Raw genomic sequence first — 144,179 nt, forward strand, 5'->3', positions numbered from 1 at the left:
ATATGAGGGAAATACCATTTTCATCCTATTTTCCTGACAGGGAGACAGAACAAAGTAAAGAGAGATTGAGTAATTTGCCAAGAGTCACAAAGCAAGTAAACGCAGATAAAGAACCAGTACGTGTCCTGAGGTCAGGGGCCAGGTATGTTTTATAAGAAAAATCAAAACCACTCCAGGTATTTCACACAGGGGGAACTTCATCAAGGAATTGATTCCATAAATGAGTTAAGAGCCGATAAGAGGAGATGATGAAACCACCCTGGCTGAGCAATGGCAGGAAGCTGCTGTCACTGCACGGAGGGCAGGGGTGTCCGTCTCTGGGGCCATCCAAGAGGAGCTAGAGTCACAGCAGGGGCTGCCCAGTGAAGAGCTAAACCATGGAGGAGATGTAGCCTCTGTTGGAAAACACTCTCTGAGGTTGGGAAGGAGCTCTGGCTCCTCCCTTCAGCCCACCATGCCATCCCCTGTCAGTTTTTGGCTCAGTTTAGCGTACCCACTCCAGTACTCTCGCCTGGAAAAATCCCATGGATGGAGGAGCCTGGTAGGCTGCAGTCCATGGGGTCGCTAAGAGTCGGACACGACTCAGCGACTTCACTTTCACTTTTCACTTTCATGCATCGGAGAAGGAAATGGCAACCCACTCCAGTGTTCTTGCCTGGAGAATCCCAGGGACGGGGGAGCCTGGTGGGCTGCCGTCTATGGGGTCGCACAGAGTCGGACACGACTGAAGCGACTTAGCAGCAGCAGCAGCTGGAAACCAGGGCTTCCTGGTGGTGCAGTGAAAGAATCCTCCGGCCAATGCAGGAAACAGAAGAGACACGAGTTCAGTCCCTGGGTCTGAAAGATCACCTGGAGAAAGAAAAGGCAACCCACTCCAGTATTCTTGCCTGGAGAATCTGGTGGACAGAGGAGCCTGGTGGGCTACAGTCCATGGAGTTGCAGAGGGTTGGACAAGACTGAGCAACTGAGCGTGCACACACACACACACACACATACATAGCTGGAAACCAGCCAGCCAGTGGCAGTGGTGCCTGGGAAATGTACTTTGCAGAAGAAGGTCAAGGCCTGGCTCTAAGATCAAACAAGCCAATGACCTGCATATTTGCCTTGTCTGCCTTTAGAACCCCAGTATTTCACATCAGTGCTTGGCACCTAGATGCCACTTCATACATAGGAAAGATGGGAGGGAGGAGGAAGAGCAGGCAGACAGCAGAGTCTGTGTTAAGTTCTTAACCCATAGGGCTGCAGAACCTGGGCGGCTTACATAAGGCATGGTACAAACCGGTCCTGGGGAGTGGTGGGGCTTCTGTCAAGTTCACAGGTACACGCCCTGTCTAAATGGGGCAGCCCTACTAAGCTTCGGCCAGTTTCTGCCAAGCAGGAAGGCGAGTTCAGTGTTGCCAGATCTGCTGACTTCAGGAGGAAAACTGAAAATCCTGACTTTCACTTTAAATCTGTGCCGTGCTTAGTCACTCAGTCGCGTCCAACTCTTTGAGACCCCATGACCGTAGCCTGCCAGGCTCCTCTGTCCAAGGGATTATCCACGCAAGAATACTGGGGTGGGTTGCCATGCTCTTCTCCAGGGGATCTTCCCAACACCAGGGATCGAACCCAGGTCTCCTGCATTGCAGATGGATTCTTTACCAGCTGAGCTACCAGGGAAGCCCTCACTTTAAATCAACTACTTTTTAAACGTTGGCATTGAAGCCAAATCCAGAGGAGCTTGGGACATCTTGACGGGCCAGAAAGAAGTTTAACAAAACTAGCTGGGGTCATGGTCATGCCAAGAGGATCTGGGCCCAGCCTTACTAGGCTCCCATTTAGTTCTGTTAGGTCAGTTTTAAGCATCAAAAAGAAAGAATGAATGAAAGATCCTAGACTGAATCCTGAAACAGAAAAGGGACATTTATGGAAAACCTAGTAAAATATAAAGTCTGGAGTTTTATTAATAGTAGTATACCAATGTTGATTTCTCAGGTTGTCAAAGGAATCATGGGAATGTAAAATGTTATTATAACATTGAATTACATTATGGGGAAACTGCTTGTGGAAATTCTCTGTACTATCTTCGCAACTTTTCTGTACATCTAAAATTATTCCAAAATAAAAAGTTCTTTTTTTTAAATTAATGAATGCACTTGAATGAAACATCTGAGCTCTATTTTTAAGGGTCAATGAGTTTACAATGATACCCAAATAAACAAAAACAGAAAGAAAAGAAAAAAAACAGAATAGAAAGAACTAATTTGTCACCATTGGAGGTAGCTATTGCATTAAATCCTTACCCTTATAAAGTAGAAGGAGATCAGCCCTGGGATTTCTTTGGAAGGAATGATGCTAAAGCTGAAACTCCAGTACTTTGGCCACCTCATGCGAAGAGTTGACTCATTGGAAAAGACTCTGATGCTGGGAGGGATTGGGGGCAGGAGGAGAAGGGGACGACAGAGGATGAGATGGCTGGATGGCATCACTGACTCGATGCCGGGAGTTGGTTATGGACAGGGAGGCCCGGCGTGCTGCGATTCATGGGGTCGCAAAGAGTCGGACACGACTGAGCAACTGAACTGAACTGAAGAGGGAAATAGGTCTTCCCTGGTGGTTCAGCGGTAAAAATCCACCTGAAATGCAGGAAACATGAGACAGTCCCTGGGTTGGGAAGATTCCCTGGAGGAGGGCATTGGTAATCCACTCCAATGTTCTTGCTTGGAGAATCCCATGAACAGACGAACTTAGCAGGCTACAGTCCATAACATTGCAAGAGTCGGACACTACTGAACTGAGTGAGCACACATGCACGCAAGAGGGAAATAGTTTATTCTGCCCTAGTCAATGAGGGAAAGAAGCTCTTCTTTAGAGGAGAATGACAGCTCATAATTGTTGAAGGAGGGATTGCATTAGATTTTGCAACCCTGAATGAAATACTTGACTCAGGCAATGATTAGCAATGGATGCTGAAACCATGGGGTGAAAGGTTCAAGGGAGACTGGATATTCACAAGGCGCCAAGAATACATAACGTCACAATGGAGGGATCAGGTTGTCACCACCTGAACCCAGTGATCAATCTTAGCTTCACTCATGAGACACCCAGTCATGAACCTGCTGGTGTGAGTCAACGGAGGGTGCTCATAGCAGCCCCTGGGAAGAATTATTGCTAAAATGTTCAGCTAAAATCTGATGAAGTCGTTAAATCTGCTGCTAGTTCACCGGAAATACAGGGTGTTGAGGGCAAAATTAAATGCTTCATGAGGAAGCAATCAAAGACAAGAAGTAGGGCATTGCACCAAAAGGACTATGAACCTGGTTTCTTCAGTGACCTGGAAAAAAGGGAGGAGACGCGCAAGAGAGTCTAGACTTAGACACTTATGAGATGTGATCAAATGCAATTTGAGGATCTTGCCTGAGTCCTGGTTTGAAGTAATGTAAAAGGCATTTGGGGGACAAATGGAAAAATGTATATATGGAGGAATTTAATGGCACTATGGATTTGGGGTTCATTTTGTTAGGTGTTATAATGGTATTGTGGCTAAGTAGTGTTTCATTTTTAACAGATTGAAAGAAACTCATAGAAATTGAGGAGAATCCTAGAGAGACTCCTAGAGACCAGTATTTAGTGATGAAATGTCATGTTGACTATAAATACCTAAAAATACTCAGGCCAAAAAAGGAAAGAGATGAAGCAAATATGGCCAATGTTCACAAGTTATATCTAGGAGCTGTTCATTACTTACAAGTCTCTTTACTTTTCTGTGCATTTGAAATTACTTAAATGACAAAAGAAAAGTGGAGTTTAAACAAGCATTCATTAGCTGCACAAATAGTAATATACCAAGCACTGATCTGGGCATTGGAGTTTTGGTCATTGAGTTTTTTATTCATTATTCTATTTTTGGCTCCCCTATCTTCGTTGCTGTGCGCTGGCCGCCGCAGTTGCCAAGAGTGGGGGCTGCTCTCTAGTTGCGGCGCGTGGGTTTCTCTTATTGTGGAGCACAGGATCTAGGCATGCGGGCTTCGGTAGTTGAGGCACTCAGGCTCAGTCATTGTATGGCACAGGCTTTAGCTTCCTCACAGCATGTGGAATCTTTTCAGATCAGTGATTGAACCCACATCCCCTGCATCAGCAGGTGAATTCCTATCCACTATACCACCAGGGAGGTCCATGATTTAAGTCCTCGCTTTCCTGAAATTACATCCGGTGGGAGAAAGAAGACAATCAAGGAACCAAACAGATAAAGTGTAATGTATGTCAAGTGCCACAGAGAAAAACAGGGCATGCAAATAAGGACAAGAATTTCTGTATGTGGTATATATTACTATTTCATGTGGGATAATCAAGGAAGACCTCTCCGAGGACTGGCAGAGACCTAAGAGAAGTGAGAAAAACAGTCCCTGGGAACTGACAGAGGAGCAAGAGGGACTGGCAAGTGCAAAGGCCCTGGGGTAGGAGCAGGAGGGGTATTCAAGCAGCAACAAGGAGGCCAGTGAAAGTCACACGGAAGAACAAAGGGAGAATGGTAGGAGATGAGCTCAGAGAAAGTAACAAAGGGGAGCAGGGGGTCCAGATAAAGGGGAAACTTCAGGCCATTTCAGCTCTTTTTCTCACTGAGTGAGAAGGAAAACATTAGATTTTACTTAGTTTTTTTTTTTTTTTTTTTTTTGGCAGCCCACCAGGCTCCCCGTCCCTGGGATTCTCCAGGCAAGAACACTGGAGTGGGTTGCCATTTCCTTCTCCAGTTTACTTAGATTTTTTGGAAAATTATTTTCATGGAAATTTCTAAATATATGAAAAGTAGAGAGAATAGTGAACACACAAGTACTCATCATGCAGTGTCAACATTATCAGTTCATGACCAATCTTACTTCATCTGTATCTTCCACACCATCCTAATGGATTGTTTTGAAGTGGATCCCAGACATCTTCCCATTTCACCTCTAAATGTTTTTGCACATAAGCATGCCTTGGAAATATTGCAGGTTTGATTCCAGACCACTGTGAATACAAAGTAAATGTCACAATAAAGCAAGTCTCAAATATTTTGGTTTCTCAGTGCAAATGAAAGTTATGTTTATACATTACCACAGCCTATTAGTATGCAATAGCATTATATCTAATAAAACAAGGTTCATAGCTTAATTAAAAAATACTTTCTTGTTAAAAAGTGCTTACCATCAATTTGAGCCTTCAGTAATTTGTAGTAACATTAAAGATCGATCACTGATCATAGATCATCATAATAACATATAATAGTAGTAGTAACAATAATATAAAAATATAATAATAATAAAGTTTGAACTATTGCAAGAATTAAGTAAAATATGACACAGAGACACGAAGTGAGCAAATGCTGTTGGAAAAGAAAAAAATGGTGACAATAGATTTGCTCAACACAGCACTGCCACAAACCTTCAATCTGTAAAACCTGCAATATCTGCAAAGCACCATAAAGTGAAGTCTGCCTTTATATCTTTAAAATATAAGGTCTCTTTTAGAAAACTCACAAAAACCATTGTTATACTTAAAAATGTAAGAATAACTTCTATATACCACAAACTAGTGTTCAAATGTGCCATTTTATTGATAATTTTCACAGAGTTTGTATGAATCAGCATCCAAGTAAGTCAGGAATCGCAATTGTTGAAATAGCTCTTAAACCTCTTTTAATCTCTAGGATTCTCCTCAGTCTCTATCAGTTTCTTTCAATCTGTGGAAACTGGTCCTTTGTCCTACAGTTTCCCACCATCTGAATTTCACTGGTTACATTCCCATGGTGTTGTTTAACAAGTTCCTCTGTTCCCTGGATTTCTCATAAACTTGTAATTACATGTTGTTGTTCGGTTGCCCAGCCGTGTCCAATTCTTTGCGACCCCATGGACTGCAGCATGCCAGGCCTCTCTGTCCCTCATCATCTCCTGGAGTTTGCCCAAGTTCATGTTCATTGCATCCGTGATACCTTCCAGCCATCTCTTCCTCTGATGCCCTCTTCTTCTGCCCTCAATCTTTCCCAGCATCAGAGACTTTTCCATTGAGTCATCTGTTTGCATCAGATGACCAAAATACTGAAGCTTCAGCTTCAGCATCAGTCCTTCCAGTGAATATTCAGGGTTGATCTCCCTTAAGATTGACTGGTTTGATTTCTTTGCTGTCCAAGGGACTTTCAGGATTCTTCTCCAGCACCACAGTTTGAAGGCATCAATTCTTTGGCATTCTGCCTTCTTTATGGTCCAGCTCTTACAGCCATACATGACCACTGGGAAGACCATAGCCTTGACTATACAGACCTTTGTCAGCAGAGTAATGTCTTTGCTTTTCAATATACTGTCTAGCTTTGTCATTGCTTTTCTGCCAAAAAGAAATTGTCCTCTGAATTCATGGCTGCAGTCACCATCCACAATGATTTTGGAGCCCAAGAAGAGTAAATCTGTCACTACTTCCACCTTTTCCCCTTCTATTTGCCATGTAGTAATGGAGTTGGATGCCATGATCTTAGTTTTTTTTAATATTTAGTCTTAAGCCGGCTCTTTCACTCTCCTCTTTCACCCTCATCAAGAGTCTCTTTAGTTCTTGTTCAGACAGACCTAATCAGAATCAAGGGGGTTTTTGTGTTTGTTTTTTGGCAAGAATACTTCATAAATGAGGTTAGGGACTTTCATCAAGAGATGTATACTGTTTGATTGCCCCTGATCTCATGATATAAGCAGCCACGAATGACCTTTTCCCAGGTTCCCTAATTCATTAGAAGTTTCGAAGTGCTGACATTTTATTTTTTCTTTCTTTAGTTAGATGGTACATATACATACAGAAAATTTCCTCACATCAGCTATCTGGTTACTCCATATAGCACAGGGAGAATACACGCTTGACTCTTTTCCTTTATTTGAAAGTGAAAGTAAAAGTTGCTCAGTCATGTCCAGCTCTTTGTGACCCCATGAACTATACAGTCCCTGGGGAATTCAAGCCAGAATTCTGGAGTGGGTAGCCTTTCCCTTCTCCAGGGCATCTTCCCAACCCAGGGGTCAAACCCAGGTCAAAACAATGAATTGGCTGTCTGGTCTACTAGTTCTCTAATGCCACAAAACAAATCACCACCTTCAGTGGCTTAAAACAACACACATTTCTTCTCTTTCAGTTTCTGAGGGTCAGGGGTCCCAGCATGGCTTAGCTGGGTCCTCTGCTGCAGGGTCACTCATGAAGCTACCATGGAGGTACTGGTTGGGGCAGTGGTCTCACCAGAAGGCTCAGTTGGGGAGAGATTTGATTCTGACCTCACATACGTAGTTGGGGAGGGGATTACATGTGGCGTCAACGCTAGGAGAGGCACCTCAAGGGCCATCTCAGGGCAACGCTGCCACAATCAGTATGTTCCGAGGTGACTGCTAAGTTTCATTTTTCATTTGTTTAGTATGACCTTGATTATTAAAAGATAAAAGGATTATCCTGTCAGCTGCGTGGAGACTATGTGCCAGTATGCCAGGGGAGCAAGAATCAAACACCTGCTGTCAACATCCCCATAGCCTCATTGTTTGCTGCGTCACCACTAAGCCTTGCAACATGATCCAAACCTCATAAGTGAAGTAAAAAGGCAAGAAACAGGCAAGGAGGAAACAATAGGAGATGGAACTTATCTCCAGAGTGTGCAATGAGTGGAAATCTGTGTGCCTCTATTTCCTTCCTATAAATTTAGGCTAATAGTCTCTACCTCCCTGGGCTATTGTTCATTAGTACATATGAAATGTTTAGAGCATTGGCTGGCAGAGGAGTTCTCTGGTGGTCCAGTGGCTAAGACTCTGCCCTCACAATGCAAGGGGCCCAGGTTCAATCCCTCTTCAACCCTTCAGGTTCCCACATGCTGTAACTCAAGGTTCCACATGCACAGTGAAGATCAAAGATATCATGTGCGGCAAGTAAGACCTGCTGCTGCTGCTGCTGCTAAGTCGCTTCAGTCGTGTCCGACTCTGTGCGACCCCATAGAAGGCAGCCCACCAGGCTCCCTCGTCCCTGGGATTCTCCAGGCAAGAACACTGGAGTGGGTTGCCATTTCCTTCTCCAGTGCATGAAAGCGAAAAGTGAAAGTGAAGTCGCTCAGTCGTGTCCGACTATGCGTCCCCATAGACGGCAGCCCACCAGGCTCCTCTGTCCATGGGATTTTCCAGGCAAGGGTACTGGAGTGGGGTGCCATCGCTTTCTCCAAGTAAGACCTGCTGCTGCTGCTGCTGCCGCTAAGTTGCTTCAGTCATGTCCGACTCTGTTTGACCCCATAGACAGAAGCCCACCAGGCTCCCCCGCCCCTGGGATTCTCCAGGCAAGAACACTGGAGAGGGCTGCCAGACCTAGCACAGCCAAATAAATAAATAAATAAATTTAAAAAATAGAGCTGGCACTGCAAGTGCCACCCAGGTGTACGTGGTTGCTGCTGCTATTTTATAGTTGTTGAAATGATTATTGTCACTTACGTGATTACACATTAATATTTGCTGACTTCTCTAAGGCTGCCTGGTTGGTCCTGGGCTATGTGCCCATGCTAGCTGGAAAGGTTTTCGCTTTCAGCAGACAGAGCCAAATGAAAGTCTCCTATTTTCCTTCCCAGCATGAATGAGTGATTCAAGCCACTTCAGTAGCAATTAAATAGCTTCAAAAGTGAATCTGACTCATTAAATACCCAATTGGCTGGGAGAACTTGGTCCTAAATTAAACCAAACCCCTTCTAGTCTTTTAAAAAGGTGAACACTATTCATTAGGGTTTTTTTTTAAGTTTTAATTACACAAGTGGTATATGAATATACTCTTTTATTTTAAAAGATAAACGCACCTAAAAATAAGATTCTCCAGACTTCCCTAGTGATCCAGTGGTTAAGAATCCACCTGCCAATGCAAGAGACATGCGTTTGATCCTGCTCTGGGAAGATTCCACATGCCATGGGGCCACCGCTGTTGGGTCTGTGCTCTACAGCCTGTGCTGCGCAACGAAGAGAAACCACCCCAATGAGAAGCCAGTGCACTGCAACTGAGAGTAGTCCCAGCTCGCCACAGCTAGAGAAAGTCCATTAGCACCAATGAAGACCCAGCACAGCCTAAAAAAAAAAAACAGAGAGAGATAAGATTCTGCCTGAGGACTCTCACCTCTGCTTCCTCTCTTTCATTCTACAGGTGACCATGGTTAATAACTTGATATGTATTATTTGAGAGCTCTATCTTTGCATTTACATTGTTTTATATGTTTTTATGTAAATAACATTGTTTGGCAAGCATTATTCTGCAACTTTCTTAAATAGCTGCAAAGGTGAAGAGGACTCATTAAACACCAAGTTATCTGGGAAGGTTTGGTCTTAAATTGTCTCACACCCCACACAAGATCCTCCAGCAAATTATGTCAGCTATCCTTGAAAAATACATCCAGAATCTAACCACTTTTTACCCCCTCCACAGCTCTGACCCTGGACCCTGCTCCAGCTTCCATTTCAACTTTCAATCAGATACACCTAAAAAATTTGAAAGCAAGTTCTTGAAAAGGTATTTTTACCTTTGAATAATGATTATTCAACGCTACCTGTGTTCATTGTAGCAGTCTTCACAACGGCCAAGAGATGGAAATAATCCAAATGTCCAGTGGATGGGTGGATAAAATGTCATATACATTACACTGGGCTATTGTTCAGTGTTTAAAAGGAAGGAAATTGTGTCACAGGCTACAGCATGAATGAGTCTTGAAGACATGAAATAATCAGATACAAAAAGGCAAGTATTGTATGATTTCACTTAAATGGGGTATCTAGCTGAGTTAAACTGATAGAGACAAGAGTAGAATAATCAATATTCTACCAGGAGCTGGAAGGAGAGGAAACGGGATAGTTACTATTCAATGGGTACAGAATTCCATTTTGGGAACATTTGAAAGTACTGGGGACAGGTGATGGTCATGGTTGAACAACAACATGAGTGTACGTAATGTTACTGTACTTATACTTTTAAATGGTTAAAATGGTATTGTTACGTGTATTTTGTCACAATAAAAAACACATCAGAAATTTTTGATCAGGTTGCTTGCTTGCGTGCTTTGCCGCTCAGTCGTGTCCGACTCTTTGTGGCCCCATGAACTGTAGCCCACCAGGTTCCTCTGTCCGTGGGATTTTTCAGGTAAGAATACTGGAGTGGATTGCCATTTCCTTCTCCAGGGGATATGCCTGACCCTGGGATTGAACCTGTGTCTCCTGCATTACAGGCGGATTCTTTACCTGCTGAGCCATCAGGAAAGCCCATTGGATGGGGTTATATCACCCCAAAACCTCTACAGGCTCTCATCTCAGGGCTTCAAGACCAAAGTCCCTACCCTGGCCTACAAGGGCCTGTCCCGTGTTGTTTCCACACCCTGTGCGAACTTTCTGAATCTCCATCTCATGGTCTTCTTGTTCACTTCCACTACAGACATGCTGGCACCTTTACTGCTTTTCAAACACGCCAGGCATGCTTTGCCTCAGGGCCTTTGCAGTTTCTATTCCTCTGCCTGGTACATTTTTCTCCCAGGTATCTGCAGGGCTGGCTTCTTCACCTCCTATAGGCTTATGGGTCTTAGTTCCCCGATCAAGGGTTGAACTCATGCCCCAGCAGTGGAATCACAGAGTCCTAATTTCTGAACTGCCAGCTGACCCTACTTTTTAAAAATCAACCTTCACCCCACCCCTTTTGGCCTGCATTCTTCTTCTCCACAGCAGTTAAACCATCTAAAAGCTTCTTTGTCTTATTTATTGTCTGTCTTGCCTCACTAGAATGTATGAGTGTTCAAATGTTTTAAAGTCTCCAAGCTGCAACCTGACCTTTCTCAAGGTTCCTGGATGCCACTGATAACCTCAATAGCAAAGTTGCAAAGTTTGTTCTCAGATCTTCCTTTTCCTTGGGTCACAGCCCCAGAAGCTGATTAAATTTTTCCTCTAGGCCAGGAAGGGGAGACAAATGGAAAGGTATGCACTCTGAGTGACCAGGTGAGCCCTGAGCGCCAGCCTGGCTGTTCCCTGTGTGATTTAGACTCTGCGGCTGGATTTCTGGGAACAAAGTGAAAACTGCCAGGCTTGGCAGTAGCTGGGGGCTTTTGTGGCAGACTGGCCAGTGGTGAAGAAGAACAAGCAGAGATGGCCTGGACATGATGAGAGCAGAGGCTCCATACTCAAACATCTATTGGTCATCAATGCGCAGGCAAGCTGGGCACGGGGACCCTGCATAACTTGGAAATGAGGAATCATAGGAAATCAGGACCCATTCAGCTGCCACTCAGCTCCAGGTGACTCGGACCAAGCAGGAATGAAAGCATTCTTGTTGCCAGACCTCCTGACTGCTTATTTTCCAGAGAATCAGGAAGTTGATTTTTATGAGCTATTTTCTCACTTTTAAACACTGGTTAAAAAAATTTTTTAAAATACCACATGATCTTACAAAACATGTTTGAAAACTGGATCTCCTCCATCCCCACTCCCTCCCATACACACCCTCCACTTTTTACAAATCTGCAGTTTAGGAAAACTCTTAAGAACATGGACTTTGGTTCCAGAGAGACCTGGCTTTGCTGCTATTTGGGCCAAGTTCCTTGACATCTGCAAGTCTGTTTCTCTACCTGTAAAATGGGAACAAAGCTAGAACCTACCTCATAAGATTATTTGGGAGGATAAAGGAGACTTAGCAAGGTGCCTGGCAAATAGTATCACAATTCAATATGATTAGTAGTAATTGGGGGAAGGAAGAGCCAAAGGGTACTACTAGGGAGAGAAAGTGGAATAACAGAAAGGTCGTGCATGGTATGAACTGCTGTGATATGGTCAGAGGCAGAGGAACGTCCAAGCTTGCTTGCTATGGCCTGAGAGAATGAGACTGAAGATCCAGGACCCACCATAAGCAAAGGACTCAGGTAAAGATTCTGCCTGCTGGCTCAGATGGTAAAGAGTCCGCCTGCAATGTGGGAGACCTGGGTTTGAACCCTGGGTGGGGAAGATCCCCTGGAGGAGGGCATGGCAACCCACTCCAGTACTCTTTCCTGGAGAATCCCCATGGACAGAGGAGTCTGGCTGGCTACAGTCCATGGGTTTGCAAAGAGTCCGACATGACTGAGCGACTAAGCATAGCACACAAGGATTCTGCCAACCACGCCAGAGATCAGCACCTCCCAGGTCTTCCAGATCTGTGGGTGGCACTGCATCTCTAAGAGGCTCTCTGTCTCAGAGGATGGCACAGGTCCCAAGCCAGAATTTGTCTGAAAGACCCAACTGTAGGACTTTACATCTGTGCTTGTGGGAGTTAATCTTCTTAGTTTGGGACCTGATATTTCAGATGTCAAGATTCTGCAGCTGTCCCTCCTGACTTCCTTCTTTTGTAGTTTGGATAAAATTTTCACCAGAATCACTTAGGAGTGTTTGATTGTAAGCAACAGACACCCCAACCCAAGATGGTTTAGCAAAAATGAAACGTATAGCTTCATGCGCCTGACGTGTCCAGGGGTAGGACATGTACAGCTTGATGTGGGTCAGAGGATGAGACCAGAACTTGTATCCTCTCTGTCATCTTTCCAGATGGGATTCATTCTCAGGCAGTGTCTTCCCAGATGTAACTCCATATCTGAGCAACTCCAGATCTGAACAACAGCATGTCTGAGCAACTCCAGATCTGAGCAACTCCGTATCTGAACAACTCCATATCTGAGCAACTCCGTATCTGAACAACTCCGAAGCAGGTGGGACTCCTTTAGAGCTCAAAGATAAAGTCCCTGTGTAAAGTTTCATTGACTATGGTTAACTTGAGCTGGGTCTGGTTCCCTCCTTTGAACCAATCAATATCCCACGAGGAATACAGTGTGTGATTTCTAGGCCAGGGCAGCATCAACTTGGATGGGGGTGGTGATACCTGAAATCAGCATCACCAGGATCAAAATATGGATGAGGGGTAAGAAAGGGATGCTGACCCAAGAACTAAATCATGTGCACTTACCTAAAGTAGAATGAATGGGTGCTCAGTGACCCCCTTTCCTTAGGGAAAAAAAAATATTCACCTTATCTTTTATGCAATGTATTTTTAAAATAGTCATTACAAAGAACAGCATTTAACACCCTACTGATCCCCAGGGCTGGCTTGGCTGATCTTGGATCCCTTTTTATATTTATCATCTCCTAGAATTCCACTACCTTGACTAAAGAAAGCAGGAGGACTATTCTTCCACAATAATATAGAATAGAATATTTAGGGGGTACTTACCTTTCAAACCAGTCATGAATCTATCCAGGCCTAAATTTGTCCAGCTGTGCCATAACTCACCCAAATATCTTTATGTAGAAAAAGATTTTTGTTTTTTCGCCAAGTGATCCATAGTTCTAAACACCTGGCAAAAAATCCACATGGACTCTTATGTCCTTCAATCAACTCTAAGAACACTGCTGTCTGTGTTCACAACTGTTTAAAATACATATTCAAAATTTGTCAGCCTAATATCACCGAGTTCGTAGTTCCTATGCACCCCTCAAGTGCCACCTCCCCCACATGGGAAATCATGACATAAAGAAAGACATAACATTTGTGCAAAGCTGCCCACAGCAACACAGTCCCAGCGGAGACACACCGAATGATGTTTTCCTGGGCCTGGCCAGGAAAACAGAGTGTGAACCAAACAGAAAACCTTCCAAAATAACATGTATTCGCTGGAACAATATAAATTGCCATTTTTATATCAACAATTTTAATGATCACAACTATATATAATAGGGCAGTGGTTTTCAAAGTGTGATTTACAGACTTCGGGGGAGGTTGGGGTGGGGAGTAGGAGTGTGTCCCAAAGATCCTTTCAAGAAGAACGTGAAGTCAAAATTGTTGTCATAAATAATAATATTAAGATGTTATTTGCCTTTTCACCATATTGACATTTGCCCTGAGAAAAGCAATGAAAGTGAAAGTCGCTCAGTCATGTCTGACTCTCTGCGACCCCATGGCCTATATAGTCCATGAAATTCTCCAGGCCAGAATACCGGAGTGGGTAGTAGTCTTTCTCTTCTCCAAGGGATCTTCTCAACCCAGAGATCAAACACAGGTCTCCTACATTGCAGGCAGATTCTTTACCAACTGAACCACAAAGGAAGCCCAGGAATACTGGAATGGATAGCCTATCCCTTCTCCAGCGGATCTTTCTGACCCAGGAATCAAACTGGGGTCTCCTACATTGCAGGCGAATTCTTTACCAACACAGCTATCAGGGAAACCCCTGAGAAAAGCAATGGTGAGTAAAATTACAAGAGGCTGAATTTCCTTCCTTTATTTATTTCAATTAAACAACATAATGCAACAGATTGAGTTTAGAAGCAGATTATGAATTCACCTATCCTTTTTTTATTTTAATTGAAGTATCAGTTCAGTTCAGTTGCTCAGTCATGTCTGACTCTTTGTGACCCCATGGACTGCAGCTTGCCAGGCTTTCTTGTCCATCACCAACTCCCAAAGCCTACTCAAACTCATGTGCATCAACTCAGTGATGCCATCCAACCATCTCATCCTCTGTCATTCCTTTCACCTCCTGCCTTCAATCTTTCCCAGCATCAGGGTCTTTTCCAATGAGTCAGTTCTTCGCATCAGGTGGCTAGAGTATTGGAGCTTCAAAGTCAGCATCAGTCCTTCCAATGAATATTCAGGATTGATTTCCTTTAGGATTGACTGGTTTGATATCCTTGCAGTCCAAGGGACTCTCAAGAGCCTTCTCCAACAGCACAGTTCAAAAGCATCAATTCTTCAGTGCTCAGCTTTCTTTATGGTCCAACTCTCACATGTGTACATGACTACTGAGAAAACCAAAGATTTGACCAGACGGTTGATGCACACTTGAAGTAAATTGAAGTATAGTTGGTTTATAATATTATGCTCATTTCAGGTGTCCAGCAAGGTGATTTGTAGAGATACCAAGGGAACATTTCATGCAAAGATGGGCTCGATAAAGGACAGAAATGGTATGGACCTAACAGAAGCAGAAGATATCAAGAAGAGGTGGCAAGAATATACAGAAGAACTGTACAAAAAAGATCTTCATGACTCAGATAACCATGCTGGTGGTATCACTGACCTAGAGCCAGACATCCTGGAATGTGAAGTCAAGTGGGCCTTCGGAAGTGTTACTATGAACAAAGTTAGTGGAGGTGATGGAATTCCAGTTGAGCTATTTCAAATCCTGAAAGATGATGCTGTGAAAGTGCTGCACTCAATATGCCAGCAAATTTGGAAAACTCAGCAGTGGCCACAGGACTGGAAAAGGCCAGTTTTCATTCCAATCCCAAAGAAAGGCAATGCCAAAGAATGCTCAAACTACCTCAGAATTGCACACACCTCACACACTAGTAAGGTAATGCTCAAAATTCTCCAAGCCAGGCTTCAGCAATACATGAACTATGAACTTCCTGATGTTCAAGCTGGTTTTAGAAAAGGCAGAGGAACCAGAGATCAAATTGCCAACATCTGCTGGATCATGGAAAAAGCAAGAGAGTTCCAGAAAAACATCTATTTCTGCTTTATTGACTATGCCAAAGCCTTTGACTGTGTGAATCAAAATAAACTGTGGAAAATTCTGAAAGAGATGGGAATACCAGACCACCTGACCTGCCTCTTGAGAAATCTGTATGCAGGTCAGGAAGCAACAGTTAGAACTGGACATGGAACAACAGACTGGTTCCAAACAGGAAAAGGAGTAGGTCAAGACTGTATATTGTTACCCTGCTTATTTAACTTATATGCAGAGTACATCATGAGAAACACTGGGCTGGAAGAAACACAAGCTGGAATCAAGATTGCCGGGAGAAATATCAATAACCTCAGATATGCAGATGACACCACCCTTATGGAAGAAAGTGAAGAGGAACTAATAAGCCTCTTGATGAAAGTGAAAGAGGAGACTGAAAAGTTGGCTTAAAGCTCAACATTCAGAAAACAAAGATCATGGCATCCGGTCCCATCACTTCATGGGAAATAGATGGGGAAACAGTGGAAACAGTGTCAGACTTAATTTTTGGGGGCTCCAAAATCACTGCAGATGGTGACTGCAGCCACGAAATTAAAAGACGCTTACTCCTTGGAAGGAAAGTTATGACCAACCTAGACAGCATATTGAAAAGCAGAGACATTACTTTGCCAACAAAGGTTTGTCTAGTCAAGGCTATGGTTTTTCCTGTGGTCATGTATGGATGTGAGAGTTGGACTGTGAAGAAGGCTGAGTGCCGAAGAATTGATGTTTTTGAACTGTGGTGTTGGAGAAGACTCTTGAGAGTCCCTTGGACTGCAAGGAGATCCAACAAGTCCATTCTGAAGGAGATCAGCCCTGGGATTTCTTTGGAAGGAATGATGCTAAAGCTGAAACTCCAGTACTTTGGCCACCTCATGCGAAGAGTTGACTCATTGGAAAAGACTCTGATGCTGGGAGGGATTGGGGGCAGGAGGAGGAGGGGACGACAGAGGATGAGATGGCTGGATGGCATCACTGACTCGATGGACGTGAGTCTGAGTGAACTCCGGGAGTTGGTGATGGACAGGGAGGCCTGGCGTACTGCGATTCAAGGGTTTGCAAAGAGTTGGACACGACTGAGCGACTGAACTGAACTGAGTTTTATGTCCTCTAAATATATATGTATATATTGTTTTGTGTGCTCTAAAATTTTTACTTAAAGTAATTCATACTGTACAAATTGATCTGCTACAGTGAAGTGCACAGGCTCTGGATTAAGACTGACTCAGGATTCTTGACTGATGCTTCCTAGTTGTGACCTTGGACAAGTTATTCAACTGCCTGTACCATACTTTTCTCATCTGTAAAATAGTAATAATACTCGTACTTATCCCATGGGATTGCTCTGAGTGTCAATATACTATACAAGTCCCTAGAAACAGCATCTGGCACAGAGTGAGCATTATAAAAGCGTTTCCTCTCATTATTATGTCAGTCCTCTTGCTTTTTTCACTCATGATTTTTTCTTACGTGTTTGTGTCAGATCTTGGTTAAGTCATGCAGGACTTCTTTTGCAGCGTGCTGACTCTCTAGTTGTAACTCAGACTTAGTTGTTCCTTGGCATGTGGGATCTTAGTTCCTCGACAAGGGATCAAACCCACATCACTTGCATTGCAAGGTGGATTCTTGACCACAGGACCAGCAGGGAAATCCCTTCACTCATGATTTTGAACCTTCATATGCATAGACAGAATAAGTTCTTGTTCGGTGCTGTATAGTATTCCATCACATAAACAAACATTCCACATTTTCTTTTTATTTATGGTCACACTGAGTTTTCATTGCTTTTGTGTGAACTTTCTCTAGTTGCAATGAGCGAGGGCTACTCTTTGTTGCAGTGCCAGGGCTTCTTATCTTAGTGGCTTCTGTTACTGTCAAGCACAGGCTCTAGGCGACCAGGCTTCAGCAGTTGCAACACACAGGCTCAGTAGTTGTGTCTCAGTTGCTCCTTGGTATGTGGAATCTTCCTGGACCAGAGATGGAACCTATGTCCCCTGCACTGGCAGGCAGATTCTTATCCACTGTGCCACTGGGGAGGTCCCCAAACATTCCACATTTTATTATGTCTCTGCTGCAAATACTAACAATGATAAGCCTCTTTCTACTTGTAGATATTCATAAGTTTATAACCTCAAAAATCTTCTCAGATGACTAATTTTCTCCAGTAAGGCTCGCCTCTGTGGTAGGCAGAATAACAGAAGATGTCTCAGTCCTCATTCCTAGTACCTGGTGATATGTTAAATTATGTGACAAAGGGTAAGTAAGATTGCAGACAGAATTGTGATTGGTTAGAATTAGAAATGGAGACATTATCCTGGATGGTCCATCCAGATGGGCTTCCATGGTGGCTCAGTGGTAGAGAATCCACCTGCCAATGCAGGAGATGTGGGTTTGCTGCCTGGGTTGGGAAGATCCACTGGAGAAGGAAATGGCAACCTACTCCAGTATTCTTGCCTGGGAAATTTCATAGACAGAGAAACCTGGTAGGCTACAGTCCATGGGGTCTCAAAAGAGTCGGATCCAACATAGCAACTAAACAACAATAACAACAATCCATCCAGGTAAACCGAACATAATCACAAGAGTCCTCATAAGTGGAAGAGGGAGGTAGAGAAGAGAGAGAACTACAGATGTGGTGTATACAGAAGACTTGGCCTGGTACTGCTGGCTTTTAAGGTAGAGAAGGGGCCCACACGACAAGAAAGACAGTCAGTATTCAGAAGCTAGAAAGGGCAAGAAAATAGATTCTCCCCTAGTTCCTTCAGAAGGAACACAATCATACCACTTCTTGATTTTAGTGGTGTCAGACTTCTGACCTCCAGAACGCTAAGATAATACATTTGGATGTATTAAGGTAGCTCTCCTGTGCTCATTTGTTACAGCAGCATGAGAAAAGAAATTGGCTCTAAATGGTGGCTCTGTGGTAAAGAATCCGTCTGCCAATGCAGAAGATGTGGGTTTGATCAGGAAGATCCCCTGGAGAAGGAAATAGCAACCCAGTCCAGTATTCTTGCCTGGAGAATTCCATACAGAGGAGCCTGAAGGACTACAGTCCATGGGATCGCAGAGTTGGACACCACTGAGCAACAGCACTCAAGCATCGCCGGATAGAGAAGAGCTGACATTTGGGGTTTACCATGCACACGTGAAATGGATACATGAAATGATAGTCCTTGCAACTTCGACCAGATGGGAAGAGGGAAGGAAGTGAGGATTAGAGAAAGGAGCCTAGCAGCTGCTGAGGCTGCAGCACAGATGTAGTGGGTGTCACTGGGAGGAAGCCAGAGGTCCAAACAAATGGGGCCCTCATGGGCTGACAGGGATCTGAGAGTGACCTTGGAGCAGGTGGCCAAGGACAGGAAGCAGAAGATCACTGAGAAAGCAAAAGGTGCGGGAGAGGGAGTTCAGAGCTCCGGTGAGGGGCAGGGAAATGAGTTGCAGAAGCCGGTTCCTATGCAAACTCCTGGAAGTCCTCGCGTCGCCCCGAGGACACTCTGTGCCTGCGGCGGGTTAGGGATGCGATGGGCATGATTGGACAGGTGTGCGCCCTGAGTCCAGGTGCGCCGCGGGGCAGGATGGGGCTCTGTGCAGGGCATGTGTGTGCTGCTGGGACAGTGGTCTGTCTGGGAACACGAGGATGACGGATGACGGGGTCTGTGTGTACGGATCTGTGCCACGCGTCTGGATGTGGGGAGGAAAAATGCGGGGGTGTGTGCGCAAGGGTCTGGGTGGATGAGCTGGGGAGACATGGATGTGGACACCGGAACAAGGGAGCGCGCGAGGCCGGAGCTCGTTTGGGGGCAGAGGGAGAAAGAAGGGCCGCGGGGAGCCGGGCGGTGCGGTGGCCCGACCATCGGCCTCGCCAAGCCCCGCCCGCCACGCTCCCGGGCTTCCCCGCCCCGCTGCCGGCTCCCTCCCCGTCTGTGTCTCCGCGCGCTCGCGGCGCCGCCGCCAGAGCCGCCCGCCCGCCGCCGCCGCCGCCGCCGCCGCCGCCGCCGCCGCCGCCGCCGCACGCGTCCCGAGCCGCCGCGGGAAGCAGGTATGACCCCGACGCCGGGCTCCGCGCTTTCCCCGCCGCCCGCCCAGCCGTTTCCCACCCGAGGGCGCTCGGCGCTCGCCCCGGCGGCACTGCTGGGACCCGGCCTCGGGCTCAGGGCGACCGCCGCGGAGGATGGAGAGGGGAAGACCCCTGGACGCGAGCCGAGGTGTCGGATGAGTGCGCCGTCGGGGGCGGCCGAGAGGGCGGCGGCGTCCTCGGCACCGAAGGGGCGGGATGCGAGGTCCTCTGGGAGGGTGACAACAGCGACACCTGAGAGCTAGGCGCCTGGACGCACAACGCGTGGCTGAAATTAGGGTGTCTTCTTGGTGTTTCCATTTAACAAAGGGGAAAACTGAGGGCCAGAGGCCGGAGCAGCTTCCCTGGGTCCTTGGGACAAGTTGCTGAGCCCAGATTTGGACCCGAGGAGTCTGACCGCAGAGCTCGCTCACCTTAGCCTCCTCGACCAGCCTCCCTCTGGGGAACAGGCGTGTCTTCAATGAGTGTTCCCCTTGAGACTGCCCAGCGCGGGGGAGGCCAGCTCCGAAGGCCCTGGTCTCTGTTCCCCAGGGAAGCGTTAAGCCAACACTTGGGTGGGCTGGGCAGGGGTGGGGGCGGGGTTGGGGGCAGAATGTGTGCCGCTGAAGCGGGACCTTGTTGTCTAGTCTGGAGGGAGAAACTGAGGCTGGGGGAGGTTTAGGGAGGAAGCCACAGAGCTTCTCCATCCACAGGGGGCGGGACAGCTCCTCCAACCACGCCCCATCCACCCCCACCCCCCACACCCCCCCCACACAGACATCTGCCCATCTCCACTGGAGTGAGGGCAGAACAACCAAAGCAATGGATTGACCCCGACAGCTCAGTCCTCAGTCCACGCGGGAGGCTTGTGTGACTAGTTCCCTGAACCTAAGCATCCCCTGCACGACCAATGACCCCACCTGCCTGCCCACTGAACTGTGCAATCCAAGGAGAAATATACACTCATCCGATCTCCTTTGTCTGTAATCCCTGCCCTCCCCCCTCCAAAGGTTACCGCCTTCATAATTTGGGGTGTTCCTTCTAGGTCTTTCTTACACCCATGCAGTCACATAGATGTGTATCCATAGAAAGTATGTAAGCTGCATAGTAACGTGGGTGGATGTTTCCTAGAAATGGTACAGTACATCCAGCATCCTTCTGCAACTTGCCACCCCTCTCCACTCGGTTATAGTTGCTTTGAAAGTTATCCAAGTGGCTGCGTATAAAGCCAGCTTATTTATTTTAACTGCTGCCTTGTTTTCCACCATGGATTTGCCAGGTGATAGTGGTGTTAGTCCCCCAGTGGCATCCACCTCTTTGCAATCCCCTGGACTGTAGCCCACTAGGCTCCTCTGTCCATGGAATTCTCCAGGCAAGAATACTGGAGTGGGTAGCCATTCCCTTCTCCAAAGGATCTTCCCAGCCCAGGGATCAAACCCAGGTCTCCTGCATTGCAGGCGGATTCTTTACCCTGTGAACCACAGGAAAGCCCATGGATATGCCTATTGCTGAGTATTTAAGTTGTAAAATTAGATGACTGTTTTATATTTCAACCTCTTGTATAAATTAACATTTCTGGGTGAAATAAGATTTCTTTGTTCTTTGCCCTATAATTACTTGAAGGATCTGAATTTGGGGGACAAGTTCTCTGTTCCCCATTGCACACGCATGTGCCATGCACACATACACAAGGCACACAGCCATGCACAGGTGCACGTATACACATCTCTGTCCTTCTGTCTGTAGACAAGGACAAACCCTGAACCCCCTATCTGTGGTTGTTGCTGAGCTGAAAGGCCTGGGATTGAGCCAGGCCACAAGCCCTGATGTCCAGGCCCCAGTGGGCAGAATTCCCATAAGAGACCGTGTCTAAGAGTTTCCTCTAGACATACTCGCAATGCCATCCCCATCGTCCAGTAGGAAATGGAAGGACTTAGGAACCATGTCTGACAGACTAGAGTGTCTAGGGTCCTCCTTGTGTACCACAGACTTTCCTGGTCCAGGCTGTGCCGTGGGAGTGTCCTTAGTCTAGACTGTGGGCCGGGACTGTCAAAAGTTTGGTGGAAGCTCTGATGACAGCTGGCTGGGGGAAGCTGGAATCCCAGCTCTTTGCATTACAGCCCCAGCTCCACCACTTCCCAGCTTGGGCAATAATTCCCTTCCAGTGTCTGAGCCGCAGTTTCACATCTGTAACATGGGATGATGTAACAAGGGCAGCCTCCCAGAACTGTTGAGTGGGTCAGTGGGATGACAAAACCAAGCACTTAGCATGTTGTCAGCACTCAGAAAGCAGGAAGTCTTATCTTGGACAGAGAAGACCCAGCAATGGCCCCAGGGAGGGGGTGACACTCAGGGCCACCATTTGGGACCTCATCCACATCCCAGTGCAGGGCAGAGAATCCCAGCGCTGAGTGGGACGGAGGGTGAGACCTCAGCTAATGGGAGCCACGCCCAGCTCACAGTGGGGTCCGGAAGTATCATGTCACCTACAAAGGACCTACTGTGCGCCTGGCCCTGAGCTAGGATACAGAAACAAACTGAGCCACAGTCCACGCAAAGCAGACCTGTGCGCAGCTTTTGTGAGGCCCATGCTCCTTTTGAAATTCTAACTTACTCCCAAGATTTTAAAAGCTGGGAGATTAGGATTTGGGGATCCTCCTGAGAAGAGAGGATCAGAAAAGCTGACAACTCCAGCCCTAACTTTCGGCTGCCCCCTGGCATGGGACAGGTACCCTCAAGGGTGGCACAGTCCCCAGCTGGCCCACCCCTTAAGCATAAAGAGCAGCATACTATAAAAGTTAGTAACTCAGACTCCATAGCCAGCTTCTGCATCCCAGCTCTGGCATGGATTAGTTGTGTGATCAAAGCAAATTATCTAGCACTTTTTGGGGGACAATTTTTTGATCTTTTTGAAAATTTTATATTTTTTTCACATGTGTGCACTGCTCTATTTATTTATTTATGGCTGTGCTGGATCTTTGTTGCTATGCAGACCTTCTCTAGTTGCAGAGAGCAAGGGGCTGCTCTCGAGTTGCTGTGCATGGGCTTTCTATAGCGGTGGCCTCTCTCGTTGTGGAGCACAGGCTCTTCAGGCGCTTGGCTTCAGTAGTTGCTGCTCACAGGCTCTAGAGCTCAGGCTTGGTAGTTGTGAAGCACGAGCTCAGCTCCTCTGCAGCGTGTGGAATCTTCCTGGACCAGGAATCAAACCTGTGTCCCCTGTACTGGCAATCAGATGCCTATCCACTGCCACCAGGGAAATCCAATTTAGCACTTCTATAATTCGATTTCCTCGTATGGAAAAGAGGGATAATAAGCAGCACTTCTCTCAAACACTATTTTCAGCATTAAATGAATCAGCAAACCTCAGCCTCTTACAACAGGGCCAGGTGCATGAAATACACTAAGTGTTGATGATGGTCATGCTTGCTGCTGGTGGTGTGAGCTGTCTGATCCCTATAAGAGTGCAATTTGTATTCCAAATTGTACTCCATATAAAATGTTGGGGGAGCACAAGTGAAAGAGGAAGGAAGGAATGAAAGTAACACTTTAAGCTCTTTCTTCAAAGAAGATGCTGCAATCCTGGATATTTTTTCTGCCCAAGGTCAGAAAGAGGACAACATTACAAGGAAAGTGACAAAAGGAGGGGACTTCTAAGATGGGTTTTAAAGGATGAATAGGAGTTTCTCTGGAGCAATAGAGTGAGAAAAGCATTTCCACACAAAGGAAATAGCCTTTCCAAAGCCCTGGGAGCATGACCAGGTAGATCATGTTTAGGAAGTGACAATGGTCCAGTGTTACTTTAGGTAAGGTATCTCAGAGTATAGGGAGAGGCAGGAAGATGAATCTGGGGAGACAGAAAAGGATGAGGCTCTCAGGAAAGGGGAGGTACAATTCTTCTGCATCTACTATGTGCAGGTGCCCTTGTAATCCCCACTCCCCCTCATCCTCATAATTCCCCAGGAATCAGGGTTTTTGGTCACCATTTACTGATGAATTAGAGGCTCAGGAAGGTAAGCCACTTGCTCAAGAGCTCAGACTATGGTTCAGTGGCAGAACTGAAATCAGACCCCAGATCTGTCTGATTCTAAAGCCCCTGTCCCCTCTCTGGGCCTCCTGTTGTCTCATTGGAAAGTGGTGGTAGTACTAGTGAAGCCTACTGAGTGGGCTTGGCATGAGGATGAGATGAGATTGAACATGCAGCCTTCAGCACAGTCCCTGGCACAGAGCAGTTGCTGCTGTTGTTGTGATGGAATATGTTGCTCTAGGCTTCTCACCAGAACTCACACCACTGCCCAGCCTGAGATGGGGGTCCCCAGGGAGAAAATGTCCGGGGCTAGTGGATCTCTCTGGGCCAGAAACATCACCATCACCTGGAGCTTTTGTCAAAATGCAGATTCTCAGACCCAATCTGCTGCTGCTGCTGCTAAGTCACGTCAGTTGTGTCTGACTCTGTGCGACCCCATAGACAGCAGCCCACTAGGCTCCCCCATCCCTGGGATTCTCCAGGCAAGAACACTGGAGTGGGTTGCCATTTCCTTCGTCAATGCATGAAAGTGAAAAATGAAAGTGAAGTCACTCAGTCATGTCTGACTCTTTGTGACCCCATGGACTGTAGCCTACCAGGCTCCTCCGTCCATGGGATTCTCCAGGCAAGAGTGCTGGAGTGGGGTGCCATTGCCTTCTCTGCAGACCCAATCTAGACCTTCTAAATTGGAGACCCTGAGGGATGGCCCAGCAACCTGTATTTTAACAAGCTCTTCGGATGGTTCTCATGAATGCTGAAATTTCAGATTCACTGACCTGGAGAAAACCTTCAAATGAGATCCTCCTTGGCCACCTCCCTCCACCTCCAGCTAGAAGAATGGGTAGGTGGTGAGAATTCTGTCCTCACCAAGACCAAGCAACAGCACATCCCCTTCAGCACAGGAGGCTGAAAAGAACCATTTCTTTACAGATAAGAAAGTTGCCGAGGCCTTGTGGGGCTTTTATTTTTTTATATTTATTTATTTGACTGCATTCGGTCTTAGTTGCAGCACTCGGGATCCTCATTGCACCGTTCCGGCACACGGGCTCTCTAGTTGTGGTGCGTGGGCTCAGGAGTTGTGGCTCGAGGCCTTAGTTGCCTCGAGGCATGTGGGATCTTAGTTCCCTGACCAAGGATCAAACTCACATCCCCTGCATTGCAAGGTGGATTCTCAACCGCTGGACCACCACCAGGGAAGTCCTGGGGTTTTTATTCTTGAGAGTTTGCTCTCCCTTCTAGTCTCACAGCCTCCAGGGGGCCCACCTTGAGAATCTGGGGACAAGATTTGACTTTCAGAGGAGTTGTTCTCCAGGGCAGGATGCCCCAGGCAGCTAAGGAGCTGTCCCCCTCCATTATGAAAGCCCTCAATTACAGACTGCCTGTGCCTGGGGGCCTTCGTGGGCTGTCTCTTCTCCCTCAGAGCCTTGAGATCATGTGTCCAGGCCCAAGTCCAGGTTGGACAATCGTGTTTTGTAGCGGACCTCCTAGGGAGAAGCAGACCCACTCTACATGTCTTCCTCAAATCGCTGATCAGAGCAGAGAGGCCGGACAGCCTAATGGGTAGAAGCAAGGGCCTTGCCTTGAAGGTAAAAGTTACTAAGTCGGCCTACATAAAAATTAATTATTTCTACATGACCTCTGCAAGGAGATCAAACCAGTCAATCCTAAAGGAAATCAATCCTGAATATTCATTGGAAGGACTGATGCTGAAGCTGAAGCTCCAATACTTTGGCCACCTGATGCAAAGAACTGACTCCTTGGAAAAGACCCTGATACTGGGAAAGGTTGAAGGTAGGAGGGGAAAGGGACGACAGAAGTTGTGATGGTTGGATGGCATCCCCGACTCGATGGACATGAGTTTGAGCAAGCTTGGGGAGCTGGTGATGGACAGGAAGCCTGGCATGCTGCAGTCCATGGGATCACAAAGAGTCAGACATGACTGAGCGACTGAACTGAACTGACATGACCATAACACACAAAAAGACATAAGCCCAGTCATGTCCAACTAATAAAAATATATGCCACTTTTATGACAGAGTTAATTTCATAGAGAGCTCTTACAAATTAGAGATCAACCACCTGTTTGAAAAATGGAAGGAAAAAGGAATAGAGGATATGATTCAGCTGTTTACATCAAAAGAAATACAAATGGAATTCAAACAGATGAAAAGATGCCCAACTCTGAAAACAAAAGTGCACAACAAAACCACGTCGATTCTGTTTTCCACGTGCCGGATTGCTGGGTAACACCCAGTGCTGGTGGAGACACCAGGATTCTCAGACTTCCTTGGTGGGAGCACATATTGGGCAATCTCTGCAGGGGTGATGGGGCGGGAGTTAGGAAAACTGTTGATATTTACGATGCTCACAACCTCTGTCTCTGCCACTTCACCTCTTGAAATTTATCCTGTGGATATCGTTGCATTAGACACATTCTGTTAGAACAAAGAGACTCAGTGTTGTGTGACAGCAAGTGATTGGAAATTAGCTAAACAGCCACCAGAGGGGAATTAAGTACTGTACATGTCAGTACAGCCATGCAAGAGAATATGATGCAGTCAGTTAAAAGACAGCAATAGCTCTTTATGAATAAATGTGAAACCATCTCCTGGATGTTTTGTTATAAGAAAAATGCAAGGTATAGAACAGCGTATAGTGTTCTACCACATGTGTGTGTGTGTGTGCGCATTTGTATGTATTTTAAAAAGGGAGTTTAAGAGAATGGATACATGTATATGTATGTCTGAGTCCCTTCACTGTTCATCAGAAACTATCACATTATTTGTTAATTGGCTGTCAGTTCAGTTCAGTTGCTCAGTCATGTCTGACCCATGAATTGCAGCACGCCAGGCCTCCCTGTCCATCACCAACTCCCGGAGTTCACTCAGACTCACGTCCATCGAGTCGGTAATGCCATCCAGCCATCTCATCCTCTGTCGTCCCCTTCTCCTCCTGCCCCCAGTCCCTCCCAGCATCAGAGTCTTTTCCAATGAGTCAACTCTTCGCATGAGGTGGCCAAAGTACTGGAGTTTCAGCTTCAGCATCATTCCTTCCAAAGAACACCGAGGACTGATCTCCTTTAGAATAGACTGGTTGGATCTCCTTGCAGTCCAGGGGACTTTCAAGAGTCTTCTCCAACACCACAGTTCAAAAGCATCAATTCTTCGGCACTCAGCTTTCTCTCACATCCATACATGACTACTGGAAAAACCATAACCTTGACGAGATGGACCTTTGTTGGCAAAGTAATGTCTCTGCTTTTGAATATGCTATCTAGGTTGGTCATAACTTTCCTTCCAAGGAGTAAGCGTCTTTTAATTTCATGGCTGCAATCACCATCTGCAGTGATTTTGGAGCCCCCCAGAAATAAAGTCTGACACTGTTTCCACTGTTTCCCCATCTATTTCCCATGAAGTGATGGGGCCAGATGCCATGATCTTAGTTTTCTGAATGTTGAGCTTTAAGCCAACTTTTCAGTCTCCTCTTTCACTTTCATCAAGAGGCTTTTTAGTTCCTCTTCACTTTCTTCCATAAGGGTGGTGTCATCTGCATATCTGAGGTTATTGATATTTCTCCCAGCAATCTTGATTCCAGCTTGTGCTTCTTCCAGCCCAGCATTTTTCATGATGTACTCTGCATATAAGTTAATACTCCAATATGAAAAAAAAAGTTTATAGTAAAATAAAGTAGATAACTAGAAAAAGGGACTCAATATGCATATATATGTGTAGATTTGTATATACATATTAGGATTTGGAGGGCACACTAGAAGTTGGTGCTACTGATTGACTTGGGGAAGGAAACTGATGAATAGGAAGCATACAATTTAGTACCCATTAGATGTTTTTTCCCTTTGTACAGTTGCTAGTGTTATAAAATCCAGCCACATGTATCTTCCTTCTCCTTATTTAAAACAAGCATGATACTAGAGATAAGGTTAATTCCCCCTTTGCTACTGCTACTGCTAAGTCACTTCAGTCATGTCCGACTCTGTGCGACCCCATAGATGGCAGCCCACCAGGCTCCCCGTCCCTAGGATTCTCCAGGCAAGAACACTGGAATGGGTTGCCATTTCCTTCTCCAATGCATGAAAGTGAAAAGTGAAAGTGAAGTTGCTCAGTCATGTCTGACTCTTAGCGACCCCATGGACTGCAGCCTACCAGGCCCCTCTGTCCATGGGATTTTCCAGGCAAGAGTACTGGAGTGGGGTGCCATTGCCTTCTCTGATTCCCCCTTTGATTGTGACCCAAATTATATAATATGTGTTCAAATAAAAATGAAATTAACTGTTTCAGGCAGGGCCTTTATCACAAAAGAACAAATATTGTATGATTTTACTTATGTGAGGTGCCTGAAATAGGCAAGTGCAGAGAGAAAGTAGAAAAGATGTTACCTGGGGCAGAGGAGGAAGAGTGGATGGAGAGTTTGTGTTTAACGGGTAGAGTTTCATTCTGGTTGGGATGATGACATTTTTCTGAAGATAGACAAATGGTGATGGTTGCACGATAGTGGAAATACATAATGACACTGAAATGTACACTTAAAAATGGTTAAAATGGCGACCCTTTATCTCGCGTCTATTATGAATAAATTTATTCCCTGTTGGCTCAGACAGTAAAGTGTCTGCCTGCAATGCAGGAGACCTGAGTTCGATCCCTGGGTCGGGAAGATCCCCTGGAGGAGGAAATGGCAACCCACTCCATTCTTGCCTGGAAAATCCCATGGTCAGAGGAGCCTGATAGGTTACAGTCCATGGGGTCGCAAAGAGTTGGATAGGACTAAGCGACTTCACTTTCTTTCTATCCCAACAGCATATTAGCAAGTTAGTTTTGAAACAATTAGCTGGGTGGGAAAATTGAAAATGTAATTGCTGCTAAGCCAAGGCTACTTTAATTTTTATTTTGTGGAATGGATATTACTCCTTTGATGTAAGAAACAGGCAGGAAAGGCTTCAAGGGGACTGGTGTGGCACCTTGCAAGTCAGTGATGATATTTCAGTTTACAGTCTTTGTAAGATAATTATGTTTCAACCTGAATGTTGATGTTAATCTTTACCAAAAGAAAGGTTAAAATGGTAAATTTTATGTTGTGCATTTTGTCACAGTGAAAAAAATTTAGGGATGATTAAAAAAAAAAAAAAAACAGGGGCTTTGATATCAGATTGCTTTGGTTCTAGTCCTTGATTCCACTGTGTGTACTTGGTCAAGTGTGTGTACTTCTTTAAAGCATCGGTTTTCCCACATGCAAAATGGGTTGTCAGTCCCTGGCTCACAGAAATCCTGCAAGAACTTAAAGCCTTTATCCATATAAAGTGCTTGCTCTGCAGCTCTTGAACGTAGGAAGTAGGAGGTCAGGTTTAGGAGGATAAGAAAGCTAGAATCGGCCACTGGATCAAATATTAAAATCAGCAGACTCAAGTGGAGTGAGTTTATATATAAGGAGTTCGTAAAAGCACCATCTGTATTTTTCTGTCACTTTGTATTTGCAAAAAAAAAAAAAAAAGTTTTAATGCATTTCCGTAGTGTGAAATTACAGAATAGTCAGACAAATCATCTTGGCTGGTGGGAAGCCGCCAAAGATGAAGCAGTTCTAAACCTGTGGCCTCCTTACCTACATAGATTTGAATCCTGGCTCTGTCACTTACTGGCTGTGTGACTTCAGTCAAGTTAGCTTAACCTCTCTGTGCTTCAGTTTCCTTATCTGTAAACTGAAGGTAATAATAATTCTCATCCCATTAGGGATGTTACTAGGATTAAAGGTGTCAAGTGCTTAGAGCAATGCTTGGCCCACAGTAAATCCTAAGTAATTGTTAAGAAAATAGACTTGAAATAAGCCTGAAAGTCTTAGCATTTTTGTTTTTAAAAGAGGAATTTTTTTTTTTTTTTTTTTCATACAAAGGGAATAGTCTCAAAGCAGCAAAGATTCAGGGGACTGACCTTAATCTGGAGGACTTCCCTGGGTGGTTGTGGGGAGTAAGCTGGGGAGACCAAGATAAGGTAACAGGAGCCCAGCTGATGAAGGATGGGGCAGTAAGGGGCTCCAGGGGGTTCCGGGATTTTCCCAAGAGGCCCCACAGAGATAACAGCAGAGCCCAGCTTCAGCCCAAACTTCCCCTCCCCCACAGTGCCTCCTGATGGCGAGAGTCTTGAGGATCGGAGGCCCTCAGCCTTGCTTTTCCTGATGTGCCTGGGGGCTCATTTCCAAACCGAGGCCTGGACTGCAGCCTGAGAAGCCTGGCACACCTCCTTCAGGAGCCACCCCTGCACCTGTTGCATCAAGGCCCTTAAGCCGGAGCTGGAGCACAACCTCCCCAAACAAGCTGATTCCTGAAATTCCGCTCTTACCTGTGTCTGTGTGTGGAGTTCGTTGATTTCCCCAGTTGAAAGGCCCTACCCTGCACCCCAGGGGGATCACTATTGTCCTTTCTTAGCGGTTTGCGCCACGGTGAGGAGGAGTTTGGCTGTGAGAGAGACCACAGACCACAGAGAACCTTCAGGGTCTGAGGCTGTGGGCCTGAAGGCAGCTTTGGAAGGGCTGTTTTAGAGATTGGGAGGAATGTGAAATGGTTAGACATGCTTTTGCCCCATGCTGGGTGCTCCCAGGTGGAAGGAGGGTCTTGGAGGTCCTAATTTACCACAGGCTATCTGGGGAGACAGCTCCTGTCCCCCAGAGCCTTGCTGCCATGTTTTAAGTATTAAATCCCCCAGATGCTTTAATTCTCTTCTTTGGACACTCATTTATGTTGGGAAGATCCCCTGGAGAAGGGAATGGCTAACCCACTCCAGTATTCTGGCCTGGAGAATTCCGTAGACTGTATAGTCCATGGGGTTGCGAAGAGTCGGACACGACTGAGCGACTTTCACTTATGTAACCATTAAGCGTTTGGGAGTTCAATGGGCTGGAGTTGCAGCTCAGTTATGTGTGACCTTGCGGGTGAGGTACTTGACCTCTGAGTCCCAGCCCTGGCCTATGGACTGGGGACAATAGGGCCTCCTGCAGGGGCGTCATTAAGCAAGCCCAGCACCTTAGCTCTGTGGCCAGCAGATAATTGACCCTCATTCCTGGGCCACACCCTTCTTACTGTTCCAGTTAACTCCAGAAATGCTGTTCAAGCCCCGCTTTGGAAAGAGATGAGGGTGGGGCAAAGGGAGGAGAGTTCTGGGCTGAAAAGTCTGAAACTCCTATAGAATTCAGGGCAAGTTGAAAGATCAGAATTGGGCCTGGGTGTGTGTGTCCAGGGAGGGGTGATATTCCAGCGGAGGATGGACGGGTTGGTTGCAGCTTGCTGGCTGGAGGAGCGGGAGCCGGGCTGGGCCTCACCCTCTCTGACCCCTCGAACACCTGATGACAGCGGGTGGCAGTCTGGCCACAGGACGACCTACCCTTTGGGCAAATCTCCACCCCACCCCCAATAGAAGGCAGAACCTGGAGGAAAAGGGTGGGGGAAGGGGAGGGAGGAATCAGACACATTTCCCAGAATTGGGGAATAATTTCAGGAGTGTTTCCTGAAGCCTACGACACTAGTTCGCAGGGATTAAACTACTTCAGAGGACAGATTTTGTCTGTTTTTTTTTTTGTTTTGTTTTGTTTTTACTGCTTCACTGCTATAGCCCCAGCTCTCTGTAGACTCTCAATGATGTTTTGTTGTTGTTCAATCGCTAAGTCGTGTCCGATTCTGGGACCCCATGGACTGCAACCCACCAGACTTCCCTGTCCACCACTAACTCCTGGAGTTTGCTCAAACTCATGTCCATCGAGTCAGGGATGCCATCCATCCGTCTCATTCTCTGTCGTCCCCTTCTCCTCCTGCCTTCAAACTTTCCCAGCATCAGGGTCTTTTCCAATGAGTCAGTTCTTCGCATCAGGTGGCCCAAGTATTGGAGTTTCAACTTCAGCATCAATCCTTCCAATGAATATTCAGGATTGATTTCCTTTAGGATTGACTGGTTTGATCTCCTTGCATGATAATGATATTGGTTGAGTGAATAAATGACAAGTGCTGGATGAGTGCCGGTGATGGACTAGGCCCTGGCGATCCAGAGCTGAGTGAGCTGCATCTCTCAGCCCCCAGGAGACTCCTCGACCCCCACCCCATCCTGAGAGGCCCCCTCCATCCTCACCCCCACTCTTGAACTTCCGCTAGGGCCCCTGATGCCTGGGCCTGGGATGGGAGAGGCTGTTTTCTTATTGGATCTTAGAATCTAATGGGCTAGAAAAAACCTCCCTGCAGTCAACCCCCAAACCATCTCAGTCACTGGAGGAGGTGCAGCCGCTCTGCCTGGGATCCATGTTGGTTGCTTGCCTTGTACACAGGGATGGACTGACTTTAGTTTCTCAACACAAGATACGGCTCATTAGATATATGTTGGTGGGACCCATGTGGCTTTCCCCTCTACAGTAATTATAATAGGTGGCACTTTAAAGTGTGCTCTACATGCCGGGTTACAGCATAGAATTTGTTCAGTGACCATAAAGGTACCCTCTCCCTCACTTGACCTTTGGAGAGATTGAGTTCTCTCACTGCGTGATCTCATCATACTCTTCCAACAGTCCAGTGAAACAGGTGATGTTGTTGTCTGCATTTTGCAGATCAGAAAATAGGCTAGAGAGGTTAAGTCATTTGCCCAAGGTCACACAGAGCTAACAAATGGTTGGACTGGGATTTGAACTCAAGCAGTCTGATCACAGAGCTCACCCTTCCTCTCCTCGGCTTCCAGATGAGTGTGGAGGAGGAATAGAAATTTTTACTCCATGACAATGGCTCTCAAAGCTGTTGACTCACTGGCAGTGGAGTATAAGGTTTCACTCCTGCAGGACCTCCCCTGGGTCACTGTGGGGGTGAAGATCCTAATCTCTCCCAACAGAGAGTGGGCAGACCAGAGCCCAGCTTGCATGTGGCTGTGATTCCTGGGGCAGAAGCCCCTTACTGGGCACCACTTTCTTAGCCTCCAAATCTCCTTGGAGGCCGGGGGAGATGGCCACCCGGGGGCCAGGAAACCAGCCAAGGCCAGGCCTCCCTCCCAGGGACTCGGTTCCAAAGCCAAGCTAGATTTCAGAGGCTGGCAAGAATGGAGACTTAGCAGGAGACAGGAGGGACCAACAGAGAAAAATGTTACCCTTTTCCCCCTTTCTTGTCTCTGATTCATGCCTTTCACCTAGTGTTTGAGGAGGAAGGTGCTTGTTTAACAAGGCAGTGGAACCCACTCTGGAGGTCTAGAGCACAGAGACCTCAGCTGATGCAACACTTATAGACTGCTGATTATAGAACCGGCATGGTGAGCAATGTTTGACCTGAGTTGCATCACGCGGTCTGCACTATCCCCCTTATAAGTGGGTACATCATGGTCATCGTCACCACCATCCTCATCATTATCATCACCGCCATCATTATCATCCCATCCTCTTATCTCATCAGCTGCATCTTCACCATCATCACCACCATCCCCATTATTCTCATCATCTCCTCTTTCACCACCATCATCACCAACAGCAACATCATGCTCACCCGCATGGCTTCCCAGCCCTAAGGCCCAACCTGCACGCAGGGAAACAGACCTAGAGGACATGACACATTCGTCCCCCAGAAAGATAAAGAAGTAGGCTCTAAAGTCTAAAAGACCCAAATCTGATTCCTACCTCTGACACTTTCTACCTGTGTGGCTCTGGGTATTGATTTAACCTCTCTCAATCTCTCCAAGCCCTTGTCTGTAAAATGAGAGTAATCATAGTTGCTGCCTCCTGGGGATCTGACGAGGGTCACATGAGCTGGTGCATGTAAAGTGCTGGCACAGGGCCTGGCTCAAATCATAAAAGCAAAGCAAACACAGGAAAACACTCTGGCAAGGGCAGCAGTGAAGGGGAGAGCTGGGGGCGTTGGGCTGGGAATTCCCTGCAGCCCTGGGTAGCCAGGGGCAGGTGTTGCTCAGTGTGTGAGAACCGGCACTGGAGGGCTGGTGTGGGGCAGTTTGGGGTCAGCACTGGAGAGAACACTCAAGGGCCCTTCTTTCTTTCCAACAAGGCAGGGTGTGGAGGAAAGAGATGGAGACCTTTCACCTGGAGTGGGGCTGAGAGTTCAGAGCTGGAGCTGCGGTCAGTCCAATCCGAGAGAGATCAGGGAGCAAGATCCAGTTTTCCGAACTGGATAGAGGAGGTTCCAGTAAGAGCCAGCTGCTCCCTGCCCCAGACCCAAAGGACTCCCCAAAGCTGCCTGCCTAAACCCTCACCATCTATAGTGGCATTCCCTTTGGGGCCGCCTCTCTTTGGGATGAATTGTTTCTGAACGGCAGTAATAGTGGGCACCCAAGGCCACTCTTAGGCCAGGCAGCTCTGAGCATCTCACCTCCAGCCTCCAGCTCCGCAGATCCACAGGTGCCATTTACACAGAATACGTTGTGAACAATACCCCCAAGAGTTGTGCGGTGCAAAACCTGCACAGTCACACGGGACCGCTGTGCTAGCCTCCCTCTTCCTGGAGTGGACACAGAATCTATCTTGGACGTCCCAGATCTGACTGCAGCTCAAAGCAGAGAAGGTTGGTTGGTGTCTGGATTCGAGGTGAGATGCAGAGAGCCCAGGTGTGCTGCCCAAAGCTTGTCCTTGAGAAGGTTGTCTCTGAGTGTCATATTGACTGGTGATGTGATGGATTATTGAGAGGTGATATGGCAGAGTGGTTATGAGAGCAGCCTCTAGAGTCAAGCAGACATGGATTCAATTCTGTTCTATTTCTCTCACTCTGTGACTTTAGGAAAATCACCTGACCTCGTTTTGCCTCTGTTTTCTCATCTAAAAATGGGTATATAATAATACACATGAGCATATACTAGTCCTCTCTCTCTTGAGGAGTGAGAAGGAAATAAGATGATGCTGCTGCTGCTGCTGCTAAGTCGCTTCAGTTGTGTCCGACTTTGTGCAACCCCATAGACAGCCTCCTACCAGGCTCCTCTGTCTCTGGGATTCTCCAGGCAAGAACACTGGAGTGGGTTGCCATTTCCTTCTTCAGTGCATGAAAGTGAAAAGTGAAGTCGCTCAGTCGTGTCCGACTCTTAGCAACCTCATGGACTGCAGCCTACCAGGCTCCTCTGTCCATGGGATTTTCCAGGCAAGAGTACTGGAGTCGGGTGCCATTGCCTTCTCTGTAAGATGATGCAGGTCAAGCTAAATGGTCACTACATGTTAGGGGTCAATGACATCTCCAGCCAGGGAGGTGGGCTCAGAGTTTCCCACTGGAAAGCAGCTCCCTGAAATCCTGCCAGGGTGATGAAGGACTTAGGTTCTAATCTGACGTTGTTGGCCCAGAGCCAGACCAAGTCAATACTTGATCAGGCCTTGTCAACATAACCTTTTCATAATCCCGTGCTGCTAAGGTTTCAGAGATTGTGTGGGTAAATAGCAGGAAGAAGAAGGAGGCCTGCAGTCCAAGCCTCCATGCCCTCAATTCATTTCCTCTAGCCCAGAGGTTGGCAAACTATGGCCCAAAGGCCAAGTCTGTGCAGTCCATGAGCCAAGAATGGTTTTTTCCTGTGGTTGGAAAAAAAAAAAATCCAGAGAAAAAAATCATATTCTGTGACACATGCAAACTACATGAAGTTCAAAATTCAGGATTCATAAAGAAAGGATTATTAAAACACAGCTGTGGGACTTCCCTGGTGTTCCAGTGGCTGAGACTCCACGCTTCCAATGCAGGGGGCCCAGGTCTGATCTCTGGTTGGGAAACAAGATCACATATGCCAAAACAAAAAGGTCAAAGAGCTTGCGTGACCCATCTAAGACCCGGTGTGCGTGTGTACGTGCTTAGCTGCTTCAGTCGTGTCTGACTCTTTACAACCTCATAGACTATGGCCCACTAGGCTCCTCTGTCCATGGAGTTTGAAGTGGGTTGCCATGCCCTCCTCCAGGGGATCTTCCCAGCCCACAGATCGAACTTGCATCTCTTTCGTCTCCTGCATTGACAGACGGATTCTTTACCACTAGAGCCACCTGGGAAGCCTAAGACTGGATACAGCCAAATAAATAAATAAAACTAAAAAAAAAAAAAAGAAAGAAAAAACAGCAACAAAACCGAAAATGAACACACAGCCATGCTGGGAATTCCCTGGCGGTCCAGTGGTGAGGATTCCATGCTTCCACTGCCATGGCCCAGGTTCAATCCCTGGTCCGGGAACTAAGATCCTGCAAGCTATTCAGCGCTGCCCCAGGGAAAAAACAAACACACACACACACACACAACCCACAGCCATGCTCAGTCATTTAATACTATCTCTGGCTGCTTTCACATTCCCACGCCAGAACTGAGTAGCTGCAGCAGGGGCTCTGTGACATGAAAAGCCTAAACTGTTCCTGTCTGTCCTGTTTGCCAATGCCTGCTCTATCGGGCCAATGGTTCTCAAACTCTGCTGCAGTTTGGAACTAACCCAGAGAACGTTCAAGACCAAGTAAATCAGACTGTCAGGAGGCGGGAGCCAGGTATCAGTATTTCAAAGATCTGCAAGCGATTCCATTATGCAGATGAGTCTGAGAAGTTCTCTCCCAGCCCTTCTAGAGGCCCTGCTGCACGCCTCTTGCCATGCCTGGCAGAGCTGTCCCAAGCTCAGATAGCTCACCCAGGGAGAAGACAGCTCTCTTGCCCCAACACCTGAGTTCTGGTGCCCCGTAGGTCTGGTTTTATATCATCCACACAGTAATTTTTTTAAAATTTATTTGATTGCACCAGATCTTTGTTGCAGCACATAGCATCACATAAGATCACTTAGTTGCGGCATGCAGAATTTTTTAGTTTTAGCATTCAGAAATCTTTAGTTCTGGCATGTGGGCTCTCATTCTCTGACTGGGACTCAAACCTGGGACCTCTGCATTGGGAGCACGGAGCCTTAGCCATTGGACCTGCAGGGAAGTCCAGCAATTTTGTAGTTGTGGTGGCTACGCTGGGTCTTCATTGCTGTGCACGAGCTTTCTCTAGTTGCAGCGAGCAGGGACTCCTCTTCATTGCGGTGTGTGGGCTTCTCACTGCAGTGGCTTCTGTTGTTGCGGAGCACAGGCTCTGGTCACGCGGGCTTCTGTAGTTGTGGTTCACGGGCTTAGTTGCTCTGAGGCACGTAGAATCTTCCTGGACCAGGGATCAAACTCGAGTCCCCTGCCTTAGCAGGTGGATTCCTAGCCACTGCGCCACCAGGAAAGTCCAAGTCTAGCCATTTTTTTTAAATCAGGAAATTTTCACTTTGGCATCTGGATTTCTAGATTTCTTGAAAAAAATGAGAAGATCTAGACATCCTGGGCTCACATTTCTGAAGAGCAATAATCAGCTGGATCTCACCTGGCTTCATTTTTTACCATATTTATTTATTGATTTTTGGCTGCACTGGGTCTCAGTTGTGGCAGGCAGGATCTTTTGATGCAGCGCCAAGGGCTCTTTGATGTGGTGCCTGGGCTTCTCTCGTGGCTCAGGCTTAGTTACTCCATGGCATGTGGCTAGTGGTAAAGCATCTGCCTGCAGTGCAGGAGATGCAAGAGATGAGGGTTCAATTCCCCTGGATCGGGAAGATCCCCTAGAGGAGGAAATGGCAACCCACTCCAGTATTCTTACCTGGAAAATCCCATGGACAGAGAAGCCTGGTGGCTACAGTCCATGAGGTCACAAAGAATCGGACATGACCGAACACAGACACACGCATGTGGGATCTTGGTTCCCTAACCAGGGAGTAAACCCATGTGCCCTGCGTTAGAAGGCAGAGTTTTAACCACTGGACCACCAGGGAAGTCCCTGGCTTCGTTATTTTTTAACATCACCGGCTTGGTCCCTGGAAACATTTGAGTTTGAGACCCCTGACTTAACGGCAAGGAACTCTAGGCCAGCGTGTCCTCAATCTTAGCATAGACATGAGGCCCAGGGTGTGCTGCTAAGTGCAGATTCTGACTCTGTAACTGAAGTGGGGCCTAAATATTGTGTCTCTAACAAACTGCTAGGTGAGGCTAATCTGCTGGTCTTGGTACTCGAGAAGTGAGGCGGTAGGCTGTAGGCCTTGATTCTCAAGTTTAGAACGGCCCAGAATCTCTGGGGGCTGTGAAAATCCAGAGTGCTTGTTCAAACCCAGAGTTTCCAATTCGGGAGGTCTGGAGTCGGGCCGGAGGAGTTGCCTTCTAACAAGTTCCAGATAATGTTGCAGCAGCCAGTCTGGGGCCAGACTTTGAGAACCATTACTCTAGGTTCTGGTTGACCCACTGACTGGCTCACAGGCTGGGGCTCTGAGGATCCCCAGACTGCAGGATCTTTGTTCCCTTTGAGGTCAGGCTCCTTAACACCCAGCTGTCGCCAGGGGAACCAGGTCTTCGTTGGCTTCTTCAGTCACTGTCTCTTTGACCAGACCCAAGCAGTTTCCTCGAGTTCACACCGACATTTTAAAGATGGAATTGGATCCCAAAGATGGGAGAATTTTCTGTCCATGTGTTGCACCCCATCCCCATTCCAGAGGGTCCTGATCTGTGCATCTTAAGATCAAAGACCCCTCCAGAAAGGTCTCACATTAGATATTAATACCACCTGCTCAAGCGATCTGAGCCCCAGAGATGGAGTCTCAGGTGACTCTGGGCCTGAAAGCCACAGGGCGGGAGGGGAGCGGCCGCACCGCAGACCCTGCGGCCTCGGGCATGGGGCAGGGCCCTCGGGCGGGTCAGGCTGGGCCCAGTGCCATCCACTGCAACCGCCTTGAGCAAGAATGACCACCTGGGCCAGGACCGGTTCCAGGAGTCCTTGAAACGGAGAGGGCTGGCAGCCGGATCTGGGTGGGTGAGCTCGAGGAGATCAGGGCTTATGAATGGTTTCATTCTCTTCCTGGACCCAGAGGACAGGGACTCACTGCCTCCTGGGGGTTTTCTCTAGACTCTGGAAGCCAGAAGCCCCTGCTCATTGTCTGGCTTAAGAAGGGTCTGCAAGTCCTTCGTAATAGGATGGCACGTGGGGCCTGGCCTGGAGAGGGCAGGTGTTCTGGAGAGGCTGAGCCAACCTTCTCTCCTCACCAGCTGGATGCCCTTGGGCAGCCGGTTGTCCTATGGAGACAATGGTCCCTTAAAGGACTGACTTGAGAATGAAATGAGATAATGTGGGCACAGTGCTGTGACAGTCCCTGGTACGTATTAGGTATTCCACAACTGCAGCTGATGTTGTCATCATAACAATGGATATTAATTATTAATTTTGATGATTTGGTTATGTAAGTGCACTGCCATTCTCCCCTGGCAGACAGAACATTGCCCTTACACTCAAAACAGCACTTTTTTTTTTTTTTTTTGCTGCAATGCTCAGTGAACAGGATGTGGTATCTGAGTTCCTCGACCTGGGATTGAGCCCGCTCCCCCTGAAGTGGAAGTGCAGAGTCTTAACAACTGGACCACCAGAGAAGTCCCAAAATAGCACCTCTTTGGCAGTAGCTGTATTCATTTTGATATTCAACTTGTATTGAAGTGCCTACTGTGTGCCAGCTGTGGTTCTAGGTCAGCACTAATCAGTAAAAATATAACACAAGCCACAAATCTGAACCACATAACAACTTAAAGTTTTCTAATAACCACATTGAAAAAAAATAAGTAAAAACAAAGAAATAAGTGAAATTTGTTTTAATAATATATTTTATTGACCCATTAACAGGCAGTCAATATTAAAAATTATTGAGATTTTCTATGTTCAATATACCTTAAGTTTTTTAACATGGTTTTATTCCTAACCTATACAGATAAATAATTTTTATTTATTTATTTATTCATTTTGGAGCAGGAACTGGCAACCCACTTCAGTATTCTTGCCTGGAGAATTTCATGGACAGAGGAGCCTGGTGGACTACAGCCCATGGGGTTGCAAAGAGTCGGACATGACTGAGCAATTAACACACACACATATACAGATAAATAATATTTATTTGGGAGAAGGCAATGGCACCCCACTCCAGTACTCTTGCCTGGAAAATCCCATGGACAGACGAGCCTGGTAGGCTGCAGTCCATGGGGTTGCTAAGAGTCGGGCACGACTGAGCGACTTCACTTTCATTTTTCACTTTCATGCACTGGAGAAGGAAATGGCAACCCACTCCAGTGTTCTTGCCTGGAGAATCCCAGGGACGGGGGAGCCTGGTGGGCTGCCATCTATGGGGTCGCACAGAGTCGGACACGACTGAAGCGACTCAGCAGCAGCAGCATTCATTTGTTTATGTATTCACTTATTTTGGGCTGCACTGGGTCTTCCTTTCTCTAGTCGTGGCGAGCCAAGGCTATTCTCTAGTTGCGGTGCGTGGGCTTCTCACTGCAGTCGCTTCTCTTGGTGCAGGCTCTAGGTACGTGGGCTCAGTAGGTTGTGGGTCACAGGCCTAGTTACCCTGGAGCGTGTGGAATCTTCCTGGACCAGAGAACCAGAGACTGAACTCATGTCCCCAGTCTTGGCAGGTGAACTCTCAACCACTGGACTGCCAGGGAAGTCCTTAAAGTTTTAATTTTACTAAAACACACACAACATGAAATTGATCATCTTAACCATTTCTAAGTGTATGATATAGCAGTGTGATTCACATTAGTGTACAATTCATCTCCAGAACACTTTTCATCTTGCAGAATACTAGTATTTTATGTCTCTCTTTTTTCTACAGTTTCTTTGCTTTGGATTTTTTTTTTTAAAGAAGTGATTTTTTTAAAAACACTTATTTATTTTTTGACTGCACTGGGTCTTAGTTGCTGCTGTGGGATCTAGTTCCCGGACGAGGAACCGAACCCGGGCCTTCTCCATTGGGAGCACAGAACCTTAGCCACTGGACCCCCAGGGAAGTCCTTCAAATGGTTTCTTCGAAATGCAGATAGTGTTCCACATGGAATCACATCTCAGTTCAATGGAGTTTCCAGTGCCCAGTATTCGCCACGCATGTGGCTCCTGTGTCGGCCAAAACAGCTCTGCACTGGGGCTAGGAAGACAGAGGCCCAGTCACCTTCACTGGGAGGTTCAAACCCCGGTAGAGGGAGACAGACAGGAAATGAAGAGAGTAGACAGTTTTAATGGTGTCGGGTTCTGTGGAAAGAATAAACAAGGCAGTGAGCTAGAGTGTCCTGAGGGGCTGGGGATCAGGACAGGTGTCTCAGAGGTGGCATTCGAGCTGAAGCCTCAAAGATGAAGCAACTTGATGAAGATCTAGGGCCATGGTCCCCAACCCTGCCTGTGCATCAGGCTTTGTGTGGGAGTTTAAAGAATACAGATACCCCGACTTGGGGAGTCAGAGCTGCTGTGCATGAGGCTCTCACGTGTGGGTCTTTGAAGAGCTCGTTGAATGATGCTGATGCTGGGCCAGGGGGGCTGTGGAAGCTGCCAGGGATGGCTGATCCAGCAGGAATAGTAGGTGCAAAGGACCTGAGGTGGCCTGATCTTGGCAAATTGGAGGAGCAGATGTGAGGAAGTGTGAGAAGGGCAGGAGGAAGGTCTGGAAAAACTGAAGCGACTTGGCAGCACCAGCAGCAGCAGGGCTTGCTTGCTCTCCAGAACTTGGTAAGGAATTGGGGTTTTATTCTAAGTGTGACCGGAACCCATTGCTGGATTCATTGCAGGAAAACTGTAAGGTCTTTTGTCAGAAGTTTGGACAGTCACACTTTGTTGAGGCTTAAGTTTAAAAACCAACTTTTTTTTAAGGTGCCACTTACTGCCTTTAACCTGGTTGAGGAAGGACTCGCAAAGCAGGTTGTTAAAAATGGGAGTGTGTTTCCAAGGAAGGTTATGACATCTCTTGGTTGGGGGAGAAAAGAACAGATTCACCTCTAAGCCAAAATCATTCCTAGCTGAGGGCAGGGGGATGGACTTACGGACCCCATCATTCAGATCCTAGAGAGTCAGTGGGGAGCTCTCCAGAGTCCTCTCTCCTCAGCCCACTCATTCCCTTGCCCACTGGTTCCTTCTCCCTTTACAGCTTTTCCGAGTCTGCCTGGGCTGTTAGACCAACTACTACAGACTAGGTGACTTAAACAACAAACATTTATTCAATTTTGGAGGCTGGAAGTAGTTCTAGGTGTCCGCCGGGCTGGTTTTGCAGAAGCCTGGCTCCTTGGCCTGCATATGGCCGCCTTCTCACTGTGTCTCCACATGGCCCTTCCTCTGTGCATGCCCTTCCCTGGTGTCTCTTTGGATGGCCAAACGTCCTCTTCTTATAAGATGTGGGTAAGATTGGATTAGTCCACCCTATGGGCTTCATTTTCACTTAGTCTCCCCTTTAAAGATCCTGTCTCCAAGTCCCATTCTGAGGAGCCTTATAGCTTCGACATATGAATGGTGATGGTGGTAGTGCTGAGTCATGTCCGATTCTTCGCAACCCTGTGGACTGTAGCCTACCTGGCTCCTGTGTCCATGGGATTTTTCCAAGCAAGAATACTGGAACGGGTTGCCATTTCGGATCTTCCCAACCCAGGGATTGAACCCATGATCGATCTCCTGCATTGGCAGGCAGACTCTACCTCTGCGCCACCATCACAGAGCTCCAGGTACAGGTGGATGGAGGGGAACCAGGTGCTCCCCCGCCACCCCATGCACGTAAGCAATGGCAATAACTGGAATGTTTAGGAGAAGGGTGCCTTCCAGCCAGGAGTTTCCAGCATAAACCATTCTGGCAAACCACTCTGGGTCATAGCTGCTGAATGTCAGCCCTGCCTCCGAGCACTTAAGTCCAGACATATTTACTGAGCAACTATCACGTGCCATTTCAAGTGTCGGGGGATCTGACCAGGGCCCTCCTCACCACGTACGAGAGATTAGAAAGGGGCATAAAGAGCCAAGATATGAAGTAGTTGGGAACAAGCGAAATAGGAGCGCTTGGCCCACAGAAAGTATTACGGGGCTGAGGAGGAGGGGAAATGATGTCCATTCAGTGAGGACTGGGAGCTTCTTGAAAGAGGCAGCACGGGAGCTGGGCCTGGGGGAAAGGCACTCCAAGAGAGAAACAGCGTGAAGTCAAGTGAGCTCATGGGCGTGTCCAGAGTGCCAGGGGCTCCTGCAGGTGGCCCAAGGGGCCTGGTATGAGAGGCTCGGAAGCTGCTGCAGACACTGATCCCTCTCTGCACTCCAGAGAGCCCCATCCTTCACATTTACCATTGAATCTTCAACACCAGCCCCATGAAGGAGGGACTGTCTCCCCCTCGTTTTACAGATGGGAAAACCAGGACACAGAGAGGATAGGTCAATTCCACGTGGTCACACAGCAAGTAAGTGACAGAGCTAGGGTTCGAACCCAGGTTCTTACCCATCACTCATTTTGAAGGGAAGTGAGGGCTTCCTTCTTGGCTTAGCAGGTAGAGAATCCACCTGCAATGCAGGAGACACAGGAGATGTGAGTTCAGTCCCTGGGTCGGGAAGATACCCTGGAGGAGGAAATGGCAACCCACTCTGATAGCCTTGCCTGGGAAACCCCATGAACAGAGGAGCCTGGCAGGCTACAGTCCATGGGGTCCCAAAGAGTTGGACACAACTAAGCAACTAAAGACACAAAGAAAGAAAGAAAGAGGGGAATAAAGAGAGACATGGAGAGTAGGGCCATACTATAAGGCCTTTATTCTGCAGATACTCAGAGCCATTGAACGTTTCCGACAGACATGGGACACAGTGACAGCTGAGCCTCTGGGAAGTGCTGTCCAAAAACCAAGTCATTCTTTTATTGAGTTGGGAAACTCCCTTTCCAGCACCTGTCCTTTCTAAAGCAGCCTTGCAGGTAAGTTTGTAAACTTAGCGGCCACCTACATATTGTCATCATTCTTTCTCTTCAGTTCAGTTCAGTTCAGTTCGGTCGCTCAGTCATGTCAGGTAATAATAGCCAGTGTTTGTCCAACCTTACACTAAGTGCTTTATATGCATTATCTCATTTTAGTCTTCACTGGAAAAAAAAAAAAAAAGCCCAGGAAGGGAGATGCCATCGTTGTGCGCATTTACAGGTAAGACAGCTGAGGCTCAGAGAGGTGACGCGATGGTTCCAAGACTCCACTCAAGTCTGTCTGACTCCAAGGCTCTCATTTTTAATGATAATAGAATAGTTTATGCTTCCCAGTGAGAAACAGAAAGAGAGAGGCTAGACCTACTTCGTGAGCCTCAAAATGTTACCAGCTTGACCTTGTTTTTCTGACTTTAGTCAGGGACACTGCATTTTATTCCCAATACTCTAACTACCTGCCTTCTCCACCTCTACCCCACACAGCCCTGGCATCTTCCAAGGCTCAACAGATACTCTCCACTGCAAAGTTGCCTCCAGCCCTTGGCAGGGAGAGAGGTAGGGAGCAGATGAAACGGCCACATTCTTCCCTGCCACCTGTCAAGACACACCACCCGCCCTGGGCAAGTGGCTACTTGCATGGCTGGGTAGGGGCAGAGCCGTGGGCTTGCGCGTGCGCCACGGGCACCCCCGAGTCCCCGAGTCATCTGACCATCAGGACGCGATGACTCTGCTCCTGGCAGCGGGCCTGGTGGGCGAGGTGTTTTCCCATGTAATTGTGCTTGTACGGGATGAAGCCTGGCGTAGCAGAGTCCTCGGCAATAAGGAAGCGAGCACAACATTGAGACTCTGTCAACAAGGATTTGGAAGATAGGAGCCATCCAGGAAACACGAGTTCTAATGCCGCCACCTCCTCTGAGACCCATCTTGGGCTCACCTGTCTCCAAGAGGAAAAGAAAGATCATCCTGTGTAAATGACAGGCAGGGTCGTCTAGCTGTTGGAGACCCCAGCAGATTTTCCTAGTTGACTTTCCTCTCCCTTTGATTTGGTTTAGGGTTGTTTGCTTGTTTTTTAATTTTTTAAAAAAGTATAAAAGCAGAAATGTTTGGAAAGTAGTTACAAAAAAAATACTAGAACACAAGCTGAAGTACACATCTAATCTGAATTCTCTGACAAGTCCCCTTTCTGCCAAAGAGTAGACACTGAATCCCCATCAGTCCAGCATACTCCCTGTCACTTTCCTCAGATTTTTCTGTAAATCCTCAGAAGCCTATATTTTAATTTCTTTTTATTATGTATTTATTTTTGGCTGCAATAGGTCCTCATTGCCTGTGTAGGGTTTCTCTAGCTGTGGTGAGCAGGGGCTACTCTCTCGTTGCGGTCCGAGGGCTTCTCATTGCGGTGGTGGCTTCTCTCCTTGCGGACCATGGGCTCTAGGCACACGGGCTTCAGTAGCTGGTGCACATGGGCTCAGTAGTTTTGGCGTGTGAGCTTAGTCGCTCTGCAGCATGTGGGATCTTCCCGGACCAGGAATTGAACAGGTGTCCCCTACATTTTAAGGCAGATTCGTAACCACTGGACCAGTGGAAAGGCCTGGAAATCTACATTTAAAAAAAAAATTATTCTATAATTCCCAGGGCTCTAACATTTTTCCTGACAATTGATTTCCCGTAAAGCTGTAATCTCTGCTCATGTAACATTCTGTCAAAAGCTTTTCCCATTTGCTATAATAATCTTTTTTTTATTATTTTACAAGCAATATGTGTTCATTGTAGGAATGTTCCAAAGCACAGATAAAGGAAAAATAATTTTTAAAAAATAACCCAAGATCCTTCCAGCCAAACATCATTACTCTTAACATCCTGATTAATTTCACCCAATTTTCCCCCCTAGGCATATAGATACTTAGAAATTGATCGTTTTTTTTTTAAAGAAAACAAAAATAACTAACCTTCCCCAATATTCTCTCATGTGCCTCTATCATAGTTTGCCTCACCCTTCTACTCCTGCTGTACATTTATATTTTCTTGCCCTGAGCATCTGTATCCATGTGGGGAAGCCAGGCAGTGAGGGTTGAATAGCCACAAGGTGTGGTCACCTTTCAAAACCACCTGTGGTACTTGGTCAACAGATGGACAAGGAAATGACAAACTAGGAGTACTCTGACCTCAAGACAAGATGGGTCCTCCAGGATTTATCATATAGGCTGAGGCCCACATGAATGCACATTTCTCCTTTCAAGTTCATACAAAAAGAACATGTGTTTTCTGGCAGCTGAAGCCACATCTGCTGCCTTGGACTTTGGGATCTTCTGGCCGCGGTGGCAGGACGTGTGTCAGGCAACTCCTAGGATAGAGGCTGATATAATCCTACACCCAGGAGCAGAGAAACCTACAGAACGGGTTTTCGTAAGAACCCCGATGTTCGCAGCAGCTCAGGGTCAAGGGGTCAGTATGGCAGGTTTTCTTGGAGTTGTAAGTACCAAGGTATTTTATCTAATCTGGTGAGTTTGTGAGACAAAGGAAGATCTTTGCTGAATCTGTTTCCCGATGTAGCGTGGCATGTGGAAATGGTTTTTAGATGGTACACAAATGTCTTTCATCTCGTTAGTAATTATTTATGTTGAGGTGTATTAGGAAACACATTAATATGTAATTAGTAACATCAAGCTTGTGATTTTGTGGACATTCTTGCTTAGGACAGAGCTGAAGTAGGTGTTTAAGTGAAAACAAGAGTGAGTCAATGTAAAGAAAGCTATTAAGTTGATGAAAGTAGAATTGGTACCTAGTTGCAGCTCAGCACCCAAGGTTGACCCTTGTGTACCCAATTATCAGTCCTGGACTGACAGTCAACAAAAAGACAGTCAGCGTCTTCAGCTCCAGTCTTTGACCTGCCTTTGCCACAAGAAGCCTGTCTTCAGAGGCAGCTTATTGGAGCTTCTTCACCCTTCCAGTGTGATTTGGGTTAAGAGTCCAGAAGGTGCTGGAAACAGGCAGTTAGCACAGATGCATCATCTGAGTTCCTACACCCTGGAAGCTGATCTGGTCCAGTCACTTTTGAACGTGGTAGTCCTGTCCTGCAAGATTGTGGTAAATGCCTCAGAACTGTGGGCTCTGGTTTCATCATGCCATGACTTGAGCGTTTATCTTTGAAGGGAGATTTTTTAAAAGATTTGTGTATTGAGATATTCTTCATATTAATATGTTGGAGGATTAATATGATTAATATTAATTGTATAATTAATATTAATATGATTAATATGATCCAAGAAGCTTCCCAACTATTGTTGATGATCCTATTTATGTATGTGGTTTTATTTTTTTTCTTCATAGAGTGGTTCTAGGCTTTTGATTCTAAGCTCTTGGCTAGGGTTAGTATTAGTGACTCCTAGGAAGTAGGTGGAGAAGGCAATGGCACCCCACTCCAGTACTCTTGCCTGGAAAATCCCATGGACGGACGAGCCTGGTAGGCTGCAGTCCATGGGGTCGCTAAGAGTCGGACACGACTGAGCGACTTCACTTTCACTTTTCACTTTCATGCATTGGAGAAGGAAATGGCAACCTACTCCAGTGTTCTTGCCTGGAGAATCCCAGGGATTGGGGAGCCTGGTGGGCTGCCGTCTATGGGGTTGCACAGAGTTGGACACGACTGACGAGACTTAGCAGCAGCAGCAGCAGCAGGAAGTAGGTAGTAGATCATCACCAGGAGAGGGGGGTCCCCTGTCTGTGCCCTCAGGATGTACCAAAACTTAAAGAATAAGTGGAGACCAAGGTTCCTCATCCGTGTGGTCATTTTCTTTTGTGATTTTTATTTCTTTCACTATCAAAAAAAAAGTTCCCATATTATTTGCATATCACTACCTAAGGGGAAGATCCCCTGGAGAAGGAAATGGCAACCCACTCCAATATTCTTGCCTGGAAAATTCCATGGACTGAGGAGTCTGGTAGGCTATAGTCCATGGGGATGCAAAGAGTCAGACACGACTGAGCTGTTTCACTTTCACCTAAGAGTTGAATGGCATTTCCCTAATTGACCTCCATGTTGCAAACATTTGTTTAACCATTCCATTTGTGTTAAATGCTGCAATTTTCTTTTCGTATTTGGAAAACAATCTTTTTTTTTTTTTCACTTGCATAGATCCTTGAATAAAGCTATTAAGTGCTGATGTGCTGAATATCATTATATTGCTGTGAACCAGGCATTGTTCTAAGCACCCTCAGAGGTAGGTGTAATATTGTCCCTGGTATTCAGATGAGGGAATGGAGGCACAGGGACACCATGTAGCTTGCCCTAGGTTGCACAGCACACCTGGATTCAAACCTAGAGCTTGGCTTCAGCACGTAAGTCCTGAGCTGCTCTACTATATGGGGAGTTGTGAGTACTTAACTGAAAACTCTCTCTTTATTAGATTTTTCCCTGTATTGGAGGAAATTCACCCTCACATTCCAGCCAATGTATCAGAGACTCTTCTTTTGAAAATATGGCCAAAGTGAAAGTGAAGTCGCTCAGGTGTGTCTGACTCTGGGACCCCATGGACTGTAGCCTACCAGGTTCCTCTCTCCATGGGATTTTCCAGCAAAGAATACTAGCGTGGGTTGCCATTTCCTTCTCCAGGAGATCTTCCTGATCTGGGGATCGAACCTAGGTCTACCACATTGTAGGCAGACACGTAAACGTCTGAGCCACCAGGGAAGTCTGAAAACATGCATGGCCAAGCTCAGCCAAAGGGTGATGACTGTGGCTCTGGGCAGAAGCTGATGTTTGGCAGGACCTCCCCTTTGAGCTCATATGATGCCTCCAAGTAAATTAGTAAAAAGTGCCCCTCTGCCCAGATGAAGCGCCTTCAGTTCAGTTCAGTTCAGTCACACAGTCATGTCCAACTCTTTGCAACTCCATGGATTGCAGCAAGCCAGGACGCCCTGTCCATCACCACCTCCTGGAGTTTACTCAAACTCATGTCCATTGAGTTGGTGATGCCATCCAACCATCTCATCCTCTGTTGTCCCCTTCTCCTCCTGCCTTCAATCTTTCCCAGCATCAGGGTCTTTTCAAATGAGTCAGCTCTTCACATCAGGTGGCCAAAGGATTGGAGTTTCAGCTTCAACATCAGTCCTTCCAGTGAATATTTAGGACTGATTTCTGTTAGGATGGACTGGTTGTATCTCCTTGCAGTCCAAGGGACTCTCAAAAGTCTTCTCCAACACCACTGTTCAAAAGCATCAATTCTTCGGCACTCAGCCTTCTTCACAGTCCAACTCTCACATCCATACATGACTACTGGAAAAACCATAGCCTTGACTAGATGGATCTTTGTTGGCAAAGTAATGTCTCTGTTTTTAACATGCTGTCTAGGTTGGCCATAACTTTACTTTCAAGGAGTAAGTGTCTTTTAATTTCATGACTGCAGTCACCATCTGCAGTGATTTGGGAGCCCCCAGAAAATAAAGTCTGACACTGTTTCCACTGTTTCCCCATCTATTTCCCATGAAGTGATGGGACCAGATGCCATGATCTTCGTTTTCTGAATGTTGAGCTTTAAGCCAACTTTTTCACTCTCCACTTTCACTTTCATCAAGAGGCTCTTTAGTTCTTCTTCACTTTCTGCCATAAGGGTGGTGTCATCTGCATATCTGAGGTTATTGATATTTCTCCCAGCAATCTTGATTCCAGCTTGTGCTTTGTCCAGCCCAGTGTTTCTCATGATGTACTCTACATATAAGTTAAATAAGCAGGGTGACAATATACAGTCTTGATGTATTCCTTTTCCTTTTTGGAATCAGTCTGTTGTTCCATGTCCAGTTCTAACTGTTGCTTCCTGACCTGCATACAGATTTCTCAAGAGGCAGGTCAGGAGGTCTGGTATTCCTATCTCTTTCAGAATTTTCCACAGTTTATTGTGATCCACACAGTCAAAGGCTTTGGCATAGTCAAAAAAGCAGAAATAGATGTTTTTCTGGAACTCTCTTGCTTTTTCATGATCCAGCGGATGTTGGCAATTTGATCTCTGGTTCCTCTGCCTTTTCTAAAACCAGCTTGAACATCTGGAAGTTCACAGTTCATGTACTGTTGAAGCCTGGCTTGGAGAATTTTGAGCATTACTTTACTAGCATGTGAGATCAGTGCAATTGTGTGGTAGTTTGAGCATTCTTTGGCCTTGCCTTTCTTTAGGATTGGAATAAAAATTGACCTTTTTCAGTCTGCTGAGTTTTCCAAATTTGCTGGCATATTGAGTGCAGCATCATCTTTTAGGATTTGAAATAGTTCAACTGGAATTCCATCACCTCCACTAGCTTTGTTCATAGTGATACTTTCTAAGGCCCACTTGACTTTACATTCCAGGATGTCTGGCTCTAGGTGAGTGATCACACCATCATGATTATCTGGATTGTGAAGATCTTTTTTGTACAGTTCTTCTGTGTATTCTTTCCACCTCTTCTTAATATCTTCTGCTTCTATTATGTCCATACCATTCCTGTCCTTTATTGAGCCCATCTTTGCATGAAATGTTCCCTTGGTATCTCTAATTTTCTTGAAGAGGTCTCTAGTCTTTCCCATTCTATTATTTCCCTCTATTTCTTTGCACTGATCACCGAGCAAGGCTTTCTTACCTTTCCTTGCTATTTGTTGGAACTCTGCATTCAAATGGGTATATCTTTCCTTTTCTCCTTTGCTTTTCGCTTCTCTTCTTTTCACAGCTATTTGTAAGGCCTCCTTAGACAGCCATTTTGCTTTTTTGCATTTCTTTTTCTTGGGTATGGTCTTGCTCCCTGCCTCCTATACAATGTCACTAACCTCCGTCCATAATTCATCAGGCACTCTGTCTATCAGATCTAGTCCCTTAAATCTATTACTCATTTCTACTGTATAATCATAAGGGATTTGATTTAGGTCATACCTGAATGGTTTAGTGGTTTTCCCTACTTTCTTCAATTTAAGTCTGAATTTTGCAATATGGAGTTCATGATCTGGGCCACAGTCAGCTCCCAGTCTTGTTTTTGCTGACTGTATAGAGAGCTTCTCCATCTTTGGCTGCAAAGAATATAATCAGTCTGATTTTGGTGTTGACCATCTGGTGATGTCCATGTGTAGAGTCTTCTCTTGTGTTGTTGGAAGGGTATTTGCTATGACCAGTGCGTTCTCTTGGCAAAACACTATTAGCCTTTGCCCTGTTTCATTCTATACTCCAAGGCCAAATCTGCCTGTTACTCCAGGTGTTTCTTGACTTCCTACTTTTGCATTCCAGTCCCCTATAATGAAAAGAACATCTTTTTTGGGTGTTAGTTCTAGAAGGTCTTGTAGATCTTCTTAGAACCGTTCAGCTTCTTCAGCATTACTGGTTGGGGCATAGACTTGGATTACCATGATATTGAATGGTTTGCCTTGAATAGAGATCATTCTGTCGTTTTTTAGACTGCATCCAAGTGCTGCATTTCAGACTCTATGATGGCTATTCCATTTCTTCTAAGGGATTCTTGCCCACAGTAGTAGATATAATGGCCATCTGAGTTAAATTCACCCATTCCAGTCCATTTTAGTTCACTGATTCCTAAAATGTCATTCTTTCCATCTCCTGTGTGACCACTTCCAATTGGCCTTGATTCATGGACCTAACATTCCAGATTCCTCTGCAATATTGCTCTTTGCAGCATCAGACCTTGCTTCCATCACCAGTCTCGTCCATATGTATGGCACCATTGTCTTCGTTACCTCCACCATAGTTTGGCCCCAGGTAAATAGAAGGGAGGGAACACAGCTCCACCCATCAACAGAAAATTGGATTAAAGATTTACTGAGCAGGGTCCCGCCCATCAGAACAAGACCCAGTTTCCCCCTCAGTCAGTCTCTCCCATCAGGAAGCTTCCATAAGCCTCTTATGCCTTCTCCATCAGAGGGCAGACAGATTGAAAACCACAGTCACAGAAAATTAACCAATCTAATTATATGGACCACAGCCTTGTCTAACACAGTGAAACTATGAGCCATGCCTTGTAGGGCCACCGAAGACGGACAGGTCATGGTGGAGAGTTCAGACAAAGTGTGGTCCACTGGAGAATGGAATGGCAAACCACTTCAGTATTCTTGCCTTGAGAACCCCGCAAATAGTATGAAAAAGCAAAAAGATCAGACACTGAAAGATGCAGCTCCTAGGGGCTCACAATTGGGCACATGGAGCATGGGCTGGACTTCAACGACTCTTAACACAACCTCCAACGTGAACAGGCCCGAGCTGTTGAATCTTGCTCGCTCCCCCGGTGGTTAGGGAGAAAAGCAGGTATCAGCAGCCATTCTTGAGGCCATAGATGCCTCGTTTCCATCAGGAGTATCAGTCCACCCTGAACCATTGAATAAGTGTTTCCTCCCAAATGCCCTTCTTGCTTTTGGATCCTGCAACCTGCTTTTCACATGGTCCCTGAGGGGCAAGGGTGTGTGGTCGTGCTGAGCTCTGCTCAGTGAGGTCTGCTGTGCTCTGGAACCTCCATAGAGCTGGCTGGGGTGGGGGACCTCAATCATGGATTCACATCTGGAGACCAGACCAGGTTTTCTAAGGACCCTGATCCCTGCAAGGTGTGGCCAGCGTTCTTCACCAGCTCTGAGGGCTAATCTGACATGATTACTCATCTTCAGCCCAGGACCAGCCAGACTGGCACAGCAGGGCTGCTTTGAACTAGGAGGTAGGCATGATGGAGCCTGGTGTGGGGTTGGAGTGAAGAAGACAGCAGCCTCTGACCACACACTTTGCCACTCTGGCTCTGTCAGGGTCACCGCTCTGTCCGTGCTCCTCCTGGGCTGCATTCAGTACTTAACGGGCTCCCTTCCCTTCCCAACACCCCAGATGCCAAAGTCCTGTTTTAATTGGCCTCTTCCAGAAAGATGGGTTGATTTCGCCTGGGGACAGAGAGAGAATGCTGACACCTGAGTCATTGCAGGATGTCCCAGGTTTTTAAAGAAGGTGCAGGGAGGGAGGTGCATGGGGTGGGGGTCCCCTGCCCCCAAGCATGATGCAGCAGGGACCCCCTTGCCACTTCTTTCCCAGGATAGCTTAGAGCTAGTACAGGAGGAAGGGATGCTGGGCTCCAGGTCTGGGTTCTGCCTTGCCACTGCATCCCTGGGGGTTGGCCATGGCCATGCAGAGGGATAGGATGAATCTCCACCACCACGGGTGTGAATTAAGGGTAACCCATAAGTTCAGCGTCAGAAGCACAGAGATTTTTTTTCTTTTTAAGGAGCTGTTGTGTTTTTTTTTAATTAATTTTTTCCATGTGAGATCTTTATTGCTTTGTGCAGACTTTCTCTAGTTGTGGGGAACAGAGGCCACTCTTCATTGCAGTGTGTCGGCTTCTCATTGCTGTGGCTTCTCTTGTGGCAGAGCACAGGCTCTAGGCGCACAGGCTCAGTAGTTGTGCACGGGCTCAGTTGCTCTGCAGCATGTGGAATCTTCCCAGATCAGGGATCAAAGCCGTGTCCCCTGCATTGGCAGGCAGATTCTTATCCACTGTGCCACCAGGGAAGTACCACACAGAGATGTTTTTGATCCCTCAGATTTCCCATTGTCCCTCAGAGAGGCATGCCAGGACTAGCACCTGCTGAGGAGATGAAGGCTCTATTTCAAGAAGGGACCCCCAGCTCCATGGATCTTTTTTAATATGGGACAAGCATAGAAAGTGGTCTCAGTGGCCAGTATTCACTGTCTGTGTACACGAGCTGTGTGCATGGCTGCCAGTGCCAGGCAGCCTGGGTTTAGGTGCAGCTGTTCATAGGAATTGTCTGGGAAAACCTGCTGCCAACTATGGGGTCTTTGGGGATCAGTAGAGACCTTGGGGACCATGGGATTTCCCTGTCAGGAAAGGACTCAGTCCCACAGGAAGCAGAGCCTGGGAGCCCCTTCTAGGCTGGCCATTTCCCTACAAAAGACAGTCTCAACATCTCAGGCTGAATACTCTGGTTAATTCTGAATAATTTAGCTCCTTGCATGCTGCTGCTGCTGCTGCTAAGTTGCTTCAGTCATGTCTGACTCTGTGCGACCCCGTAGATGGCAGCGTACCAGGCTCCTCTGTCCCTGGGATTCTCCAGGCAAGAACACTGGAATGGGTTGCCATTTCCTTAATCAATGCATGCATGCATGCTAAGTCGCTTCAGTCGTGTCTGACTGTGTGCAATCCTATGGACAGTAGCCCACCAGGCTCCTCTTGACAAGAGGAGTTCTTGTCAAGAACTCCAGGAATTCTCTTGACAAGAATACTGGAGTGGGTTGCCACTTCTTCCTCCCACTCCTTGCATAAAATAAAATAATAGCATTTACCATTTATCAAGACTTCTTATGTGCAGGCACTGTGCAAAGTGCTTCCCACATATTATCGCATTGAATCCTGACAACAATCTAGAAAGCACAAGTACTATTATCCCCACTTAACGGACGAGAAATAGGTTTCGCTGGTGACTCAGACAGTAAAGAATCTGCCTGCACTGCAGGAGACCCAGGTTTGATCCCTGAGTTGGGAAGATCCCCTGGAGAAGGGAATGGCAACCCACTCCAGTATTCTTGCCTGGAGAATTCCATGGATAGAGGAGCCTGGGGGCTACAGTCCATGGGATTGCAAAGAGTCAGGCACAACTGAGTGACTGATACTTTCACTCACAGATGAGAAAATTAAGACTCTGAAAGGCCAACCTCTTGTTGCCATTCATTGAGCCCCTGCCCACTGGAGGAAGTAATAGAGCCAGACCCTAAGTGGGGCCTGACTCTCAAGCCCTCCCGCTTCTGACCCTGATGAGAAAGTAAGCCCCTTCTGGGTCCTTAACACTGGGCAATTGGTAGCCTGTCAAAGCCCCAGGGTTTTCTCATCAGTGTTGTGGGTGGGAATATGTCTTCCCCTGCCCTGTAGGATGAGAGGGTGACTCCACCATCACCCCACCATGGAGTGAAGCAGTGGGACACCTACAGCACCCCCCACACCACCCGAGACACCTCCCCAAAGTGTGGGGCAGCGACCCCCCAAAGGACATCTCCACAGGGTGCGGGAGTGTGGTCACTGCCTCAACACCATAGCAGAGGAGATCGAGGACTCAGACGTGACCTCAGCACAACAGAACCATAAATTCTTAGCATTTCAGGGCTAGAATGAACATGAAAGTGCTTCTAAATCAGGGCCTTCCAACTTCTCATGGAACATAGAGAATGAACATGTTTGTATCCAGCACAAAGGTAAAGGGCCGGGGCGTCTTCTGCCCGCTGGTGATGGGGGTGGATACTCCTGCAGCTCCGGGCCAGACCCATCATTCAAAGACCAAGAACGTCAACACTTCAGCTCACCTGAAGCACTCACTCCAGGCACACCTGTCAGAACTGCTCTAGTCCAGCCTTTTTCTGCACCCAAATCCCGTAATAAGCCTGTTCTTTCTTGCTTTGCTCCCATAGCTCTTGTGGTCAGCAGCTGGCACCCCATCCACCCTCCAGCAGCTTTTCACTCTGGAGGTTAGGTTGTTTCTAGTTTGAGGGTATTACAGTGTTGCAATCGCTGTCCTTCGTGTGTATATGTGCATGCATGCACACACATGCACACACGCACGTGAGCACCCATGCATATAAGCGCATAGAGACACCTACACAGGAAGTGCAACTGGTATGTCCTGGCTATCACATTTTAAATGTAATAGAGACTGCCAGCCTACTCGCTAGTGACTGCGCCAGCTTAGGCCCCATCGGCCTGTAGGCTTAGTCAATACCTGGTATTATGAAACACTTACATCTTTGTGAATGCAGTGGTGCCATATTGACTTTTTTTTTTTATGCTTAACTCCAATTAGCATAAATTTTAAAATTGCTTCTTTAAATTTTTTTTCTCCCTCCTGGGAGCATGTAGGGTACACAAAGTTAGGGGTTTCTTACTGTTTGTTTACTGATGGATTCTGGATGCCTAGAACAGTGCTAAGCACATAGTAGGTGCTTAATAAATATTTCCTGACTGAATAAATGAACAGATTAGACGTTGATATGATCCAAAATATCAGTTTAGTTCAGTTCAGTTGCTCAGTCGTGTCCAGCTCTTTGTGATCCCATGGACTACAGCACACCAGGCTTCCCTGTCCATCACCAACTCCCTGAGCTTGCTCAAACTCATGTCCATAGAGTCAGTGATGCCATCCAACCCTCTCATCCTCTGTCATCCCCTTCTGCTTCTGCCTTCAGTCTCGTCTAGCTTCAGGGTCTTTCCCAATGAGTCAGTTCTTCACATCAGGTGGCCAAAGTATTGGAGCTTCAGCTTCCGCATCAGTCCTTCCAATGAATATTCAGGACTGATTTCCTGTAGGATTGACACGTTTGATCTCCTTGCAGTCCAAGGGACTCTCAAGAGCCTTCTCCAACACCACAGTTCAAAAGCATCAATTCTTCAGTGCTCAGCTTTCTTTGTAGTCCAACTCTCATATCCATACATGACTACCGGAAAAACCATTTGCCAACGAACCTTTGTTGTCAAAGTAATGTCTCTGCTTTTTAATGTGCTGTCTAGGTTGTTCATGGCTTTTCTTCCAAGGAGCAAGCATCTTTTAATTTCATGGCTGCAGTAACTATCTGCAGTGATTTTGGAGCCCAAGAAAATAAAGTCTGTCACTGTTTACATTGTTTCCCCATCATTTGTCATGAAGTGATGGGACTGGATGCCATGATCTTAGTTTTTTGAATGTTGAGTTTTATAAAAGGTGCCAAAGAAGTAACTCAAATTTATTTAATTTTATTTATTTTTAATGGTGGAAAGTTGCTTTACAATTTTGTGTTGATTTCTGCTGTACAACTCGAATCAGTCATAATCATACACACACACACACACACACACACACACACACACACATATATATATATATATATCCCTTCCCTGCTGAGCCTCCTCCCCCTTCCCCCACCCCACCCCTCTAGATCATCCCAGAATTCCAGACTGGGCTCCCTGTGTTAGCAACTCCCCACTAACTATTTCACACAGGATAGTGTATATATGTCAATGCTACTTTCTCAATCAATCCCACCCTCACCTTCCCCTGCTGTGTCCATTTTTAAAAACCTCCCTCCCTGCCTGTGCCCCCAACCATGCAGTTCCCCTTCTTTTCTTTTTTTAAGTAAGTAATTTATTTAGTTTTAATTGTGCTGGTCTTCCTTGCCATGTGCGGGCTTCATCTAGTTGTGGAGAGTGGGAGCTACCCTCAGCTTGCGGTGTGCAGGCCTCTCATTGCTGGGGCCTCTCTTGTAGCAGAGCCTGGACTCTAGAGCCCACAGGCTTCAGTAGTTGCTGCACGTGGGCTCAGTAATTGTGGCCCTCGGGCTTAGGTGCCCCAGGGCATGTGGGATCTTCCCAGACCAGGGGTTGATCTGGTGTCCCCTACGTTGCAAGACAATTTCTTAACCACTGGACCACCAGGGAAGCCCCCAGTTCCCCTTCTTGAAGGCAGTTTATGTCAGGACTTTGTTGCGTGTCCCCTTGGAGGTGGGTTGCGCACACACAACTAAATATCTCTATGCTAGTTCTCTTTCTTCTACACAAATGCAGCCCTGATTTATATATGGTTCTTTCCTTTCTTATCTCTCACTTAATGATAGACCTTGGCAGCATTCCCCATCTCTGAGCAGCTCAAATAAGACCATTGCATCCTTCTCTCCTGGAGGACTGGAGGGGCCACATTTTTTTTTTATTGAAGTACAGTCGACTTACATTATTAGACTAGGTTCAAGTATACAGCATAGTGATTCAATATTTTTATAGATTATACTTCATATAAAGCTATTATAAAATATTGGCTATGTTCCCATCCTTGTATCTTATCTATTTTATATCTAGTAGTTTGTTCCTGTTAATCCTCTTCCCCTCTCTTAGCCCTCCCTCTTTTCTACCCCCACCCCCACCCACAGCTCCCCCCACCCCATCCCACCCACTGTTATAAGGTTTTATCTTATCAACCACACTGCTTTATTTGGCTTTATGGAAGGACCCCTAGAGGCCTGTGAACTACAGCCTTGGGTGAAGGAGGTCCAGAGGAGACAGCCTATTGCTATATTGCAGACTTTCCCAGCACCCACCAGAACAGAAGCAAGAGCTCCCATCAAGCGTGTGGTAAGAGGTGCCTAGAAGGCAGGTGACCGAGCTTTATTTCCAGATCTGCCTGACTCACTGTGACCATAAGTGCCTCTGTACTCTGGCTACCTTCTCGGTGAAATGGGCATAATTCTGGCTACCCCAACATACCTGAAAGACACAGGAGGAAGTGCTTGAGAGAGAGGGTGTGCTTCAAGTGAGCAGAAAACAGTCAACAGAGCATTTCCTCCAGAGTCTTAAGGAAGATGGTTTTAATCTTTAGAGTGAAAGTGAAGTCGCTCAGTTGTGTCTGACTCTTTGCGACCACATGGACTGTAGCCTACCAGGCTCCTCCATCCATGGGATTCTCCAGGCAAGAATACTGGAGTGGATTGCCATTTCCTTCTCCAGGGGATCGTCCCAACCCAGGGATCAAACCTGGGTCTCCCACATTTCAGGCAGATGCTTTACCATCTGAGCCACCAGAGAAGCCAATCTTTTGAGAAGAACCCTTTAGCATATCAAACATCCACAGGCATAGTGTTGCTTAGGATGAGGGTGAATTTTTTCAAGGAAAAAAGGTGAATTCAGATGATGTTATGTATTAAGTGACTAATGATACAAGTGCTATAGGGATTTCGTGAAATCCGTTCAGGTGGTATGCAAATGATTGACATTTGGGAAACATTGAATCAGCAGGTATTTGGGGGACAAATAATGAAATCAAACTTACAAATCCTTACATGAAAACCCAGTTTAAGGATTTCTTCTTATTTAATGCAAACATATAGGACACAGTAAATCAGGTTTTGACAAATTTTTTTCTGTAAAGGGCCAGATATAGTTAATAGTTAAGGCTTTGTGGGCCACAGACACTGCATGTTCTATTGGAGAAGGAAATGGCAACCCACTCCAGTATTCTTGCCTAGAGAATCCTGTGGACAGAGGAGCCTAGTGGGTTGCCATCTACGGGGTCACACACAGCTGGACACGGCTGAAGCGACTTAGTATGCATGCATGCATTGAAGACATAAAAAGTATTCTGAGCCTGAGAACCATACAGAAACAGGCTGGGTTTTCAACTTTACAGATCCTTGCAGAAAATTAAGGAATTTATTGAACATATAATATCTGTTAGTGCCCCTAATGTAGGTACAACAACCTGTAGGAGACCCATTTATTAATGACATTTATAAATAACATTAATGTTCTACTTACTCCCTCTTTTTTTCAGTATTATTATGAACTCATGGGTTTTTATGCATTTAATATATATTTCAGTTAATCCCATACTTTCTTTTTAAAGATGTTCAAATTGTCCCATCTTTGCCAGTAAAAAATCCCTTCAAGGAGTACTTTGACCCGCCTGAGTAGTCTTTGATGGGGTTTCCCTGATGGCTCAGTAGTAAAAAGTTCACCTGCCAATTCAGGAGACGTGGGTTTGATCCCTGGGTCGGGAAGATCCCCTGGAGAAGGAAATGGGAACCCACACCAGTATTCTTGCCTGGAGAATCCCATAGACAGGGGAGCCTGGCGGGCTACAGTCCACAGGGTCACAAAAGAATGGACACAACTTGGCGACTAAGCAGCAGCAAGTAGTCTTTGATAGCTTCCTTTGTTTTCTGGTACGGTAAGAGATCTCAGGCTCATCTTGTACATTTCTTGCATCAAAACTCGTATCAGCAGTTTTTGTAAGAAGCCTTGGTTCATTTTAGTCGAGAATGGTATTTAGAGGCCAAAATCTAGGTGTCTGGAATGGGCACATTTGCATTTATGAACAAAAATGACATCCAGGGAATGTCCTGTCCTGGTCCTTGGAGCAATTCCAACTGCCCCCCTAAAACTCTCCTTCACCCTCTCCAGCCTGGTACAGTAAGCCCCATCAATTGCTCTGACCTGGCTAAGTCCTCAAGAACAAAAGAGTCAGTCATGCCCTGGAGCTAACGAGGCAGAAACATGAAAGATTTTTTCAATATCCAGAGTCCAGTCCATTTTCAGGTTAACCTTCAATTAACTATAAAAATCCAGCTACCCAGAACTCTTATTCCCTGATAATCTTGGATAATTGAGGTTTTGCTGAAAAATTAAGTACAGGGGATTTTAATGATAGCATCTGACCTACAATTTATAGGGGTCACAGAGTCAGATGTCCACATAAGCCAAGGCAGGGAGTTAAAAAAAGAGTGAAGTGAGCTGAGCTGAATATAAGAAAATAGAAAAATGGGGAGAATTGGAGTGAACTGGGGAGTACAGGCTAAGGAGGATTTTTCTAGAAGAAACTGCCATGTGGGGACAATTATCAAATCTTTCCGATTTTTTAAAAGTTGAAGAAAATCTTTATTTTTTAAAAATGTGAACTTGCATGATTTTGAGATGGCATGGATTTAAATGTTTTGTTAAAACTTTATTTAGATGTAATTTACAGACAAAATACTTCCATTTCAAGTATAGCATTTGATGCTGCTGCTGCTGCTGCTAAATCGCTTCAGTCGTGTCCGACTCTGTGCAACCCCATAGACGGCAGCCCACCAGGCTCCCCTGTCCCTGGGATTCTCCAGGCAAGAACGCTGGAGTGGGTTGCCATTGCCTTCTCCAGTGCATGAAAGTGAAAAGTGAAAGGGAAGTTGCTCAGTCGTGTCTGACTCTTAGCGACCCCATGGACTGCAGCCCACCAGTCTCCTCCCCCGCCATGGGATTTTCCAGGCAAGAGTACTGGAGTGGGGTGCCATTGCCTTCTCCAAGCATTTGATGAGTTATTACAAATGCATACATCTAATTAACCACCATCTCACTCAAGATATAGAATACTTGCTTCGCCTCCAAAAGTCTCCCTGGTTTACACTTTGGGTGGATCCACTATTCATATCAGGCCCAGAAAATCACTGTTCTGCTTTCTATCACTGTAGATTAGTTGTGTCTTTTCCAGGGCTTCATATAAATAGAATTGTATGGTATGTACCCTTTTTGTGTCTAGCTTCTTTTTCTCAGCATAATAGCTTTTTTAAAAAATATCCATCCATGTCATGGTAGGTATCAGTAGTTGGTTCCTTTTATTACTGAATAGTATTGCATTGTATGGATATGAAACAGTTTATTCACTCACCTGTTGGTAGACAGTTGCTTGTTTCCAGTTTGGGGTTATTAATGAATAAGGCTGCTATTATTAATGAACAAGGCTGCTGTGAGTATATATGTGCACATCATTGTGTGAGCCTATGTTTTTGGTTCTCTTGGACAAATAAGAGGGGCCCTGCAAGGTTGTATGATCAGTGCCTGTTTAACTTTATGAGAAACTGCCAAAGTTTTCCAGAGTGACTGTACCATTTTGCATTCCAACCAGTCATGTAGGAGAGTCTGATTCCCCCACATCTTCCCTAACACTAGATACTGTCAGTCCTTCTAGTGGGTGGGAAATGGTATCCCGCTGTGGTTTTGATTTGCATTCCCCCAGTGACTAATGATGTTAGGCATCTTTTCAGGCCCTTATGAGCCATTCATATATCTTCTTTTATGAAAGGTTTTTTAAAAATCTTTTTCCCTTTTGGAGGGGAGGGGTTGTCTTATTGTGGAGTTATAGGGGTTGTTTACATATTCTGCATACAAATTCTTTGTCAGACATACAAGGATTTTCTCCCAGTGACTTACTCTTACATTTCCTTGGAAGTGTTTTGAAAAGCAGAAGAATTAATTAGTTAATAAAGGACAATTTTTTTTCTGTTATCATTCTTAATATTAGTGTTCTATCCAAAAGGTCCTTTGCCTACCCCAGGACTGCACCGATTTTTCTCTTATACTTTCTTCTGGATGTTTTACAGTTTTAGCACATGTATTTAGGTCTCAGATCCATTTCAAGTCAATCTTTAGTGTGAAGTAGGAGTTGAGATTCCTTTTTCTTGTAAAGATATCCATTCAGATCAGATCAGTCGCTCAGTCGTGTCCGACTCTGTGACCCCATGAATCGCAGCACGCCGGGCCTCCCTGTCCATCACCAACTCCCAGAGTTCACCCAGACTCATGTCCATCGAGTCAGTGCTGCCATCCAGCCATCTCATCCTCTGCCATCCCCTTCTCCTCCTGCCCCCAATCCCTCCCAGCATCAGAGTCCTTTCCAATGAGAAAAGACACCCATTATTGCAGCATATTTTGTTGAAAAGATTACCCATTCTACATGAATTACCTTGGCACCTTTGTAGGTCTATTTCTAGAGTCTATTCCGTCCCATCGACTAATACGTCTATTAGTATGCCTATCATCACACCAATATTGCACTGTTTTGATTACTGTACTTTATAGTAAGTTAAGGCCTTCAACTTTGTTCTTTTTCAAAAGTTTTTTTTTTTTTTCTATTTTAGTGTTTTTACTTTTCCATGTAATGTTTGGAATGACTTGTCAATTTCTACATAATGTCTGCTGGGATTTTGATTTAAATTGAATTAATTCTAGAGATTGATTTGAGGTTAACTGACATCAATATTGAGACTTCTGATCCATGAATATCTCCACTTATTGAGGTTTTCTTTATTTTTTATTTCTGAAAATTTCTTTATTTTTAATTAGAAGATAATTGCTTTACAATATTGTGTTGGTTTCTGTCATACAGCAACATGAATCAGCCATAAGTATACATATGTCCCCTCCCACTTTAAACCTCCCTCCCACCTCCCAATAAGTTTTCTTTAAATTAAATTAAAAAAAAAAAAAAACACTAAGGCCACTGAGACAGTTAAATAGGGTAAAGAATAGTCTTGGTGTTGGCGTAAGTGGTATCCTCATTTGAAAGAATGAAACTGAACCCCTACCTCACACCATACACAAAAATTAATTCAAACTGGGTCAAAGACCTCAAAGTAAGATCTAAAACTATAAAACTCTTAGAATAAATCATAGGAATGATTCTTTATGACCTTGAGTTAGGCAATGAATTCTTAGATACCACACCAAAGCATAAACAATAAAGGAAATATGGACAAGTTGGGCATCATGAAAATGAAAACTTTATGCTAAGTGAAAGACCAGTCACAAAATACCAGATAATATATACTTCCATTTATATGAAATGTCCAGAATAGGCAATCTATAGAGACAGAACATAGATCAGTGGTTGCCTGGAGGTGGGGTAGGGTAGAGGAAGGAGTGGGGAGTGAGTGGTGATGGGTACAGTTTCTTTCAGGGGGAGATGAAAATGTTTTAAAATATTTTGTGGTGATGGATGAACAACTCTGTGAATATACTAAAACCCACTGAATCTACACTTTAAATGGATGAGTTATATAGTATGTGAATTCTATCTCAACAAAACTGTTATTTACAAAAGGAAATTATATATTTTTAAAAATACTGTGCAGCTTCCCTGGTGGCTCTGATGATAAAGAATCCTCCTGCAATGCAGGAGACCTGGGTTCAATGCCTGGGTAGGGAAGATCCCCTGGAAGAGGGCATGGCAACCCACTCCAGTATGCTTGCCTGGAGAATCCCCATGGAAAGAGCAGCCTGGTGGGCTACAGTCCATGAGGTTGCAAAGAACTGGACACGACTGAGTGACTAAGCATGCACACATGTGCTAACATCAACAAAAACTTTTGCAAACCCAATACAGCCCGTGGGTCATCCATTTGCAACATTGAATGGAAGGCTCAGAAGAATTGACCATATTAAATAGTATCAATATTTATGTGTCTTTTGTCAAAATAATAAGTAGAAACACACACTGGGTTTCTCATTATCCATCCCCTAGGACACTGAGTCAAATCTCAAGTGCAATTTGTGTCTGAAAGTGAGCAGATGTTTTCTCTTAGAAGAAAACAGAAATGGTTGTACACAGCATCTACTGTTTCTGCATTTGCTGCCAGGAATGTTACCACAAGTTCAGGGACAATCTATAGATAATAATCTGTGACTCTTGAAGCATGACCGACTGCATCCGCTCTTCCCGAGTTCATACCTGGACCTGGTCTCCACTTGGCTTGTTTGGGTTGGTTTAAGCTGTAAGCTAATTCAAACCTTTCTACACAAGCTGTGTATACATTCCAAACACAGGCCACCTATCACCCTGGAGGTGAAATCTGACAAGAACAACATAAAGTTATTTATAGCATTTATTGATTTTAACTTGGCTAATGTCCCAGACTAGTTAGGTGATAAGACAGTACTCAACAAACTTCTGTTATTTACCTACCAGTCACAGTTCTTGTTGCATGTAATACTATTGTTTAATCAATATTTTTTAATCAATTTCTCTTTCTTTTTTTTTTAACTTACGTGTATCTATGAACCTAAAGCAAAAGCCAGTGTCTCTTGTTTATTAACAGAAGATCCCTCTTGAAAAGAAGCCCAGTGATACACGTGTCTCTTTCAATTCTGGTTTCCTCAGTGTGTATGCCCAGCAGTGGGATTGCTGGGTCATAAGGCAGTTCTATTTCCAGTTTTTTAAGGAATCTCCACACTGTTCTCCATAGTGGCTGTACTAGTTTGCATTCCCACCAACAGTGTAAGAGGGTTTCCTTTTCTCCACACCCTCTCCAGCATTTATTGCTTGTAGACTTCTGGATCACAGCCATTCTGACTGGCGTGAAATGGTACCTCATTGTGGTTTTGATTTGCATTTCTCTGATAATGAGTGATGTTGTACCCCAGTGTTCATTGCAGCACTGTTCATAATAGCCAGGACATGGAAGCAACCTAGATGTCCATCAGCAGATGAATGGATAAGAAAGCTGTGGTACATATACACAATGGAGTATTACTCAGCCATTAAAAAGAATACATTTGAATCAGTTCTAATGAGGTGGATGAAACTGGAACCTATTATACAGAGTAAAGTAAGCCAGAAAGAAAAACACCAATACAGTATACTAACACATATATATGGAATTTAGAAAGATGGTAATGATAACCCTGTATGCGAGACAGCAAAAGAGACACAGATGTATAGAACAGTCTTTTGGACTCTGTGGGAGAGGGAGAGGGTGGGATGATTTGGGAAAATGGCATTGAAACATGTATAATATCATATAAGAAACAAATCGCCAGTCCAGGTTCGATGCAGGATGCAGGATGCTTGGGGCTGGTGCACTGGGATGACCCAGAGGGATGGTACGGGGAGGGAGGCAGGAGGGGGGTTCAGGATTGGGAACACGTGGACACCTGTGGCAGATTCATGTTGATCTATGGCAAAACCGATACAATATTGTACAGTAATTAGCCTCCAATTAAAATAAATAAATTTAAATTAAAAAAAAAAAGGCCCAGTGAAAACAGAAGGTTGTTGATACCAGATACATTTGCCTGAGATATCTCCAGGAGATAGCGGAGGACACAGGAGCCTAGCAGCCACAGTCCATGGGGTGGTAAAGAGTAGGACACGACTTAGCGACTCAACAACAACCATTGCCGGACAAGGCTCTGAGCTTGAGGTCTCATTGTTAAACTGGGAGATTAGAGGGGCTTAGATGGATGGGCTTCCCTGGTGGCTCAGATGGTAAAGAATCTGCCTGCAATGCGGGAGACCCAGGTTCGATCCCTGGGTCGGGAAAATCCCCTGGAGAAGGGAATGGCAACCCACTCCAGTATTCTTGCTTGAAGAATTCCATGGACAGAAGAGCCTGGTGGGCTTCAGTCCATGGGGACACAAAGAGTTGGACACTACTGAGCAACTAACACTTTCACTTTCAGACGGATGTTAGGGACCTAAGACTTTCTTCTTGACCGAATCAGAATGGTTAAAGGAGAATGCACGAGAGTAGATATCAGAGAGACCCTGGATCAATTTCTTCCACAATTTTTTCTTGGAGCCTAATGTATTCTTCAGCTCTTGGGCCTTGGGGTGCTAGACCATACAAGACAGACGAAGCCCCAAGTCTTTCCAGGTTTAGGGTTGTGGATTATAATATACAGGAATGAAGTAACATAAGAAGCACACTGCAGTGCCTGGATCATGGTAAATACTCAGTACTTTGATGTTGTTCTCGTAGTTGCTGTTATAATTATTATTACTTTATTATGCCAGAGCAGGGAATGGGCTCTCTGGGAAAAAGAGGGGTTGGGTTAGTCTGTGAACATCTGTCCTCAAGCCATGATGGCCTTGAGAGGCACATGGAGCTTTAATCCCATCAGAGAGCAGAGACGGTGGGGTTAGCGAGTACAGCCCTTAGTGCCTTGGCCGGGAAGGTGAGGAGTGTTACTGTGTCAGAAAATTAGGTCAGCAGTGAGCATGCTTGGGTAAGTTTAAGATCTCTGTTTAGATATCAAGGTATGGCATCATTGATTTCAATATTCAGTGGTGTCCCAGGCATTGTGCTGGGCTTGTCGGGAATACAGCGTTGCTACCCTCGGGGGGCTTATGACGTCACGAGAGTGACGAGCCACAGGACAAGTAAGTATGACACAGAGTAGAATGAGGAGAATTTCTTTCTCGATTGGTTGCAGATGACAGACATCCAGTTTGTATTAGCATGAGTAAGAGCACTTACTGGTTCCCATATCTGCTGAGTCCAGGAATAAATGCCTTCAGCAGTGGCTGGATCCAGGTGTTCAAATGATGATGTCAGAAATCTCAGTCTCATGGCTCTGCTTTCCTCTGTGTTGGCTTTCTTTTCAGGCAGTCTCCCCATTTGTGATGCCAAATACCACCAGCTTAGTAGTCTTAGCTAAAAGGGAGGCTGCTGCCTTAGTTGGATGCATGTGGGCCCAGTCACTTCAGTTGTGTCTGACTCTTTGTGACCCCATGGACTGTAGCCCAAGAGGCTCCCCTGTCTGTGGGGAGGATTCTTCAGGCAGGAATACTAGAGTGGGTTGCCATGCCCTCTTCTAGGGGGTCTCCCTGACTCAGGGACTGACTTCACGTCTCCTTTATCTCCTGCATTGCAGACAGATTCTTTACCCACTGAGCCACCTGGCAAGCCCACACTTCCTCAGTTACTCCAGTATAAAGTAACAGAACTGAATTCCAATGGTCCGAACTAGGGTCCTGCGAGACCCCTGCCCCAGAGCTAGGCATGGTGGCCTGGCCACCCACACCCACTGAGCCTGGGGGAGGGGTTCATATGGGAACATCAGAGCTGGGGGAGGGGGTTCTGGGAAGCAGGCACCGCCCTGCCCACTGCAGAGCCCCCAGAGAGACAGAGGCTCTGAGAGGAAGGCAGGGGTCATTCCAGCCAGGGAGTCAGGACAACTTCACAAAGGAAGTTTGGCCTACTGGGGCTCCAGGGATAGGGCTGGGGTGCTCCTGCAGTAGGTTCCAGCTCTGTATCTGGAGCGAAGGAAGGAGGAAGCAGGTATTTCCTGAGACGCCATCATCTGCCAGGCTCTTTGACAAGTTTCTTGGTTAACATCCCAAGAACCCTGTCTGCTCACGCAGGTGGGAAATAGTCTCAGAAGGTTTCCCATTGCTGGATGAACCTCAGCTAGCACCCAGGGCTCCTGGACCACCCTCACCCACTCCCGTCCGTCTCCACCAAGCAGCTGGGTGGGCGATCTCTTCACACTGCAGAATTGACAGCGTCTCACCTCCGCTGAAACCCCGATCCTCAGCCTGGCCTACAAGGCCTTGCCCGCTTCCCCCCACCACTTCTCTCCTGCCCTCCCCTTCAACTCCTCCAAGAACTCACTTCCAGATTTAGGAGGAGTGATATTTATTTGTAAAAATGGTAGCTGACGCTTAGGTGCCAGGCCTTAATAGACACTCTGTATTTTCATTCATTTCAGTCTTCACGGCAACCCTGTGAGGTGGGGACCGTTATTATCTCCATTTTATAAGACGAGGAAACTGAGCCACTGAGACAGTGATTTGCTCAAAGTCACCCAGCTAGAAAGTAGCAGAGCCGAGATTCAAAGCCAGGCATTTTGCTCCAGAGTCCTCATTCTTAACCACCGCCGTCTCCTGCCTCTGGGCACTCAGGGTCCCTATCCTTCCTGTCACATTTCCTAACTACTCATTCTGATGGGCTATATGATTGATGTCTGTCTCAGCACTAACAGCTGCTGTAGAGGTAGCCAACATACTGAGCACTTAGTCTGTGCTGGGCACTGTATTTAGCACCTTTTAGGCATTAGTCAATTTCACCCTCTCACAATTGTGCAAAAACTAGGTACAGTTGTCCCTGTTTTGCAGACGGAGAACCTAAGAAGTTGGGAGTTTAAGTAACTTGTCCACTAAGCTGGAAATTCCCAGAGGGAAGAAACCATGTCCATTTTGCTCATCATTGAGTTCAGAGGGGCTAATTAAGTGTCTGGCATACAGTAGGCACTTAATAAAGGTTTTGGGGTGGGCCTAGTGGTAAAGAACTCACCTACCAATGCAGGAGTTGTAAGAGATTCAGGTTGGATCCCTGGGTTGGGAAAATCCCCTAGGGGAGGCCATGGCAAGCCACTCCAGTATTCTTGCCTGGAGAATCCCATGGACAGAAGAGCCTGGTGGGCTACAATCCATAGGGTCACACCAAATCGGACATGACTTTAGTGACTTAGCACCCAGATGGCTGGATGATAAATGGCAAGATGGAAGGGAGGGAGGTGGGGAGGAATGGAAAGAGGGCCAGCCTGCCTGTCTCCAGTGCGCATGCCCTGGTCACAACTGGGAGATCCTGGGATGTGAGGCTGGCGTGGTATCTGACGTGGCTCTCTCGGCTGTCTCTGCAGGAGCCACGATGCACGTGAAGAAGTACCTGCTCAAGGGCCTGCATCGGCTGCAGAAGGGCCCCGGCTACACATACAAGGAGCTGCTGGTGTGGTACTGTGACAACACCAACACCCATGGCCCCAAGCGCATCATCTGCGAGGGGCCCAAGAAGAAGGCCATGTGGTTCGTGCTCACCTTGCTCTTCACCTCCCTCGTCTGCTGGCAGTGGGGCCTCTTCATCAAGACCTACCTGAACTGGGAGGTCAGCGTCTCCCTCTCCATCGGCTTCAAGACCATGGACTTCCCCGCGGTCACCATCTGCAACGCCAGCCCCTTCCAGTAGGTGGTCCCTGGAGCACGGCTGGTCTCAGCGGGGCTGCTTCCCTTCATTTTCCTTCCTTCCAGCTTTCCTTCCTTCTTTCCCATTTCCTCCTTTCTCTCTCTCTCTCTGTCTCTTTCCCTCTGTGCAGCAAGTAAGATTCAAAATTCATAAATCTCCTGAGCTTAAAAAGAACCTCCAAAAATACCTGGTAGTGCCTTCACACTAGTGCTTATTTATTGATTCAGTGTGTATTTATTGAGCACCTACAATTGCCACCTACTACTGGGGCTTCCCTTGTGGCCCAGATGGTAAAGAATCCACCTGCAAGGCAGGTTTGATCCCTTGGTCGGGAAGAACTCCTGGAGAAGGGAATGGCTTACCCACTCCAGTATTCTTGCCTGGAGAATTGCATGGACAGAGAAGCCTGGCAGGCGGTGGTCCACAGGATCATAAAGAGTAGGACACAACTGAGCAACTAACACACTACTATTGCCAGGCACCGTTATGGGGCACCAGAAATGCATCAGTAACTAAAACAAAGTTCCTCCTGTCCTCATCACAGCCTCCCAGCGAAAACAGAAATTCATCTTTTCTACCATAAACATTGAAATCATTCTCATTGTGAGGATTAAACTGGACCTGTATCCAGGGTTTAGTGCCCTCTCCTACAGGAAGCCCTCCAGCCATCTATAGCAACCATGCATTGAGTGCATTTCATAATATTGCCTAAATGCCAGGCAATATGTTGAGTGTTCTTTGGATAATTCATGTCATTCTAATCCACACAACCACTCTGGGGTGGGGGTTGGGGGGCACTACTCTAGTAGCCCCAGTTCACAGGTCAGGAAATGGAGATTCAGAGTGGTGAGGGAACTTGCCCAGAGACACTCAGTGAGCAACTGTGGAATTTGAATCTAGGTCTTATCTGACTCCAGAGCTGCCACTGTTTAACCACTGGATGGCAAGGCAGACACCCAAGGAGACCCAGCCTAGTCGGTTTAGGAAAGGCAGGGGGTCACAGAAAAATGCCCCAGGAAATGAGTAGACACTAGCCGGGTGGAATGAAGAGAGTGCTCCAAGTGGAGGACATAGCACATGCAAAGGTCCTGGGGTGAGGCAGAGCCTGGTGCATTCAAGGGGTTGAAAAATGAGCCAGCATGTCTGAGTCACAGAAAGCGTTCTCGTCCAAAAGGAGGTCCTGGAAGAAATCATACTTCCTGTTTACATTTCCAGTTATCAGAAAGTCACCTCATTCTGGTCATAGGGCTGTTCTTCCTTGCTTGGGTGGGTCTTTGAAGCTACTCAAGAAAACTCTTAATAATTATAATAACACATCCTGCTTATAAGCATCACCCTATTGAATCCTCCAAAAATCCTCTAGGGTAAATGTTTTAATCTCCCACTATTTCACAGATGAGAGAAGAGAGCCTCAGAGAGGTTAACCTACCCACGGTCACACAGATGTTAAGTGGCATGCTGTGCTGGGTTTGGTCACTCAGTCCCGACTCTTTGCGACCCCATGGACTGTAGCCCACCAGGCTCCCCTGTCCACGGGGATTCTCCAAGCAAGAATACTGGAGTGGGTTGCCATGCCCTTCTACAGGGAATCTTCCCAACCCATGGATCAAACTCAGGTCTCCCGCATTGCAGGCAGATTCTTTAACGTCTAAGCCACCAGGGAAGCCTAAGAATACTGGAGTGTGCGTAGCCTATCTCTTCTCCAGGGGATCTTGCTGTACCAGGAATCGAACCAGGGTCTCCTGCATTGCAAGCGGATTCTTTACCAGCTGAGCTACCAGGGAAGCCCATTAAGTGGCATGCTGGAATTCAAACCCAGATCTTACCAAGCTTGACAGCAGCTGTAGACATCCAGGCTATAATAGCAGCCCCCACCCCACAGCCCAGCACATTCCCAGTCCTCCCCTCCCTGTACGCACAGAGGTGGCTGGTTTGGTGATCAGAGAACAGGTGGTGTCAGCGTCTGCAACTGATGTCAGCTCTGGCCGCTGTCCACCTTCATACCAGCACTTGGGCCTATATCTAGGGTTTAGTGCCCTCTCCTACAGGAAGTCCTCCAGCCAGAGTTGACACACACCACCCTGGAGACCACACTCTGGGCAGGATCTTGGATAAATTGGGTTCTGTAGTGACAGGGGTGCAGGGCTTGGAGCCCCCCAACCCAGGGCTTGGTGGAAACACTCATTGGGGTGGACACATTTCTGCCGGACTGACTGGTCACCACTTCCAGTATGGGAACCTCAGGGACTGAGAAGATCCTGGATCCCAACCCCACAGTCTTCTCCCTGCTGAAACTGGCTCCTATTCCCCAAATTGCTGCTGGAGATTTAGGACCTCAGGATCACAGGCCTGCCCCTCTTCCAATATTATACCCCTCCTGGGAGGAAGAAGTCTGAACCCCGTGCACCCACAGATACCAACTGGGGCCCACCAAACCCAGGTTCTCAGATCTGTGCCTTCTTCAGTGGGGTTAGCTCAGGAAATCACAGCAACTCCCAGAGTTTCTTTATCCACATGGGGTCATTGTAGAATTTTATTTATAAATTAACTCAAAGAAGATGCAGGAAACACCTAGCACCTGACACATGGTGAGGGATCAACAACCATGAGCTCTTAGGATTCTGTCTCTGTAGCATGTGAATTTCATAGGAAAAGAGACTCGATCTGTCTTGTTTGCTATAATATCCTCTGTGCCTTGCACATAGTATAATAGCCTCTGTGTACTTGGCACATGGTAGATACCCACCAAATACTGGGTGAAGAAAGAGTGAGCAGGTGGTGGAAGGAGGCATGGACGCATGGGTGGGTGGGTCGAGAGGTGGGCACTGGGGGCGGGGAGGAGCAGGCTTCTCACACGTGGTGGCAGCCACACTAGAGTAGGAGGCGACTGGACTATGGCCGCTGTGCTCTGCAGCTGCCCCTTGCCCCCTTGACTGGCCCTCTCCCCCACCCAGGTACTCCAAAGTCCAGCATTTGCTGAAGGACCTGGACGAACTGATGGAGGCAGTCTTGGGGAGGATCCTGGGTCCCGAGCTCAGCCAGGTCAATGACACCAGGGCCCTGAACCTGTCCATCTGGCACCACACGCCCCTGGTCTTTATCAACGAGCAGAACCCCCACCACCCGGTGGTTCTGGACCTGTTTGAGGACAACTTCAATGGCTCAGCAAGCAACAGCCCAGCACCAGGAAGGCCCTGCAGTGCCCACAGGTGCAAAGTAGCCATGAGACTAGTAAGTGGGGCCCCCTCCCCGGGCACGGCTCAAACAATGGGCCCTCTCCAGTGAGTCCTATGGGAGTCTCTTTCCTTAACAAATCTGGGTCTTGGCTAGGGGAGAGCTGAGCCTCTATCAGACTACATGGACTGAGCGAGGGGGAAGGGGTGGGTGGCTTCCTGAAGAAGGAATTAAGTCTTGTTATCAGAAGACAGGGGCATAAGTATTGGGCAGGTGGAAAACCACAGCTATGCTGTACAGTCATTGCCAAAGCATAACTGGACTGCTGGGATGGCTGCAAGCCTGCAGGTGGGAAGAAGGTTCCCTGTCTGTGCCTGGGATCCCTGGTGGCTCTGTAACTGCACAGAGCCCTGGGCCTGACTCCTGGAGAATCTGAAAGGGCAGTTTTGGGCCCAGACCCAAGAATCTATGTTGTTAATAGGCTTCCTGGTGATTCTGATGATCCGCCCTGGTACCCAATATGTGGTCAGGATCTTCCCCCATCAGAGAGGAGGGGGCAGAACCTGAAGTCTCGAGTCCTTCATGGTCCACCCGGCCTCCAGGGGGCTGCCTCTGGATATCTGGGACGGGGCTGGGAGTGGAGTTGGGGGAGCGGAGGGTCAAGCGTGTCTGCTGCTCACGTGTCCATGTGAGCATGAGTGTGGGGCCACTTGTGTGACTCGAGGCATGTGGACACGTGTGTATATAGTTGTGATGCCAGGACATCGTGTGACTGCAGGTGTCAGAAAGATGTCTGTGTGGACGTGACTGTGTGGATGTGTGTGCAAGTGGGTTGGCTCAGGCCTGAGCAATGTTATATGGGGGTGGCTGTTGCTGCAACCCAAGCCTTGTGACTGTGAGTGCCAACACACTGCCCACCGGCCAGCCACTGGCCACCCCAGCACCAAGGTGCCACCCGAGGAAGGGCAGCTGGCAGCACCCTCGCTGCCCTGGCTTTCAGGGTTGGGGGGTCCCTGAGCAGCCCCCACCCACAGGAACCCCTCTCGACACCCCCCCATCCCCCGCAGTGCAGCCACAATGGAACCACGTGTACCTTCCGGAACTTCAGCAGCGCCACCCAGGCCGTGACGGAGTGGTACACCCTGCAGGCCACCAACATCTTTGCACAGGTTCCAAACCAGGAGCTGGTGGCCATGGGCTACCCTGCCGAGCGGCTGATCCTGGCCTGCCTGTTCGGGGCAGAGCCCTGCAACTACAGGTGAGAGCCAGTGGGCCCCCCGAGGCCGGGGTCCACATCCTGGGTCCACACCCCAGCTCGGCCACTTAGCCGGTTACCCCAATTGTCTGTACCCTGCTGTCTTTGGCTTCTTAGAGGGAGTTTGAGAAGAGGATGCATTGACGGCCCCATCATGTCCTGAGGGCATCACTTCAGGGAAAGTCTGTAGGGAAAGAGGACGGCGCTAAGGGAGGATGTGGCCTCAGGTGGCGTCTAACCCAAGCGTCATCCCTGTAAACTGCCCTGCAGAGCTGTACTCCCTTAAGCGGGGGGGCGGCCCCTTGCACATGGCCCCATCAGTCACTCCCTGGGTGGTGCCACCCCCAGGAGCATGGGCTGGGGGTCTCCTAACTTCCCAGGCAAGGAGGCGGGAGAAGGGGCAGCCATGAGCTGTTAGCCTCCAATACCCAGCATCTACTGCCCTGTTTTCTCATCCCTAAGATGGAACAATAACCATATCTGTGTCTCATGTAGAGTAAATGAATCGGCTCATGTCAGCACTTAGAACAGAGCCCTAGAAGCCTTTGTCATAAACACCCTTTTCCCAAACAACCCCAGGGTTGAGAAGATGGCAGGATGAGGGCAGCATTAACTCCGAAAGCCTGGGTCCTCTTACACATGGTCCACAGATCTCCACCTCCTTCCCTGCACCGCCACCTCCAGCTTTTGACCATTCAGACCCTGGGACTGAGCACCCAGCTCTGTCCCCAACTCTCGGACAGATTCGATGGGTGGGTCACTTGGGAAGGGAGGCTGGGCACAGGCAGGCGAGCTGCTGAGGCCCCAGTGCCGCCTCCTGGCCTCATGGCAGACCTCCTGGTGTAGCGGGCGCCCCCCCCCCCACCCCGAGTCTGGCCCTGGGCTTTGGCCGGTCCCATTTCCCTGAGGCGCTAGCATCCTCCTGGTCTGGAGCTTCAGATTCCCACACTTCAGGTCTCTGGAGACAGGGACTTTTTGCCGAATCTTGCCGTTTTAGACGAGTGGCAGGCTACTGGTTTCAAACTCCTGGGGACTGTGGCCTCAGCCCGCGTCAGTCAGCTCATGAGCCCTCGGGAACCTCTGTCAAGAATCTGCTGGTTCTGTCCCCCAGAAAGCACAGGCACAGGGCAGGTGTAGGTCGTGTCAAGGAGTCAAGGCCCCCTGAGCAGGCAGAGCTGCCCGCCTAGGTGTTTGTGAGAATCAGAGAAGGAGGGACCTACAGGTGGAAGAACTGCGTGCCGGCCCCCCACCGATGGCACACGTCCTCGCTGGCTGGTTGCAGGCTGGGTTCCAACCCCTCTCTCTGGGGAGACTTGCTTCAGAGCCTACTTGCCCCACCACTCCTGGCAGCCCGCCTTAAGGTTGTGGGTACCAGTAAACGCGGTCTGTGCCTATAAGTTCATCTTTATCCTCACAGCTGAAAGAGAGAGGTGTAATATGGTAATTTAAAACATATGGCTTATCTGCTCAGTCAGAATATGCCCTGAAGTGTGAGTGAGTTGAAAAAGTGGGATCTGTTAGGATCCACTGGGACCTGCTGCCCGGTTCCTGGCGCTTTGTGTGAGCATCTCTTAGTGGGATCCCAGGGCTTGAAGATGTGTGTTCTGCACACAGCACGGTCCCTAAACAGAGCCTGCAGCGACTTCCTGGCCTGAGGCAGGGCTGGAGGCAGCCTGGGGATGGTCTCCATGTTGCTAAGATGGCGCCCTCCAGAGCCAGCCCTATTTGGGTCAGCTGACTGAGAAGATGGCTGGCGGGCAGGCAGCACCAGGTGTTGGCCGCATAACTCTGTGGTGTGGCTGTGACTGGGGAATAAATCTAGTGAGGCGGTCAAGTCTGGACTCTGCAGTTAGACCATTGGGTTCAAATCCTTGCTCTGTCTTACCAGCTGTGTGGCTTCAAGCACGCGTCTTAACCTTGATATGCCTCCTTTTTCCTCCTGCATACAATAGGCAACAACAGTGCTTACTCTGTGTGCACGTGCGTGCGAGCTCAGGCATGTCTGACTCTTTGCGACCCCATGGACTATAGCCCGCCAGGCTCCTCTGTCCTTGGGATTTCCCAGGAAAGAATACTGGAGTGGGTGCCATTTCCTCCTCCAGGGGATCTTCCCGACCCAGGGATCAAACCCATGTCTCTTATGTCTCCTACATTGGCGGGCAGGTGCCTTACCACTGAGCCCCCTGGAAAGCCTGTGCCTACCCCACTGGGTTCTTTGGAATATTAAGTGAGTTAATGTACGTGACAGGCTGACAGTAGTGATGAACTCAGTATTACTCTCATTAAACCCGCATTTTACAAGGCACTCATTCTTCAGTAATGATGCCAACGCTCATTGCACCCTTCTTCTGTCCAGGCGCTATTCTTAGCACTTCACATGTATAAAATCAGTCAGGCTAACTCTGGCAACAAGCCCTTGTTTTATGTGATACAGCACTGCTCAGAGAGGTTAAGCAACATCTCTGAGGTCACACACTGGGTGAGTAGCCGAGGTGGCAGTCTGAGCCAGGCCCACCTGGCGTCACTTCATCGCCTCATCAGAAATCGAGATTGTCTTCCTTCCTTCCTCCCAAGCTCGTTTCTTCAGCCCTCGGCGGTTCCTTGGCACGGAGACCCTGGTCCACCTGTCTCCGTGCTGCTTGTCAGTCCCACAGCCTACTGGTTGCCCATCTTCCTGAATCAGCCTCAGACTCAGCGCCAGAGGACACGTGCCTCTCTCTGCCCTCCCAGTGTTGGGCCCCAGACACTTTGGCTCCCTTACTCTGTCCTGGTCTCCATCCTCTCCACCTCGTATTAGTGAATGCTGAAGGTGCAGCCACTGCAGTTTTAGGAAAGTATGAGCCACGTTTGGACCCTGACACCAAGCCGCCTGGGTTTGAATACCAGCTGGGCTTTCCTGGTGGCTCAGATGGTAAAGAACTCACCTGCAATGCAGGAGACCCGGGTTTGATTCCTGGGTTGGGACAATCCCCTGGAGAAGGGAATGGCTACTCACTCCAGTATTTTTGCCTGGAGAATCTCATGGACAGAGGAGCCTGGTGGGCTACATACCGTCCATGGGGTTGCAAAGAGTCAGACAGGACTGAGCGACTAATACTTTCAACTTTTCTGTTTGGGGGCATACTGCTTAGCTTCTCTGGGTCTCAGTTTTCTCATCTGGAAAATAGGGACAGTGAAATGACCTCACAAGGCTATCATGGGGATTAAGTGAGTTTACATAGATAAACTGTTTAGAACAGTACTTAGCACGTGCTAAGAATTATAGGAGCAATTTAAAGATTAACTTTTTATTGTGGAGTAGTTTTAGATTTATAGAAAAGTTTCAAAGAGAGTACACAGAGTTCCCTGGTACTCCTCACCCAGCTTCCCCTATCCATAACATCTTAGTCACCATGTAATCTATCAAAAGTAAGAAGCCAACCTGGCCACATCACTAGTAAACAAACCTAACACTTTATTCGGATTTGTTGGTTTTTCCTGATGATCTTTTCCTGCTCAGGCTTCCATCCAAGAGACCACATTGCTGTCGGTTGTCATGTCTCCTTCGTCCCTTCCGACTGTGACACTTTCTCAGATTTCCTTGTTCTGGATGACCATGACCATTTCGGGGTCCTGGTCAGCTGTTTTATAGCAAGCTGTTGGGGTTTATACAGATAAGATGGATTTGGGGGAAGAAGACCACAGAGGTGGAGGGCTTCCTTGTCACATCCTATCAGGGGGTACATGTTAGCCACTCAGAACCACCCGTGATGTTGACCCTCCTCCCTTGGTTAAGGTGGGGTGTGTTGGGCTTCTCCGCCATGCTCTGTATCATGAGCTCTAAGTTCAGCCTGTACTCTGCGGTGTGCGGTGGGGGAAGCAGCACCAGAAGAGAGATTAAACTCCACTTCACCTGGAGAGGGGAACAGACACTATTCGGAATTCTTCGTACGGAATGTCTTCTGCTTTTGTTTATTTACTCAATCATTTATTTATACTAGTATGGACTCTTGTATATTTGGGTTGTAATCCAATACCACACTATTTATTTTATTACTCAAAATTTTCTAGTGTTGGCCACTGAGAGCTCCTTCAGTTGGCTCCTGTGTCCCTTCAACGTGTCCTCATCCATTTATTTATTTTTTTAGTACTTCCTTGCTTTCTGGCACTAAAAGATGCCCCAGTCCTAGAATCAGCCATTTCTCTGAGAAGCTCCAGTCCTTTTATTGGAGAATGGGATTTAGAAACCAAGCTCTAGGCACATATGGCTTCACTGATAGCTCAGTTGGTAAAGAATCCGCCTGCAATGCAAGATCCCCCGGTTCGATTCCTGGGTCAGGAAGATCCCCTGGAGAAGGGATCGGTTACCCACTCCAGTATTCTTGGGCTGCCCTGGTGGCTCAGCTGGTAAAGAATCTGCCCGCAATGAGGGAGACCTCAGTTTGATCCCTGGGTCAGGAAGATCCCCTGGAGAAGGGATAAGCTACCCACTCCAGTATTCTGGCCTGGAGAATTCTATGGTCTGTATGGTCCATGGGATCGCAGAGTCGGACACGACTGAACGACTTTCACGTTCACTTTTTCAGGCACACATGTGTTGTTGTTGCTTCAAGGGTTGGTCCTCCGGTTTCTCCCTTCCCTAAACCGTACTACCCAGTGCCACTGTCGTTGTACGGCTCCCAGCTAGGATGCTCCATCTCCCAGTCTTTGCAGGAAGCTTGCTGGTCTCTGCCTTTATGCCTCATCTCTGTTCCAGGGAAGGTTTGGGGAGGGAAACACTTAGCTCTGGAGCCAGACTCGGCCAGTGCTGGGAGCAGCCTCTTCAGGTAAAGAACATTTATCAACAAGCAAATAGTTGGCAAGCCTCAGAGTGCAACCCGGGACAGGAGGGGATCTGGCCGCGCCCAGAGCCACCTCCCGCTCCTGGGCGGTAGGTGTCCGAGGCAGCTCCTTGGGAACATCGCGTGCCCATGTCCCAGGGGCGGGGTCTCTCCTTCCAGACCCGGCGCCCGGCTGCAACTGGTTTTCCCTGCTCATTTCCTCCCTTGTGGCCGCAGCCCTGATCCCACCTGGGAGAGAGACTCCACGGTGCCCACCCAGAGTGGTTTTTTCCCTCTGGACCCCACCCTCACTCCCACCCCCAGCCTGGGGTGCCCTTCATTTATCCCATACCTGCAAAGCTTGGCTACCTCTTACTCATCCTTCAAGTCTCAATTCAGGGCTCATCTCCTTCAGGAACCCTCCCCTGCCTGACCCACTCCCCACCCCCACGTCCACTCTTCCAGGCTTATCTCTGTTGCTACTCTTATCACATATTATAATTTATCCAACAAATATTTACTGAGTGTCTGTCTACCGAGTGCCAGTCTCTGAGGATTGGGGGTGAATTTGTTTAGTGGTTCAGTGTGCTCAGCTTCCAACCCTCACCTTAGTCCTTTTGGGTGGGTTTTGTTGTTACCCCAGTGTTATGGGGGGAGAAACACAGAGAGGTGAAGTGACTTCCCCCAAGCTCACCAGTGAGTAACTGGCAGAGCCAGAATTCAAATTCAGGCAGGCTGGCTCCCAAGCCTGAGCCCTTGGTTCTTTCTCCCTCCAGACAGACAGCTGTCCTCCCTGGGATTATTTTCCAAAGCAAGAGGCCGCTGATAAGCAATTAAGTCAAGAAAATGAGTTCGGCTTCTGATGCATGCCAGCATGGGAATGTTGTTGTTGTTGTTGAGTTGCTAAGTTGTGTCCGACTCTTTGCGACCCCATGGACTGTAGCCTGCCAGACTCCTCTGTCCATGGGATTTCCCAGGCAAGAATACTGGAGTGGGTTGCCATTTCCTTCTCCAAGGGATCTTCCCAACCCACATCTCCTGCATTGGCAGGTGGATTCTTTACCACTGAGCCACGAGGGAAATAAGCAGGTGGAAATGGTCAAGTGACTGGGAGATGACTTTGCATAGGGAGGTCAGGGGACGTCTCCGAGCAGATGAAACCTAAAGGAGGAGGAGAAACGAGACACTTGAAGATCTGCTCAGAGAATATTCCAGGCACAAGGAGCAGTGGGCCTTGAATTTGAAGACAACATGGAGTGTCTCTGGAGTATAATGAACAAGTGGGAGGAAGCCAAGTGGGGCATTTGCATTTTATTCTGAGAGCAGCAAGGAGCTTCTAGAAGGTTCTAATGGGGGCATGCTATGGGCCGATTCGCAATTTTTTTTTTTTTTTGGATGTGGACTATTTTTTAAGTTTTATTGAATTTGTTACAGTATTGCTTTTTTTGGCTGCAAGGCATGTGGGATCTTAGCTCAACCAGGGATAGAACCCACACCCCTTCCATCGGAAGGCAGAGTCCTGACCACTGAACCACAGGGAAGCCCATGATTCACAGTTTAAACAGTTGCCCTGACCACTGTGAAGGAGGAAGGTTGTAAGGCAGCAAGAGTGGAGGCAGAGGCTCCTGCAGGAATCGGGGTTGGGGGGAGCTGGCGGCCCTGGACCAGGGTGGGAGCCTTAGAGGTGCAGGAGGTGGGCAGGAAAGAGAATTGCCATGACCCCACTCTGTGGTCTCTCTTACGCCATGAGCTTCAAGCGCAGGACTGTCTTGCTGGCCTCCGTGTCCTGAGCCCAGTGTGTGACTCAGTAAGCGTTGGGTGAGAAATGCAGTTTGTCTTTCGTGGTGGAGGACACCTTAGCTCAGAGGCTGCGGAAGCCTCTCACGTGCATGTCAGACAGAGTCAGCTCCTGGATCGGATTTCACCACCTGCCCTGGACCCACCTGATTTGGCTGGCGCAGAGGGTGAGACCAGAGACAGGAAATGGCTTCTTAATCCGAACATGGGGACAAATACCTGCTGACCTCATGGGGTTATTGCAAGAATTAAAGGAAAGAACATACACTGAAATCTTCAGCATGACCTGGGGAAATTAGCTCAGTAAATACTGTAGAACAGAAAGCTTAGAAAGTGTGTTTCAGGTATGTTTCTGCAGTATCTGATGCACCGAGCCCCATTCCCTCCTGTTTTTAATAAAATAACAGAAAACCATATAAAAACATCCAAAGACATTTTAAATGCTAGTTCCATTTTTTAAAATATATTTATTTATTTAGCTCCATGGGTCTTAATTTGAGGCACTCAGGATCTTAGATCTTTGTTGCTGCTTGTGGGACCCTTAGTCTCGGGATGCAGGATCTCTTCATTGCGGCATGCAGACTCTTAGTTGCATCATGCGGGATCTAGGTCCTTGACCAGGGTTTGAACCCCGGCTCCCTGCATTGGGAGTGTGGAGTCTTAACCACTGGACCACGAGGGAAGTCCCCTTAAATGCTGTTTTCTATGGAGACTTGAAATTGGGCTTCCCAGGGGGTGCTAGTGGTAAAGAACCCACCTGCCAATGTAGGAGACTTAAGAGACGTGGGTTCCATCCCAGTCCCTGGGTTGGGAAGATCCCCTGGAGAAGGGAATGGCAACCCGCTCCAGTATTCTTGCCTGGACAATCCCAAGGACAGAGGAGCCTGGCAGGCTGCAGTCCATGGGGTGGCACAGAGTCGAACACAACTGAAGTGACTTGGCACACGTGGGGACTTGAGAGCATACACATAGAACAGGGTGTGAGGGACTCACACCTGGGTGGTGGGTGTGAGGACCCACCACCCAGATCCAATAAGTGTGACTCTCATCCTGTCATTAAAGCAAATCCAAGACCTCACATCCTTTTCATCTATATGGTGTGTAGAATGTATCTTCAAAGAGAAAGACTTTTGACAGAAGCACAATCCCGTTTCGCCACCTTAAAAAGGAAACGATCGGTGATTCCTCATTACTATCATCTACCCAGTGGTGTTCAGTCTTGTCAGTGTCAGACTTTTTTGTTGGCCTGTTTGAATGAGGATCCAATTAAAGTCCACAGGTTGGGAATAGAACCAAGTCTTTGAAGTTGCTTTCAATCTGAAGGTTACCTCCCTTTCCCTGTCTCATAATTTTTTTGTTGAAAACACTGGGTTGTTTATTTTCTGGAGTCTGGATTTTGCAGATTGACTTTTTGCGGTATCTTTGAACTTGTTCCTCTGTCTCCAGTATTTGCTGTAAATGGTAGTTAGAGACAGATGTTTGATCCTGTTCACAGCTGGGTGTTGTGGTTGTTGTTTTGTTTGTTGGCGAGGCCACTTTCTGGGCAGCCTGTGCCCTTCCATCGGGACACACAGCATTGGTCACCCCTGGTGCATGTTGCCCCAAAGCCCCCAAATCAGGGGAACAAAATGATGACCCTCTAATTGTATCAGTCGCTCTTCAGTTACTAGCTTGATGAAACCAGAACTTAACAGCTATTTTACAACAAAAAAAGTCAGTTGAAGGAAGCCATAAAGGAGATTTAAAAGGCATATCAACCAATCACATGTCAGTGTCGTTTGTATCTTAATTTAAACCAATAAATTGTAAAACCAAAATTGACCTCTACGAGACAATATAAATTGAATGTATAATAATACTAAGGAATTTTTATCAGTTATGTTTAACCTGGTAATAGCGGTGTTTTAGCAGTTCTTATGGGGACTCCCCTGGTGGTCCAGTGGTTAAGCAGCCATCTTCCAATGGGGGGGATGTGCTCCAGCGCTCCTGACTTCTGTCTTTGTTCCTCTCAGTCGCCGCCTCTGTCTTCATGTGACCTTCTCCTCTGTGACTCCTCTGCCGACTCTTTAAGGACACTTGTGGGTGGATTTAGGACCCACGTGATAAAACCGGTTAATCTCACCTCAAAATCCTTAACTGTGCCTGCGAAGATCCCTTCTCCAAATAAGGTCACTTTCACAGGTCCCTGGGGTTAGGCTGTGGACACCTCTTTTCGGGGGTCACCATTTAAATGACCACATGGCTTACAAGACCCTGTAGACGAGACAGCTGAAAACATCAAAGAAACTTCTTTTTTGGGTCTCAAAATAAATAAATAACCCTCAGGGCAGATGGTTTTGACAAAACTTTTGTTTCACTTTTATATATGTATACATCTTATGTATGTGTATATGTTTGTAGGATTGTGATGTAAAATTGTATTTTTAGATCAAAAAAGTTCACAGGCCACTGTAGTTAAATTACACTGGCAAATAAAAGCACAAATTAACCTCAAAAAAAAAAAAAAGAAAGAAAGAAACGAAAAGCAACTTCTTCATACTTCATGACTAAGCCAGAGAGCCTGGCTCCTACCCCAAAGAACACTCTCTTTCCCAATAGAGTCTGGGGATCTCCTCTCTGGTGGGTGCATGGCTGCAGGGGAATGGACAGAATGACCTGTCGCTCACTTCTCCATTCCTGAGCCTCTCTGAGCAGTAATCTACCAGCTCCCTGCTGTCACGCACCCGGGGGGTGGCAGTGGGGGTGACATCAGCTGGGATGGGGATGGGCCCTGGCCTCCAGCTGATGGTGTTTCTTTCAGGAACTTCACACCCATCTTCCACCCTGATTATGGCAACTGTTACATCTTCAACTGGGGCATGACGGAGAAGGCCCTCCCTTCAGCCAACCCGGGAACTGAGTTCGGTAAGTCTGTCCTGGAGCCAGAGCCATGAGGTTTTCAATCCTATCATGTGAGGATGAAAGACCAAATGGCCATCAGCCAGATGGTGCAGTGGTAAAGAATCCACCTGCCCAGTGCAGGAGATGTAGGAGGCTTGCGGATTCAATCCCTGGGTCAGGAAGATCCCCTGGAGTAGGAAATGGCAACTCACTCTACTATTCTTGCCTGGAGGATCCCATGGACAGGGGAGCCTGGTGGGCTACAGTCCATGGGGTCGCAAAGAGTCAGACATGATTGAGTGATCACCAAGCATACACACCATCAGCTGTTGAGGGACAGGACCGAGTTTAGCCAGAGGCCGGCATGCAGAGCAGCAGCATCTACTGGGTACCCCGGGGCAGGGCCAGGTGCCTTCTCAGCTGCTCCCCAACCCAATGCGCAAAAATCCCTGGGTAGTGAGTGACTGGTGCGCCCCTTCTGCTGATGAGCAAAGCAAGGAAGCAGTGGCTGAGAGCTCAGGCTTCTGTGACCAGATGGAATCCCAGCCCCACCATTTACCCCCAGGTGATGCTGAACCGAGACTGAACTTCTTGAAGCTCTCGTTTCTGCTCTTGCACAATGAGCAAATGAGCAGAGCAAATGAGCAGAGCATATGGTTCAGACCCCATCACATCATCCTGGCCTAAGGCAGGTAGACCTCTGAGCACAGAGCAATTGGCCTTGCCCCTGAGCCTGGCCAGCAGCAAACTCTCACTAAATGCAGATGTTCTGAGACGTTTTAAGTAACTTTCCCATGATCACACAGTTAGCCTGGGGCAGAGCCCTTACTGTCAGCCTCGTTTCTGTGCAGTTCATGAGAGACAGAGAGAAGGTGAAGTAGTAAACAGAAGTGAGGAAGAGGGAAGTGGTTGATGGCAGAAGCTGCTCGTCTTGGGAGCAGCTGGTGGACTCAGCACCTGCGCCAGGCCTTGGGGAGCAAATCCTTCCTCCCTACCCTTAGGTTCTGAGCTCCCCAGCCATCAAAAGACAGGTGTCATTCAGCAACTGTCAGAGCTGCTGGTCTAGAGGGGTGTGGGTGGGCTACCAACACTTCACCCACCCCAGAGCCTCTGAGGATACTGGGCATCACAGAGATGCCAGCTAGCTCACTCTCTAGTGATGACTGATGATTAAGATCAAAGCTGCCTGTAGAAGTCCATCAACTTCCACTTCCTCGTTGAGTGACCTATGACAAGGTCCCTTACTCTCTTTGGGTCTCAGTTTCCTCATCTGTAAAATGGGGACAATAATTGTACCTATCTCATATGCCTTTTATAAGCCTCAATGAGATCATGTAAATAAAGCCCTGAGCCCAGCACTCAGTATGCAGCAAATGCTCAATAAATGCTAGGCTTCTTGTCCTGCCCAGTCCTTTCTTCTTGCCTGTCTCAGTCATATCCAACTCTTTTTGTGACCCCATGAACAGTAGCTTGCCAGACTCCCCTGTCCATGGAAACTTCCAGGTAAGAATACTGGAGTGGGTTGCCATTTCCTTCACCTGGGGATCTTCCAAACACAGGGATCAAACCCACATCTCTTGCATCTCCTGCATTGGCAAATGGGTTCTTTACCACTGGCACCATCTGGGAAGCACCCCCTGCCATGATTCATAAAATACTGAGTCTGGTCTCCACCTTCAAGAAGAGAACAGTGGAGTAGGGAAGGAAGACAGATAATAAAAGAAAAATTTCAAAAGTGAGACAGGTACTTGGAAGGCGAGTTCCAGGACAAGGAGAGAGTATGACAGAGATCCCGAGACCCAGTCTAGACAGTCAGGGAAGGCTTCTGGAGGAAGTGATACTTGGACTGAGCCCTGAAGGAAGAGTAGGAGTTTCTAGGTGCAAGGTGAGGCTGGAGACAGCATTCCAAAGAGAAGACAGCCTGACGAAGGCCCAGCAGTAAGAAGGAGCATGGCAGCTGAGAGAGTGAGCAGAGAGAATGAGGACCCTGGAGACGAGAGGCGAGGCTGCCTGGGCTGCAGCCTTGGATCTACCTGCCGTGTGGAAGAGGCCGTGGAGTAGAGATGGGGCAGGCAGAGCCCAGAGTGGAGACCGTGCTGGCTCAGACTAGGAAGTGGGCCTCAGAAAAGGCAAGAAGTCCAGGTTTTCGTAAAGTGGAGCCAGCTTCCTGCATAGACCCTGGCCTTCCCTGGCTGGCGGGGGCTGGGACCAGTGGGTGGTGGGTCTGCACTCAGCCTTGGGGAGCCAGCTCAGGCTGCCCTCCACCCCATCTTCCCTTCAGGCCTAAAACTGATCCTGGACATGGGCCAGGAAGACTACGTCCCCTTCCTCACGTCTACGGCTGGCGCCCGGCTGATGCTTCACGAGCAGAGGTCATACCCCTTCATCAAGGAAGAGGGCATCTATGCCATGGCGGGGATGGAGACATCCATCGGGGTGCTCGTGGTATGCCTACAGGCTGTCTGCCCAGTGCCCACCTCCTGGGGCCTGAGAGGAGCAGCTCCGGGCCTCCCCAAACCCTGGACCTCCCCACCATTCACTCCTGCCTCACCTTCTGCCTGGAACCCCAGCGGGCCCCATGCTTGGGGGAAGATGAGTGCCCCCCACCCCTGGCACCTGCTGGGGCGTCAGCCCTCCAGCCCCTCTGAGCATCCCCTAGGCCCACTTGCTGGATGGGAGGGAGGAACAGAGGGGGGTTCCTAGGGGTGACCAGGGGTCCCCACAAACTACCTCTTACACAGGACAAGCTGCAACGCAAGGGCGAGCCCTACAGCCAGTGCACCAAGAACGGCTCTGACGTCCCCATCCAAAACCTCTACAGCAACTACAACACGACCTACTCCATCCAGGTGGGACGACGGTGGCTTGAGGCCTGAGGTGTCTGGGAAAGCTGGTCCCAGCAAGGCTGGCTCTGCTGGATCTTTGGGACCACAAGGTTCACTGGAGGCTAGGGAACCAGTCTAGTCCTGGTTCTTACCAGGGCCCGGGTCTGGCCACTTCTTGTCCTTGCTTGGCAGGTGTGGCCTTGGGGTTTTGCTCTGGGGTTTCCCAAAAAGAACTCTTGTGTGTATTAAGGATTTACATGGATTAAACAATCATTTGATCCTTTCAGTACCCATATGAGGCAATAATATTCTAACAATAATTATTAATTATTGTTAGTATATATTAATATGCTATTAACAGCATTTATTGTATATGCATTTATTATACTATACCATTATTATTATAATATACTAATAATAGCAGGCTTATCATGCTAGGCAGGCACTGTTGCATGTGCATTACATATATAAATTTTTTTACATATATATATATATTCTACATATATATTATATATATATAAAATAATTTAATCCTCATAACAATACCAAGATGTAGATGCTATTATTAAGAATGAGGAAATTGGGGCTTATAGACCCTAGTCCAAATGCCTCATCAGTGTTCCTAAGTCCCTCTTTGTATCTGGCCTTAATCCCCTTTGTTGCAGCTGGGGCTTCCTTACCTCTTATCCTGATCTCCAAGGTCAGCCACGAGGCTTGGCCTCAGACCTGGCCTCAGAGGACAGGACAGACTGACTCTTTGCAAAGATGACCAAAGTGACCGCTCACAGTGACACTTTCTCTCCCAGTCCAGTCTGCCTTGGTGGATGAGGACACAGGACGGCTGGGGGGCAGCCCAGTGTCCAGCTCCATGTCTGAGAGCCCCGAGCAGGGGGTAGTTTTCCCTTTCGTCTTAGACACGGGAATCCACCATCCCCCCTGCCCACTCTGTCCAGCTGACCCCATGTACCACTCACTCCAACCCTCCTGTCTGGCGGGGGGCTTCTGCCTGCGATGGAGAACTTGAGGAGTCTTTAAGCCTCTGGAGGGACAGATGGACAGACAAGGCAGCCGGGGGTGGGGGCGGTGGGAGCACAGAGAAGGAGGCCACAAAGGCATCAGTCCCCAGCCCTGGAAACCCCATTCCAGAGAAACCCCAGATCTCGTTTTGTGCAGTGCCATCACCAGTCTGGACAGAGACCTTGGCAAAGTCCCAGGCCCTGGTCAGGCGCTCTGCCTGCCAGCCCTGGCCCCGCCCTAGCCCACCCTGGAGAGGGCCCCCACCTTCCAGGTGAGACAGTGAGGTCTGAGTGAATGCTGGACACTTGGCCCAGAGCTCCGTGCTGACCCACTGCCCCCGATCTTGCCCCAGACCCCCTCCTCCCAGCTGTGCCATTTCATCTGCCACCCACCCCCGCCCACTCCCCGCTTCCTCCCGCGAGGAGCCTGCAGGTTCACAGGGGAGAACGGAGCACCAGATGCAATGGACTGGGAAGGAGCAGGCAGGAGAGCAGGGGAGAGGATGCGAGCTCCTTGGCAAGGGTGGGAGCGGGAAGCCCTCCAGAGGAGGACTTGGGAAGCCTGGCAGGAGAGCCGTGACAAGTGACTGCTTCCATTCTCCAAGTGCCTAACGGCATGCTGACCTCCCCACCTTAGACACAGGAGCAACAGGAATAAACTGAGGCTCGGAGGGGAGGTCTGGCTCCGGAACACATAGCTCGTTTCTGAGTGGACTGAAACCAGGTTGGACCTGAAAACCCAGAAATTATAGATTGATCTCATCCAGCCTACAGGGGCCTGGTCCACTCCCCCGCTTCCTCACCCCCACCAGGGGACATTCCATAGAAGGTCACTTCCTCTCCTTTGCACTGAGCACTTGGATCACCCTTCTCATCTTACCTGAGTGTTTCCCTCCAGGACGAAGGAGCACAGAGCGAGCTTGCCTGCTTTCTCTTCTGCGTCCTTCCATGCAAATGGCTTGGAAGGCTGCTGGCAGCCTTGTAACAAGAGCTTTCTTAAGAGTTAGCTGTTTTTTGTTGTTGGGGGGAAACAGTGGACACATTTGGGATCTTAGTTCCCTGACCGGGGATCAAACCCACGCCCCCTGCTGTGGAATCACGGAGTCCTAACCATTGAGGGAAGTCCCTGAGAGATAGCTTTAGGGTTGGAACAACCCCGTGTCATCTGTGGGGCCAGCCTCAGAGAGCTGGGTTCTGGCTTGAGTCCTTCTGTGGGGACAGAGACAGGGAAGGACAGCCACCTCCCACCTCGAGGGGGTAGGGGGAGGAAGCTTAGCCACCTCGCCACCCTTTTCCACTGGAGGGGCGCCTCCTCAGCTCCCCCAGCCCCTGGCCTGGGCATCCAGCGCCCTGGGCCCCGGCCCCCTGGGCGGAGGTGGGGACATCACCTTCAAGTCTGCCTTCTCTCTGCCCCTTCCCATCCCCAGGCCTGGGAATGCAGCCCCCTGGGCCCCATCCCCCTGGGCGGAGGTGGGGACATCGCCTTCAAGTCTGCCTTCTCTCTGCCCCTTCCCATCCCCAGGCCTGGGAATGCAGCCCCCTGGGCCCCATCCCCCTGGGCGGAGGTGGGGACATCGCCTTCAAGTCTGCCTTCTCTCTGCCCCTTCCCACCCCCCAGGCCTGTATTCGCTCCTGCTTCCAGGAGCACATGATTCGGGAATGTGGTTGTGGCCACTACCTGTACCCGCTGCCCCACAAGAGGAAATACTGCAACAACCAGGAGTTTCCGGACTGGGGTGAGCGGGGAGCCCCTCGGGGACCGGCCCCCCCAGCCCGCTGGGCCTCTGCTCACAAAGGCTGTGCCCGAAAGCAGCGGGTGGGGGGCTCCATGAGTCCTCACCATCCATGGCCCCTCTCGCCCTGGTTCTCCTCACCCCCAGCTCCCTGATGCTTTCAAGTGTACACGTGAAACGTGTAAGTTCAGGAGAGAGTTTGTCTTTGAAACCTGAAGTCACCAGAAGGGGAACCCCTACTGGACTCACACTGAGCCAGGGTCATCCAAACACTGATGGATGTTGTCAGTGGCAGAGGGAGTCCTACCACCTGTTAAAACTAATGTGTGTGGACAGGAGGGAAGAACTTTATCCCTTCCAATACTCATCCCTCCCCACGTGACCTGCTGGCCCTAGCCTGCCCCCCACCAGGCTCAGGGGTGACAGGTGGAGGGAAAGCTGCTCTGATCCTCCTGAGCTGGGGCTGGGGTGCTGGGGAGGAGGTCCCTCTGGCCAAGCTGGGGCCAAACGGCTGGAGAGGGGGCACCCAGGGTGGGTGATTTTCTGTGACAAGGGGAGTTTGGATCAAGACAACGCTCCCCACTCAACCTAACCACAGGCCTTAGGTGGCTCAGGGCCAGGAGATCAGAGGGTGGCCGGAGGCTCAAAGCAGAAAACCTGGCTCAAAATCTCTCCCCCCAACCCCCTCCCACCCAGCCCATTGCTACTCGGCCCTGCGCATCAGCCTGGCGCAGAGGGAGACCTGCATCTACGCCTGTAAGGAGTCCTGCAAGTGAGTCCACCCAGACGGGATGGGCAGGGCGGGTGTGGAGCCGGGGCGGGCGGGGACAGTGACCATGGGCTGCCGTCTCTCTTCCAGTGACACTCAGTACAAGATGACCATCTCCATGGCCGTCTGGCCTTCCGAGGCCTCCGAGGTGAGTCAGGGGAGCAACCAAGCTCCTGGCCGCCCAGCTTTGGATGGGAGGCAGGTGTGGCCGGAGGTCTGCAGGCTGTTGGGAACTCTCCTCCACTCCCGCCCTGCCTCCTTCCACCCGTGTCCCCCAAGGACTGTGCAGGGGACATGGCAGTGAATGGGACAGACCGTCCTTTGCCCTTTCGGAGCTTACTTTCCAGCTGCAGAGACAGACGATATACAGAAATAAGATCATTTCCAGGGGCTGTGTAGGGAGTAAACCAGATGCTGGAAGGGTAACTGGGGGAAAGCACTTTAGACAGGGTGGTCAGGGAAGACTGCCCCCTCCCCACCTCTCTAAAACAGTATATTTGAGTTGAAACTGGAGGATGGGGCTGAGCCAGCCTGGGAGGGAACAGCAAGTGTGAGGGCCTGCGGTGAGAACTGAAGCAGGGAGGCCGGGCCTATGGGGAAGAGCCTGGAGACCCAGTGCCTTTCCCCTCTCTCCCTGTGCGCACACACAGTCCCCAGGGCTGTGGTCTGCCTCCCACGGGTAGCAGGGCCCATGGCTGGGAGGGGATGCTGCGGGCACTGTTGTTCTCAGCTGCCTTTTTGGGTTCCAGGACTGGATTTTCCACGTCTTGTCTCAGGAGCGGGACCAAAGCAGCAATATCACCTTGAGCAGGTGAGCTCAGAGTCTGGACCGGCCAGGGAGGGCAGGAAAGAGGAGAAACCAGAGCCTCGGGGGAGGGGCTTGGACACAGGGCAGCTGCTCAGACACCTTCTCACACTGGTCAGATCCAGAAGCAAGCCTAGAGGAGGAAGTACTGGGAGTGAAAGAGAGGCCAGCCAGGGGGGCACAGAGCCTACCATTTCCTAAAGAACAACCTGTTCATTCATTCATCCACCCCTCCGGTCCTTTCATCCTTGAACCCGTCCACCCATCTATCCATCATCCATCCTTTCAATCGTCTCCCCATCCATCTATCCACTCACATCCATCCATCCATTCACGCTCCATCATCCATCCTTCCCTTCTTCCACTCATCCATCCACCCACCCAACCTCCATCCATTCATACATCTTTCCATCCATTCAACACAACCAGGCATTGAGCACAAGAAAGACAGGAGCTTTCATTCTGTCAGGAGCTTTGAGTCTAGAGGACAGAGATACATGAACAGGGCTTTGGTGGTGGTAGTCTGCACAGTACACTTTCTCAGGGAGCCCAGCAGAGAAGGAGGCCCCTTCTTCCTGAGAGATAAGGAAGATCTGTATAGGGAGGTAACCCTTGAGCTAATCCCCTAAGGAGGAGTAGTAACTGTTTAGACAAATAGGAAGAGGCGCTGATGTCCCAGCAGAAGGCTGGAGGTATGAGAGAGCATCACCTTTCTGAGGATCATCAGGTGTAAGGGGGAAGCCCTCTTGACCACATTTCCCTGCCCTGGGTCCCCTGACAGCGGGCCAAGGCCTAGGACTCTATGTCAAGTCTACTGTACTGGGAGTGGGTGAGGGGATCCCAGAGCCAATCTTTAGGACTGTCTTGGCCCCAGGTCCTTTGGAGAACTGGTTCAGAAAGAGATGCATGGAATGGGTGAGGGGCAGAGGTGCCTTTTCTGGCCCCAAGGCCTAGAGGGGCCCTTCCTGGTTCTTGTTTGGACTCTCCACTCCTGGGAGTGGGCACACGGGAAGCTTGAGCCAGAGGAGGGTACCTTTGCTGTGTGTGTGTGTGTGTGTGTGTGTGTGTGTGTGTGTATTGGGGAGAGGGCACCAGTTCCCTTTGCTGCCTCCTGCAGGAAGGGGATTGTCAAGCTCAATATCTACTTCCAAGAATTCAACTATCGCACCATTGAAGAGTCAGCAGCCAATAATGTGAGTCTCGGGGCTCCTGACACCTCAGCCCTGCCTGCTGCCCCTCCACCCTGCAGCCTGAGGGTGGGGAGGATCCAGAGCCCAGCAGAGGAATTAGGAAGGTCCCTTGTTTGCATCACCAACTCAATGGACATGGGTTTGGGTGGACTCTGGGAGTTGGTGATGGACAGGGAGGCCTGGTGTGCTGTGGTTCATGGGGTCGCGAACAGTCGGACACAACTGAGCGACTGAACTGAACTGGACTTGTTGTTTATGGGTTTCCCTGGTGGCTCAGATGGTAAAGCGTCTGCCTGCAACCCGGGAGACCTGGATTTGATCCCTGGGTCTGGAAGATCCCCTGGAGAAGGAACTGGCAACCCACTCCAATGTTCTTGCCTGGAAAATCCCATGGACAGAGGAGCCTGGCAGGCTACGGTCAATGGGGTCACAAAGAGTTGGACAAGACTGAGAGATTAACACTTGCTTACTTGTTGTTTAGTTGCTCAGTCGTGTTCAACTTTTTTGCAACCCAGTGGACTGGGGCGCAATACTGGCAGGCGGATTCTTTAGTGCTGAGCCACCAGGGAAGCAGGAAGGTCCCATAGGCACTCCCAGATTACTTCCCTGGGCTGAGATGATCACCTCTTCTCCCTTTCTGGCCACCAACTCACCTCACAGGAAGCCGTGAGGTTGGGCTTGAGGCAGAGATCTGTGGCCCAACTCCCCAACTGCGGTCAGGCCCTCACCCCCCTGCTCCCTGCAGATCGTCTGGCTGCTCTCAAACCTGGGCGGACAGTTCGGCTTCTGGATGGGGGGCTCAGTGCTCTGCCTCATCGAGTTCGGGGAGATCATCATCGATTTCGTGTGGATTACCATCATCAAGCTGGTGGCCCTTGCCAAGAGCGTGCGGCAGAAGCGGGCCCAGGCTCGCTATGAAGGCCCGCCGCCCACTGTGGCCGAGCTGGTGGAGGCCCACACCAACTTTGGCTTCCAGCCAGACTTGGCCACACCCGGCCCTGACGTGGGGGCCTACCCCCATGAGCAGAACCCGCCCATCCCGGGCACCCCACCCCCCAACTACGACTCCCTGCGCCTGCAGCCGCTGGACGTCATTGAGTCTGACAGCGAGGGGGATGCCATCTAGAGCCTGCCCTGCCCCTCCCGGCGGGCCAAGAATTTGGACCTGAGCAGCGGAGACATCGCCCAAGGCCAGAGTCCAGGTCCCTCTACAGAGAGGCTGGCAGCTCTTGGCCAGCCCCAGGCTGAGGGCTCCGAGGAGTCATGGTGCTGGTACGGATACGGGAACTGTGTTCCTGCCCACACCCCCAACCTGACTTGACCCTTGGCCTGGGGTCTGAGACCCAAAGCACCGTTCCCTGGAACCAGGCCACTTCCCTCCCAGTGCCAGTCACCATCTGCCCCAGAGTTGAAGGCAGGTAGGCACGCTGTGCCCTCTGACCCCAGAAGGAGCCTTCTTTTCCTTCCTGCCTCGGCTGACCTGGTGAATGGGTTGAGTGAGGGCAGAGCTGCTGGAAAGCAGGCATCAGGGTCCTGGCAGGTAGCACATGTTTTGTTCTGGAAAATAAAAGTGGAAAACATAGAGTCTAGTTTTCTTCTTTGTCTGGCTGAGCATCCAGAGCGCCCTGATACATCTCTGGAGGGTAGAAGGGCATCAGTGCTGAATTAAGAGCAGAAACATGGCCAAGGAGAGGCCCAAGCTGGTGATTAGGTTTCTTTCAAGTTGTCCCTGAAAGACAACTTGACCCTGAAAGACAAGTTGTCCCTGAAAGCCACAACAGTGGCTTTATGCCTTTTTCAATGTTGTCCAATTTATTTCTTTGGGTTTCCAGAACCAAGAGAGCAGGTAAGGTGGGATAAATTCTTAAAACTGGCTTAAGCACAAGCATCTCTGGCAGCTCAAATGATGTCTGTTCTCTCTGCCTTCCCAGGCAGGCTCGCCTTACATTATAGCAGCAAAGGGCCATTTGCAACTGCAAACTCACATCTCCAGCTTAGCAAAGCCAGCTAGGAGAGAGCCTCTCTTTCCCAACTGTCTCAGCAAGCTCCCAGACTGTCTCTCATTGGTCACTGAGTGGGTCACATGCCTACCTCTGAACCAATCAGTGTGCCCCATTGGTAGGCTGCTGGAATTGATCAGACCCTGCCCATACCTAAGGCCCCTTGGCCCCTCCGCAGAATCACATGGTCTGAGGGTGATGGGGACATGGTTCCTAGGGGCTCCAGAGAAAATATAGGCCACCAAGTAAAACTGGAACTTTTTTTTTTTTTAATATTTAGTTACTTTTGGCTGCCTGGGTCTTTGTTGTGCACACGGGCTTGCTCTAGTTTTGGCAAGGAGGGGCTACTCCTCATTATGGTGCATGGGCTTCTCATCGTGCTGGCTTCTCTTGCTGTGGCCCATGGGCTCTAGGGGGAGCAGGCTTCAGTAGGCTCCAGAGCACAGGCAGTGTAGTTGTGCACTAGCTTAGTGGTGTGTGGGATCTTCCCAGACCGGGAATCGAACTGGTGTCCCCACACTACAAGCATATTCTTAAACAATGAACCACCAGGGAAGCCCCAAACTGGAACTTTAGATAGGCAAATTAATTTTTTAGTAGACATCCATGTAATATTGAGGGCATATTGTACTAATATAATCAAGAAAACAAACCAGTCAATCTTAAAGGAAGTCAACCCTGAATACTTATTGGAAGGACTGATGCTGAAGCTGAAGCTCCAATATCTTGGCCACCTGATGCAAACAGACGACTCATTGGAAAAGACTCTGATTCTGGGAAAGATTGCAGGCAAAAGGAGAAGAGGGCGGCAGAGGATGAGATGGTTGGATAGCATCACCAACTCACTGGACATGAGCTTGAGCAGACTCTGGGAGATAGTGAGGGACAGGGAGGCCTGGCATGCTGCAATCCAGGGGGTTGCAAAGAGTCAGACATGTCTTAGCAGCTGAATAACAACAACATTATACTAATTAATCATTGTTTTTCTGAAATTCAAATTTAACTGAGCTTCCTGTGTTTTTCATTGCTAAAGATGGCAACCCATAGCCTGGTGGGCTACAGCCCATTGGATCGCAAGAGTCAGACATGACTTCAGTTCAGTTCAGTTCAGTTCAGTCGCTCAGTCATGTCCAACTCTTTGCGACCCCGTGAATCGCAGCATGCCAGGCCTCCCTGTCCATCACCAACTCCCGGAGTTCATTCAGACTCACGTCTGTCGAGTCAGTGATGCCATCCAGCCATCTCATCCTCTGTCGACCCCTTCTCCTCCTGCCACCAATACCTCCCAGCATCAGAATCTTTTCCGATAAGTCAACTCTTCGCATGAGGTGGCCAAAGTACTGGAGTTTCAGCTTTAGCATCATTCCTTCCAAAGAAATCCCAGGGCTGATCTTCAGAATGGACTTGTTGGATCTCCTTGCAGTCCAAGGGACTCTCAAGAGTCTTCTCCAACACCACAGTTCAAAAGCATCAATTCTTCGGGGCTCAGCCTTCTTCACAGTCCAACTGTCACATCCATACGTGACCACAGGAAAAACCATAGCCTTGACTAGACGAACCTTTGTTGGCAAAGTAATACCTCTGCTTTTGAATATGCTATCCAGGTTGGTCATAACTTTCCTTCCAAGGAGTAAATGTCTTTTAATTTCATGGCTGCAGTCACCATCTGCAGTGATTTTGGAGCCCAGAAAAATAAAGTCTGACACTGTTTCCACTGTTTCCCCATCTATTTCCCATGAAGTGATGGGACCAGATGCCATATCTTCGTGTTCTGAATGTTGAGCTTTAAGCCAACTTTTTCACTCTCCACTTTCATCAAGAGGCTTTTGAGTTCCTCTTCACTTTCTGCCATAAGGGTGCTGTCATCTGCATATCTGAGGTTATTGATACTTCTCCTGGCAATCTTGATTCCAGCTTGTGTTTCTTCCAGTCCAGCATTTCTCATGATGTACTTAGCGACTAAACAACAACATGGCAATACTATCGGCCTCCCAAAGAGGAAGCAGGAGCCATTGTCAACGAAGCATGGGATCTGGCAGCTGCAGACAGCTGACCACTGCAGGGCCCTGCCGTCACCTGCCAGCTTTGATGGTGAATGAGTGTGGGCTTCAGAGCCTGGGACCAGGGTGTCCCAGCCCTGCTGGTCTAGAACAGCTGAGTCCTTGGCCTGAAAGGCAAACAAGCTGTGCTCCCTTTCAGTGCCCATTCAATGGCACCTGTGGAGGAAGGCGGCACGACTCCAGTCAAAGGCAGCATGGTTGAGACTGAGTGGGGCAGGTCTGGGGGAAACCAGGTTTCCCAGCTCAGAGCCAGACCAAGTCTGCCGGCTGGAGTCAACAATTCTTGGTAATTATCAGACTTACTACCACGACTAGGGCTGTTATTATTAGCAGTGGTAGTTGTCACCACACTCACTAGTATTTGTTGTTGTCTTTAAACAATGACTGTATTGTATCAAACACTTACCGCGTGCCAGGCACCAGGCCAAGTGTACACTTTGTAAGTCTTATTTCATTGAATTCTCATAACCACTGAGAAATATGATCATCCCATTTTACAAGTAAATAAATTGAGGCTTGGAGAGGTAAGGTACTAGACTAGATTGCTATTACCGTAGGTGACAAGGGCAAGACTCCAGCCTCATCCTCTTGCTGCTGTAAGAATACCAATGATCATCAGAATAGCAGTTCCTCAGAGGAGCCCAGGGCTTTCATATTTATTATCTCATCTGAGGCTACGGGGCAAAGCAATGATTATTATCTAACTCTTTTTACCAGTCTTTTGGTCACAAGTTAATTTGAATTTGAGTTAAAAAGGGAATTCATTGGTTCTTTAATTAAAGTCCAGCGATTTCAGGCAAGGCTGTATCCAGGGGTTCAGCTAAATCTAGTGATTTCTCCAGCTGCTGGCTTTATTATCTTCTGTGTAGACATCTGTCTTACACACTTTCTCTCCATGAGCTTTTCTTTCCCTTTTAGTCCCAGAATCCACTCCCTCAGCTCAGCAACACAATAGGAAGAAAACTTCCTAGCAAAAATTTTGAGAATGAGGCTCATTTGGATCAGCCTGGGCCACATGCTAATCCTGAACCAATCACTGCGACTGAGGATGGGAGATGCTGCCCAGCCTGCCCAGAGGGGCCTATGGCAGATAGCCCCTTACAGACTCTGGTGAAAGGTTTTGCTCAGAGACATGTGGGAGCAGGAGTGGGAGGAGCTTCCAGCCCCCAGAGCTGCTTATAGATGGGAGAAAAGGACCAGGTTGATGTGGGCATTACTTGCTAGTCTCTCCTGGGGAGTACGGAGGGCTGGAGAAAGATGGATGATGGTCCCACCTCTGAGAGCAGGCTCTGAGTCAGGCAGACGGTCGTCACTCTCCCCTCCGGATCTAGAGGGGAGACGGGGTATCGTATTCCACCCTGGGGTCCTATCAGAGCTTGAAAAATTAGCAGTTCCAAAATTGCCCAGGAATGGCGCTCTGTCATTCCCACCACTATCCCCAGTGGAAAGGTGAATTACAGGTGCGAGAGGACTATGAAAGTAGCATCTACTATACACCTACTGTGTGCTGTTAGTGTGTTAGTTGCTCAGTTGTGTCTCTTTGGGACCCCATGGACTGCAGCCCGCCCGGCTCCTCTGTCCATGAAATTCTCTAGGAAGAATTCTGGAGTGGGTTGCCATTCCCTTCTCCAGAGGATCTTCCCCACCTAGGCATCCAACCCCGGTCTCCCACATTGCAGGCAGATTCTTTACTTCTGAGCCACCAGGGAAGCTCTTCATTTCATCTCAAGCATTCTTCAAATAACCCTAGGAGTTAGGTACCATTATGACCCTTGTTTTCCAGATTTGGAAACAAGGCTCAGAGAGATGAATGACTTTCCCAAGGTCACACAGCTGGACGGTAGCAATGCTGGAATCAAGCCTGAGCCTGTCTTAGTGGCACTCACCGACACTGGCAGAGGTCACTGCAAAGAGGTTTCCACTTCAAAGTAGCACTTTCTGCCTTCCAGGTCTCCAGCTCCCACTTCGAGAGAGAAGCCAGGCTTGATCCCTGCCATGGATGTCTGTGATCCACCACGTGAGAAACCAAAATATTTTTCTCGGTGGAAGTTTGCAGCTAATGCTCTTTTAGGGCCAGCCAAACCGTTTCCAAAGGTGTGGGGAACAGAAGGTGTGGGAATTCCCTGGGAGACAGACCCAGAGGGAGACACAGCCCTGGCAGCCCAGTGGGGCTGTTTCAAAGGCTGAGATCACAGTGGTGCCACTCCCAAGGGGCTGGCACGGGCAGGCTGACCTGGGTGGGATTAGGTGGAGCCAACACCTCTGGGCTCCCAGCCCTGCACATGGCCGCTGAGTGACTCTGGGCAAGCCCCTTAGATCTCTCCAAGCCTCAGTTCCTTTGTGCGTGAAATATTCCCGGGCTCCATGTTCCGGGAATGTGAGGCAATGGGTAGGAGACAAGGAAAGCCCACCCAGGCTCAGAACATGGTGCAGCTCAATTCAAAAGGAGCCTGCAAGGGACTCGGCTGCCTGCCCTTCTCCCAGTTTTCAGGCAGCAAGAAATCCTGCATGGTCTAAGCCAGGGTTTCTCTACCAGAGGTGGTTTTGCCTCCTGGACCATGTCTGGATGTTGTTGGTTGTCATGTTGGTTGTCACAACTAGGGCATCCAATGGGTGGAGGCCAGTGATGCTATTCAAAATCCCACAGTGCACAGGACGCCCCACGGCAGAGCTGTTCAGCCTGGCGGACGTCAGTCCTGCTCCTGTGCTCCCAGCCTTGCTTGCAGCTGGGGAGACACCTGGCGACCCAACATGGCCATGAGGCCTGGGAGGAAGTCAAGGGTGGGGCTCTGGGAAGGCCTTTGCCTCCCCAGTGGAAGGGATGAACTGCTGCTTGGCCACCCCCTCTCTGCCTCCTTCCTCTCTGGATGCGGATGCTGTACCTACTTGCAGGAGGATGAGGCACCACGCCCATAGTGCAACGTCAAGATCACAGAGAGGCTGGTCCTGACTCGGTCCAGCCACTAAATAGTGCCCATAGCCACCACCATTTGACTCTCTGCTACTAGCAAAAATCAATTCTTATTTAAGTCACTCAAATTACATTATTCTGTTACTTAGAGCCAACTAAAATCTTAACAGACACAGAAGCTATTGACAAAAAAAAAAAAAAAGAAAGAAAACCTGATAGAGGGCTTCCTGTGGCTCAGTGGTAAAGAATACACTTTCTAGTGCAGAAGACTAGAGTTCAGTCCCTGAGCCAGGAAGATCCCACGTGCCACATGGCAACTAAGCCCTCGAGCCACAACTACTGAGCCTGTGCTCAAAAACCCGGCAACCACCACTACTGAACCTATGTGCAGCAACTACTAAAGCACCGCGCTCTAGAGCCTGTGCTCTGCAGCAAGAGAAGCCACCGCAGTGAGAAGCCTGAGCACCGCAACGAAGAGTAACCTCTGCTTGCTGCAACTGGAGAAAAGCCCGCGTGCAGCAACAGGGCTTTTCGGTCAAAAATTAATTTAAAAAAAAGAAAAAAACCTGACAGAATCTACATCACCTGGCGGGTTTTTTAAAAAAGGGAAAATCAAAGTCCTTACCATGGCTTGCAGGACATGCTATGATCTGCACCTCTTTCCTCCCTGACCTTATCTCTGGCTTCCCACTTCCACTGCTGTCCACGGACATGCCCAGGGCCTGATCCGCCTTTGCCCTCAGCCTGAGCACTCCTCAGAGCTCGTCACCACGCACAGCCCTCATCCTTCAGGTCCTGGGGTTGCCCGTCCAGCTCTTCCCAGGCCACTGCCCCCTGACGCCCTCTGGGCCCCCAGCACTAACATCTTGGATGATCTTAGTCGGAAAGGAAAGTAAAAGGCTCCCCGTCCATAGTATTCTCCAGGTAAGAATACAGGAGTGGATGGCCATGCCGCTCTCCAGAGAATCTTCCCAACCCAGGGATCAAACCTGGGTCTCCCACATTGCAGGCAGATTCTTAACCACTGAGCCACCAAGGAAGCCAGACCTTAGTCAGTTTACCTGCCAATTCTCTCTCCCTCCCTGCTTCAGCCTCCTTCCCAGCCGAATCCCCAGTGTGGACAGCCCAGTACGTGGGAAGCATCCAAATATTCACTGAGTAAAAATGGAAAGAAAACGGCCTTTTTTCATTTCATGGTATTTATTAACTGCACTTTCAAGATGGAATCATTTTTAAAAATTATCTGAAAATTCCTAATAAATAATTTACCTCTAATTAACAGGCTTTTTTTTTGATTATACAAATGAACCAAGTCCTTTCGAAACAAGTTCTGGCCAATGCCAGGTGGATTTTTAGAGCAAGACCAGTCTGGAGAGTTCTGTGGCCCCAACACTCTTGTCAGCAAGAGCATGGGGGTCAGTAGTCCACACTCCGCATGGTGGCCACCGTGGTGGCGAGGCGACGGGGCAGGCCTTTGCTGACCTGTCTGTAGTCCTCGGGCTTGGCCTTCAAGAGCATCACGATGTTCTGGAGGGTGCGGGACGGCTGCAGGCCCAGGGCGTCCATCACGTTGATCAGGTAGTCTGTGGGGCGGACACAGATAGACAGACTCAGCACTAAGGAGACGAGCCCCAAGGGCCTCCCCATAGTAAGAAACAAGACGTCCCCCCAACGCCCCCGACGCTGGCTGCCAGATCTGCTCTCAGCCCGTGGGCCTTCACTCTGAGGGTGTTTTACAGGACAGTCAAATATGACTGTGAGCTCGGCCCAGGCCCAGGTCTAGGGAGTCTAAATAAACGAAGGAGTTGCCAACATCGCCACCACACACTCATCTCTGCAGCCCGATCCGCCGACCTCAGCTGAAGCTCTACACTGAGAACTCCTGGGTTCCCAGCCCTGCTCCCCAGTGGCCCCCACTGACCACACGGAAAACCCAAGGGGTCAGGAGACACAGGGTTTATCTAAGCAGCTCCCAAAGACCCCCCAGCAGAGCCTCTATAGGGGGGATGCAGATGGTGCTGGGGGCAATCCCTGGTGTAATGTGGTTCCCACAACTTCCAGATATAACCCCTTGGGGTACAAGTGAGGACAGATTCCTGAGCCCACCCCCAGGCCCAGTTGATGAAAGTCTCCAAGAGGGGTGTGAGGGGCCTGTCCTTCTGAAAAGCAGCATCCCCCATCCTAACCGGCAGGCGAGCTCAGGCAGCACAGGCAGAGTGGAAGAGAAAATGGGGTTTCCAAGGTCAGGGTGACCTCAGTGACTCCTTTGACCTCTTGTGTCTCCGCTTCCACCCCTGGAGGCAGTCAGTACCCTCGGGCAGCACCGCTCAGGGGGTGAAGAGGGACAAGGACCATGAACACGCCCCATGTGATGCAGGTGGTCAATAACTGGGCATTCTTTCCCTTCGTCCTTCCGGGGCAGTGTGGCCAGCCCTCTCCGGCTCCTCCCTCTCTTCCTGCTCCCAGGGGCTGGGAGACACATCACCCAGCAAGTTCCTCCCTACTTTCTGATCACCGCCCGCATCAATCTCTCCTCCCCGATTAGGCTGGAGCTCCAGCGTGGCTCTATCTTCCCTGTGTCTTCTTTCCAAGGCACAGCCTGTAGACGGTGCCTGCTTTGTCCTGGATGCCTGACCCCACGACCCTCTCAGACAGCCACTTCCCAGGAAGGGCGCCACCAACCGGTCAGACACCTGCCTCCGGCCCATGTGCACCCATAAAACTGTGTGCTCTCCTTGACTGCAGGCCGGGACCTGCAAAGTGGCAGCCCACAACCTACCACATCTTCTGTCCAGACAGCAAGAGTGCTTTTGTTTCAACATTTAACTTTGTGTCCCTAAGGTGTCCATATGCTGCCACAGACCTCACTGCTCCCTATTGTGTTACCACTGGGCAGCTTCCCGGGACCTAAGCCCACAGTCACTCCCTCATGGTGGAAGCTCAGTGAGCACAGGAACTGTCCAGACCGCTCTGGTTCTATCCCATCTCCTAGCATGACAGCTGCTTGCAACAGATGCTCAGTCACCACTGAGCAAGTGAAGAGGTGGATCTGGATGGGAGCTGAACAGTGAGGGAAGACGACATGTAGACGAGTGAACTCTAGGGGCCGCCCCCAAATCTCACTCGCTAGTTCTGCTGGTTCTCCCCTCAGTGCTCCTGCCTGTACTAACAGGGACCACTGATGAACAAGGGAACCTCTTCATCTCTTCTCTGAACACGTGCCCCGTGAGATGACGAGAGCTGGCCGCTGCTCTGTAACTGCTGAGAGCTGACCATGAATGAGTATAGCGAGTGGAGTCACACATCTGGGTTCGAGGCCTGGCTCCGTTACTCACTGCCCCGTGACCTGGAGGAAAGCATCTCACTTCTATTTCTGCTTTGGCAAAACCAGAGGCTGGCTTGGCCCTGTGCTCACTCAGGTCAAAGCCCTGGCTGGGTCCCCAGGCTGCTACTCTTCAAGTCTCCTACCACCTGCTCCCCTGACCGCTCCAAGAGCTGCCTCCAGCGAAAGAGCCGGCAAGTCACTGGAATGATACCAAGAGGGTGGGGAGATGCTCCGACTGCCCGCCTGCAGCACCCCAACCTCAGAGCACCTCCCACTGGGTGGCATCACCTCCAGGGACGTGCGCCAGCAGGAGGAGATGGGCACACACCCCTTGACCTGGGAATCAGGCAGGTACTCAGGTGGACACAGCGGGGCGACCCTGGTGGGGTGGCCTTGTGACGCAAGTGCTCTGTGCCCCCGTTTCCTTATCAGAGTGCTGAAGGCAGGAGCGCAGACCTCACAGGGGAGTTTTGAAGATTGCATAAGACAATGGGCGCGAGAGCTTGGCTCAGGACCTGCATGCCTGCCTGTAGTGAGCACTTAATCAAGGTCAGTTTGGATGATGATTATATGGATGAACAGAAGGCAAGGCAGGGCAGGGCAGCATCACACCAGCCTGCCTCACCCATCCAGCCTGTCTTGCCAAGGCGCCCCTGAACGGCTCTCAGCCCTGGCAGCTGTGAGAATCCCTGGGGACATCTGGCAAACTACTGGTGCCCAGGCTTCCACCCAGACTTGTCACGTCAGAGCCTCTGGGGGCGGGGACTGGAGAATCCACATTTTTAACAAAGCTTCCCAGACCAACCCCGAGCTGAAGCTGAGAGGAGCCCTGGGACAACCTTCCTGGAGACAACCTCCTGGTTGTCTGGTTCCTGGACAACCTCCTGGACAACCTCCCCCGCCCGCCGCGGGGACCCACCGATGTCGGTGGCCAGCTGCTTGGTGGAGTGCGGGGTGAGCTCAGGAATCTGCAGGATGGCGTCACAGTAGGTCTGCATGGTGGCTCTGGCGATGGAGCCCAGCCAGTTGTCGGCCATGTTGTCCAGCTCGGGCAGCTCGTCCCCTGGAGAGGGAAAGATGGTCGTCACCAAAGAAACAGAGCCCGGTCAGGAAAAACTGCCCACTGACAGCCTACACAGGTTTCCTTGGTGGCTCAGACGGTAAAGAATCTGCAGGCAATGCAGGAGATCCAGGTTTGATCCCAGGGTCGGGAAGACCCCCTGGAAAAGGAAATGGTAACCCACTCTAGTATTCTTGCCTGGAGAATCCCATGGACAGGGGAGCCTGATGGGTGGCAGTCCATGGGGTTGTAGAGTCAGACACGACTGAGTGACTAACACGTTCACTTTCACCAGCTTGTACAGGGCTGCTCTGGGTGACCAGGGCCATGACAGGTGCCACACGTATACACAAAGCTACAGTCAGGTGGGCAACACAGGAAACAGAAGACAATTACATCTTAGGTCAACTGGTATTGACTTAGTATAATGAGGATTCAGAAGAGAAAGCAGTCGGGTGAGGTGGGACAACCTTAGTGGTCTCAAAGTCCAGGGGCCGATGCAGCCACTCAGGCCAGGAGGACTTCTGCGCCTGCCCATCAGATGACCCGCCCAGAGCCGGACTAGCAGACCAGGAGCTGACCCCCCTGTCTGTAACCCAGGTCAGAGGGAGTCGGGGAGCCTCCTAGGGCCCAGCACTCACACCTGGGCAGCACGTGCCTCCTCTGCCCAGAATCATGACTCCATGGCAGCTCCGGCTGCCTCCAAAGATCTCCCAATTCCCTGTGGCCAAAACAGGTGCCTCCACCAGGGAAGAGGACCACAACACGGGGAGCCTGCGGCCTTCTTGCAGGGGTCTGCTCTAGCCCACTGGGCGGGTGACCCTGGGACACATCACTTCATAGTTCGTGAAGTTCAATTTCCTCACGGGAACGATTTTTAAATCTCCCTCCTACTTATCATGTATCTAAGCCTGTAGCCCGTCAGGCTCCTCTGTCCGTGGAATTCTCCAGGCCAGAATATGGGAGTGGATAGCCATTCCCTTCTTCAGGGGATCTTCCCGACTCAGGGATTGAACCCAGGTCTCCCACATTTACCGTCTGAGCCACCAGGGAAGCCCGTATCTAAGCCAAAAAGTTCCTATTGGCTGTTTAACCATCTGCTTCATAAAACTTTCACTGTTAAAATGCTGGAAAAGAATATGAAGAAGAATTTATATATAACTGAATTAGTTTGCTGTACATGAGAAACTAACACAACACTGTAAATCAACTGTACTTCAAAAAAATCTTTAGAAAAGAAAAAATATGGGGACTGGAATGAGCTATTCCAAATCCTGAAAGATGATGCTGTGAAAGTGCTGCACTCAATATGCCAGCAAATTTGGAAAACGCAGCAGTGGCCACAGAACTGGAAAAGGTCAGTTTTCATTCCAATCCCAAAGAAAGGCAATGCCAAAGAATGCTCAAACTACCACACAATTGCACTCATCTCACACGCTAGTAAAGTAATGCTCAAAATTCTCGAAGCCAGGCTTCAGCAATATGTGAACCGTGAACTTCCTGATGTTCAAGCTGGTTTTAGAAAAGGCAGAGGAACCAGAGATCAAATTGCCAACATCCGCTGGATCATGGAAAAAGCAAGAGAGTTCCAGAAAAACATCTATTTCTGCTTTATTGACTATGCCAAAGTCTTTGACTGTGGGGATCACAATAAACTGTGGAAAATTCTGAAAGACATGGGAATATCAGACCACCTGACCTGCCTCTTGAGAAATTTGTATGCTGGTCAGGAAGCAACAGTTAGAACTGGACATGGAACAACAGACTGGTTCCAAATAGGAAAAGGAGTACATCAAGGCTGTATATTGTCACCCTGTTTATTTAACTTATATGCAGAGTACATCATGAGAAACGCTGGACTGGAAGAAACACAAGCTGGAATCAAGATTGCCAGGAGAAATATCAATAACCTCAGATATGCAGATGACACCACCCTTATGGCAGAAAGTGAAGAGGAACTAATAAGCCTCTTGATGAAAGTGAAAGTGGAGAGTGAAAAAGTTGGCTTAAAGCTCCACATTCATAAAACGAAGATCATGGCATCCGGTCCCATCACTTCATGGGAAATAGATGGGGAAACAGTGTCAGACTTTATTTTTCTGGGCTCCAAAATCACTGCAGATGGTGACTGCAGCCATGAAATTAAAAGACGCTTACTCCGTGGAAGGAAAGTTATGACCAACCTAGACAGCATATTCAAAAGCAGAGACATTACTTTGCCAACAAAGGTCCGTCTAGTCAAGGCTATGGTTTTTCCTGTGGTCATGTATGGATGTGAGAGTTGGACTGTGAATACAACTAAAGAATTGATGCTTTTGAACTGTGGTGTTAGAGAAGACTCTTGAGAGTCCCTTGAACTGCAAGGAGAGCCAACCAGTCCATTCTGAAGGAGATCAGCCCTGGGATTTCTTTGGAAGGAATGATGCTAAAGCTGAAACTCCAGTACTTTGGCCACCTCATGCGAAGAGTTGACTCATTGGAAAAGACTCTGATGCTGGGAGGGATTGGGGGCAGGAGGAGAAGGGGACGACAGAGGATGAGATGTCTGGATGGCATCACTGACTCGATGGACATGAGTGTGGGTGAACTCCGGGAGTTGGTTATGGACAGGGAGGCCTGGTGTGCTGCGGTTCATGGGGTCGCAAAGAGTCGGACACGACTGAGCGACTGATCTGATCTGGAATGCTAGTTCACTGGGTAATTCTTTCCAATTTTTTGTATGTTTGAAAATTTTCATAGTAACATATTGAATGAAAGATTTAAAACAAAAAATTATCCAGGTCAGTTTCTTTTTTTTTTGTTATGGTTTCAACCAGTATTACAATGCTATTTTATGGCTGGAAGGTTTTTTTTCCTTCTTAACAATGTTCAACCCAGAGCCTAGCACATGGTAAACAATTAATAAACATTTAAGTGAGTGAATGGAAACAACCACATACTCACTAAATCTCTATATATGTATCGGCAGTGAAACAACAAGCTATTATGCTCCTCCTGATGTAAGGCAACAGACAATAAATACAGCACTACATTCTCTTGCCAAAGAATGTGAACCTGAATTTAATCCTTACCAGTAAAAGATACAAAATGAAGTATTTCTAAGTCAAGTATTCCTAAATGAAATAACATGATGCCTGGGATTTGATTTAAATACTCTAGCAAAAAATGTGAGCAGAATATATGAAACAAGAAGAAGCCATTCTTAAACCCAGGTGATAAGTGTCTGGGTTTCACTGTACTAGTCTCATGATTTGGGTGTGTATAGAAAGTTGCATGAAAAATAGTTTAAAAAAATTTTTTTAAGGTTTTCCTTTTTTTGTTTTATATTGGGAGCATTTTAAAACAAAACACTTATTTACTTTTGGTGGTGCTTTGTCTCTGTTGCCGCACAAGCTTTCTCCATTTGCAGGTAGCAGGGTCTACTCTCAAGTTGCGATGCTAGGGCTTCTCACTGCAGTGGCTTCTCTACAGGCTCTAGGGCACACGGGCTTCAGCAGTTGTGGCACACGGGCTCAACTGCCCTGAGGCATGTGGGATCTTCCTGGACTGGGTGTCAAACCAGCATCCTTTGCATTGCAAGGCAGATTCTTAACCACTAGACCACCAGGGAAGCCCCTAAAATTTTTCTTTAAACTTAAAAAGCATATTAGTGGACTGCTCCGGTGGTCCAGTGGTTAAGACTGTGCCTGCCCATATAGGGGACACAGTCCAATCCCTGATCTGGGAAGACTCCACATGCCACACGGCAACTGAGCCTGTGCGCGCTCTAGAGCCTGTGCTCTGCAAGAAACCCCCGCAGTGAGAAGCTGGAGCACCGCAGGTAGAGAGTAGCCCCTGCTCACTGCAAATAGAGAAAGCCCGCATGCAGCAACAAAGACGCTGTGCAGCCAGAAATAAATAAATAAATAATTTTAATTAAAAAATAAAAGGGGAAGGCAACAAGAGATCTTCCTCTTAAAAAAAAAAGTATATTAGCCATTAGATGAAAATAAAAATCACTTAGGATCAAGATGGTGACACACGAAGACCCTGAACTCACTTCTTCCCCCTGGAGAGGCAGAGAACAAAACCCCCACACAGCAGGGAGGGATCTCACGGGCAGAGCCCCTCCCTGAGGAGCGAAGGGTCTGTCTGTGCCCCACATCCAGCGCGCCAACCCTGGGACCCGCACCAGTCAGATGAGGTCCCCAAAACATCTGGCTCTGAAACCAGTGGGACCCGGGGGTGCTGTGGGGATCTGAGATACTCCTGTTGAGGAGCTCGAACACAGAGACTCATCCTGGGAACCAGAGCAAAGGCAGCAGTTTGAGAGGTGACCGGATTACACATGAAGGAAATTCAGTTGCTAGTCTTAAAGCTTCAGCCAGAGGCACAGGGAATATCCTGGGGGAGGAGAGGTGATGGAAAACGCCATTCTGCACTCTCCCCCTCGGGGCACAGAGGGGCATGCGGAGACACAGCCTCCTGAAAGCTGAGGGTGTGGGCACCACCCCCTGCCCCCCCACCCTGCGCTCTCCTTCTGCACCACTAAAAGCAGGTGTGCCCTGCCCCCCCACCCCCTGCCGCGCTCCTTCCCAACCCTGGTTCCCCACAGGGAACGCCTCGGTTGCCTGACTCTGATGACCAGAGGGGCTTATGCTCCTGGGCCCTGCAGGACCATAGCAATCAGAAAGTCATTTTAATTTTTTTTTTTTTTTTTTTTACTGTTTCAGTATAATTTTATTAGCAGTTATTACATCAAAACTCACATTTATAGGATCCAAAGGACGGTCTTAGTATATGTAATTAGAGTTTAACAGTAAGATAGAACATATTCTCATTATAGCACAGCCCTTAAAGAGTCAAGGATAACACGGAGAATTAAGTACATTTCTTGATAGACACAGAAATGAAGTCTGTATGCATAGTGTCACTTAAAAACAAAGTTCCGTGGAAGTATATAATAAATCTATGGATGTGAATTTCAGTGGCAAGTATCTCTGACTTCCAAACAACGGACACCAAAGGGATGTCCAATCAAACACAAGCACGGTGGCTTTCATTCAGTGTAGAGCAGTGATAACTCTACAAAGAGACCTTGAGTCCTTAAGCCTTGTAATATGCTTTTATGCTGTGACACCAATACAAAACACATCAACTCTAAGGCGTAGACTCTGACGCATTATGACAAAAAACCTTTTTTCTGTCAGAAAACACTGAGTTTTTTCCTCGGAAAATACTGAACATTTTTCTATCAGAAAATGCTGTGGTATTCTGGGCAGGATACCACACCCAGGACACCAGACAGGAGACGGTAACACAACCGGTCTGCATGTGAAAAAGGCCCATTTAATTGTCCTGAAGCTTCAACCTGCAGGACTGGCCTCAGGTTTGCCACCCGGGCTACAGAGGTGCCCTCTGGGAAGGCAGGCAGGGAGACGTCACTCGTGCCCCCTCCCTTGGCTTCACCCCTGCTCAATGGTGCCTCCCAGCAAGGAGCTTCCACACTCCTCTAAGTCCCCATTCTTGCAGCTGTTGCCCACGAGACACCTCCAGACCAGATCTTCCAGTCTGGAAGGCAGCAGGGTCCATGACTGCAGCCCCTGCATACTTTAAAAGCTGTTACCTGCCGATCTGGCTTCCAATCAGCCTGAATCTGGGCGCTCAATGTAATCACCCCCTTAGGAACAGACAGGTCTTGGCACATCCCAGGACCCATCAAGAAACAAACCAGGCTTCCTGGACAGCCACAAAGGTATAAGAGACAACCGAGAGCTAGGGTGAAGCTGAGTGATAAGGTTCATTTCCTACACAAAGCCATTCCTTCAAGCCTGGGAGAGGGGGCTCTTTCGCTTGTTACACGGAGGCCAACGCAGAGAGTCAAGCAAAATGAGGGAACAGAGGAATAGTTTCCAAATGAAAGAAAGAGACTGAACCTGAGAAAAATGCCTTAATGAAACAGACATAAGTCATCTACCTGAAAAAGAGTTCAAACTCACGGTCATAAAGATGGTCACCCAGCTTGGGCAAAGAATGGATGAACAGTGAGGACATCAACAAAAAGAGAGAAAACACAAGAAAGTACCAAACGGAAATAATAGAGCTCAAGAATATGAACTGAAAAATACGTTAGTGGGATTCAACAGCAGATTAGATGAACCGGAAGAACGATTCACTGACCTGGAAGATAGAGCAGTGGAACTCATGCAAACAGATCAGCAAAAAGAAAGAATTTTAAAAAGTGAGGATAACTTAAGAGACTTATTGGACAACATCGAGCAGAATAATGTTTGCATTATAGGGGTCCCAGAAGGAGAAGAGAGAAACAAGCAGAAAATTTATTTGAAGAACTAATGGCTGAAAACTTCCCTAACCTGAGGAAGGAAACAGAAATCAAGATCCAGGACACAGAGTTCCAAATAAGATGAACCCAAAGAGAACCACACCAACAGACTTTATAAGTGAAATGTCAAAAGTTAAAGAGAATCTTAAATGCAATGGGGGGAATAAAACACAAAATCTTGCAATATGCAAGGAAACCCCATAAGATTATCAGCTAATTTTTTTTATCAGCTGATACTTCAACAGAAACTCTTCAAGTCAGAGGGACTGGCACGTTATATTCTAAGTGCTGAAAGGAAAAAACTTCCAACCAAGAACAGTCTATCACTCAGGTTATCATTCAGAACTGAGAGAGAGAGTTTTCAAGATAAGTAACAGCTAAAGGAGTTTACCACTACTAAACCAGCCTTGTAAGAAATATTGAAGGGTCTTCTTTAAGCTGAAAAGAAAAGGCGCTAACTAATAACAAGAAAACATGAAAATAAAAATCTCTCTGGTAAAAGGTGAATATATAGTTAAGGCAGAATATGCTAGTATGAAAGTTAAAACACAAAAGAGGTAAAATTAACTAAAAAAATTAGTCAAGGGATACTCAAAAAGATATATGACATAAAAAAGTTAATGTGATGGGGGAGGTAAAAATGTAGAGTTTTTAAAAATGCATTCAAGTGTAAGTTTCTATCAATTTAAAATATACTGAAGTATGTGTGTGTGTGTATATATATATTATATGTGAACCTCATGGCAACCACAAAGCAAAAACCTACAGTAGATACACAAAAGATAATTAGAAAGGAATCGAAACATAATACTAAAGAAATTCATCAAACCACAATGGAAGAGAGTTTGGTTCATATTCTGCCGGATCTATATTCAATACTTTTACATGCAAACATGCATGTAGAAATAGACAAGGTGGGGGTATTTTCAAACAGAAATAATACTGCATGAATTATTCTGTATCTGCTTTTTTGTCTTAACAATAACAGATCTTTTCTGTCTTAACAATATATAAAATCCGTATTTTTGAAGACCTTATCTCTAGGTACAAATAGTTCTACCTCCCATAAAGAAAATCAAAAAGAATTTTTCAACATTATGGATACATCACAATATATTTATCTATTCCCTGAGTAATAGACATTTGGGTTTTGTAATTTTGTGCAATGAACTGCCTTATATGCACCTCTGTGGGCACATATACATGGATTCCTCTAGGATGGGCATGCAGAAGAAGAGCTGTTGGATCAAAAAGGATGGGTGTCCTTTAGCTGTTGATGGAAATCACCCTCCAGACAACCTTTATCAATTTATACTCCTAGGGTCTAATCTTTGGTTTTCTTCTTGTACAAGTCATGAGATATATCATACACGTGGTAGAACATATATAAAAAAAATTACATGTCTTAAAGAAGAACCATAAAGCCAATGCCAGTGCAACCACTTCTATGCTCAAGACAAAGGCCACTGCCAGGACCTGAAATCTCCCACATGCCTCTCCAGTCACACATAGCAGGATCCCAGGTACCATGCTCTGTATCCCCCAGCAAGCCTTCGAGCTTTGGCTGTTCACATTCTGTCTTACTTCTTTTGCTCGATAATATGTTTGTCAGAATCATTCATGTCATTATGTATTGCTGTAGCTTGTTCACCTTTAATACTGCATACTATTTCATCCCATCAGATCAGATCAGATCAGTCGCTTAGTCATGTCCGACTCTTCGTGACCCCATGAATCGCAGCACACCAGGCCTCCCTGTCCATAACCAACTCCCGGAGTTCACTCAGACTCACGTCCATTGAGTCAGTGATGCCATCCAGCCATCTCATCCTCTGTCATCCCCTTCTCCTCCTGCCCCCAATCCCTCCCAGCATCAGAGTCTTTTCCAATGAGTCAACTCTTCGCATGAGGTGGCCAGAGTACTGGAGTTTCAGCTTTAGCATCATTCCTTCCAAAGAAATCCCAGGGCTGATCTCCTTCAGAATGGACTGGTTGACTACACCATAATGTAAGCACCCACTGACCGCTGATGGATATTCGGTTTGTGGCTTCTGGTCTGTGGCTATTATCAAGTCACCACAAATATCCTTACAGATATATATGGAGGCACCTATTGAAGAGGTTCTAGGATGTACATCTTGGAGTAACCCGATAGGCTGAGGGTATGCACACTGTCCCTCTTATTAGAAAATGCCAAACTGTTTTCAAAGTGGATGCATCGACTGATAGTGGTGGTGAGCGTTCTCCAGTCTTTTCTTTCTGGCCTCACCACAGAGCTTAACAGACCTTAGTTCCCCGACCAGGGATCGAACCAATACCCTCGGCAGTGAAAGTGCAGAGTCCTAACCACTGGATAGCCAGGGAAGTCCCCTAGTCTTTTCTTCTTCCACTTATATACATAGAAGCTTTTTTTCAAACGGACTCATACTGTATACTGCATTAAATATTTTTGTAATCTCAAAAATGACAGAATGATCTCTGTTCATTTCCAAGCAAACCATTCAATGTCACAGTAATCCAAGTCTATGCCCCAACCACTAATGGTGAAGAAGCTGAAGTTGAATGGTTTTATGATGACCTACACAACATTCTAGAACTAACACCAAAAAAAGATGTCCTTTTCATCACAGGGGACTGGAATGTAAAAGAAGGAAGTCAAGAGATACCTGGAGTACCAGCCAAGTTTGGCCTTGGAGTACAAAATGAAGCAGGGCAAAGGCTAACAGAGTTTTGCCAAGAGAACAAATTGGTCATAGCAAACATCCTTTTCCAGCAACACAAGAGACGACTCTACACGTGGACATCACCAGATGGCCGACACCGAAATCAAACTGATTATATTCTTTGCAGCCAAAGCTGGAGAAGCTCTACACAGTCAGCAAAAACAAGACCAGGAATTGACTGTGGCTCAGATCATGAACTCCTTATTGCCAAATTCAGACTTAAATTGAAGAAAGTAGGGAAAACCACTAGACCATTCAGGTATGACCTAAATCAAATCCCTTATGATTATACAGCGGAAGTGACAAACAGATTCAAGGGATCTGATAGAGTGCCGGAGGAACTATGAACAGAGATTCATGACCTTATACAGGAGGCAGTGATCAAGAACATCCCCAAGAAAAAGAAATGCAAAAAGGCAAAATGGTTGTCTGAGGAGGCCTTACAAATAGCTGAGAAAAGAAGAGAAGTGAAAGGCAAAGTAGAAAAGCAAAGATATACCCATCTGAATGCAGAGTTCCAAAGAACAGCAAGGAGAGATAAGAAAGCCTTCCTCAGTGATCAGTGCAAAGAAACAGAGGAAGACAATAGAATGGGAAAGACTAGAGATCTCCTCAAGAAAATTAGAGATACCAAGGGAACTTTTCATGCAAAGATGGGCACAATAAAGGACAAAGCGTAGGGACCTAACAGATGCAGAAGATATTAAGAAGAGGTGGCAAGAATACACAGAAGAACTACACAAAAAAGATCTTCATGACTCAGATAACCATGATGGTGTGATCACTCACCTAGAGCCAGACATCCTGGAATGCAAAGTTAAGTGGGCCTTAGGAAGCATCACTACAAACAAAGCTAGTAGAGGAGACAGAATTCCAGCTGAGCTATTTCAAATCCTAAAAGATGACACTTTGAAGTGCTGCACTCAATATGCCAGCAGACTTGGAAAACTCAGCAGCGGCCACAGGACTGGAAAAGGTCAGTTTTCATTCCAGTCCCAAAGAAAGGCAATGTCAAAGACTGTTCAAATTACCGCACAATTGCACTCATCTCACAGATTAGCAAAGTTATGAAAATTAGAAATTTTCTATTTTCTAGAAAATAGAAAATTCTCCAAGTGAGGCTTCAGCAGTATGTGAACCGAGAACTTCCAGATGTTCAAGCTGGATTTAGAAAAGGCAGAGGAACCAGAAATCAAATTCCCAATATCCGCTGGATCCCTGAAAAACCAAGAGTTCCAGAAAAACATCTACTTCTGCTTTATTGACTATGCCAAAGCCTTTGTGTGGATCACAACAAAGTCTGGAAAATTCTGAAAGAGATGGGAATAGCAGACCACCTTACCTGCCTCCTGAGAAATCTGTATGCAGGTCAAGAAGCAACAGTTAGAACTGGACATGGAACAACCGACTGGTTCCAAATTGGGAAAGGAGTATGTCAAGGCTGTATACTGTCACCCTGTTTATTTAACTTATGTGCAGAGTATATCATGCTAAATGCCGGGCTGGATGAAGCACAAGGTGGAATCAAGACCGCTGGGAGAAATATCAATAACCTCAGATATGCAGATGACACCATCCTTATGGCAGAAAGAGAAGAGGAACTGAAGACCCTCTTGATGAAAGTAAAAGAGGAGAGCAAAAAAGCTGGCTTAAAACTCAACATTCAGAAAACTAACATCATGGCATCTGGTCCCATCACCTCATGGTAAATAGATGGGGAAACAATGGAAACAGTGACAGATTATTTTTTGGGGGCTCCAAAACCATTGCAGATGGTGACTGCAGCCATGAAATTAAAAGACACTTGCTCCTTGGAAGGAAGGCTATGACAAACCTAGACAGCATATCAAAAAGCAAAGACATTATTTTGCCAACAAAGGTCCATATGGTCCAAGCTATGGTTTTTCCAGTAGTCATGTATGGATGTGAGCATTGGATCATCAAGAAAGCTGAGCGCTGAAGAACTGATGCTTTTGAACTGTGGTGTTGGAGAAGACTCTTGAGACTCTCTTGGACTCCAAGGAGATCAGTCAATCCTAAAGGAAATCAGTCCTGAATATTCATTGGAAGGACTGATGCTGAGGCTGAAGCTTCAATACTTTGGCCACCTGATGTGAAGAACTGACTCCTTGGAAAAGACCCTGATGCTGGGAAAGATGGAAGGCAGGAGGAGAAGGGGACGACAGAGGATGAGATGTTTGGATGGCGTCACCGACTCAATGGATGTGAGTTTGAGCAAGCTGAGGGAGTTGGTGATGGACAGGGAAGCCTGGCAAGCTGCAGTCCATGGGGCCGCAAAGAGTCAGACAGGATTGAGAGACTGAACTGAACTGAATGAGTTAATGGTTGTATAGCATTTAGTTATATGGATACACCAAAAATTTCTAATCAAAATTTCTACAGTTTCACATTTATTTTTCTTTCTGATTCTTTGCTTTTATAAACAATGGTGGGACATACATTCATAGAGTTATACTCGTGATTATTTTATTAGCACACTTAATAGCAGAATTCCTGATCTAAAAGGTATACACATTTCTAAGGCCTTTGATCTTATGTCAAATAGTCCTTCAGGAATTCACACTGTACAATTTAAACTGTTTTCCTCCACCTTGCCAAATATTAAATAAACACTTAAACCAAATGGATGTAAATGCAGTCAATTTGATTATAAAAAATTGGTTATAAAAAATGAACCATGTTACTTTCATTTGCAGCTCTTTGAGAATTACTGAGGTTAAACATTTCTTTATATGTTTTAGCTTATGGAATGCCTTCAGGTTATTTACTTATTTTTCTGTGGGTGTTCACTTTTTTCTTACTGATTCATAAGAACTTTTATAAAATGAGGATATAACCATCATCTATCATATATGTTGCTATTTTTTCCAGATTACCATTTATATTTTTTACAATTTTTTTCATTTCAAAGTCTTCTCTTCCTTATCCCTAAGATTAATTAATTCTCACTCATAGATAAGCTTAGCAGGTTTCACATTTTAAATCTGAATTTTAAACAGAATTATTCTTTTTTCCAAAAACTATATGAGTATCAGGGACTTCCACGGTGGTCCAATGGTTAAGACTCCACGCTTCCACTGCAGGGAGCCTGGGTTCAATCCGTGGTCAGGAGACTAAGATCTCACATGTCAGGTGTTGCAGCCAAAAAATTATATAAGTATCGTCAACATTTATAATCTTATGAAACTTATAGATTTTATTTGTATTACTTTTACAAACAGTTTGTGGAAATTTGAGAACAATCCTAATTCTCTGTGGGATAAAAAGCTTGATGCATTGATTCAGTCAAATGCACTGATTATACGGAACGATTTCTCTTTTCTCATTAATCTTCCTGTGAAAGCCTAAATGAGAGGTACGAGGTTTCCTCAGTACTCATGTGGTTTTGCCATTACATGTCTGTCAGCTTCTTCTTTACATACATTGGTGCTGCGCTACTGGACACACCAGGGTACTGGCTACTACGGGTTCACTATGAAATCCACCTGTTACCCACACAAAGAATCGTTTAGTCCTATTTATTATCTTCTGATTTGATTCAACTTTTTCTAACAGTGACGCAGTCATCTTTTTTTTTATCTGCATTTACATGAGATCCCTTTTAGCAACCCTTAATTTATAATCTTTCAATGTGATTTTATTTTCAGCGTGGTGCCTTCTCTTGAGCTGCTGAATCCTTTATACACCAAGTGATTCTTTTTTCCTGTCTGTTCAGCCTTAAAGAGGGAGGCCTATCGTGCCCAATTTAGAGAGAAGATGATTTTTGATCAGAGAGTACGTGGCCCCTGTTCAAATCTGTCAGGCCAAGAGAATGAGGAAAAGGAAACGTGTTCATGTGTTGTGTTTTTACCTTGTCAGTTTATAGACCCAGGAGCCTTGGGGAGTTGGGAGCTTGCTGTAGTCAGAGGCAATTGGACAGGAAATGCAAACATCTGTGCTGAAGAGTTTATTTTTGTTCTGACAAGAACTGTACCTACAAGGGTCCACTTTACTCCGCACGTGGCCCACAGAGAGGGGGAGCAGAGAGAGCGCACCTAGCAAACCCCCCGGCCCTGTGAGCTCCCTTCTGTCATCAGTGAATGCCTACGAGCCCAGGCCCACCTACCACCACCTTCCCACTGAGGGCACTGGGGGGGTTCACCCAGAGACACCCTGCACAGTGAGCCTTCTCTTACACACTCCATCCTGCAGAAGTCCCTCGGTGGGTACAATAAGAAAACCCCAATCTCACCCAGTCACTCCTGTGCACTCCGACACCTATTTCATTGGGAGTGTGAAGGACATGTGTGTGATGCGGGTGAGGCTGCAAGGAGCCTGCGATCACATCCCAGCCTGCTGCTCCCTGTCCCGCACGTCTCTCTCACCTTGCTCAGGAGGAAACGGCAGCTTCCCGGCATGCAAGGCCAGCTCTAAGGCTGAGTCCTCCTGAGTCACGAACGGCTCCAGGTTCAGGGGGAGGGACATGATATACTGCCCGATCTGAAACAAAAGAGAGCGCTGTCAGCCCGGCGCTGACGCATGCATGTAATGATCGCATGCAGGACGTTCATGAGAAGGCAAATGGTGGGCAGACAAAACTGCAAGACCTGTTGGCAGCCCCAGGCCTGATCTATCCAGTGTGTGGTAATATGGGTTAGGCAACGTCTGAAAAATAAAACCACTGCCAGTTTGCATGTAGATCATAGATTCATCCTTCTCACTAATGGCCTCAATATTTCTGGAATGCATTCAATGTGAGCTCTACCTCAAATGAGTAATGGATTACCAGAGTGCTTTGTAAAATTTAAAGTGCTTGTGTAAATATGTTATTATTACTGTTCATGGATTAAAAACCGGTAAGATGCTAATGTCAACAAGTGCATAGTCAAGCAAGAATTTCAGTCGTGTCTTTTGGATGTGGATCTGGGTCTCTTCCTTCCAGGTTCCTGAAGCAGGTGAAGGAAGCAGTTTTGTGGGGGGAGTGGGGGCAAAGCAGTTTATAAGTTAATTTGGAGGGAAACTGTATGTTTTCATAATACAAACTCTAGAAAATAAACCTTCTTGGTTGGTGAGGAATCGCAAAGGTAGGGTTACAAGACATTAGAGATGAGCCATAAAGCAACTCAGGGTTAGTCATGTGTGTGTCATCATGGGTACATTTTAGACACCTATTTCTATTACAACTCACAATTGTTTAGGACAAAGTAAAGGCAAGCATAAGCTAAGTATATGTTTCGTTCCAAAATGAGATTGATTTTCAGGTTATGACAATAACCTGAATATATATTTTCTTTAAAGTATATATATAATATATATATTTATAATATATAACATATATTTATATATAATTTTTATATAGACATATAATTTATATGTTAATATAGATTTATATATTATATATTTATATAATATATTAATATATATTATATATTTATATATTTATTTATATATTATACATATATAATGTAATATATATTTTCTTAAAAAAATACTGGAGCCTGTTGTTGCTTTTTTTTTGGCTTCATACTGATTCTATACATTCATTCCCACTTAAGAGTTGATACTGATTCTGCCAGCTAACGTCCCAGGACTAGCTGAGAAAGATCTTCTCAATCTGGCCTTACATACACCATGGCAGGTGTCCAGAAGTTAAGGCAGACTCCCAAAAGCTACCAGCCCAGATTAATGCCTTCATTTCCAAACATTTAATGAAGCCCATTGTGCTAATAAGAAATTGTTAGTTTGGTCTCCTTTTAAAGAGGTACATACGCAGATGGTAAAATAAATGACATCAGCACCTTTTCCTTTCATTTACTTAGCACAATCTTTCACTCACACGAGACAAGTGGCCGCGTACCTGGCTAATAACCACAGCCACTGTACACTGCAGCTTGAAATGGCGACAAAATCACCGTTTTCCCCCAAGGCTGGGGGAAGAGAAGGGTGCTGAGTTTTGGGGTTAGAATGTCTTCATTTCAGTTCCACTCAGCCAGTACTTCCTGAATACCTACTATGTGCAGAGATCACAGGCATATTCCTGTACTTGGTACCTCTTTCATCTGTAGCCAGTTTTACTTGAGATAAAGAATCGTCATTATGCCTCGCATCTTTGCCATTTCATTTTTCCCAAGGACGTTCTGTTTCATCCCCTCATAATGCTCACACAGTTCTGTGTGGGTGAGGGCATCCACCAACAAGGCAAAGTGTCAAGTACAAATTTTCAATCATCTGACACCTCGAACTTCAATTAATGGGCCTCACACTGTGATTCCTAGAGAGATTCCATGACACCAGGTTTCTCTTGGGAGTTCTACATTTATTTTTTGGAAATCAATGTGGGAAAAGATGCTTCTCATCAGACCTCTAGAGGTTTGTCTACTATTCTCACATATTCAATAAATACTCGTCAATATCCCGTCTAGGTAACCACAGTGACTCAGGAAACATGAAAAGCTCTGTGGTCAGAGGGCCAGGGCTTGAGTTCTGACTCTCCCACTGTGTGACGTTGGGCACCTTACTTTACCAGCCGGGGCCCTGGTTTCATCATCTCTGAAATGAGGGTGATCTCACACTTACTTCAAAGGGCAGTGGCAAGGATAAAATTAATCCTGTGTGAGACACACATGCAGCATCCTGGCATCCTAAGAGAGCAGCCGCCGGGTAAATGGCTTCCCCACCCCACTCCCATCCCCCAGAGCCTCGGTGCTGCTGATGTGAAAACACGGCTGCCACCAACCGGCTCACTAAGTTGTTGTGAAGACAAACCTCGGTCTAGGACTTCCCTGGTGGTCTGGTGGTTAAGAATCCGCCTGCCAATGCAGGGGAACACTGGTTTGATTCCTGGTCTGGGAAGATCCCACATGCCTCAGGGCAACTAAACTTGTGCGCCTCAACTTCTGAAGCCCTCACCCTCCAGAGCCTGTGCTCCACCACAGGAGAAGCCACTGCGTCTAGAGAAAGCCCAAGCAGAGCAGCAAAGATCCAGCAGGACCGAAAATGACAGATAAATAATCTTTAAAAAGTCAATGTGAAAACCTTTCGAGTCCCTTCTGGAAAGCAACATCATTTCTGGAATCAATTTACAGTGCAACACACAAGTCTGGAGAAGGAAATGGCAACCCACTCCAGTGTTCTTGCCTGGAGAATCCCCATGGACAGAGGAGCCTGGCAGGCTACCGTCCATGGGGTCGCAGGAGTCGGACATGACTTAGCGACAAAACTACCACCGCCACACAAATCTCAATCCTAAAAATGAGAGTCTTCTCATTGGTTGTAAAGACCGACTCACATTTTCAGCTCCCTCAGTCCAGGATATTGGATGATGCCCTGAAAACAGAGGAAAACAACTGCCCTGTGGACAATGACACTGCTCAATGAACAGAGTGTGGAAGGCCATTCTCTTTGCTACTCACCAGTGGGATCACACAGGCCTCCTCTAACTGTACCGTGTTTACTTTTAAAATTCTTTCCCATCTTTTCAGTAGTCATGACTTACAAAGGGGTGGGTCCTAAAGTGAATGCTCATGGCAGAGATCACCCACCTCAAAATCACCCCTGAAAAATCACAGAACTCTCCCACAGTATGGGGAAGACATGATTGGGATCTGCTGCTCCCGGACATTTCTTAGGTTCACTGACATTTAAAAACAACGCAGCTGGACTGCAGGAAGGGCAATAAAGGAGAGGCCACAAGCAGATGTCTGGGAGACAATCAGCTCCCAAGGGTGAAAGGTGAAGGGGCAAAGGCCTTGAGGTGCCCCTGTTCCCCTGCAAGGCTCATTCTGCTCTTTGTTAACATTAAGCCTGTATAACTAAAATTCTTGTAGAGATTTACTTGAAAGTGGAAGTATTAGTCGCTCAGTTGTGTCTGACTCTTTCTGACCCCATGGACACGCTCCTGTGTCCATGGAATTCTCCAAGCAAGAATACTGGAGTGGGTAGCCATTCTGTCCTCCAGGGGATCTTCCCAACCAAGGGATCAAACCCAGGTCTCCCATACTGCAGGCAGATTCTTCACCATCTGAGCCACCAGGGAAGAGATGTACCTGCTGCTATGAAATTAAGCATGAGCACACAGGCCTGGTAAAAGGTAGGTGCTCACTACATGTTTTTTTGGGTTTGAACACACAACTATGACACACTGTTCTTCTGAAAAGTCATGAAGAATTTGACCACCTGCTTCCCATCTTCCCAAGCTCTGAATCTCCTGCTGCAGTGGTCTCCCACATCTTTGGCTCCAGGGACCAGTTTCATGGAAGACAATTTGCCCATGGCTGGGGGTGTGGTTTGGGAATAATTCAAGTGCACTACATTTATTGTGTACTTTACCCCTATTATTATTACATCAGCTCTACCTCAGATCATTAAGCACTAGATCCTAAAGGTTGGGGACCCTGTCCTACTGGACGCACACTTTGAAGCCCTCAGGTTTTGGCCACATCTCACATTGAGAGGGATGGGCCAGGGGCAGGAATGTGTTCGGCTCCAAAATCCACATGTGTTTCATCAGCTGACTTAAGGAAGTCAGCTGCATTTCCTTAAACTCCTGGCTATGGATGGAGACTGTCCCAAAGCACAGGTCCAGACAGCACCGGGGCAGCCAGGACCATTGCATGTGGAAGGGTCAGACACGACGCAGTCTCAGATGCTGTGATCAGCACAGAGCAAAGTGTTCAGAGGCTCTTACGTTGCTGATGTACTCGAGCGGGGTGAGACTGAAGGTGGGCAGGTCATCGGTCAGGGTTTCTCCAATGCCGGCAGTGTTCCAGCTCTAGGGGAGGAAGGAGAGGAAGCAGTCAGGGTCACAGCACCCAGGCAGCAAGGGAAAGCACAGAAGAACGTGGCACCCACCGTAGGCGCTGTCTCTGCTCAGAGCTGGCCTCTGGTGTTATTGCCATGTGGCAGAGCAGGGGTTTCTCTTCCTCCAGTCATCACCGGGAAGCCCGCCACAGAGGAGGCAATTCTTTCTCTCTCTCTGCATCCTTTCTGATCCATAAAACTCTACAAAGCAGGAAGTCCCACCTTCCCAACTCAACTATTCAATGGGAACCGATACTCTCTTCACCTTTCTTGGAAGGTGAGAGAAAGAGCTGGTTATTCTTGTTCTGGGTTTCTCTGCCGGGCACAGGTAGCCTCACTAACTCTGGGGTCGTCAGCCTGTACCCTGTAGAGACCAGGACCCCTGCTAAAACCCTCCCCAGAGACCATATGTGAGTCGGAAGCCCTGTCTGGTTGCAGGAACCGTGTTCACCAATACTGCTGCCAATAAGGTAAAGCTGCTGCTTTTGATCCACCTGCTTCCTGGATCTAGGTCTCAGCTGACTCAGAACTCAGTGGGAAAGGGATGAGAAGGAGGCTCCAGACCCCACCGGCAGCCCCTCTATCCTCTCCTGACCCCCCATCTAGAGACCTGCAGCACGACATGTCTCCTTTTGTCATTTAGTGGAACCTCGACGTCACTGTGGAGCCTCCCTGGGCTCCTCTATAGAGTGAGGCCAGTTACGGTACACACGTGGTTACAGAGGCCAGCCCAGCACACCTTCACACACAAGTCTAGCTTCTTAATTCTTACCCGAGTCTCCCTAGAGCCAGCCTGGAAAGCAGGGCCTTTGCTGGCTGGACTCCTGGAGGGACTCCTGAGGTCACATGGTAGCTGCTCTCTGCAGCCACCTGAGACCGATCTGGTTGCTTGATCCTCTAAGTAGCTTTCCGGGAATGGCGTGACCACGTCCGCCCCTGGGCTCCCGGCCCAGGCCAAGCTGCAGCCCTCCTCCCCACGCTCTCGAGCACCAACTCAGCTCTTAATTTGCCTGCTCTAGACAAAGTCTTTTCTTCCCCAGCCCTGCCCCTGTAGTTTTCTAAACTTCTTGTTCTTTTCTGAGAATCCTTTCATTTCAAAATATCCTACATTTTTTCAGTTAACTCCCACCCCACAGGGAGGGACACATGGATCAGGCACGCACACTGAGTGCCTGTGCTGTACCAGGCTTTGTAGGGAGAGACAAAGAAATGGCTGATCTTGGTTCTTGCTCTCCCTAGGGAATCGAGACCCCCTGACACATTCCTAGCCTAGACCCCCTACACCTACACACACACACACACACACACACACAGGCTTCCACTTCAGGAGTTCTCAGTGGTGGATGTCGATTTTATACAATAAGAGTTCAGAGGAACAGGAGCCCAAGGTGGCTAGAGAAAGGGCTGGCCAGAGGACGCATGAGGTGCAGAGAGGAAAGGTTGGAAGGAGAATGCACAGTGTGAACACCAGGCTAAGAAAAGGGGAAACGAGAGTGAGAGAAAAGAGAAAGAGGCAAGGAAGGAGGAAGGGAGGGAGAGAGAGAGATGAGAAGGTAACCTGTTACGTCTCAAAAGAGATATAAAAGACATACCCACCAATGTGTGGAGCTAGTCTGGATCCTGATTCAAATCATGACATTTATAAGACAATCAGAAATTTGAACATTAATTGATGACATTAAGGAATTGTTTTTAATTTTCTTTTTAGGGATGCTTATGGAGAAGGCAATGGCACCCCACTCCAGTACTCTTGCCTGGAAAATCCCATGGACGGAGGAGCCTGGTGGGCTGCAGTCCATGGGGTCGTGAAGAGTCGGACACAACTGAGCGACTTCACTTTCACTTTTCACTTTCATGCATTGGAGAAGGAAATGGCAACCCACTCCAGTGTTCTTGCCTGGAGAATCCCAGGGATGGCAGAGCCTGGTGGGCTGCTGTCTCTGGGGTCGCACAGAGTCGGACACGACTGAAGCGACTTAGCAGCAGCAGCAGCAGCATGGTATTGTGATTATTTTGAGAGTTCTATTTATTTATTTTTGGCTACGCTGGGTCCTTGTTACTTTGCTTTCTCCGGTTGTGGCAAGCAGGGGCTACTCTGTGTTGTGGAGTGCAGGCTTCTCACTGAGGCGGTTTCTCTTGTTGCGGAGCACAGGGTCCAGAGCATGGGCTCAGCAGCTGTGGTGCACAGGCTTCATCGATCTTCCCAGACCAGGGATCAAACCCGTGTCCCCTGCACTGGCAGGTGGATTCTTATCCACTGTGCCACCAGGGCAGTCCCTAGAGCTCTTATTTTAGATAAGGAGGTATATATGACACAGGATAGCCAAGAGTTGGTCAGTGTCAAAGCAGGGTGATGAAGACGCACAGTTTATTACACTCTTCCCTCTACTCTTGCATATATGTAGGGAATGTTCCCATAATAAAAAGTTTTTAAAAATAGACGATCACATTGACTGTGAGGAGCCAGGGAAGGGATCTGAATGTGCAGAGACAAAATCAGAGCGATGCTTTATGAAGACTGATGCAGCAAATCTCAGAAGGACTGTAGGTGGAGAGGCTCAAGAAACAATTCAGAGACGACAAGAACCCAAACCAGGGCAGTGGCCATGGAAACAGATGGAGACAGATTTAGAAAGAAGCAACCATGCAACCTGGTGGTAGAGTCTTGGCAAAGAGGGGCTCAGCGAGGGAGCAGAGGTGGTGAAGGCCAGGGCGGGCAGAGAGGGGAGTGGCCAGGAGCCAGGGCTGAGTCGTGGGGAAAGGGCACAGCATCTAAAGGACAAGCACCGTGGGCTGTAGGCCCTGGGAAGGCTTCACAGAGGAGGAGGGTGGCTAAGATGAGGGTGGAGGGGAAGAAGAGCCAGAGTGGAAAAGTACTTGGGAATAAGGGCGAGACAGGGTGGACTGATGTGGGAGGGCCTGAAACAGTGGGCAGAGGGGGTGGACCCGAAGAGGTCAATAAGGAAATGGTGCAGATTATTTTTCAACTCAAAATTTCCTTCAAAGGGGCTTTTCTAACCAGGTAACGAAAGTAAACTTCAACAGCCTATCTTGAAAGGGAATATGGTGTTGGTTTATATTCTTGTAATGGACAAGGGCAACACAATTTACCAGCAAACATTAAAAACAAACATTTAATGGCCAGGGTTTCATTTTCAAATCCTTAAGGCCGAAAGTGTTTGCCTTTGCATTGTGTGCTTTCTTGCGGGCGCACTGGGAGAACTCCCCCTGATCCCCAGCTGCCTGCATCCGTTCCCAGCGCCCGAACCCTTGCGGTGAGGCCTGAATGAGAAGGTGAGATCAGGCAACGGAGGACGGGGCAGAACAATGAGTGTGGAATGCAGAAGTAGAGGGGAAAGGATGGTGGAGGCGCCCAGCCCGGCTCAGTGGCGAAGAAGACTAGGTAACTGGCAGAACTGAGGCTTCAGAAGAGAAGGCCGAGATTTTTTAACCTCTGACAAAATAAAAATGATAAAAACAACCAAAACAAAAAAACAACCAAACCTGGAAGGTTGGGGAAGGGAGATGAGAGACGGAAGGAATGCTAATCCCATCGGCTTTCAGGGCAAGTGAATCAATGCTGCTGCTGCTGCTAAGTCGCTTCAGTCGTGTCTGACTCTGTGCGACCCCATAGACGGCAGCCCACCAGGCTCCCCCGTCCCTGGGATTCTCCAGGCAAGAACACTGGAGTGGGTTGCCATTTCCTTCTCCAATGCGTGAAAGTGAAAAGTGAAAGTGAAGTCGCTCAGTCGTGTCCAACTCTTAGTGGCCCCATGGACTGCAGCCTACCAGGCTCCTCCGTCCATGGGATTTTCCAGGCAAGAGTACTAGAGTGGGTTGCCATTGCCTTTTCCGGAATCAATGCTAGTATCTATCTAAAATGGAAACGTGATTAACAAAAACAGTGACTCCATCTATCAGGTGTTTTTATAATCTTTCTTGATCTTGCGGAGATCTTCTGGGAACTGATACCTTTCATGGTGAAGAAACTATTATCTCAAGTTCAACCATTCCTTTGGTTCATTTATCTTTGTTTTCTAAAGTCAAATAAAATCTATGTTGCACACATTTGATTTTTTTTTAAAAATCAGCATGAGTAGTACAATTCCATTTCTTCCTGTGGACCATCTATCTATCAATGCCCACCCAGCCCTCAGCATGTGAACAGACAGGAAGATATGTCTGGCTTGATGATTTCTGGATGGAGGTACCTTGAAGGGGTTTATTGCTTTTATTCCTTGTACTTTCCTGTTTTGTTTGAATTTCTGAAAAATGAGTAATTTTTATGTTTAAAAACTATCATTACTCTTAAAAACTGATAATCGCAGAAAAAAAGAAAACCACTACTTATTCAGCAACTACTCTGTGATGGGACTCTGCTAAATTCTATCATATATGAAACCTCACTTAATCTTCACATATTCATATGATGAGCATCACTGTATCCCCATTTTAAGGATAAGGAGATGCTCTAACAGCCTCAGCCACGTGATCCAGCAAGACCACACGTGGCTGTCTGGGTATAGCTATGGTGACATCACTTCTGCTAGGATGTGACAGCAATAGCCACCACACCACCAACCCGACACGCAACCCCACCCCACCCATGGTAGCAATGTAAGATCTGGTTAGAAAAGATCTCATGGCATTTTGCACAAGACTTGACCAAATCATACAGTGAATGAGTGAGTGGCCCTCAGCTCCCGATCTAGTATATTTTCCAGGGGACAGCAGAAAGCAAAGGATCTATTGGTGAGCAAAAGCCCATAAATGGGTCCTTCCCCAAAAACTATCTTTCTCTCTTTCTTTCATTCATTATTTATTTTGGCTGTGCCAGGTCTGAGGTGCAGCATGTAGGATCTAATTCCCTCACCAGGGATCAAACCCAGGCCCCTTGCAAAGGGAGTGAGGAGTCTTAGCCGTCAGGGAAGTCCCCCAAAAAATTATCTTTTAAAAAATCCTAATCACCAAAAAGAGAACAAGGAAGAATGATAAAAAAGCCAAATCCAAATAGACTTGAGAAGTCCATAAGAAAAATTAATCAGGGGACTGTCTCAGAAATCTGAAAGGAAACCTGAGATCTGGACCCAGAGAAAGTCAAGAGCCAGTAGAGAAAATAGAGGACTGAGGGGCAATTCCTTGAAAAGTAATAAGGACAAGCAGAGAAGAGAAAAGGGAGGAAGGCATTCCAAGAATAACCAAACAGCAAGAGTATCAAAGATAGAAAAGAGCATTACCCTTCAAACTCCCCTCAAAAACACCAGACCACACCCCGGTAAGGCACTCTCCTGGGTAAAGTTCCAGAACGAAGTCTCCACAAACATCTGGCATAAGAACAACTCGACCTCATCAGATAGCTCCTCTGAGCAGCCCTAGCCTATCCAATGGCACATAAGCTCCCTTGCTTCCCCCTGAGAGGCCACAGGTAAGCTTCTCCAAATGGTGAAAGTTAATCAAGCAAGAGGAATAATCCCAAAAAACAATCTGAAACCACAGCATCGCAGTGACTACTATTAAGATGAGACAGCCCCTTGGCAGGGGTTAGTGATGATCTGTTATGTAACCCGTAAGAAGAATAAATTGTTTGGGAACAGGAAAAAAAAAAAAAAAAATATGTATATATATACACACACACACAAGACAGTCATGCTAAACAATGAATTACAAGGGAACAATGACCCTGCAGTGAGGCTTCTAGCCCAGGAGAGTCAAAGCGGGCCCCTCCTAAGGCTCGGGAAAGGGAAGATAGGTCCGGCATAGCAGGTGAGAGGCAGCGTTGGCTGGTTGGTGGGAGACTCACATCCATCTTGGGAATGAGGAGCAGCTGCTGTTTGATGCGCAGGAAGACCGAATCGAAAGCCAGCTGGTGCGCCTGCTGGTTAAGCCGAGTCAGAGCCGATCGCGACGCAGAGAGCAGGTGGTGGTTACTCGACCCTTTTTCCTAAGACAAGAAAATGCAGAAGGCAGGTTGTTAGGCCCTGAATGTAACGAGGGATGAGCTAAACATTTTGAAAAGCCACCGAAAGGAAAACAGCAAGAGGGTTCTTGACAGCGATGGTTTCCGATCCTGGCTGTGCTCGGGACCCCCTGGGGACACGCTGAGTCACAGACACCCAGGATCTGCTTGAACCACCAAGTCTGGATATTGTTCATTCACTTTCCAGGTGATTCTGATGCACTTAAGCTAATATCAGCTCATGGAGTGACAGTTTACGAAAAAGTAACCTGTGACTGTCCCTCGGGGGTACAGAAGAAAGGAAAAAAAATGATGAGACGTGTCAAGTAGAAACAAGAGTGATGGGCAGAGCCCTGATTCCCAGGGAGGTCAAGTCAATTACTCTCAGCCGTACACCACAGCATGCACCCCCCACCCCGCTGTGTGAGTCCCAAGGTTTTCCAAATAGCCTGAGAAAATACAAAGGTGGAAAATGTAACCTTCGTTTTGCTATTATTAGTGAACCGATTACGACAAACAGACATAAATCAGATCAGCAATAAAGATAAACGGAGCTGCTTTAACCTAATCACAGAGCATGGATGAGTGAACTTGCAGAATGGCTCTGAGAAGTGTTTGTCAAGCTCAAACGCAGCCAGGTAGTGGGTCAAGGTGCAGGGGCGGGGGAGACCCTTCAGGGGCCAACGCTGAAGCGTCAGGCACATTCTGAGGGCCACTGTGCACTCACCTCCAGAGTGCGAGGCCCAAATAGATAATTTCAGATTGAATTTGGTGCTCTGGGAACAGTACTATCTCCTCTACTTATCACCAAGAGACTGAGATTCAAATCAGACTGGGGGTGGCGGGGAGGAAGTTTCTGGAAAGGATGCCATGGACCACTAAGAACCTCGGGTCATTCTCAGGGAGCCTATGGCTCATTCCATTTGTCAGGAGGGTGCTCTGCCACTGGACCCCATGGGGGCCCAAAGCTCAAAGTCAAGGTCAGTTTTATGGCAGACAAACAAATCTAACACTGATTCCCACGTCCTTGTGCTGCCACATGGAGAAGCTTGCACTGGGGGAGGGGGTGCTCGTGCCTGGCTTCTCTCTACCCTTGCTCCTCCCCTGGCTGCTGGGTTGGGGGCCACCTTCCCAGCTTCTGTCCCTGTGTGGAGGTCCAGGGCCGTCCAGCTCAGCCCACCCTGCTGACAAGTTAACTCTGGGGGAAGAATGGCAAGCTCATTTGGCTACAGATCTAGAGCTGCATTCTCCAACCTATCTTTCAGTAAGAAAGCTCCGTTAATCTGACTCCTACAACTGTGCTTCAGTTGCTTCGACTCTGGTTTAGTTGCTCGGCCTCTTAAAACCCCAACATAACTGAGACAGAGACATGGGAGCAGGCTTTGCCACAACTCTGGGCCCACACACAGGGGGCAGAGCAGCCGGGTTAGGGAAAGGGTGAGTGACAAGGGAAAAGCTTTCAAGAGTGCAAGAATGCCATCAGTCTGGTCTCATACCTTGAGGGTATAAAGTATTTCCATTAAACTGCCATATTCGGCAGGGCTATCTTTCTGGAGGTAATTATATTCTTGCCATGGGTTCTTGGCAGAGCTCTTCTTGTCTGTCAAGATGCTATCTTGAAAACCGGTCAGGCTCCGAGGGCTGAAGGAGTCAGAGAGATACTTCCCAGCTGTGGACAAAATCCTGTAACGAAAGTGATGGCCATTATGCCCTGAGCCACGTGTATGGAACTTCCTTCCTGGAGCATTCATGCTCCTCCCTGAATCCCAGGACCTCCTCATGAGGCACACAGATGCCACGCATCCTTCGGGAGGGAGCTGGACGTCAGGTGCACGATAAACACCAGACGTTTTCATTTCCTGTTTTAACACACTAACAGAATATGACGTCGTCCTAATACGACGCCCAGCCTCAGGGCAGCTGTCAATTCACTGCAATCCGGAACACTGTGCACTTCCTACATATGAGCTCTGTGAGCATCTCTTTGGAATGGTCAAAGCCGAGGGAGCCACCAGTCTAAAGGTCATGGAGGCACTAGACTTGGGAGTGGGACAGCTCGTCCCTGGAGCTCCCTGCACAACTCTACCCACAGGACTCACACTCTCATACACACTGGGCTTGTGCACTGCTTGTGCTTATCAGCACCATAAAGCTTACTCTGCAGTTTAGAGAGACATATTGAGGAAGGCTGGCGCTTTCCTGAGAAGGAACAAAGCCTGCTGGGAGGTTCTATGGGATGATCAACCTCTAGCATGGCTTGGGGAGTAGACTCTCTGTATCTACTGAAGATGACCTCCCTTGATGGACGCTGAAAACCTTTGCTCCATTCCTCCTGAATGGACACGGAAGTTGGACATGGCAGCTTTCAGGCACTTACTTCTTCAAAAACAAATCCCATGACTTCATCAAGGAATGCCTGAATCTGCAAACAAATGCTGGGGACAGGATCCGTCTCAGGAGCCAGAGCTGACACAAGCAGCTACCTGCCTCTGCCATTAAGGTCAAGTCAGTTTTCCCTGTCTCTTATGCCCACAGGTCATTCTGGCCGGGTCTTTCTTCTATGGAACCGTGGCCTGTCCCTGCCACTGCCTTACTTTCAAGTCTGGATCACAGTGGCCGTCCCTTCCTTGCTTCATTTAATCTGTCCTCTGAGGGTTACTGGGATGATCTCTTCTAAATGCAAATCTGATTTTATCTTTTCCCCAAAGACCTGCCAGTGTCCCACAAGATAAAACTAAACACGCCTGGCATGGCACCCAGGGCCCTCCATCACTGGAGCCCCTATATGCTTATAGACATTCCCATTCCCATGCCAACCGCCCCCAGCTCAGCCCACACACCATGCTTCAGGCCCCTGCATGTCTTGCTCACATGCTGCTGTGATCTGAAATGCTCTCCCCTCCCTGGTGCCCCTGGAAAGATCCTACCCCTTCTACAGGGACTGCTCTCCTGTGCCGAATCGTACCCCTCAGGCCTCAGTCCTCTGACCTCACCAGCCTCTCACCTCTTACACATTTAGCACATGCTGTCCCATTCCTCTCCATCAGATGGTGAGGCTGAAACACACCAAGTGTTCATCTCTGAATTCCCAGCACTTAGCCAAGTAGTTATGTCTACCACCACGGGCAAGAATCCCTTAGAAGAAATGGAGGAGCCCTCACAGTCAACAAAAGAGTCCTAAATGCAGTACTTGGGTGCAGTCTCAAAAACAACAGAACGACCTCTGTCCATTTCCAAAGCAAGCCATTCAATATCACAGTAATCCAAGTCTATGCCCTGATCAGTAATGCTGAAGAAGCTGAAGCTGACTGGTTCTATGAAGACCTACAAGACCTTCTAGAACTAACACTAAAAAAAGATGTCCTTTAATCACAGGGGACTGGAAATGCAAAAGTAGGAAGTAATAGACAACTTTGCTCTTGGAGTAGAAAATGAAGCAGGGCAAAGGCTAACAGAGTTTTGCCAAGAGAACACACTGGTCATAGCAAACACCCTCTTCCAACAACACAAGAGATGACTCTACACATGGACATCACCAGATAGTCAATACCAAAATCAGATTGATTATATTCTTTGCAGTTGAAGATGGAGAAGCTCTATACAGTCAGAAAAAACAAGACTGGGAGCTGACTGAGGCTCAGATCATGAACTCTTTATTGCCAAATTCAGACTTAAATTGAAGAAAGTAGGGAAAACCACTAGACCATTCAGGTATGACCTAAATCAAATCCCTTATGATTATACAGTGGAAGTGAGAAATAGATTTAAGGGCCTAGATCTGATAGAGTGCCTGATGAACTATGGACGGAGGTTTGTAACACTGTACAGGAGACAGGGATCAAGACCATCCCCAAGAAAAAGAAATGCAAGAAAGCAAAATGGCTGTCTGAGGAGGTCTTACAAATGGCTGTGAAAAGAAGAGAAGTGAAAAGCAAAGGAGAAAAGGAAAGATATACCCATTTGAATGCAGAGTTCCAAAGAATAGCAAGGAGAGGTAAGAAAGCCTTCCTCAGTGATCAATGAAAAGAAACAGAGGAAAAAACTGTAGAATGGGAAAGACTAGAGATCTCTTCAAGAAAATTAGAGATACCAAGGGAACATTTCATGCAAAGATGGGCTCGATAAAGGACAGAAATGGTAGGGACCTAACAGAAGCAGAAGATTTAAGAAGAGGTGGCAAAAATACACAGAAGAACTATACAAAAAAGATCTTCATGACTCAGATGATCACAATGGTGTGATCACTCACCTAGAGCCAGACATCCTGGAATGTGAAGTCAAGTGGGCCTTAGAGAGCATCACTACAAACAAGATAGTGGAGGTGATGAAATTCCAGCTGAGCTATTTCAAATCCTGAAAGATGATGCTGTGAAGGTGCTGCATTCAATATGCCAGCAAATTTGGAAAACTCAGCAATGGCCACAGGGCTGGAAAAGGTCAGTTTTAAATCCAATCCCAAAAAAGGCAATGCCAAAGAATGTTCAAACTACTGCACAACTGCACTCATCTCACACACTAGCAAAATAATGCTCAAAATTCTCCAAGCGAGGCTTCAACAGTACAGCAACCAAGAACTTTCAGACAGATGTTCAAGCTGGATTTAGAAAAGGCAGAGAAACCAAAGATCAAATTGCCAACATCTACTGGATCATAGAAAAAGCAAGAGAATTCCAGAAAAACATCTACTTATGTTTCATCGACTACACTAAAGCCTTTGACTGTGTGGATCACAACAAACTAGAAAATTCTTAAAGAGCTGGGAATACCTGACCACCTTACCTGTCTCCTGCCAAATGTGTATCCAGGTCAAGAAGCAACAGTTAGAACCGGACATGGAACAATGGACCGGTTCCAAATTGGGAAAAGAGTACGTCAAGGCTATATATTGTCACGTTGCTTATTTAACTTCTATGCAGAGTACATCATGCAAAATGCCGGGCTGGATGAGGCACAAGCTGGAATCAAGATTGCAGGGAGAAATATCAATAACCCAGATACACAGATGACACCACCCTTATGGCAGAAAGTGAAGAGGAACTCAAAAGCCTCTTGATGAAAGTGAAAGAGCAGAGTGAAAAAGCTGGCTTAAAACTCAACATTCAAAAAGCTAAGATCATGGCACCCAGTATCACTTCACGGCAAACAGATGTGGAAACGATGGAAACAGTGATAGACTTGATTTTCTTTGGCTCCAAAGACATTGCAGATGGTGACTGCAGCCATGAAATTAAAAGAAGAAAAACTATGACAAACTTAGCATATTAAAAAGCAGAGACATTATTTTACCGACAAAGATCCGTACAGTCAATGCTATGGGTTTTCCAGTAGTTATATACTGACAAAGAAGGCTGAGCATCAAAGAACTGACGCTTTTAAACTGCGGTGTTGGAGAAGACTCTTGAGAGTCCCTTGGACTGCAAGGAGAACAAATCAGTCCATCCTAAAGGAAATTCACTGAATATTCATTGGAAGGACTGATGCTGAAGCTGAAGTTCCAATACTTTGGCCACCTGATGGGAAGAGCAGATTCATTAGAAAAGATCCTGGTTCTGGGAAAGATTGAAGGCAGGAGGAGAAGGGGACAACAGAGGATGAGATGGTTGAATGGCATCACCGGCTCAATGGACATGAGTTTGAGCAAGCTCCAGGAGACGGTGAAGGACAGGGGAGCCTGGCATGCTGCAGTCCGTGGGGTCGCAAAGAGGAGGACAAGACTGAGTACTGAATAACAAAAGCACAGTGCTGGGCACAGAACAGGTGTTCCATAATTATTCTGTGAATGACCTGTGGCCCTAGATTTGGTGAGCAGGGAGTTGAGAGCTGAGCTTTCATCTCTTCCCTCCAGGAAGTGAGCTCTCCTTCTCAGGGTTACTGCAGTTCATGTTTCAGTCTCAGGCAGCTAGCAAGTGGCATCATTCTGCCATCCAAGTTGAAGAAAAGAAGTTACACCAGGAATGTTTCAAATATTACAGATAACAGTTTAAAATGTCTTAATAGTGTGCTGTACAATAAAAACCAAATCCAATATTTTTAAACGTTGGAATAAACACAGCTCCAGCCCTAAGGAAATAACGGCATTCCTCCCTAGCCTCCACGTCAACCAGTCACCATGAGATGATCTCATCATTAGACTCTGATGTCCTGTTATATGTATTTCCCAGCATTGTGAACCAAACAATGCAAAAATGAAAACTTGATTTCCTCATTCATTAAGAAACATTTTCAGACTTCCCTGGTGGTCCAGTGGTTAAGAATCCACCTGCCAGTGTAGGAGACATGGGTTCAATCCCTGATCCAGGAAGATTCCACATGCCATGGAGTGGAAGCCTGCTGGCCATAACTAGACAGCCCATGTGCCCTAGAGTCCATGCTCTGCAACAAGAGAAGCCCCACATTCTCCACAACTGGAGAAAGACCTTGCACAGCAACAAAGACCCAGTGAAGCCAAAAACAAATACATTTTTTAAAAAAAGAAACATTTTCTCATGTTGTGATGGGCTCTAAGCTAGCTTTGGTGCTTTCAGATGATTAAATACAACAGAGCCTGCCCAGAAGCTCAGAGATTAACAGGAAAGCCCAGTATTTGCCAGTGCTGGGCTACCTGCCATGCCAGGAGAAGGCAGTTAAGTCCACACATGATAAGGAGGGAGGGACGAACATCCCAATTCCACCTACTTCCTCAACGCATCTCCTTTTCTTGAAAAGCTGCTGCCCACACCTCAGCCAGGGAAGTGTGTACATTTATTCTGGATTCTCCAAACCTCATCACCCCACTGAACTACCCTACTAAAGCCGTGTCCCAGTGAAAATGCCACTGTGCCAAAAATCGGTAGTGGGCACCATAAAAGTATAGAGAAGCCACGGCAACCTCCCTGAGTGTCACCCGAGTTCAAGAGAACTCCTTGGGTGACACCCAACTCAGTCTTGCTTCACTCAGCCCGTAAGTCACAAAATGATCCTTGTCAAAATGATCACCTGCCTAGGTGATCTCTAAAAGCCCGGTAGCCAGTGTCACTCGTCGCTCAAGTAATCTGGAGTGTTTCGAGCTACCACGGCTGCCACCCCAGGGGAGTGGTCCTAAGTCATAGTCTGGGCTCTGCAGGTGAAATTGATGAGGAGATAAGATAAGCTTTACAGGCAGCCGCCACACACTTGGGCTCCCTGATTGGAATACAGATGGTGGCTGTTACTCGTTTCCCTTTCCAGGCTCAGTGCTTCCAGAATGACGCCACCTCGTAAAAAGGCTCCCCTGGATACATTCAATCTGTTCTCATCACGCCAGAGAGCTCGGGCTAGGCACTCAGCGTCGCTGGGGTGCAGTTACAGGAGCTCGCTCTTTACCTATCTATGAATGCCCAGTGCATCTTCTTAACCAGATCCTTCCTTGCCCTTTAGAATGTAATATTCATCTTCATTAAAAGATTAAGGCAAGCCTGTATGTTCTGATATGGTAAAACTTCTGATATGCACGCAGAGAAACACAAGTCTAAGGACGGACACCCATCTCTGAGGAAGGACGGTGTGGGTGTGACATGCACTCAGGATGACTCAGCTGACATCCCCGTTCAAACACCGCCTCTTACTTGCATCACCTCAGACACAGCTCTTTCCACAAATAATTTATTTTACTTAAAAAGCTATTACTGCGGCTTCCCTGGTGGCTCAGTGGTAAAGAATCCGCCCACCAATGCAGGAGACACGGATTTGATCCCTGATTCAAGAAGAACCCATATACAACAGAACAACTAAGCCCATACGCCACAACTATTAAGCCTGTGCTCCAGAGCCCATGCCCCACAACAAAAAAAGCCACCGCAATGAGAAGCCTGAGCACTGCAACTAGAGAGGAGCCCCCACTTGCCACAACTAGAGAAAAACCCATACAGCCACGAAGACCCAGCACAGCCAAAAATAAATAATTAATTTTTTCTAAAAGAAGCTATTACCTGTGTCAAATTCTATGCCTCAACGTCTCTTCATGTGTAAAAATGGGGGTTTTGTGCCCCCTGGGATGACTGATGAGTTAACTCGATGAGGTTCTTAATGTCAGAGCTCAACAAATGTGACAGGGGTGGAGGGCTGTAACTGTTTCTTCTGAAGAATTTTCAAGGTGAGGAGATTTTCAGTTTTTACTTTGAATACTTGTGAACTTTTAATTTGTGCAATGAGTTGTACCCACTGTAATTACTACCGTAATTAAGAAAATATAAGCTACATGTTTTTCTTTTGAACATGTAAATGTAAACTGTTCACGTTTTGTACAGGCCATTTGTGAACCCAGACCTAATTACCCTCCACCAGAGGCTCCCTTCACCATGTATGTGTGTGTGTGTGTGTGTGTGTGTGTGTGTGTGTGTGCTGCTAAGTCACTTCAGTTGTGTCCGACCTGTGCGACCGCTAGACGGCAGCCCACCAGGCTCCCCCGTCCCTGGGATTCTCCAGGCAAGAACACTGGAGTGGGTTGCCGTTTCCTTCTCCAATGCATGAAAGTGAAAAGTAAAAGTGAAGTCGCTCAGTCGTGTCTGACTGTAGCCTACCAGGCTCCTCCGTCCATGGGATTTTCCAGGCAAGAGTACTGGAGTGGGGTGCCATTGCCTTCTCCATGTGTGTGTGTATATACACACCCGCATATGAATGTGAGCGTAAGTGTGCGTGGGAGTAGGGAGGAAGGGCGCGTTCACGTCATCATTTATATTATTTACACACACTCCATTGTATGCCTGTGATGCCCTGGTTTTATTTGTTCCAGGAAGCCACATAACCTCTGTGCTGGGTTGTTTGGGAGTCATGAACCGCAATAGCTGCTCATTCCACCCCACCCCACCCCCCACCCCTAGCAAGACTTTCCCCATAATGAGAACCATCATGAAAAGTCTTGCGACTTGAAGGCAATCCATGGGGTCAGAAATGAAAGAAGACCAAAAGTGGTGAGAAGAAATGACCAGCTCAGGGCCCTGACCCCAAGGGCGGTCTGACCTCCTTCCCCAGCAGTTCGCCCCTACCGTCCATCCGGTCCGAGGTCTCGGCTTGCTTTTCACTTTGTACCACTGCCAGAAAGTCCCTCTTGCAGAGATGACTTTAGGACAATGAAGAATTATTCCAGAAAGAGGGGAAGGGACAGATGCTAGGCCCTCACACCACCTGAGTTCAGACTTCTTCCCCTGAACAACTGCAGAACAGAGAACCCAGCTGCACTGAGGCAATGAGATTGTGCGGAAAGAAAAAAACAAGAGCATCTGGGCAGCTGGAGCCCTCTGAGGGGTCCCTTCGGGGCAGGTATCAGAATAGAGAAAGGGACAGAAGGGACCTTCCAGACCCCACCCCAGAAGTCCTCATTGCCACACACCCACTTTGCAACACAGAATCCTGGGGCAGAACCCAGATGGCAGGCTGGCCCGGTTCAGCCCGATTCTGTAGGTTGGCCAAGGGGACTTCACCACTGCTTTGAACACCATTTCTATGGCGAAATTTATTTCAATTTCCAATAACTGACTCACATATGCAGCAGGAACCCAGCCCACTGATAATTTGGAGATAGCATGTACTGTTTTCCTCAATTAGGCTGAGACTTTCATATCTAACTAAAATTACGTGCCCGCTGCCAAGCAGGCCTTGCTCCTTTTAGATGCTCAATAAATGCTGAATGGTGACAATACTGACACCTCGTATCCTAGGTACAGAGAGCCCTGGAGCGCTGAGGCGTCAGACTGTGCTGTGTACTCAATCAAGTTCTTCCCTAAACCTGGGCCCAGGGACCCACCCCCAGGCCCCTCCTACCTGTTTGCCAGCTGCTGCTCGAAGTCCCCACATTGCCTTAAGAGCTCTCCACAGGTGGCTATTATCCTAAACAAAACAAAAAGCACTTCAAGTTTAAGCATCTGGAATGCTGACATTTACAGGACAAACATTGTCTCATTCATAAAAATTCTAACTATTCAACCCTTTTGGTTGTGTGCTGGGTTGTGGGAAAGCAGTTAATCCTTTGAGCTCAGTCGCGTCAGACTCCTCACAACCCCATGGACTGGAGGCCTGCCAGACTCCTCTGTCCATGGGATTTCCCAGGCAAGGATACTGGACTGGGTTGCCATTTCCTTCTTCAGGGGATCTTCCCAACTCTGGGATCAAACATGGGTCTCCTGCACTGCAGGCAGATTCTTTACCTTTACGGTCTGAGTCACCAGGGAAGCCCACTTAGAGGGCTGACCTGAAATGTTTCATTTATTAGTAATTCACGTAAAAGAGAAATTCTGGTCCTTTCTGATACTCCTCTGTCACGGGTCTCCCTGCTATGAATCACAACTCTATCCAACGTGATCTGAAATAATTTAACATGTCCCAAAATACAAGGTGGTGCAGGTGGTAAAGAGCCCACCTGCCAATGAAGGAGACCTAAAAGATCTGATCCAGCTTTGATCCCTGGATCAGGAAGATCCCCTTGAGGCGGGCATGGCAACCTGCTCCAGTATTCTTACATGAAGAATCCCATGGACAGAAGAGTCTGGCCAGCTACAGTCCATAGGGTTGCAAAGAGACACAACTGAAGCAACTTAGCACGCACACAAAATACTGAAGTTGCTTTTGGTTTTTGTCTTTGAGAAAATGGGTTGGAGGGAATTCCCTGGTGGCTCAGTGGTTAGGACTTGAGTTTCCACTGCTGAGGGCCTGGGTTCCATCCCTGGTCAGGGAACTAGGATCCCACAAGTTTTGTAGTGTGACCAAAAAAAAAAAAAAAAAACAGAAACAAACAAAAAATGGGTTGGAAATCTTTTGTCTCTAAAATTTAAAAACCAAAATTCATAATTTAATGTTTGCGAGATGCCTGCTATTTGCCAGGCATAGAAGAGAAAACTGTTTTGATATTAGAATTATGTTCCATTCTGATCACATGAAAGGCAGATGAGTTTAATCCATTTGTTTCTGAGAGATAAGCCTGAATGATCATCATGTCTGAATTTAATATTCATTTAATTTCCGAGTAATTTTATGCTAGGCCTCAAACTCCAGCCACTGAGTCCTTCAACACCAAACTATAATGTCAGGACAAATCCAAGGATTAAAAACATCTCAGGGCTAGTTAACTTTTAACTTTCTCTAAAAGTGCCTATCATCACCAAGATATCTAGGCATTCCATCATAAGAAAGGTTTATGAGAAAGTGAAATATTCCACTCACATCAGGTACAGCAGAACAACTTCGTGCATAGTATTTTCTGGTGTACCAAGCTGCCACAGCTGATAAGGGATATTAGCATCTGGAACATTAAATTTCATCAAAAAAATAAAAGTTCAGATCAGAGCCCATGAGGAGATATTCCAGATGGTCTTGGGAGGTCCTGGGTTTGCCCTGGTAAGATGGTCATTGGACACATATGCGCCACGGGTACCCTGTGCACGCTACCTAGCCCGGGGGGTCAGGCAAGGAATGTAAGTGGAGGGAGAGCAGCTTGCCTTTCCGGAACACATGTCTGCGAAGAAAGGTTGTAAGGAAAAGAAATTTCTGGATTGCTTTTTATCGCAGGCCAATAGTACAGCTGATAGGCCTCACAGGAGTGGGAGAAGAGAACAGAGAACATTCACCTAGTCAAGCGGGGGTTTCAGCTTCCAGCCCCAGGCAGAGGTCAAGGCCTTGGGGCGACACAGACCCAGTGCTTCCAGACAGTCCAGTTTTGACATTATGTTGGAAAGCTGGATTATGTTATATCTGGTTTTACATGCTGGCAAATAAACTAAAAAAATTTTTTTAAATCCTGTGATCAAACAAAGCTTGTCCATAGGTCAGATCCGGCCACTGGCCAGCATTTGCATCCCCTGGCTGGACATGTCAAGGGCCAAATGCCTCAGGCCACTGCCAGTCACACTCAGATCAGACCTCAGGGTTTAGGGCAACAGGGTGTCTACCAAGCAGCCCACAGGTCACAGAGGCTACCCTGGAGCCTGTCAACAACAACTCAGGAGGGTCACCTCAAGTCCTTTCATGGAACTCTTACATGGCTCTTTACAGGCCAAAGAGTACTGCCTTACCATTTAGTGCTATGGCACTTAGATCCAGAAACAGGATACAATCAGCTGTGCATTTTCTAAAATATAAAAGCTCTAACTTACTGCAAAAACTGTAGGCTAAGGGGGGAAAAAAATCTCAAGCCAGACAAAAAACTTAAATCACCAAAGGAGATGAGTTCCTAAAGAATTTCTAAAAATATTTTAAGAGCAAGACAGGTCTTTTTGGTGTTTGTTTTTTGTTTGTTTTCGGTTTGTTTATTGGCTTGTCTGCAGTGTCTAAAGTATTTGCTTTAAGAGGAGGGAGGTGGAGGAGACAGTCAAAGAGATAAAAGCCCCACATTTATCATTTTTATACACTATTATATATAATATATGTTTATATATGTTTACTCCCATTTTACCTAATGGAATTCTGAAAAGCCGTCCAATCTTCTTGAAAAAGAGAGTTGAGAGGAATATCATCCAGTCTGTACTTCTTTCGTATTGAGTGAAGAGTACTAGTGAAGTCAGACACATACCTAGGGGAAAGAAAAATTAACAGCGGTGTCATCATAAACTCTCCAGACCTAGAGACACCAGGAATTACAAAGCTTTAGACAAACCGCTAATGAGAGCATCTTCAGAGGCTATCCTATGAAGGGTTATCACGACGCATAAAGCTCTGACCACAAACAAGTCTCTATGTAACAAGACGGTCTTTTTCATCTTGCAGAGCAGCTTTAGGAGATGTTCAAGATGAGGGGGAAGGGGACGGCCACTAAGACCACAACTCTGTGACCCACCAGGTGACAGATGATGGTCGCAAATCACTCCCTCATCCTAACAGAGGCATTTCTTTGGAAGCTAATTTAAAGGACTGTTTTAAAACATCACAGCCCCACTATAATACCTGACTGATACCTAGGATACCACAAGGTACTTCTGCAGCATTGAAATCCTTGAAAGTGAAAGTCACTCAGTTGTGTCCGACTCTTTGCAACCCTGTGGACTATACAGTCAGTCCATGGAATTCTCCAAGCCAGAATACTGGAGTGGGTATCCATTTCCTTCTCCAGGGGATATTCCTGAGCCAGGGATCGAACCCAGGTCTCCACATTGCAGGCGGATTCTTTACCAGTTCAGCCACAAGGGAAGCCCAAGAATACTGGAGTGGGTAGCCTATCCCTTCTCCAGCAGATCTTCCCGACACAGGAATTGAACCAGGGTCTTCCGCATTGCAGGCGGGTTCTTTACCAGCTGAGCTACCAGGGAAGCCCACTCCAATCCTTGAATTCAGAGTAAACAGCCAAGCCCCATGGCTTGGGCCCAACCTTAACAAAGCATGAAACTGGATTCCAAACTGAACACCCTCCCTCGAAGACTGTGCCGTTTGCTCCCACCTATACCACTTACTTTTCTTCATCCCATTTATCACTAAATAGCTTATCACATCCCACTTTTCACTAAATCCCAAGTATCACTAAATAGCTTATTTAATGTATGTGTTTCATGTTTATTGCTGTCACTAGACTAGAAGCTCTGGGAGAGAACAGGGACTATCCCTCTGTGGCTCATAATTGTATCCCCAGGAATTAGCACAGGCCTGGGCATAAGGGAGACATCCAGAAACAGGCTGTGAGGCAATGACAGACCTGCACTGCATATCTAGGCAAGTACCTGAGTGTCTTTGGGCCTTAGTTTCCACATCTTCAAAATGGACTTAATGATGTCTTCTGCACTGCCTTCCCTGATAGCTTAGCTGGTAAAGAATCTGCCTGCAATGCAGGAGATCTGGGTTTGATCCCTGGGTTGGGAAGATCCCCTGGAGAAGGGAAAGGATCCCCACTCCAATAATATTCTTGCCTGGAGAATTCCACTGACAGAGGAGCCTGGCGGGCTACAGTCCATGGGGTTGCAAAGACTGACTGAGCGACTAAGCACATTCACTTCTCACTCAATATTCACAACCACACAGAAAGGCGATATTATCACCATCAGTTTCCCCAACTAAAAGATAACAAGACTCAGAAAGGTGCATGAACCCACTCAAGGTCCCAGCTAGTTAAGTGCCTGAGCCAGGATCTCAGCTCAGGGGGCTCCACGTCCCGGGCCCAGGCTCCCTCACAGCCAGAACGCCGCTGACTCTGTACCAGCCCACCTTTAACTATGGATTCTACAGCCCTGGCCAAGTCCAGGTTAGGCTACCCTCCTGCCCTGCCTGCATCCTTCATCCTCCCTACCCCTCCTTCCTGAACACCATCCCATGCTCCCCCCCCACTACTGAACAAGGTCCCACTTGAACCCTGGGCAAGTCAGTATCACCCTTATTTCCCTGACTAATTTCATAAACAAATATCAGCTGTTTTGGTAGCTTCAAATCCTCCCCTTCTCGAGAAGGTGATCTGGCTTTATCATACATCCTTTGGTCCAGTTTGAATTTTTAATATGCATTTGCATTACTTTTTAAAATGAAGGAACTGAAGTAACCAATAGAAGAACCAAAAATGAAAACATCACCAACGAGAACTGGGAGGGGAGAGGATATGAGAGGACCAGGCTCAAGGACGCCCAGTTCCTCGCCTTTCAGAGCTGAGAGTCAAGACATAACAGTTAAAGGTGATAAACAAACAAATTTTCTTTAAAGTCTGGAGAGAAGAGTGAGAAGGCTAAGACTCCTTGAGCCCAATGCAGGGGGCCTGGGTTCAATCCCTGGTCAGTGAACCAAGATCCCGCATGCCGAAACTGAGGCCCAGTGCAGCTAGATATATTTAAATAAAAGACTAAAAGTTGTGACTTCTGAGGAGAAGGATATGGGCAGGAAAGAAGGAAGACTTTTCCTTTTTTACACCTTTTTGTATTTAAATATATATATATATTTGAAAGCATTTTACTTTTGTTATAATAAAATTTTTAGATCTCAAAAAGAATTATTTCATCCACAAAATCCTGGTTGGTGGCAGAGAAAGAGGTGACTTTTATTTGATTAAACCTGTTGCTGATGTTTCTCTCTCTGGAGGTCCCGTCTGGGCTCACGCGCTCCCCCTCCCTCTGCGAGCAGGGCCCCTGTCCCTCAGTATCTTCCTGTGAGCCGCCCTCGGAGGTGCAGACCGCCCACGGCAGTAACCAACAGCACGGGGCCCTCAGAGCTCACAGGGGCATGTTCAGTATTTCTGGAATGACAAGGGCTCCCTAAACTTACGGCAGCAAAAGAGCATTCAGTTCAGTACGAGGAGTTTCTTGAGACTCAAGGCAACTTTATTCCAGAATACGATCTCTTGCAGAGCCTGAGAATGTATCCGTCCGTAAGCTAAAGACTGAAGCATATAACCTCCCAAGGGCCCTTCCACCTCAATCGCACAGGTCAGAGAATCCAGCCTTATACTGAAATTTCTTACCTCTTCTTTTCTCTAAGTAAATTTAATTTTGGTCTTCCCTCTTTCTTTCTTCTAATGGCTTTATTGCCTTTGCAATTCACAAATCACACAAGTCATTTATGCAGTCACAGAGTTGTGCAACCATCACCACAATCAACTTTAAAACAAGCTTCATCAGCCTTAAAAGAAACCCTGTTACCTTTTGGCAGTCATCCTGCATCTCCTCCAAATGCCCCCCCTCCCCAGCCCTTTGGTGTAGTTGCTCAGTCACGTCTGACTCTTCTGCGACCCCATGGACTGCAGCCTGCCAGGTTCCTTTGTCTACGCAATTTCCCAGGCAAGAATACTGGAGTGGTTTGCCATTTCCTCCTCCAGGGGATCTTCCTGACCCAGGATGGAACCCGCATCCCCTGCCTAGGCAGCCACTAACCTATTGTCTGTCTCTATAGATTTGCCTGTTCTGGACATTTTGTATAGATGGAATCATATAACGTGAGGTCCTGTCTGACTGGCTTCTTCTACTGAGCACAATGTTTATATACTTTTTTATTTTATATTTTTAATTCCACAAGAAATGTGTTAATTTATTCTCCTTTTTAAGAATCAGAAAATAACAAAGCTAAGTCTCCAATGACTACTAACTTAGTCCTCCCTCTCCTCAAATATAATCAGTGTTTTGAGTTTTGCCTAACCTTTCACATCAGGGCTTAGTGAACTTTGTCTGTTAAGTCCAGGTATTAAGCTTTGCAAGTCACAAGGTCTCTGTTCTAACTACTCAACTCTAACTTCATTGGGAGGATTTAGAGGCCACAGATAAGTGAACGGGCTTGGTGGAATTCCAATAACGCTTTTACAAAAACTTTTACAAAAACAGACTTGGCTCATGAGCTAGAGTTTGGTGACCTGTATTCTATAGGAATATATAATGCACTTACAGTTTCAAAAAGGATCCAGAATAGGAACTGGCACTCCTGGTTTCTTGTAAACAAAGTTTTACTGGAACAAGGCCACATCCACTCAGGTATGTGTTGTCTCTGGCTGCTTTTGTACTTCTGGGGAAGCATTCTCTATGAAAGTCTCTATTGACTGCAAAGCCCTCAAGGCCTACCATACTTATCTTCTGGTCCTTGGCAGAAAAGCTTTGCTGAACCCTGCTACAGAAAATGTACTCTACATTGTATCCTGCAACTTTTTATTCACTTCAACAGTATGTTTTGACATCTATCCCTGCTGTTATGTGTAGATAGAATTAACACTTTAACTGCCTCATAAGGAACTCCCTTAGTATCAATATACCATATCTTATTTGGCCGTTTCCAAATGGGTGGACATTCTGGTTGCTTTAAATGCTCCACCATAATGAATGTGCTGTGATGTTCTTAGCATCATTAAGGACGTCCCCTTAGGCTTAGGTACAAGTGCCTCTCCAGGATTCATGGCAGGAATACGGACATCCGCATTTTTAACTGGGAGACACCACTCTCCCACGAGGCTGGCCCTGACTCCACTCTCCCAGCCTTACTCGGCAAAGAGGGACTTCAGGGCCACCAGCAGGCCATATCTCCCTGCCACTGGCCCTGATCCCACTTCCCCAGCCTTACTTGGCAAAGAGGGACTTCAGGGCTGTCAGCAGGCCACAGGTCCCCAGGCCGCTGGTGAATCTGATGCATCTGTCAACGGCTGCAGAAGACAGGCCAAAGAGCTTGTTCACAGAGTGGCTCAGCTCCTGCACACAGTCAATGACTTCCCCGTGTTCCTGGTCAGCAGAGACAATAAAAAGCTGCCTCAGACTGAAGAACAAATGAATAGACAACATTCAGATGGGAGGAGCTCCAGATTTCCTCATTCATGGTTAAACCACTTACGACGAACATCAGAAATGTAGTCCCAAACTATGAGAGCTCTTTAAGAGCCTGACTGAGTGAAGAACAGTCTAAGTGGCCAGTGAGATCACAGAAATAAACTCCTGGCCAAAAAGCATGATTAAATCCTTATAGTCATCCTTATATTTTTATCTCTTTCCTCTTTTTCTGTGATTAAGATGGTATCTCTCCCTCTGGGGAGAAGGCAATGGCACCCCACTCCAGGACTCTTGCCTGGAAAATCCCATGGACAGAGAAGCCTGGTGGGCTGCAGTCCACGGGGTCACTAAGAGTCGGACATGACTGAGCGACTTCACTTTCACTTTTCACTTGCATGCATTGGACAAGGAAATGGCAACCCACTCCAGTGTTCTTGCCTGGAGAATCCCAGCGACGGGGGAGCCTGGTGTGCTGCCGTCTACGGGGTCGCACAGAGTCGGACACGACTGAAGCGACTTAGCAGTAGCAGCAACAGCTCTCCCTCTGGCTCTCAAGTGAGGGTCTGCATTCTCCGTATCACACACTCCAAAAGAATGTGGTGAAAAAAAAACATGCTTCTTTCAGGGGCAAAAACATAACTGAGTGGAACAGACTTTCTAGGGACATCCTTAGAAAACAGAAAAAAAATGGCAGGAGGCAGCCGACTTGAACTACTGTAAGATCTATTCTTCAATGTCAACTCACCTCCCACTGCTGCTGCTAAGTCACTTCAGTCGTATCCGACTCTGCACGACCCCATAGACGGCAGCCCACCAGGCTCCCCAGTCCCTGGGATTCTCCAGGCAAGAACACTGGAGTGGGTTGCCATTTCCTTCTCCAATGCATGCAAGTGAAAATTGAAAGTGAAGTCGCTCAGTCGTGTCCGACTCTTAGTGACCCCGTGGACTGCAGCCCACCAGGCTCCTCAGTCCATGGGATTTTCCAGGCAAGAGTACTGGAGTGGGGTGCCATTGCCTTCTCCCACCTCCCACGAGACAGCCTTAATTATTTGCAATGGAAATTCCCCTCTGGTGTGTCCACCTGGTGAACCTGGCCTGAGAGCACTATCCTTGAGTGCTCCGCTCCAGTGTCTGTTTGCATATCTGCCTTGAAGAAAAGACTGCATAATCATGACTGACTCAGGGAGAAAACCAACTTAATCTTGAGAAGATTTAAGCCTCTGAGGGGTGCGAGGTCCTTACTGGGGATTTTAAATAAAAACCAGGTAGCAGACCTGTGGTCTCGTTTTAATTTGGATTACAAGAGCCCAGGAAGCGCTGAAAGC

At 47.5% G+C, this 144,179-nt stretch overlaps 2 protein-coding genes across 4 annotated transcripts in view; one reads left to right on the plus strand and one right to left on the minus strand.

Annotated features, from left to right (window-relative positions):
• The first annotated feature begins 19,453 nt into the window (after positions 1-19,453).
• SCNN1B (sodium channel epithelial 1 subunit beta) lies at positions 19,454-92,127 on the plus strand. 2 transcript variants are annotated; one of them, XM_061401416.1, is made up of 13 exons: positions 19,454-19,541; positions 67,983-68,301; positions 71,257-71,533; positions 72,544-72,734; positions 82,128-82,231; positions 84,489-84,652; positions 84,949-85,056; positions 87,667-87,784; positions 88,478-88,553; positions 88,641-88,698; positions 89,300-89,361; positions 90,473-90,548; positions 91,291-92,127. In XM_061401416.1, exons 2-13 carry the CDS (start codon positions 67,991-67,993, stop codon positions 91,669-91,671), a joined length of 1,926 nt encoding a protein of 641 aa, XP_061257400.1. In that variant the 5' UTR covers positions 19,454-19,541; positions 67,983-67,990; the 3' UTR covers positions 91,672-92,127. The 2 variants fall into 2 exon arrangements, with proteins under 2 accessions (XP_061257400.1, XP_061257401.1); XM_061401417.1 differs by lacking the exons at positions 71,257-71,533; positions 72,544-72,734.
• A 6,570-nt stretch (positions 92,128-98,697) lies between these two features.
• The window catches only part of COG7 (component of oligomeric golgi complex 7), a 90,928-nt gene continuing 45,446 nt past the window's right edge, over positions 98,698-144,179 (minus strand). For both annotated transcript variants that reach the window (XM_061401420.1, XM_061401418.1), the window contains exons 9-17: positions 142,655-142,809; positions 138,102-138,218; positions 135,479-135,544; positions 127,198-127,384; positions 125,546-125,686; positions 119,633-119,716; positions 115,332-115,446; positions 101,761-101,904; positions 98,698-99,099 (exon numbers count right to left, since the gene is read on the minus strand). In XM_061401420.1, the coding sequence (XP_061257404.1) occupies positions 98,933-99,099; positions 101,761-101,904; positions 115,332-115,446; positions 119,633-119,716; positions 125,546-125,686; positions 127,198-127,384; positions 135,479-135,544; positions 138,102-138,218; positions 142,655-142,809 (1,176 nt within the window). In that variant the 3' untranslated portion in view covers positions 98,698-98,932. The remainder of the gene's footprint in view (positions 99,100-101,760; positions 101,905-115,331; positions 115,447-119,632; positions 119,717-125,545; positions 125,687-127,197; positions 127,385-135,478; positions 135,545-138,101; positions 138,219-142,654; positions 142,810-144,179) is intronic.

This window comes from Bos javanicus, chromosome 25, assembly GCF_032452875.1.
Source record: "Bos javanicus breed banteng chromosome 25, ARS-OSU_banteng_1.0, whole genome shotgun sequence".
Taxonomy (NCBI): domain Eukaryota; kingdom Metazoa; phylum Chordata; class Mammalia; order Artiodactyla; family Bovidae; genus Bos; species Bos javanicus.

Excerpts from the sequence above, each read along its gene's own strand:
- SCNN1B (XM_061401416.1), top strand. The coding sequence starts at position 67,991 with ATGCACGTGAAGAAGTACCTGCTCAAGGGCCTGCATCGGCTGCAGAAG. Across the intron at positions 68,302-71,256 it reads TGCAACGCCAGCCCCTTCCA|GTACTCCAAAGTCCAGCATT; the intron begins GTAGGTGGTCCC and ends TCCCCCACCCAG. Across the intron at positions 89,362-90,472 it reads AGCAATATCACCTTGAGCAG|GAAGGGGATTGTCAAGCTCA; the intron begins GTGAGCTCAGAG and ends TGCCTCCTGCAG.